Source organism: Macrosteles quadrilineatus, unplaced genomic scaffold (genome assembly GCF_028750875.1).
Source record: "Macrosteles quadrilineatus isolate MER2022 unplaced genomic scaffold, UCM_ALF_1.0 Scaffold_241__1_contigs__length_143872, whole genome shotgun sequence".
Taxonomy (NCBI): Eukaryota; Metazoa; Arthropoda; class Insecta; order Hemiptera; family Cicadellidae; genus Macrosteles; species Macrosteles quadrilineatus.
In genome coordinates this window covers 1-143,873 of record NW_026542834.1, presented here as the reverse complement: position 1 = coordinate 143,873, position 143,873 = coordinate 1, and the positions used below count along the sequence as shown (strand labels likewise).

At 35.3% G+C, this 143,873-nt stretch overlaps 3 protein-coding genes across 5 annotated transcripts; 2 read left to right on the top strand and 1 right to left on the bottom strand.

The window, feature by feature from the left end:
- The first annotated feature begins 74,764 nt into the window (after positions 1-74,764).
- LOC128982392 (rho GTPase-activating protein 19-like) lies at positions 74,765-113,320 on the top strand. Of its 3 annotated transcripts, XM_054401351.1 has the most exons (11): positions 74,765-74,869; positions 81,058-81,234; positions 82,826-82,992; positions 86,691-86,900; positions 95,530-95,732; positions 96,190-96,345; positions 96,963-97,193; positions 97,365-97,457; positions 108,319-108,729; positions 111,476-111,589; positions 112,603-113,320. In XM_054401351.1, exons 2-11 carry the CDS (start codon positions 81,101-81,103, stop codon positions 112,987-112,989), a joined length of 2,106 nt encoding a protein of 701 aa, XP_054257326.1. In that variant the 5' UTR covers positions 74,765-74,869; positions 81,058-81,100; the 3' UTR covers positions 112,990-113,320. The 3 variants fall into 3 exon arrangements, with proteins under 3 accessions (XP_054257326.1, XP_054257327.1, XP_054257328.1); XM_054401352.1 differs by lacking the exon at positions 74,765-74,869 and having other exon boundaries at positions 80,634-81,234; positions 108,319-108,576; XM_054401353.1 differs by lacking the exons at positions 74,765-74,869; positions 108,319-108,729 and having other exon boundaries at positions 80,634-81,234.
- A 3,468-nt stretch (positions 113,321-116,788) lies between these two features.
- Positions 116,789-117,982, top strand: LOC128982391 (ATP-dependent DNA helicase PIF1-like). Its single transcript, XM_054401350.1, has one exon. It carries the CDS (start codon positions 116,789-116,791, stop codon positions 117,980-117,982), a length of 1,194 nt encoding a protein of 397 aa, XP_054257325.1.
- A 2,118-nt stretch (positions 117,983-120,100) lies between these two features.
- Positions 120,101-132,985, bottom strand: LOC128982393 (U6 snRNA-associated Sm-like protein LSm1). Its single transcript, XM_054401354.1, has 4 exons — positions 132,591-132,985; positions 129,322-129,379; positions 121,908-122,092; positions 120,101-121,308 (listed from the first exon to the last, which is right to left on the bottom strand). Exons 1-4 carry the CDS (start codon positions 132,615-132,617, stop codon positions 121,135-121,137), a joined length of 444 nt encoding a protein of 147 aa, XP_054257329.1. The 5' UTR covers positions 132,618-132,985; the 3' UTR covers positions 120,101-121,134.
- Positions 132,986-143,873: the final 10,888 nt, after the last annotated feature.

Sequence of the window (143,873 nt, the reverse complement as noted above, 5' to 3'; positions counted from 1 at the left end):
AAGATTTTACCACATAAATTTGTTGAAGGTGACAAAGTCCGTATAAGTAAATATAAGGGGATATTTAGTAAGAAATACCTACCTAACTGGACGAACGAAGTTTTCACTGTTTATAGAGTGCAACCAACGTACCCAGAAACATATATTTTGAAGGACAATAAAGGCCAAATTTTACATGGAGGTTTTTATGGTCATGAGATGTTAAAATCTTCTACAGGAAATATTTACCTTGTTGAAAAAGTTTTAAAACGTAAAAAAGATAAGGTTTTGGTTCGTTGGCTTGGTTTTGATAAAAGTGAAGACTCTTGGGTGTCTAAAGAAAATATTATATAAAAAACGTCATTTATGAAACAACCTTCACAGAGTGATGTCATGGACATTATACACAATGGATATTCTTTTGAAATTGAAAATATAGACAATTTAACTGTGGATAATGTAAAACTCAAAGAAGGTAAACATGGTAAATTATTACCAGACAGTGTAAGGTCTATAGTAAGTGGACCGTCCAATTGTGGGAAAACTAATGTTGTATTTAACTTGTTAACAAACCCACATGGTTTGCGGTTTAATAATGTGTATATATTTTCCAAATCATTGGCTCAACCTAAATACCAGCTACTAGATAAAATAATATCGGACGTTAAAGAGGTATCTTTATTTAAATTCGATGCAAGCAGTGAAATACTACAACCTGGTGAAGCTAAACCTCATTCAGTATTCATATTCGATGATGTGTCATGTGAAAACCATGACACGATAAGAAACTATTTTTCCATGGGGAGACACAACAGTATAGACTGTATATATATTGGTCAAACATATAGCAAAATTCCAAAACAATTAATAAGGGATAATGCAAATGTAATTATAATTTTTAAACAAGATGAGATGAATTTAAAACATATATATAATGACCATGTTGGTGTTGATATGTCATTTGAAATGTTTAAAAAAATATGTTGTAAGGCTTGGGATGAAAAATATGGATTTGTTGTAATTGATAAGGATGAAAGTATTAAAAACGGGCGATACCGAATAGGGTTTGATAGGTTCGTTATAATGCACCAGCAGTAACACATTTTATCTATTAGTAGATTGAATTTCATGATGAGAACATGGGTAGCCAAGAAAAGCTTGTAAAGGAAATAAAAACATTAAGTGATTCCATTAGAAGAAAAAACAGGGCTCTAAGAATGGGTATAAGTGAAAGAGATAGGTATTTAGAAACAACATTTAAACCTATTATTGAACCCATAAAAGACCTGTCACACACGTTTTCTAAATCAATTCAACCTACAGATAGTGAAATGTTACTACCTGTATCGAAATCAGAAGTACAAGATGGTTTAGAACCATTAACGACCTATAATGACTACGAAGATTCAGAAGAATTTGAGGACGCTGAGGAGACTGATGAATCAGATCAAGATTCCAGAGAAGGGGACAAAACTTTGGAAATTCCTCAAGAATATGAAAGTATTAAGAATGCGGATATTAATCCATCTGAAATAAGTAAATTGGGAGAAGATATAACTTCAAAATCTGTGCTTGGAAGGAAGTACTTATTAAAAATGTTACATTCTACAAATGCTAACAGAAAATACCATGTTTATGGTGCTAGACTTGAAGACAACGGGCTAATGATTGGAAATAGTAAGCTAGACATTGATGAAAATGATGTTATACACGTAGGAAACAAAAAATATAAGGGGACACCTGGTTTATTCGAACTTATATTTAAAAACAAGCCTGGTAAATATAATAAAAAAGATTTAGTTTTATTTAAAAACATTTGTGCTAAAACAAACCTTCATAGAAAAGGTTACAACTCAAATTTACCAATACATAGAAACCAATCTGTTAAATACACAACTATCATATCAGAACTATTCCCGTCACAAGTCAGAAGAGTTAAAAGAAGGGCAATCTCATCAATCGACATTGATACAATTCATAAGAGAAAAAGGAAAGATGATATATCAACTTATTCTGGAGAAGGACTATTTAAAGACTGCTCCAACACTAACGTAATATATTACAACAATGCAAACAAATTAATCGATAGAATGAAATTGATACGTGAAGCTATTGAAGCTGGTCATTCAGGTTTAGAAAACGAATGGGTAGCTTTGGTTGATGAACTGCGCAATCGAGGGATAATTGATTAATACTAATAAATGCTATATATTTATTAAAATTACAAAGAAGTATTTGTTGTGTTACTACACTGTATTTTTTGCGTAAGGAGCTTTCATATACAATTACCAGTGTTTATTAAACAAATCGTATAAATTAAAAGGAAAAACTATTTATTAGTCATTCGTTGAAACATATTTATAGAGTGCACTCTTCATTTGTGATTTTACTATAAAAACAAATGTTATACAACAACCGTGCCATTCGCAATCGAGAGACCTTCAAGAGAGGAAGGGGAATAACATCGACGGCACTTTCTATATTGACTAAACCAGTTGGAGCATTAGTCAACAAAGCGATTGATTTACTGCCTGTGGAATTGCATTTAATTGGTGGTTATCAGTACTGTGGTCCTGGAACAAAATTAAAAAAACGCCTTGCTAGAGGAGATCCGGGAATAAATAAGCTCGATCAAGCTTGTAAAGAACACGATATAGCGTATTCAAAATTTGGTAATTTAAAAGACCGATCAGTAGCAGACAAAATACTTGCTGAGAAAGCTTGGCAACGTGTAAAAGCAAGTGATAGTAGTATTGGAGAGAAAGCAGCAGCGTTAGCAGTAGCGGCAGCAATGAAAGGAAAAACAGCTTTTGGTGGAGGAAAAAGGAGAAAAGGAAGACGTAGTAATGTTAAGAAACGTGGAGGAAATATAAGAAGGAAAAAAAACAGAACTTCTCATAGAAAAAAAAAGAACAAACCTACAATTTGGTCTATGATAAAGAACGGAGGAGGGTTATACCTAAAGCCATACCGTGTTTATTAAACAAGAGGAATAAGTTGATAATTCCAGATAAAGCCTTAAGCAATATTGAACTTTTACGATACGCTAGCTGTTTACGCATACCTTTCTTCAGAGGTGTTTTTATGAAGGATGAACTACCATCCGTAGTAAATAATAACGAGACTGGTATAGTGAATCTTGATAATGCTAACGGTCCTGGCACTCATTGGGTTTGTTACAAAAAACTCGGTGAAATAGTTTACTACTTTGACAGTTTTGGAAACTTACCGCCTCCGAAGGAACTTCTTGAATACTTCAAATCTTCAAAAATTGTATACTTTAACTATGATGGACAACAACCAGAAGATACATCAATATGCGGCCATTTGTGTTTAGAATTTTTAAAGAAAAGCATTAGTTGTCTATAAATAAGTGGTAATTAACCTATGAGCATTCAGTTATGTCTCAGACCCTAACACTATCAGGTAGGAGCTCTGTGCTCTCTATCGATTATTTCCCGCCTATTGAGTTGAGTTCTCTTGATGAGTATGAAATCGGTCTTCTCAGTTTTGAATCGTACAACTCAATACCAAACGTTGATGAAACAAACAACCTGTTTCATTTCGATAAAGATAAAGTAATAACTATTCCGAAAGGTGCGTATGAGGTGCAGGACATAAGAGACTATATACAAGAAAAATTCCAAAAAATAACAACAAAGGAAAAGAAATACTATATCCAACTAGGAACCAACAACAATACTTTAAAATCTATGTTAAAGTGTACTGTGGAAGTAGATTTTTCTAAGCCTAATTCCATCGGAAAACTATTAGGATTCGGTAGTATTAAAGCCGAACCTGGAATCAGTTATTACTCAGAAAACGTTGTAGACATCTTTAAAGTAAACACAGTAAGAATAGACTGTAATATAGCCACCGGATCATTCATTAACAACAAACAAGGTCATATGATTTTCCAATTCTTTCCCGCTGTACCACCTGGTTATAAACTGGTAGAGATACCTAATCCTGTAATTTACTTGCCAATCACTACCCGGACAATCAGCAACATTACACTAAAAATCATGGACCAAGACAATAGACTGGTAGATTTCAGAAATGAAAGAATTACAGTTTGTTTACACTTAAAGAAAAATAAGTAGTGTGAAAAAAAACCTTTTTCAATTGTGTTTTAATATATAAGTAAATTTCTTTTGGAAAATCATTATTATGTTTGTACACGTTGAAAGTTGAACACCTGAAATGATAAGGCACCACATAATTGATAAATTCGGCCACTCTTTGTATACACAAAAACGTGAGAGACAAGTAGAGCTAGAAGATGATAACGATGAAGAAGATACTAAAAGATTTAGGGTTGCATCTGATTATGAAACAGCACGTCAACCGGTAACAAAAGGTTATTTAAACCGTTACTATGTTAATAAACTAGATTTAAAAAGTGTGGAAGAAAAACTTGTTCACATAGATGAAAAGTTGGACAAATTGAAAGAATTAAGCGATCGATTTTCCACATTAACACAAAACTTGAAATCTTCTAATGATGGTCTTGAGGAAGCGGTAAAAGAAGTAAAAAAGACAATTTCTCCTCCTGAAGGATGTTGCTTTGATGCTAAAAATAGGAGAATCACTAATGTTGCTCAAGGAATCAACAAAGATGATGTAAGCACTGTTAGCCAAACATTGACATACGATCAGGAAAAAGACATCTTTAAATGCGGTGATAAGGAATTCGACTTGGTTGTAAATAATCCATTAACTCCTGTAATAATAGCTAAAGATAGTAGTATAAGTGGATTTGCATCTTATCGTGGTGGAGATTACAAATTTCGCACACATGTATATCGGGTAAAAGATCGGCTTATAACATACATGGGATCAAAGTTTGTTTGGAATGAAGAAGAACGCATGATCAAACCTGAATATGATGGTCAACAAACTAAAAATATATCGAAATATCATTCTGAACCCTCGATATCAAATTAGGGAAACTCTTGACATATCCTGATAATAAGTAGAAAAAATCAGATACTTTACAGAATGAATAGTAGTTATATTATATCAAACATCTTCATTTATATTTTAGATGAAACCAGGACCCCTTTGACTCTAGAGGGTAAGAAAAACTTCTGTTCATTTTCTTATGTTAACCCAGTTTATGAATAATGGGATTATCCTTTAAAAAGAAGAGCACTGGTGATTTAAGAGTTAGTAGGCCACCTGCATCAGAAGAGTTAACAGTTGAAAACATTAAATTTCTACAGGATATTGGTCTGCATGTAAATAATAATGGATATACTGGATATAACGCACGGTCCAACTTTCGACGAGACTCTATGGGAAAAAGAGTATCACACCCACAACCCCTACGCTTCATCGAAATTAAACAATAACGATGAAATTAGAATTCCAATCCAACAGCAAGATGTCTACACCCTTCCTTCTGAGAGTTGTTTGTACATCGAAGGAACAGTAACAAAAAAGGATGGCACTATTGGAACAACCATTCCTTTCGTTAGTAACCCGATGGCGTTTCTTTTTGATGAAATAAGGTATGAAATTTCAGGAGTTACCATAGACTCTACAAAAAGGGTAGGGATATCTAGTACACTGAAAGGACTATGCTCATTATCACCAAACGCAAGAAATCTACTAGCGGTTGCTGGGTGGGTTAATCCCAGTTCAGATTCCATAAAACCCAATGCAAATGGTAATTTTGATTTTTCTGTGCCGTTAAGGTTGTTACTAGGTTTTGCGGAGGATTACAATAAGATATTGATAAACGTAAAACAAGAATTGGTTCTGTTGCGATCTTCAAATGACAAAGACCTTATTATAGCACCCCAATCAACGACTGAAGAAGCTCTGGAATGGAAATTATACTTGAATAAGATAGTTTGGAGAGTCCCACACTTGAAACTGGCAGATGAACACAGGATTACACTTTTAAGGCAGTTGAAAGCTGATCGTGATATCGTTCTACCATTCAGAAGCTGGGAATTGCATGAATACCCTATTCTACCGGAGACAGAAAGACATACATGGACTGTAAAGACTTCTAATCATTTGGAAAAACCTAGATATGTGATAGTTGGACTGCAAACGGACAGAAGAAGTAACATAACTGCTGATGCAACATTATTCGATCATTGTAAACTTAAAAACTGTAAACTGTACCTTAACTCTCAATTCTTTCCATACGACAATTTAAATGTTTCTTTTGAAAAGAAGCGGTATAGTATTTTATACGACATGTATGCAAGATTTCAATCTTCATATTATGGCAAGGCAAACACACCATTACTATCACCAACTGAATTTAGTTCAAAAGCACCTATCGTGGTTATTGATTGTTCAAAACAAAATGAATCCGTTAAATCTTCTAGCGTGGATATTAAATTAGAAATGGAGTTTGAATCCAACATACCTTCTAATACAAGTGCGTACTGTTTGATTCTTCATGACAAAATTGTAACGTACACACCTTTAACCGGTATAGTAAAGATGGTTTTATAAGCCTCAGCAAGACAAGGTATAAATAGCAGTCACTTAAGCAAGGATTCAGTTTATATTTGTCAGTGGTTGAAGCAACATATGATACTGTAGACATGAATTCTTTAACGGACAAAGATAAAAGCAGTACCAAAGTGGAAGAAGAGGTGGTTGTTAGAGAAGAAGAATATGACGCAAAAGTTAAGCTTTGTGAAGATGAATTATCAGAGTTTCTAAAATTCCATACTCAAGATAACAATGATATGGACAGTTGTGAAAACAGTGTTTTTGTAACTAACTCAGCGCTAAAGAGGAAGAAAACCCCCGAAGACGACCTTCCTCTTAATATGTTAACGGATATTTTCCTCCGTATATTTTACCCCATTTCAAGATGTATGTCTAAAGGCATTGCAATCGGATTAGTGAAGGACCTATCATACGCACCTAACGCAATTTTAAATCATGGAGCAAAAATGTTGTTTTTTTCGGAGCATGCTTGGGACTCATTCATAAAACATTTGCACTTAATCGAATGTTATTTGGCTAAAAACATGTTTGGTAAAAAAACGGCTGTTCGGTTATTGGATTGTGACATAGAAATAGATATTTATAAGTATCGTGGAGGACAGCAAATACGTTTCAGAGACCTATCAAAACACGATATTAAGATTCAACTAACAAGAGAAGAATTTTATGTTTTGGGTTGTGCCGCTTCACCTGTAACTAGATACATGAAACAACTAACATTTTCAAGCTCTGTAATAAAAGAATATTTAGTGGATGCTATGGATCAATACCCTGACTCCCAGATTCTACACGGACCGATCGATACATCAATTTTTAATCGAATCCCCTATGAGGTTGAAATGTGGCGGAGTATAAAAGACTACGAGATCAATAAGACTACAACGGATGACGTAAAAGAAAATATTGAAGAAACACAGCCAATCTAAGTGTGTTTTAGTTTGAAATAAAAAAAACTAATTTAAACTCGTGGGGTAGGCCTACTTGGGGATGATGCCCACGTTAAATATACATCAACGCGCCTTAACTGTACGGCCTGGTATAAATATAAAACCTACCGTGGTGTGGAAATCAGTTACTTGACATTCTTACCATGGAGCAGAGGGTATGGTTCTCAGACAAAGTTAAAACAATAGAAGAGAAACCCTGTGTGATTGAGTTCCAAGCTTTTCGTGGAAATACAAATGAATATGTTGTTAAGGAGTTAGTAATTTTAGATTTATTAACGTACGTTGTCTATCCCTTTATGTTTAAACCACCACATTCTTTTAAAAAACTAAATTCTAAAGCCAAGTTAACTAATAAGTGGGTTACTAGGAATTTTCATCACATTGCATGGAATGAAGGATTTTTAGATTACAACACTGTAGATGATGTAATGTATCACTTTTGTGCGAAATTCAACCGTATTTACACTAAAGGTTTGGAAAAACGAAGCTGGATTCAAAAATATACCATTGGTAACGTGATTGATGTAACGATTGACTCAAATTTTAAAGTGTGTTATGACGGTATTTGTCTTGCAGGCAAAAACAAATGTCATCGTCAAGGTCAATGTGCTTTAAAAAATGCATACCGTATAGCATCATTCCTAAACCAAAAGGAGAGCTGCGGTAGTGGGGGAATCGATGGGTATAAATATGAGGAAAGTGTGCAGACAACACATCAGTATTGTTCCAACCTAGGACAGGAAAACACCTACAGCTTGACCAATAAAGATGGCATCTCAACTCCAGAACCTTGTTGATCAGTTCAACACTCATTCAAAGTCAAGTGTTTTAATTACTAAAAAGTGTTCAGAACTTAAGGAACTAAAACATTATATTGTGCATAGAATGAAGAAAATGGAAACATCTATTGGGGACGCTATTCTAGTCTCCTTAAGCGATGCACCTTTTACTCCAGGAGATGAACCAAAGTTCCAAATGTTTCTTCCAAAACGGTTTGTCAGCATGTTACAAAATGAGGATCTACGCAGCATCGAACCGGGCTCTCTCTATTTGGTATCTCATGGAGTTAGTGGGAACAACTCTACAGAACTCTCTTTGCACTGTTGTTAGAATAAGAATATTGTACAAATGATTGTATATAAATAAAATATTATAAATTATCATGTTAGTATTTTGTCTAAAATACTAACATGATATTTTTTAAAAACTGATATGGATGACCTTGACCTAAATCAGAAACAACATTTTTACAATCGATTACAAACTAGCTAACCCCCACCCCTCTTCTTTGCGTATAAAACGTTGCTAACAGTTGGGTTTTAATCATTTGGATTGCAGCGAGCCATCTACTCTCTTAATATGTCCGCAACCATTTTGAAGATTAAAATTGCCTTTCCGAACTATACTCACTTTCAAACTAGGCTAAATTCTTTTGAAAAAAGTTTACATAACTCTGTCGTAAACAATTCCAAATGGGAATTATCCGAAGCAGGGTTTTTTTACACTGGGAAGAATGATGAAACTATATGTTACTACTGTGGAGGAGGATTAAAGGATTGGCAAGAAGAAGATGATCCGTGGCAAGAACATGCACGATGGTTTCCAAGATGCCCCTTTGTGGTTGTTAACAAGGGGCAAGACTTTGTGAACAAATATTCCAAGCGAATAAATAAAAATGTGATAGTTAAAAAGAGAAGCTCAACCAAAGGCGTAGGAACAAACGAACCTGTGCAAAAACAAGGATCGGAGTGCATAGTATGTTTGTCCGCAGAGAGGGAAATTGTGTTTTTACCTTGCAAACATTTTTGCAGCTGCATCATGTGCGGCCTAAGTGTTGACAATTGCGTTTATTGTAGAACCCCTATTATTTCTGTGATGAAAATATTTATGGTGTAATACGAGGCCCTTTAAAAAGATTAGTGGTGGGGGTAGCTAGGAGGGGGGGGGGGGATGGACTTTACCTATAAATACAAGAAGATAGTCCTATGCCTTCAATCGTTCTGCAGACTTCCTAGAGGCAACTACAGCTCAATACAACAATTATGTCTCTCAAGGTGAAGTTTGTCCAGTACGACGATGTTCAACTTTCAACCTACCATGATATAGATGTTTTTGCTGAAGAGTTGAGAGTTCTACTTGCAAGTGGGTATGCAGTTACAGTAACAACAACAGCCAACAGCACTCTGCTTCCAGACTACGGAGCTTACAAACCACCATGCCCCAATCGAAGAAAATTTGAAACCGACCATTCAGCATTCAACATATATGGAAGCAGCAGCTCTACGACGAAGAACGATTCCAACACTTCTTAGATTTAACTTAGATTTAACTACTTTACATTATTATTACTATTGTTGATTGTAAAAAAAATAAATGAATAAATAAAAAATATTCTGCACTATTTATCCATTAGTGCAGAATATTTTTTAAAAACAGATTCAGATGACCTTGACCTAATAACAATACCAACCAATCCACAACATACATCGCCAGAGTCGCTGCGTAATTCACGCTGCTCCACAATCACAAAATACTTACCAATTACCTAATTATGACGTCACGGGATCACCCCCGTGTTTTATACTACTGGTTCAGGATTTCAATATGAAATTCCGAGCAAATCTTGTGAGAATATATGTATATATGTATATGTATATGTGTATATGTATATCTGTATATTGTAAGAATATTTGTAAGACTCACCAGGCTTAAAATGCACCTACCTTCGTTTTCGTGGTTGGTTGATTCCGTAACATATTGGTGAACTATGACTTAAATATTACCAAAAGCTACTCTATGCCATATAGTATTGTAGACTACAATACATTTAACGATGACACTTTGTGTGAACTTGGAGGTCATAGATAGGAATATCGTTTTAAAGATCCGGGCAAATTTGGAGAAGATTTAAATATTGTTCTCTACTTTGCTTGAATCAAGAAAGAAATCAGTTATAGTTTTTATTTTACTTTAAATAAATTAAAATATTAAATGGAAATTGAAACACATTACTAGTCTATTTGTAACATTTTAGATTTTTTATGTGAACAGTTCAATAAATCATAGGTAGGTACTGAATATTAGTACCAAATTAGTTACAACAATTTGCAGTTTGAATGTTGTATCATTATTAGGTAATGCATGCTATTGTAATACCACCTGCAGAGTTATTGTTCCCAACTACTACAGCTACTACAGTTAATTGTGTGTATTGCATTCGTACATGTATTGTACTATAGTGATAGTAACTAATTTATTGTTATAGAGATCTATGTGACACGTTGCTATGTTTAGTTACCAATTTCTCGTTCTGCAATAAACTGCCCAAGTAGGATTATAAAGTATTATACAGTAACAAAAGTATAAAGGTAATAAGGATAGAGCTGCAAAACCATTTCGGTCCGTGGTACGAACGCTATTTTTCACCACACTATACCCTATTACCACTATTCACCACTATAATAATGCACATTGCAATGCTATGGATTTTGATTGTGTATTTAAAATGCATTCATGTTTTAAGTAAGTAAGCGGACAGCTGATTTCGCGGCCCCGGCCTGTAAAAACCTGCTCGGTCCCCAAATTACGATGACAGCTGGCATGGCCAGCAAAACGTAACTTTCAGCCACCAATTAACGTATGTAATACAGCCAAAAACATCATAGTGTGGTGAAAAGTAATTTATCTAGTTAAAACTAAAAACCCGTTGTACTAATTGATGATTTCGAAAACATTAAAATTTTCTTTTATATTTCTTAGCTTACACGTGCTATATTGTCCCAATCGAACTTAAAAAAAGATACGCTTTTTATACTGTACTAGCTGGCCCGACAGACGTCGTCCTGTCCTAATGTGGTTTTATGTCAAATTCTCGTTCATTTTCAAGATGAGCTCGTTCACATGGCTCAATCATGTCCTGGTTGAAGTTCGTTCGCTACGCTCACTCACCTTTAGGTTGGAGCTCGTTCGCTGCGCTCACTTGCCTTCAGGTTAACTCGTTCGCTACGCTAACTCGCCTCCAGGTTGAAGTTTTTTCGCTACGCTCACTCGCCTTTTAGCTGTTGTCATAAATTTAAAAAAATAGTGCTGCACCCTGTTGGTACACCCATTAACTTTTTAATGCTATTGAACATCACAGAATCAAATTTTCTAGTTGAACCAGCTGTTAAGATTCTTTAATTCCATTAAAATATGAGTACTCATAAGGTTAACATGGGAAACTCCAGAGCCACTGGGGCGGAGCCCTTTTGGCGGATCTGCACCAACCTTCACACAAATCATCCTTGAATAATGCTTAATAATGCCTGAAAGTTTCATTACAATCTGTCTAGCGGTTTCGGAGTCCATAAAGGACAAACAAACAAACATAAATACATTGGATTTTATATAACGAAAGCATTGTGAACTTATAACTTGTGTAAACGCTTGTTTTGTTACATAAGCAATGTGTGGGTGTGGAATCGACTGGTTTAACGTGAATTAACAAGTTGTTGAGAGTAAAATTAATTCGCTAACTTAAAAAAAGGTTTCACAGTCAGTCTGCACGAGTTTAATTTACAGGCGGAACTATATTTTTAAACTAAGTCGAGATACGAGATGAATGTGAAGGGAGATGGTCTAAATACGGTTGTGAGATGCTCTTTCAGCCGCTGGCCTGGGCTCAATCGATAACGGCACAGTTTTGCTGTGTGTCGCTTCGCTAACAAGTTTAGTTCAAAAACCACACTTTTAGGCCGTCTCGTCTCTATGTGGGGCTTCACCCGTCACACATACACACATACAGCACTTCATTCATCTGTCAATGTGTAGTACTACTACACTACTATGGTCACGTGACTACTAGTGCTTGACTGCAGTTATATAAGTGCACCGCCGTACGCCACGTCCCGGTTTTCCTAAAGCACATTGAACTTTCAATCAAAATCAATCAATTAATCAACAATAATGGTCTGGTTCCAGGTTTGATTAGTAGATAGCGCGACAGCTACCTACAACGAACCCAACAATGTCTGGGAGTCGTGGATTTGCGTCTCGGCGCCGTCTTAAAAAGTCTGCTCTACTCCTTAAAGTATACTCTTACTCCCTGGTGGAAATTAGGTACTCCCACTGACTGGATAAAGCGAAGACCGGATTAATAAGGATTTGTTGGAAGATCAAAGTTTTTGTCGTTTCCTTACAACAAACGTTATTTGACTTTTACTAGCGTTAGTAATTAAAGATATACAATGGTTTAATCGTACATTTCCCAGTGAGGGAATGCTTTCATTGGCTAACAGCTGACCACCATTTATGATTCTTGGTGAAAATAGGTGGAAATGCCGTTTACACACCAAACTACAATCAAGATGAAATAAAAAGATACAAAAGGTCGAATCGGAGGATTTTGCTATTCACCAGAACCTGTACAAAGAGTATGCTTAGCTGTTACATGTTTCGGGATAATTAGTTTCTGGCAACCCTAACAATTGGCAGCACTGAGTATCGCGGATTGGCCAAGTTTGCCGGCTTTGGTTTAACTTGACAACTTTTGATCTCTAATTGTGCCGCAGTATTATTATCATTACACCGAGAGTTGAGACTAATCGACTGGTGTGTTTACAATGGTACATTGAATGCATTGATTCAACATTGTAACGTTGTGAAATACAGTACTGGGTGATCTTCGAAGACGTTACTACTTAGTGGCAACTATTGTTATACAATTTTGTCAAAGTTATATTTTAATCCGCAAAAGGAAGTAAACTTGAGTCGAGGACATTTAAAAACTGGTTTTGATTAACTTAAATCATATCGTTGTTTATATTTGTTGGGTTCATTATTATGTACTAGGAGTATTATTGTGTCTTATGACCATTAGTGTTTTAAAGTCAAGTCAAGTTTGTAGCTTGACCGAAGTCAGAATTGTCGTATTAGCCAAGGTTGGACATTGGATAGGACTGTAAATACACCTCTCTAAGAAATCAGATAAGATACAAAAAGATATACTCCAATCATCGGACCAGTCCAGTAACACTATTTTCTACATTGGATTAAAAAAACTCAACTGTCTCTTCTGTATCTTCATCCATTTGCGAAGAAGGCGTGAGGAAAGTCAGTTTATTTAGTATGTTAGCAAATGTTGGCCCTATCGTGAAGGTTGGTACGGCAGAGTTACCTAAGTAGTATGTTGTGTTAACACTCCGAGGAGGTGCGCATAATATACAATGTTTACACCGGCGCGGCGCGGCGAGCAGTGCGTGTTGGTAAACACACGCTGGTAAATCTTGGATAGCCACAATAAACACACACACCTGTATCGTCTTTGTGGGTAAACACAGACATTAGCAGCCGTGGGCTTAAGATAACTCTCGGTTTTTGCAATAAAGCTTTGATGGCACTTATTTGCCAAAATTAAGTAATATTTAAGCATTTAAAATATTTATACCTTACCTTACCTCCTTGGCCGCTCAAACCTAAGAAGGTTTTTGGCCTCGCCAACAAGTTGCCTCCAATGCTGCCGGTCTGCCGCCAAGTCAAGATATGCCCCCACTCTGCGTAGTTCCTTCTGGACTTGGTCTCTCCATCTCAACTTCGGTCTTCCTAGCGGGCGAGGCATACTTTCTTCTTCCCTTCTTTCTACATGGCCTGCCCATCTCAGTCGTCTACTCTTCACTATGGCTACAATGTCCGGTTCTTTGTACAGTTCTTGGAGCTCTCGGTTTTTTCTTATTCGCCACATACCTTCTTCATTTATAGGTCGGAAAATCTTCCTCAAAATTTTGTTCTCAAAAATAATAAGTTTGTTTTAATGATTTTTAGTTAATGTCCAGGTTTCCGAACCATATAAAAGGACTGGTAATAAGTTTTATAGATTCTTAATTTTGTGTTTTTGGATGGTATTTTTGAACTTAATATTTTTGATATGCCCCAGAAACATTTGGTTGCTGCAATCAGTCTCTTTTCTATTTCTGTTCTTCTTTTGTTATTCCAGTTAACTGAGACTCCGAGGTATTTAAATTCGTTTACTCTTTCAAAATAGTTATTGACCCTAAAAGGTTCAGCTCATTCAATTTATAAAACAATTAAATCCAAAATACCAGTCACACCTACCCATCATCAGACCTCATCGGTGATTGTAAATTACACCCATAAAGGAATTGATCGCAATTGTAACATCATATAATATTTATGACGTAATTGTTCTTAGTATCAGAATATGGACATTGGAAAATGGTTAAGAGACGTATTTTATTAAATCCTTACAAAAACTATTTAATCATGCATTTCGCCGGATTTAGTCCGAAGATGGCGTAGGCCTACTTCAGTTCAAGAGTGTGGTGCCAACATATACAGTGCTGTTTACAAATCTAGTGGATGTCCGGCATTGAAAATACATTGTAAATAAAGCAATCTTTTTTAAATGAATAATTTAATTGCACCTATCCGCTAGAAGGGTATATAACGGTTTTTTTATATCCTAGAGTTGTAGATATAGTATTTCACATTAATATTGTTCATAAATAAGAAGTTGTACATTTGTTTTATTAGTTCATACAGTAACGCCCTTATGTGTATGCATAGGAGTTAAGTTATTTTGGGACGTACATACAATTAATTGATTGTACAGAACAGAGTGATGTCAATGAAAGAATCCGTATTCGTAGGTTAATTATTTAATTCGAACTTATAAACATAGGCATAGCATGTAAGCGGGTAAAAATTTGAAGATGCAAATGTATTATTATTATTTATAAAACTTAAAAATGCCAAACCGAAATTCCATCACACTTCAGTCTATACAGCTTATCAAGGGAAGAATAGTGCAAACTATTTTTACGACTGCGGCAAGATCGTAATTCTTTTAATGGGCGCGCTTTTATGATTTAATTGGACTGTAAACAATTCAACAACACGAGTCATAAATTATCACTCATCAGCGCCGCTACTTGCTGGTCTGTTTAGATTGAGCCTGCACACTGGGCTCACAAAGGGATTAACATGTTATGGGTATTCATACATCCGTGACTTGTTTTAGATTAATATTCAATCATCAAATCTGCATTCAAGTCGTTAAACCATTAAAGTCCTGCCATATAATATGTAATGATGATCATCATATGGACTCCACAGTATGAGACTGACACGCCCACAAAATTGATCAACTGAAAATTCCCAGTTAAACTTTCAATAAGTAATAGTAGTAGTCATAAGGTGTTCTATACTATACAAAAAAATTCGGGAACCGGAGTTTTGCCAACGGGTGTCAGGCAGATGGGGGGATGCCTTCGGCCACCTCTTGGTGCGGAGATTTGCCAACGGTGGTGGTGGGAGAAAGAGTGTGACGGAGGGAGGGAGAGCGATTGTCAGGGTTGTCTACGCTTGGCAGTTATGCGCTTGTCCCAGTGGGTTAGGTTAGGTTTAGTTTAGGTTAGGTTACGTTAGGTTAGGTTAGGTTAGGTTAGGTTAAAAATTCAATACATTTCCTTTCACAGTCAGAGGTGCATAACTCCATTACTTTGAACACAGTCAGCATCCTGCCTGGTTTGTCCACCCCTAGCGGAAGCAACCCTCACGGTCACGTGTAATCTCTCTCTCTCCCCTCCCCCTCTCGCGCAACCCACAACCGTTGGCAAAACTCCACAGTATGTGGAATTCATGGATGGGGACCCTTTCTACCTGATACCCGTTGGCAAAACTCCTACACTCAAAAAATTCAGAAAGGACTAGAATTTACGTTAACTGAAAAAAACGATCTGATTGAAAACAAGTGTCAATGCAAACTTGTTACTGACGAAAATGAGCTGATTACACTAAGTTTAAAAAGTCTATAGTGTGCAACTGAGTTTTAACAAAATAAAATAATTTTGAAATATTTCATAAAAATTTTAAAGAATGGCCAACTAAAGAGAATGTCAATTTAATATAACGCGAATATCATTTGAGGCCAATAAAATGGAAACGGTTAAACAGACAATGTGACAATTTGGTTATTTGGTTATTTCGTGATCAAATAACTTGGAAATCTTGAGAGACAACTTTCACAAAATGTTAAATTAACCTAAAACAAAGGTATGGAAAATAATCATCCCAATTTTTTACCATCAGCCCACAAAAAACAAAAGCACATACATTAGTTTTCCTTGAATATGTCGAATTGTGAGTGAAAGAAAGAAGAAATATTTCACTATAGTGGTTGGTCGTCGAGTGGGCAGGTTGGCTATTGATTGTCTGCTCTCGGGTGTTCAAATGGCTTATTGTTGTTTTCGTTCCAGCTATGTGTTAAAAAAAATAAATCATTTAATTTATACGAACACACTAAATATAGTATAGTGCACATGCTTAGTTTATTGTTTTTGATAGATACAATAAATACGTTTACAATAAATTCAATAAAGATTGCTAGGTTGTGTTTAAACCCCTACTTCCATTCCTCCCAATTCTCAAGTTCTGAATGCTTTTCTCAAGTATATATGACTCACCTAATAAATTTAAATAAAATAATATTTACTGTTGCAATTGTTTAACATTATTACAATAATGAATTTATAACAATTTGAGCTTCTACCTGTGTGTGATTAAGATTCTCTCTGGCAGTTTGGCAAATAAAAGTTATGGATATTAATTAAATAATGATTTACTCATCTAATTTTAAATGAATTGGGGTTCGTACATCAAATGTTAAATGTAAATTAAACTGAATCTTATACACTGAAAATCTTATTAAACTGAATCAAATATTACACATTTAGTTTAATAGATCCAGTTACACATGGTCGTCTTATTTATATAAAACCGAATGCAATTACACTGTGATGCAATTTTCTTCAAAATGCAACAATTCCAAGAACCTAATCTATATATATAAAAGGCAAAGCCCTCACTTACTCACTCACTCACTCACTCACTCACTCACTCACTCACTCATCACTAATTCTCCCACTTCCCATTTACCTAGGAGGCTGAAATTCGGTACACCGATTCTTTGGGCATTAAATAGGAAAACTAAGTAGATTTTCTTCTGATCGGGCTTTCGGGCTCCACCCCAGTGGCTCTGGAGTTTCCCATGTTGACCTTATGAGTACTGTACTCATATTTAAAAGGAATTAAAGAATCTTAACAGCTGTTTAAATTAAACAAGTTGATTCTGTTCTATTATTTTCAAAAGCATTAAAGTTACTAGGATTACCAACAGGGTGCAGCACTATTATTGTTTTAAATTTATGACAACAGCTAATTCGCAACCAAAAGGTGAATGAGCGTAGCGAACGAACTTCAACCTGGAGGCGAGTTAGCGTAGCAAACGAGCTAACCTGAAGGCAAGTGAGCGAAGCGAACGAGCTCCAACCTAAAGGTGAGTGAGCGTAGCGAACAAACTTCAACCACGACGTGATTGAGCCATGCGAACGAGCTCATCTTGAAAATTAAGAAGTTAAACGGGGCAAAGCCCGCGGGTACTGCTAGTGAATATATGATTGTAGACCCTTTAATGTAAAGAGTTAAATAGTTATCATTGTGAGCAATTTCTTTTTGATATCAATTCTGTCCACAAGTGTATAGTAGGAGTATATAGGACACAGTGTGTACTCTGGGGCTCTGGGGGGGGGGGGGGGGTTGGTTCAGTGTTTTCTATACTAATCTCCAACAACCAAGTAGTCAAGGCCCACCAAATTGTCATTCGTATGCTTATTTGTTAAGAAATATAATCGCTCGTGAATCGATCGAAATTCACAATTGAACCATGCTGAGAAGTTCGCATTTTATGAATAATTCGTTTATTCACCTTGTGTGAAACGGACTTAATGTTATATGAACTGCCTTGAATGACGGAGGTCAGAATCTATACAGTGAAAAAAAACAGAACAATATCGTAGAAATTAATAAATGATTCATAAATTACCAAAATACATAGTGGGACAATTTCACTATTATTAGATTGGGACGAAGAAATTTCCAAGGAATAATCACAATCGAGAGAATTACCGTATGTATCCTACAACGGGCAAAATAAACAAGTAAATAGTATGTGTAGTAAATATGTTACACAGTATGGCTCGTTTTAATCCAAGCATGAATGGAAACATGTAACAATATGAGTCACCCATTCAAGAGTTTTAAATCCCAAACAATATAAGTTGTGAGTTTATTAGAACAACTGTGTTTATACGACTTTCTGGACGATCTTGGCTCAACTACAAATCTCATTCTACTAATGAGAAGTGAATGCGAGCAAATGTGCATTCTACTTTACTGGTGCTTGAGTAAAGACCGGTGTATCTGCCATTGGGGACTGAATGAGTTTAACAACTTTTGTCCATTCAAACATTGTGGATTAAGGGATCGCGTAGAATTTCGCGTAGAAAATACCCATGAAACGTTACAGTCAAGTATTATAAGTCGATGGGATTTTTGAAAAGTGTATTTGGTGACCACTTGGTCACCTGATGATGTTCAGTTCTCGCCCAAGTTCGACCATCGAACCGAAGGATTTCTCTATTTAGTATCCGTGGTAAGCTAACAGTGAATGATCACCAGTGTAGTATGTTTATAAGCAAACAGCAATGTGTAGAGGTCACAACCCGCGATAGTACTGCCATCTGCCCTGATCATGGCATCGTGAACCTCATATCAGCGAACTTTGCCTCGACAGACTTTAATGCCACTATGGCGAAACTGCAGTCCCAGTGAAGCATACTGTAACACTGGCTGGAACAACCTTTAGAGTGGTCAAGGCTAAGTCTAAATACCACTTTTTGGATTTAACTAAATGCAACAGCCTCTGGATCGTTTGTATGAACTAATAAACAAGGTTTGAATGATCTGGTTGCTGTCAAAATGGACCCATGTAGTTTGAATGACTACATATGTTCGGTGCTGCGAATTGAACACATTAACAACAAAACAAACCATTTAAAATACTGATCAAGCTTAAGTCCAAAGGGTATTGAATTTATAAGGGAATAGGCCTATAGTTTGATCTCTGCTATATTTTTCGCTTACAGTCAGTTTACAGTCACTAAGCATTACCACTGATTAAAAAAAATTACAAATTGAAAAAAGTTACTACACATTTGTTGGTTGGTCTAGTAGAACACTGAATGAGAGTAGCTGGTTAAATAATGCAGACCAGGGGTGTAAGGGTGTGGTAGTGACCACTGAGTACCAGAGACTGTGTAAACAATGGTGTTTTGTTGATTGTCACACTCTGCAAAAGATTTGCATACATTTGACTTTGTCGGTTTGCAAACAATTAAGTCGGATGTGAATATCTCTTTTACCTACGACCGTTTTATTAAAGTAGCCGTTTCAGTTCAGTTCTTTTTTAAAAAGTTTCACTTAACAGCATTGTTTACTTTCATAACAGCATAGTGTTACTCATAACAACACGGGTAACGGAAAAAATAGGTTCAAGGATTGAGAGAGAAGAAGTAAAATTGTAACGATTCGAACTTCAACTAGTCAGCTGTTCAGGCCAATTTAATTGTTGAGGGGTGCAATTAGGGTTTGGTACAATGTTTCGTTGCATCACTGTCAGTGGCAATAAGAGGTTATAAACGAAAACACTACCTCTCTTAGAAGTTGGTAGTGATTTTTTGTAATTAAAACACTGTCGTAGGTAAAGTAGTGTACGCAACTCGCGTAAATAGTGTAAAAAATGAAGTTTGAGCCTTGCGTAAACTACTATTTAATTTGTTTGCTAAACCTGTCATGGCGTATTGTTAGCAATTTTGTCGCAAAATAGAAGGAGCTTAAAACAGAGGCAGTTTTATTGCGACAAAGTCCTAAGTCAAAATAATTTCAAAACCTCAATATGCTTACACCATCCTTGTGTAAGTTTACACTGACCTACGTCAAAACTGTGTCAATGTCTTATTTTAATGTAAGCAAAACGTTTTTATATAGTGTGTGCCAGACAACTGTAATGTTTGTAAATAGTTTCCATAGTATACAGCTGTAAAGATGTAACTGTGGCAGTTCATCAATGATAATGTTGTTTACGTTTACAGATTATCATGAGCTGAAGCCAATCCAGAATTTGACCAACTACCATTACTCATATGGCACTAGCCTGTCCGACGACCTGAATATTGCATTAGGCCGTTGTTGGCTTGAATACATTGTGCGAGTCTGAAATTTCATTTGATCGTAATGTCTAAATTATGAACTAAATAGGAATGCTCTTAAATGATGATTTTTTACAATGTAATTGCTTCAATATAATTTGTTTGAAACATAATTTATGACGTGGAAAAAACATTTAATAAACAGCAGCTAAATTTTAAACCGGCCTTAAATGATGAGCATTAGTTCTTGTTGTTAAGTGTTTTACCACGTTTGGATGGAAATTAGGTTATATTTCATCACTAGGGCCTAAAGTAAGCTCAACTTGAAGATGGAAAAAAGGGTTGAAATTGTAACAGACGAAATTTGTTGTTAAACTTCACAATTCTTTTAACTAAAATTTACATAAGAAAAATGTTTTATATGGTTTATCTTGATAAGTTAACCTCCAAATTTGCTTACATCCTATTTAGATTCTAGAAATAAACAGATGTTACAGATTTATCAAGTCATTTGGCCTGGTTTCGGTCGTTTGAAGACCTGGAGAGTTGCATGATATTACTCTGGCAACTCAATAGAAAAACAAGATCAAATTACTATAATATTTTTTTCAACTTTCATTAAAATCTTATATGGACAAAACACCAAATTAATATCAATAAGTGCATTTTTTGTAGTAAAATATATAATTTAACACAATGATTCACACAAGTTTGAATAATGTTTTAATACTTTTTCAAATCGGCAATATTCAGTTAAATCAATTTATTACCCAAAGCGAACAAAATGTGAAACTTAATGTCCCCAACTTCAGTTTACATTTTTATGTCTTAGGGGACAAAATAACTTCTTAAATCCATCAATATTTGTTAAAAGCAAATGTGTACTAAATTAAATGCAGAACGTTTAATATGTTCGACATGAACTAAAAATACGTAAATTGATTTCATTGTAGTGGCGTTCAACAAGCATGAGTCCTGTGAAATTCATTTACTGTACTTTACCTCTTAAGCACTATGATGAATAATTAATTATGGTACATTATACTTTTTGATGAAATGGCGACCATACAAATTAGGTATTTTAAGCCAAGTATGAATGTATATGAGTGGCGCGATCTTAATTGACCATTAGTAACCATACAACATTTTAAAGCTTAAATTATGTACCACAAGTTTTTTTCTAAAATATTTTATCGTACGACCTTAAAAAATCTACGAGGGAACTTTCAGTAAAACCAAACTATAAACATAAATTTTTATGGTTATTATTTATATTACTTTTTGAAGAAACTATGAATATTGAGGCCGACACGACACGGTCATTATTTTAGAAAATTCTTCTTTAGGTAATATATTTGAGCTTCACTAATAAAATGTCTTCGGATCGTAAGAATAGACAGTCTGTAAATGCAATCCAAGCAATTACCTCGTGATAAGTACTAATACCAGTCCAATAAGGATAAATCGAGCTGATCCTTGGATAGGTTTGTAATTTGTTTAACTGCAACCCTTTTGTAATAAAATTGAACGGCATCACTCGCTTGGGTATGTTTTCTCTACAGTGTACATTTATAGATTGACGTCGAGTTAGTTATGTTTTTCTGAAAGGTTAAACTACAGTATTAATATACGCATACGGATGGCTTAGTGATTTGATACGGATATTAAACCGTATAACATATTGCCTTTTGTTTGGGAATTTGCAATAAGTTAATTGCAATAGTTTGCATAATTAACGCTAACCATCACATAAATTTGTCAATTATCGTAGTGTAGCGTGTATATACTTTAATACTTTACACTTTAATACTTTTTAGTGAAATGGCGACCATACAAAGTTGGTATTTTAAGCCAAGTATATGTTTATAATGCAGTAATATATTTATATGCAGAGTTTCCTGCAGTCAGGCTATCAATGGCCGCTTGGTTGACAATTTATGGGGCGAATCATCGCAGAACGGACAAGTAGTTCGAAACTATCTCGACTCGTGTGGGCGGTTTTACGTCTGGACCTGTTGTCTAGAATAGCCACACAATCGTAGTTTAATTTCGGATGTTGATTGAGGAAAGTCGTAAGCTTTATTCGCTTCCAGCTCACGTGGCGAGGGTGTGGATTTCGTTTTCGTAACGTTATAAATTAACAAGTATATTTAGGACAGTACAAGTATAACCGTTCCAGAGATAATGGAGCCGTTGCCCAAGCGATGCGCGATGATAAGCGGTTCAAGGCGATGCCATTTGTCTACCAGGGGATGATAAGGCTTATCAGGGAGTTTCGTAACGGTGGAACGAGTGGATAACCTCCTGGGAGACTGCAAGACTGGTAGTGGTTCGCAGAGGTGTAGTGTAATTGTAGGGAAGGCATATCAGGGAAATGTGTAAAATGGCCAAGTATTGTGCGAAAATCTCACCAATCAGAATCCAAACGGCGCTTCTTTTGAATATTTGACTAAGTTTGGGCCATTATCAGTGAATTGGACTTAGGATGGGGTGGATATTAAACCATTTTTTCGTTATGTAGCGAACGAAACTACCATTTACACCAAATTACCAACTATACCGATTACCACATAGTAGATTAAAAACTACATCACTGTCAGTATCTTTATAATTACTTTAAAGACACCTACAAACATCTAGGTACAAAATTTAAGCTGAGTATAAACGCAAGGTGGGTGTAAAATAAAGTGCGATTTAGATTTGATGATCATCAGCTCCATCGAGGATATTTTTTCATATCCCAATTACAGTATTACAGAATGCTAGGACCAGTTTTGAACAAGTAAAACAAGCATTGGCTTTTCTCAAGATCGAAGCGACGTCCTTTTGGCTGTCAGGCGAGCACTAAGCTATCATCTATAACTTGTGTACTCAGCAAGTGAGTTTTTCGGGTGCATAGAGTCTACTCCAGAATCTACACTCTTCAACACGGTTGACAGGTGTTGATGTGGTGATGAACGAGAGAGCTTTGCAAAGAGATTAATGAAGTCTGAAAACAAGAAATGTCACACTGTTGAGAACGTTTATTCCCGAGGTCGCGCGATTTTATCGCAAAATGTAGGTATACAGGGTGTCCCGGAACTCTCTACCAATATTTTAGGGCATTGTTCCTGGGTAAGAAACATATCTAAATATCATATTTAAATTGTTCGGAAGTCCTTAGTTACTCAGATAGCCGCCATTTTGTTTTTTTCACTTATTAATTTTTTTCTGAAAATTGGTTAAACATACGAAGTTGAAACTTTGCACAAACATTTATGATAACTAGACAAAGCTACAAAAAAATTATGACGATTTTTCAAATTCATAAAACAAAATGGCGGCTGTTTAAAATTTTGTTTCTTAAATTACCCGAAAACCGTTGATGTTACAAAAATTTTACAAGAATAACTTTTTTAAGACAATTTTATTGAAAATCGATCGACACCTTAATATTTAAGATCGGACTAGTATTAACTGAGATATGGCAGTTTTAGTGATACGTGACCGCTTTCAGCATGCGCTGCAACTAATATCCGGCGGTCACGTATCACTACAACTGCCATATCTCAGTTAATACTAGTCCGATCTTAAATATTAAGGTGTCGATCGATTTTCAATAAAATTGTCTTAAAAAAGTTATTCTTGTAAAATTTTTGTAACATCAACGGTTTTCGGGTAATTTAAGAAACAAAATTTTAAACAGCCGCCATTTTGTTTTATGAATTTGAAAAATCGTCATAATTTTTTTGTAGCTTTGTCTAGTTGTCATAAATGTTTGTGCAAAGTTTCAACTTCGTATGTTTAACCAATTTTCAGAAAAAAATTAATAAGTGAAAAAAAACAAAATGGCGGCTATCTGAGTAACTAAGGACTTCCGAACAATTTAAATATGATATTTAGATATGTTTCTTACCCAGGAACAATGCCCTAAAATATTGGTAGAGAGTTCCGGGACACCCTGTATAACCGTGTACAATCGCTCTTATTGATAAACAATATGCGAATATAAAAAAAATAAATAATATTATTTGGAAAAAACTACTAACAGATTTATAGATTTTATTGTTGCAATTCAATCCATCTGATAGTGTTAGTTATAGGGATTTACCGATTAAATTTTAGCAAAAATGCATTTTTTGCACTAGATTCCCGCACACGTTTAATTTTGTTACAGGGCTAGTTTTTTAAACGTCGTTTTTTAAAGTAAGTATTTTGACAAGAACTACAGTATTGCTCTTTATTTTTTTCACTTTTACACGGCTTTCGTTTTAGAAACGTCTTTGAGCGTATTCGCCAATAAAAATCCCCAGACCTAGTTCCAAAACCATTGTACGATTTTGGGGCATACAGAAACTAAAAGATATCTTACACCTCCGATTTTGATATAATTTTTATATAACGTGTACATTTTGAGAAAAATCATTATTAAGATTTTAAAAATTCAACAACAAACTCCATACGTGAATTAATAATTGTACATCTAAATACAAAAAGCTGTGTTAATATCATGTGTGGTTTTATGCACATTTTTTTAACCTGTTTGGATGGAAAGTTTGACAATCAACAATTAGCCTACGAGTATGCGAACACATATCACCCCTGCTTGTTAGCCACCCTCGTATCAGTGTCAGATAACAGACTTGAGAGCCTCCATCCACTTCACACCCTTCGTATGCGGCTCCTCTTGCAGCAATTATTCTAAAAGAGCTCTTCTTTGCTTTGGGAACAGCGCGATTCCCGTTAAATTGGAACATGAATGTTGGATTTAAAATCCATTGCCCCTTTGAAGACCCCTATTGTATTTGATGGTAGTATTGTTATTTCATTATTGACTTTTAAATATAAATTGTTCATTACCTGGTGGAATCACTAATTTGATTCATAACCCTATGGACGACCTCGCGTTGCCCTCATTGGGAAGAACACTTCTTGCAGACGACTGTGAAACGAGAACATTAAAAATACTCAAAAATTAATAGGGAACATTTGACAATGAACTGTAAATAATATGTTCAGACAAAGCAATAGGCCTAAAAAAAGATAAGACTAAATATTACTGTGAAACACGTAAAAACAAAGCATCGGACTATTAAGAAAAAACTGCAGAAGAACGACAATTATTTTTCTTCAGTGTCTTTTCGGCCTTTGCTAATTTCTTAAACTCGCTAAGTTCCTGTTGAAAAAAGTCACTTAAAGTCCCATTGATGAAATGTGCTGCTTTATTATTTTTTTAACCACCCTACAGTTGTCCTTGACAGTAGATATTGGTGATATGGATTATACAATCGCGCTTGTCTTTCTAACTTAGAGTGGCATTTTGTAATAAATCCTAATTAGTTACAGTAATCTGCCACAAGAATGAGTAATCGAACAAACATTTTGTTTTTTAATTAGTCTGGACTAAACTTATCTTCACGTTGTTGCTAAAGAACCAATGAAGAAAATGGCTGAAGATTATGAAACATGCCGTGTATAAAACCAAATTTGAATTTCAAATCGGATGCAGTCAATTTGGTAACAGTCACTTATCGTCTTGAAAGTTATAAGTAACTTCTTTCGTGTTTGAAGACCATTTAACATGTTTTGTAGGCGTTTTATAGTGTTGCTAAGGTGATTTATTTTATTGTATACAGTAATGTTTAAAATAAAAGTGTTTTATTAACTAAACACCCAATCAGGTGTCGGTAAGTCAATAACTCATTTAGAATGAATTCGAATTTTGTCGGGATTTCAAATGCTTTATATCGTGAACCTTCCAAGAAACAACTGTCAGCCTTAGTTGTTTTTATTTAAAGGCAGTTTTTGAATTGTTGGCAGTGGGGACCCGCACTTTCTTTCTTTTTCCACAATAATAATTCCCTTTATAGTAGGGTAACGTTAACGTTTGTTATCATCTTTCTACAAATATTTCTTTCAGGGAATTTAGCTCACTGTTTGTTTGATATTTAAAGTTGTCTACAGTTTGCAAATACTTTTTTACGTTTACTATACTTTGGAATAGTTTGTAAGGAAGTACTTAAACATGAATATCTGATGAGAAAAAGTAGCTGAGGTAAAATTATTTTTATCTTTTGCTGTGTAAAATAGTTTATTCAATTTATTTTAAATATAACTTGACATATATTTTTCGCATTTTCTTATGAATTATTCACAACTTTCTAATGTTACACACAACAAAACATTACATACAGTGTAGAGAAACTAAATAGTTTTATTAAAATTTGAACTTCCTTTTCCATTGGATGTGGTATGGATATTATTAAATGGTACGTAAAAAATGGTAAGAAGAAGAGTAATTTTTAGTCACCGGGGTTTGATGAAGTTGCTGTTTGCTCGACACTTTGTAACTTTGTCTCTAGTGTGGAGGCACTTTAGCTCAAGTTGAAGTGATAAGAATGGTAAATAAGCAACTTTGTTTTCAGATAATACGTAGCACTATGACAGTCATTTTCAGCCCCTGGACTATTTTCTATGAAAAAGAATGGGTTTGAATTTAATCTGCGAAAGGCTGTTAGATAGGTTAGTCACAGGCGCAACACTATCAAAATTTGCAGTTCATAAAAATACGTTGATTCTTCACCATTTAAGGTAACGGTAGTGAACAGCTTACATCAGTTTTGTGAAGTTCAAGTTTCGAAATTTTCTTCATCTTAACAAAGGGAAGGCACAAAGATTATCCAAAGACATTGTAACGGTTGTTCCTAAAACGTATTCATTTTCAAGGCGAATTGCTTGAATTCCTTCGAACGATTTTCAACTTGTCTATTCTAACAGTGAACCCAATTTATCTAATGAAATTGCTGAAGCTATTCAGTTTGTAATTTCTAGTATGTCTATAAATAGGTATAGACAAAGGCTGTAATAGTATGCATGTCTCCAACTAGTAGATGAAAATGGAAGTTGGATAACTTAACAATCTTGCACATGATTATTTGTTATGTTAACTGTATCATTCAACGACGTCAGATAGGCCTAACAACAGATAGTGGTGGTTATTTTGGGGTTAAATCTGTAAGTTTGGGGTAAAACCATTGAAGCAAATGACATAGACCGTGATAACTATTTGCTCTTCCATCGAGGGTAGCCCTCAGAGTATTTGTTGCTTGGCTTATTTTGTAACGAAGTATTTGAACTGGCATCTTCAAGCCGTTCTTGGAGCTTTGACAAGACTTCAATCAGCCCCACAGTTTGAGAAGGTTGTTGGCCACAATGTTGCTGCTGGAATCTGAAACCTTACGACTTGACAATTACATCAGCCGATCAGCGCGCTCACTTCTAAACACATTGCTCTTGGACAAGATAGTCAATTTTGTCTTTGATTAATTCTTCGGCTATAGCCACACTACTGCAATGTAAGTAAAACTGACTCGGTGTCCTGATGTTTATGGGGCAACTTGTTGAAAATACATTAACTGAACATCTCCATAACTCTCCTAACTGACGACATCTCCATTAACTGTGAGAGCCTCTTCAAGTAGGCTATGGTACCTATGGGTTAAAAACTGGCGATTTGATACATCACATCAAACATTTAACTTCTTACTTTACTACGTAATATTTTTATGTAAATGATTAAAGGAACTACATTGGTAGTTTGCTGACATGCCAGTGTCTTTTCCTACGCTACGGTCTATTCTGTACTTTCTTTTTTCGTAATTTTCTTTCGACAAGAAAGTAATACACTATAAAAGTTATAATTATTTATCTCCGTGGTTATTTTTTAGATAACCGTTTAGAATAATTTATCCTTAATTTATGTTGCATTTTACCACTTTATTTAATCAATTGTGTTTTACAGGTGAGTTGAACTCCATGTCCATGTCACCAACTGGTAAGATATAGCATATAATTTTATTACCTTTTGTTATAGTCACTAATCAACTTCATTTTGAATTGAATGTTTTACCATTACAGTTGAAAATTGAATGGTTATTGAAAGATCTGTGTACACCTAACATACATTGCATTATAATAAGCTTTACTGCGGGCCATGATGAAAAATTTAGGTTTTTGTCATACAAAAGTAAGGTTTTCATCCGGATTATGTGGCCCCATTCGTATAAAGACAAAACAAATAAATAAAATGAATGAAAAGTTATGAGTGATGTTATTCACTGTAGGGGCAGCGGCGCGGTCGTGGCAAGTGGAGAAATGGTTTATAGTATCCCAAGATCCCAGTTCATTACCACAACCCTCTCTGTTTCACTCTCGCCAATTTGAGCCCGGATTCATTTTACTTTCTGTTGTTTTGTTTTGTCCAAACGCACTGTGTAGGTCAACGCCCTTTCAGTGGGGAATGATTCGCAGATAAATAGCCAAACAATCATCTGATCGTCGTAGATTTTCGTATGTTACGGGCTTCAAAGTGTTGATTCTTTAAAAGAATTGTAGCTTATAAAGAAATCTATACATTCACATCAACAAACCAATACAATACGTTGGTTATGACGACTTTAATTTTAGTAATAATGTTATTTGATACAAATTTCCTTACTAAGATATATTTGGGTAATTGAGTGGTTAAATCACTCGCTTGACAACGAGAAGATTGTCGGTTTGACCAAGAGTCACTGTTTGATACAACTATTCTATTTGAATATATTGTTCGAATTAATTTCTTTATGAACCACTCGAATTGTGAAATACTGTCAAAAGTATAATTTCACTCTGTTGGCTATTGATGCTATGTATTTGTATGTGATTTAAATGAAGCTATAGTTTATAATGATAATAACAGTTCCATTTCTTTTCGTTAAAATTTTTGATTATGTAATAGTAATCGACAGCAGCACTATCTTTCCAAGCAACTATCCAATGTTTAATTTCATTCTATAATTTGAGTCAACTTGTACATGTGAATGGAATGTCTAGTTGACGATGTAACTCACTGGTTACATTGTTTTAACTTCTGTACTAATGAGGTGTGTTGTACTGTTATAATATGTCTCTATGTTTCATATCAGTCAAGTGATATGGTAGACAAGCTAGTGTGTCAATGTAGGTGAGCCATTACGCATACTTGGCGATAATTAAGACTTCGACTCGCTTAATAGTTGATCACGATACGGTGATAGCACTCTACACTCATTAAGTGGAGATCAATGACTTTAAAATTATGTACACAGTTTATTGGTTCTACTAGTTTTGGTTTGTTGATCAAATGTAATAAAACTCACGAGGATAAAATAATCCCAAATGTCGATAGTAAAGTGATGAATTCTTGAGCCTTTTTTCAGCCATTACCATATCATTTGAATTATATTTGATGAATATGGAAACACAATGGTCTTAATTTAAAATCGCAGCTATTTTAAGGTTTAATTTTGCCTGCAGCTCGTCATGAAATGTCGTCTGATAACGGACAAATAATCATATACAGTAGACAGTAAGCATATATTACTACAACAAGGGGCATTTACAAAAATTAATATTAACTTATTGTACCGTACATGTACAATCTCCAAGATGTAAGATTTTAAAATTCACCTTCAGATCAATATTATCATCAAAGTGATGGATAGCTATTTAAAATTTTGTTTACAGATTATTATTAAAAGTAACATTTGAATTGATTCTGAATTCAATTGCGATTGGCAAATCTAACAGTAACAATCTATATGCACTTGTTCGAAAATACATTTATGCGTTGAAGAATGAACAGTGTTCTCTATGGTTTGGAATCAAGTAAATAGACCGCACAATAACGAGGTATGGAATAATTTATTCTGTGTCATGATAAATGTTTGGAGACGGTTGGAATAATGGACAGGAATGATAAATCGTAGACCCCTAACTTCAAGGAAGGTTGCGTTTGTACTCCTATTTCAGCACTGGATACGAAATATGTTTTGTATCCAGTTAAACATATCTGAGACCGATAGGAGTTAAATAGAGAACCTCCTGTATTGTTCCCAACATTCCAATTGGCATTACAACGTATGTGTTGGTTTTTTTGTTTTTATTTTAGAAAAGGCGGTGCGAAGCACCTTACAGTTCACCTTACACCTTCACAGTTTAGTTTGAGAAGCCCTGTCTAAAAGTGTCACCCCAATACCCGTCCATAACGATATAAATGTATTAAAGGTTTGCTAGATAAAAGACAAACAAAATGGAGGGACCAACAATTCAGTTATTGTTTGTAATGGGGCTGGTAAGAACTGTCTCGGATGGTTTTCGATGCAATTTTTAAACTCTCCTTTACTTCGAGACATTGGCATTACAATAAACCTGTTGCTTTCAGAAATGGGTCAAACATATAAGCATACCTCACAATAAGTTTATTTTAACTCAAATTTAACTGTTTTTTTATATCTAAGTTTTTTTTAGAAAACTTGTTTTATACTGTAAATTCAAACACCAGTTCAATACGGTGAGTTTTAAATAAATCGATAACGGGTGGATGAAAATTAAATTGATTATAATGTAGGGACTAGTTAATGTCGATTGGAACATACGGGCTTGGTAAAACAGTCTTGGGTTAGTTACGATGTTATTTTCCTCGCTCGTTGGATAACAAACGGCATTGTTCAGAACTTTTGTAATCCTTTATTGGCATTACAATTTCCCTCTTGTTTTACAAATTTGGTCAAACATTATTTGCAAACTTATTTACATCTCACTTTGTATACATAGTGAATTACGGGAACCTCATTGTTTGCGTGATCTTGGTTATTTAAACAACTGTTTTGAAGTGTCAATCCAATACCATTACGAACAAATCTTTAGATCGATAAGGTTAGATGAAAGCACGTTGATCGGACGCTGTTTAAAGTTGGGTCTCGAGATAACCATTCTGCCTCTTTCTTCCTCTCCCCCAGAACTCCCACCTTTTGTACAGGCGCCTGGTAATTATTCCCTCTCTCTAGGTCGTCTTTCCCCCAGTTTCTCACCTCCCCCGACATTGATTACAACATCAGTCAAGTAACTTTTCCATTAATTAAAGACAACTTTGTCGCGCGCTTTAGCTGACGTTCGAGTCTTGTATTACAAGGTGGCATTGATCCAGTTGTCACTTAATTGATTCGCCGGTGTTTGTTGTTGAAGAGTTCGTTAACTTTCTTTCATGTTGGATTGATCATATTTTAATGCAACCATTATCAAATAGTGTATGTGAACAGACTACACATGATCATTGCTCGGTGTTTAAAATTAAGATTAAATGTGATCGGCAACAGAAATTGTGGGTCGAATAAAATTAATAATACCAATAATAGGCGTGCTTGGTCTAGTGTTTTTAGACCGTTTTTATTGACTTTTTTATTGTCCTAGCCTAGGGTTTAAACCCCTATGTGGTAATGCAAGAAGTCGGTGGTTCGGATTCTACATTGGGTTGTATATATCACCAAAGGAAAGAATGATTACTCTTTCAGGCAATGAATCTTTATACCACCATGCTATCTTTATCACTGGAGAGGTACCTCTTTAAAACCATGAAATTATTTATAGTTATTAATCAGGGACGCACACATGTATTTCACCATGAAGACGAATGCTAGGTGCATTCGTAAAACGAGTGAAACTGACATCACTCACTCCCTTGAGACATCATATACCCATTTAAGTTTCAATTCCCATATCCTCGCTATAAAACAAATTTTTTCATTGGAATTAACATTCAAACAAATATAATAGCAATGTACAGCTACAAACAAATTATACTATACTTGATTGCAAATTAGGTCGTCGGTAAAATAACGTTCCTCGAATGAAGAATTTCACCCTTAACCGTAAACAATTTTTGAATTGACTGTTGTACTTAACATGTACTCGAGTAATACTCGATTGTAAATTAGGTCCGTTGGTTAAAGCAACACTCTTCTAACGACAAACTTCACCTCTAACCGGATGGTAATGGGACGGAAAAACGGGGCGAACAGGCCAAACTCCGGATAACCCCTGACCTGGGGGGGGGGGGAGGGGGTGTTGTTGAAACGGTCCCCGATACCCTCCGTTTTAATTAGGCCAGCCCCACTCTAGTGGGACACAAAATGTGAGTTATCTCGCTGTGGGCTGATTTACAACTTACAAACGTTAGTTTTCAGCTTTGGAATGCACTAAGCGTCGTCGCGTCGGTGGAAAATCGATAATGACACTTTGGCAGACCTATCAAGTATGTTATGAAGTATCAACATATTTGTAGTTAAAGTATGGGGTTTCTCAATGAAAAGTTAAATTAATACAGATATGTAGAATTATTTTTGTAGTCCATTGTAATAAAATTGGACAGTTAGCGCTTTTGGATATATTTATAGTTAACTCATTATGACCCTCCGTTTACATCATACAATGTAATAAATAAAGGTAAAAGACATAAATACAAGTGTCACTAGAAATTTTACAAAGAAAAATATTTTATTCCTTATCCGTTTCATAGCTTTAATTTATTTTCATACTAGAGACAAATCAATTAATTACTTATTGTTCAGTTATTTTAGCTAATGTGTTCTTCTAGCCTGTATAAAATGAAATTAACAAAAGCAGATTGTTTTGCATTTATTACACTCAAACACTCTACACACGCTGGCGTGTAAACTCACCCCTATTTTTTAACGATTTAACCAGTAATACACACTGGCAGTTTTGGGCTGATAGACATTGCTGGCTTGAGACCGACCACCTACATTTGCAGTGGCTAACTTTACCCATTGATATTCAATGCTTTACCTGCACTAGCTCACCACTACTGTACTTGCATGTGACTAGTAATCGAATGTGACGGCCAGTTTAAGTTCATGAATGAAAAAGAAAATAATCACGCTTGTACATACATACAATCATGACGAAACTTCATCCAATATTAGATATAAAATGAAATATACTTAGGACGTTGAAAATTTAGTCCAAAGTAGTTACTACTGTCACAGACAGATATAGTTTGAATTGCTAAATCAAATTGTGCTCGACAGAATGTTTTACATTCAGACAGATAGATATTATTAGCTGCCCAGCATGCGGGCACGACAGGTGCACCTGACAGCTAGACAGCTAGCCTCCCGCCCTCCACAGCGGCACTTACCCCCTGGACCGGAGAAAAAAACTATTATTGCACATGCACTTGTCCCATGTGGTGTCTACGGGTTGTACGTTAGTGGAGATGTTTTACTGCCATTCAACTATTAAAGATTGGTCAAAATTTTAAGTTTGAAAAAAAATCCATTAATATATCAAGATTTTTAACATGCCAATGAACCAGTGTCTTGACGACATAGCAAGAAGGTGGAATCATAGCTTAATAGCTATTTACCTTACAAGTGTAGTAAGAGCGTTTTTACATCACGCAGGTGAATGTTAATGTAATTTACCTAAGTGATGTAAACACGCTCTTGCGTAACGTGTAACGTACAAGATTTTACCTGACCCGACAATATACAGGAGGTTACGAACAATATTTTTCATTATCCATTTCACTCATCTTCTAACAGTAACGTTCATTTACAAACGAAAGCTAGGTTAGGAAAATTCTTCAAAACATACAATAAAATTCAAGCGCACAGCTGATTTCTAGCGTTGAACGTCGTTGGCTCCATAGAGGTATATTTTTTAAGTTAAACACTCAATGTTATTTAAATGGGTTTTATTACCCCACCGAGTGAGTTTTTTTCAACTTTACATCACTCGAGAAGTAAAGAAGTTGTATACATCACGCTTGGAATGGGAAGTTTAACATGGCGGGGTAGGTACATACTTCTTTAAACACATATCAGCCTTATGTAACAGCTGGAAAGCATTAAAAATCTGTAAAACAATTGAAGCTTACCTTGATAAATTAAGAACAGAGTCCAACTTTCTAGGTAAAAGGATAGGTCTTTGTGACGGATAATATATGGCTCAGTATATGGCAAAACCCCATACGATATTTATTTTATCAGTACTGTATTTATGTTTCGATTTTCACGAAATAGATATGCTTATATGTTAAGGTAGTAAATCCAAAACTACTGAGAACCCTGAAATTTGTTTTTCTTATATTTGGCATTAAATATTTCAGGGTGCTCATTTGTTTTAGATTTACTACCTTATTCGATCAGATTTGTTATCAAGGAACGAATGCGTTTTGTTTTACGGTACTCAATACGATTTTTTTATGCGGTAACTAAACATATTTTAAATAAATAATTTGCCTTCGAAATCCAAGCAAATAACTAACAACTCGTGTGTAATTAAGTAACACTTCATCCTCTTGAAATCTCTGAAAGAAAACAAGCCTCGATATATTTAATCCTTTGTAACTTTTTGCTTTGCACTTTCATCAAAGGAAAAATATTTCGATGCGGGTAACTCTGACTGAATGCCAAGCAAGACCGAAATGTTTATCATTCCAACTTTTCCCTCGTTATTTTTCGAGGATTTCTCTAAAATATATTATTGTATATTAAATCAACAGTATTTTTATGTTTTCTTTGGTAAAGGCTGTAGCAATACAACGTTTATTTACATTGTTTACTTCATGAATCAATACAGAATAAATAATAAATAGGTTATGCTATACATTTTACCTTATAGTTATAGACAACGATTAAAGATTTCACCACTTATTTGTTCATACTAAATGTTGGTACATGATGGTGTAAAGTATGTAAATAAGATGGACTGGACAACAAGTTGATCAAAAGTTTACAAATGTAATTTTCTTAACTGGTTCTGTGTTACTTGAAACTAAAGGTTAAAAATAAATAAGTTTCCTTGATCGCATAACTAAATTGGGGCTCTTATCGATTATGTTTGGTTTTAAACTCCGCTCCTTTCACACTATACGTTTTCGCTCGTACGAGTGTTAATCGTGCGGGCAGACGGTCGTGGGTCTGTTGCTCTAACACTATACGATTTGTAATCGTACGAGTAATAAATCAAAACCCCCCACTCCACCAGTACAGAGTTCATTGATACTTTAGTGGAAAGTTTTGCGGAGTATGGATCGGGAGCAAATTTTTGCTGCGCTAATTATTTACAGACGCAGGAAATAGTATATTTCATTACTAGGACCGAAAGTGGCATTTTCCGGAGCGCGCTCAAGTTTTTGTGTGAGGCGAAGCCGAACACAGGAAAATCCAATTTCACATGCGAGGCGAAGCCGAGTATGTGAGAGCTATTTTCACGTACGAGGCGAAGCCGAGGACGGGAATAATGGAGCAAGAGCCGGAAAATAACTTTCGGTACGAGTTATGAACGATACTTTTCATCACGACGCAAAAATACACAAACACAGAATAACAGACCTCAGTAATATTACAACTAGTTTATTTCTAAATTATTTATTTTAAACATCAAAATAAAATCTTCTAAAAGGAAACCTTTGTATATTTCTCGATTAATCTTTTTTTAAACATAAAAAAATCTAAAGGGAACCTACTTAACAATCAAAAAATTAGAAGTTTATGGTTATGTTTATTGTACAGTTTTCATTGTTGGAGACATTCACTCCTTCGTTTAAAAGTTTTTTCATCACTCCGTAACGAAAGTAACTATTTTCGATAACAGCTGACATCAATGAAAGTAGCCGTTTCCCAAGCTCTAATTTAGGGCGAGGAAAAATCGATCAGCTGATTTTCCCTCGCTCTAAATTTACTTTCGTCGCTCTCAATTAGTTCTCCATTTATTCACTACGCGCGCTAGTGTTTTGTTACAGTTTAATTTAATGATTTGAATCAGCTGTTTTTATTGTTTGACAATCTAAATGTAAACATAAACAGGCATAAGCTTGTTTTGCTGTGTTTTTAGCTTAGTGCGTATTTAAAAGCGGCCAAAATATGTCTATTATTTCGGACGATTTATCGAAGAAAGCTTTAGAGATAACCAAAAACCTCCTTCCAGAGAAATCGAGAGAGAGGTATAATGAGGAGTTCAGGAAGTTTATGGACTGGTGCCAAGGACACAATGTTTTACCAAAGAATGTAAGTGACGAAGTTTTATTAGTATATTTATCTGAGAAATCTAAAAGCATGAAACCAACAACGTTGTGGAGTAAATTTTCTATGATAAAGAGTGGTTTGAAATTAAAAGAAAATGTGGATGTATCAAAATTTAACAAATCTCTAGCATTTCTTAAACGTCAATCAGTGGGTTATCAACCTACAAAAGCTAAGGTTTTTACTGAAGACGAAATTCAAAGATTCATGGTTAACGCTCCTGACAATGAATGGCTATTGAGCAAAGTCATCCTAACGCTCGGTATTTATGGAGCTTGTCGAAACCACGATCTTATAAATTTAAAAGTAGAAGATATTACAGACAATGGCAGTTTTTTTGTCGTGTTTCTCAACGATGGCAAAACACACATTAAACGCAGTTTTACCATAACCAATGACAACTGTCCATATAGACCATGTGATTTGATTCGCAAATATTTGTTATTGCGCCCCAGACAAATGAAAAGTAACCGATTTTTAATTGGTTACAGGAAGGGTAAATGCGTGGGACAAAATGTAGGGGGTCACACAATCAGTTCAATCCCAAAAAAGGTAGCAGAATACCTTAAATTAGACGAACCGGAGCGCTATACTGGACACGCCCTCAGGCGTACCTCAGCCACCATGCTAGTTGAGGGAGGAGGGGATTTACTTGCCCTTAAATCACACGGAGGTTGGAAATCCTCTAATGTCGCAGAGAGTTACATAGAAAATTCCATTGGAAGAAAATTACAACTGTCAAGAAAACTGTTTAAAAATCCGCATGCAATGAGTTCAACAGCTGCTGAGAATACAAACAGAAATGTTGTAGAAAAAACACATTCAGGAAGCCAAATAGATTTATTGACATTGATCATGTGTTTAACAACTCAGAAGATGAAGAATGTCCTCAGAGAAAAGTAAGAAAAGTTGATGAAACAAACACGACCACTACAAACGTTTCAACGATTCAAGAACTTCAGAAAAAACTTTTAAACGAAGGAGTGAATGTCTCCAACAATGAAAACTGTACAATAAACATAACCATAAACTTCTAATTTTTTGATTGTTAAGTAGGTTCCCTTTAGATTTTTTTTATGTTTAAAAAAAAATTAATCGAGAAATATACAAAGGTTTCCTTTTAGAAGATTTTATTTTGATGTTTAAAATAAATAATTTAGAAATAAACTAGTTGTAATATTACTGAGGTCTGTTATTCTGTGTTTGTGTATTTTTGCGTCGTGATGAAAAGTATCGTTCATAACTCGTACCGAAAGTTATTTTCCGGCTCTTGCTCCATTATTCCCGTCCTCGGCTTCGCCTCGTACGTGAAAATAGCTCTCACATACTCGGCTTCGCCTCGCATGTGAAATTGGATTTTCCTGTGTTCGGCTTCGCCTCACACAAAAACTTGAGCGCGCTCCGGAAAATGCCACTTTCGGTCCTAGTAATGAAATATACTATTTCTGAAGTTCTTGAATCGTTGAAACGTTTGTAGTGGTCGTGTTTGTTTCATCAACTTTTCTTACTTTTCTCTGAGGACATTCTTCATCTTCTGAGTTGTTAAACACATGATCAATGTCAAAAAAATCTATTTGGCTTCCTGAATGTGTTTTTTCTACAACATTTCTGTTTGTATTCTCAGCAGCTGTTGAACTCATTGCATGCGGATTTTTAAACAGTTTTCTTGACAGTTGTAATTTTCTTCCAATGGAATTTTCTATGTAACTCTCTGCGACATTAGAGGATTTCCAACCTCCGTGTGATTTAAGGGCAAGTAAATCCCCTCCTCCCTCAACTAGCATGGTGGCTGAGGTACGCCTGAGGGCGTGTCCAGTATAGCGCTCCGGTTCGTCTAATTTAAGGTATTCTGCTACCTTTTTTGGGATTGAACTGATTGTGTGACCCCCTACATTTTGTCCCACGCATTTACCCTTCCTGTAACCAATTAAAAATCGGTTACTTTTCATTTGTCTGGGGCGCAATAACAAATATTTGCGAATCAAATCACATGGTCTATATGGACAGTTGTCATTGGTTATGGTAAAACTGCGTTTAATGTGTGTTTTGCCATCGTTGAGAAACACGACAAAAAAACTGCCATTGTCTGTAATATCTTCTACTTTTAAATTTATAAGATCGTGGTTTCGACAAGCTCCATAAATACCGAGCGTTAGGATGACTTTGCTCAATAGCCATTCATTGTCAGGAGCGTTAACCATGAATCTTTGAATTTCGTCTTCAGTAAAAACCTTAGCTTTTGTAGGTTGATAACCCACTGATTGACGTTTAAGAAATGCTAGAGATTTGTTAAATTTTGATACATCCACATTTTCTTTTAATTTCAAACCACTCTTTATCATAGAAAATTTACTCCACAACGTTGTTGGTTTCATGCTTTTAGATTTCTCAGATAAATATACTAATAAAACTTCGTCACTTACATTCTTTGGTAAAACATTGTGTCCTTGGCACCAGTCCATAAACTTCCTGAACTCCTCATTATACCTCTCTCTCGATTTCTCTGGAAGGAGGTTTTTGGTTATCTCTAAAGCTTTCTTCGATAAATCGTCCGAAATAATAGACATATTTTGGCCGCTTTTAAATACGCACTAAGCTAAAAACACAGCAAAACAAGCTTATGCCTGTTATTTATGTTTACATTTAGATTGTCACACAATAAAAACAGCTGATTCAAATCATTAAATTAAACTGTAACAAAACACTAGCGCGCGTAGTGAATAAATGGAGAACTAATTGAGAGCGACGAAAGTAAATTTAGAGCGAGGGAAAATCAGCTGATCGATTTTTCCTCGCCCTAAATTAGAGCTTGGGAAACGGCTACTTTCATTGATGTCAGCTGTTATCGAAAATAGTTACTTTCGTTACGGAGTGATGAAAAGAAATAAACGCGGCCGTCTGCAATGGGTACATCCCATAAATGTAAAACGTGAGGAAGTGGGTGTGTTTAATACATTATTCGAAGATTTGAGAAACGATGAAGCCATTTTTTTTTTAACTATTTTCGCATGTCGAAAGAATCGTTCGACGAATTGCAAAATCTGGATTCAATGCGAAGCACACTTCTTCCCAGGCTTTTCTTGTAGCAATTCTATCTTTGTAAACGTCTAATGTTTTTTGTCCCATAAAACAACTTTTGATTCAACAAGTGAAATTAAAAGTAAAACTTCAGGGTCTATTGCATCCATTTGAACTATATTAAGACAACTGAAACTAATTACAACAACTGAATAATACTATACAGTGCGCACAGGTAATTAAACTCAATAACCAATCAATTAAACTGAAAAAAGAAATAAAAACTATACAGTATAGCAAAAACGCTGCGAATTGCACTCGGGGAGGGCTCCCGCACGACTATAACAACCGTGTAGTGTGAAAAGGGCCATATGGTCACATGGTCCACTAGCAGTAGACACGACTATTACTCGTGCGGGAGTCGGATACCAACCGTGTGCACCTACGGTCGCTACGCGGGTGAAAATCGTACACGGTTTGTAATCGTATAATGTGAAAGGGGCCATAAGTTCCAATGCGATACAACAAATACGACTAATAACCGCACGAGCGAAAACGTATAGTGTGAAAGGAGCGTTGGTTTTCCTTTCAGTTAATATATAGTTTAATCTAGAATTAAAAGGTAGGCTATTTTAGTTTCTTACGTAATAGATTCATAATATGTACCTTATCCCCTTTGAGGTCGGAAGGTTGGTTTATCGGACAAAATAGCAAGATGACCAAACCCCAACTTGGAACAACTATTTGTGTGAATATAAGGGTAACGGGTGAAATGTTGATTTGGCAGCTTATAATAACTGCAAAACTTGGTACAGTATAGTTGGGTGAATGTTATTCAGCTAATATTTCCGTTTTAAATATACAAAGTAAGTTACATTTTCTAAAGAGATGTCCTACAGCCAACAGCTTGATCTGAGTGGTGATTTATCAAAACTTTTGCCACCTCAAAAACTCTTAATTGAACCGAGAAAAGTTGAGTTTGTTTGAAAGAGTTTCGCCATCTTAATTAAGTATTATGTAATTATTTCACTTGTTGAAAGTAGGTGTATTGTAATATTAGTTTCATCATGCAATAATACCATTTTAGGATTTTCATATGTTAATTTAACGATACGGAGTTGTTTTGAAGTTGGTTAGTTGTTTTTTGTGAATTAGTTTGGGGTGAGAGCTATTTCAAATAACTTTGTTTGTAACAGTATGTTCTGGAACATAATGATCCCTTTTAGTAAGTATGTTTGACATTTTCGGAAACCCACCATTTTAAAGCTGTAAAATATACAATAGTGACGGTTAACAAACACATCCCTCATCATGCTTATTACCTACACATCGGTTTGCGGTCCAAATTTATCTTGAGCTACTTTAGTTTAACTAAAAATCTTATAAATACAGATAACTACGCACTTTGACCCTCGTTTGTGTTGAAAAATGTTATTGCAATTAACAAATTCACAATATACGTAGGAAATTCCGGAAATGCTTTCTGCCATAGTGAACATTTTTGATGACGTTTTATTTGCGAAACACGTTTTTTTTCAAAGACAGGGGTTCGTGTATTAGGCATACGATTAAATTTTTATGTGCAAACAATCAAAGGTATAATTGTATCGAATCCCAACACACTGTATTGCTATCGCAAGAGCCAAGACAAGTTGGTTGCCGCGTCACGATCGCAGACGCACACTTTAACTGCCTCAGCTTCATCTGGGATTCATGAGAGACTTGTAGCGTCATATGGGATTACTGACACTATACAACAGTAACACGTCGTCTCCGAGGCGTATATTCGTTACACATTTATTTTGGTGGGAATCTTTTTTAGAACATGAACTTTGGGTTATTTTAAAACCTTGTGTTCTTAGTAAAAGCTCTAATACTCTTAATTCTGACAGAGGTTATATTTTTGTAGTAATTTTTGGGAATTGCCAAGTTAGTTGACATAATTTTAATCGCTTCTTTGTGTGTAACACAGAATGAAAATGAACAAAATTGGGCCAATTTAGTTTTTAAGTTAACTGAAATTCTTACAGTCGTTTAGAGGACATATTAGGGAAACCATTGATTACTGCAGGGTAACAGTTCAGACTGAGGATCGCTTGTATTAGGATTATGACAGAAGACTTTGTATAGTCTTCATTGCTTAATTAGTCGAATTAATTTTAATAGGAATAACACCTGGGACACAAGATTTTATCTACTAAATTGAACTTATAATTTTTTTTTTTCATTTTGATAATATGTTCATTCTATATCGAGATGAAAAGTAACAAACAAACATTACACAATATATTATGCGTGTTGAAAAAAAAAACAGGGTTTGAAATACAAGAAAAGTGCAAAATATTATTAAAATCCAAACAGACATAACAGACATAACTGATATTTGTATACTCGATCTTCGCCCAACAAGTGGTTACTATTAGTGTAAAGTCTCTCCTGTAACAAGTTGGTACAACTGTTACATCTCGGCGTCGTCTGCTCTCAGTCGCAACCAGCTGATAACAACGCTTACCTAGAGATAAGAAGAGGAAGAAGCGCTTATCTGTTATCTCGGTGGCTTACTGTAGCGATAAAATGTAGTTGTAATTATCTGCACTAACTCCTTCTGTGTGATTTACAACTACAACAGCTGAGATAAAATGGTGACGTTGCATTGCCGCCTCTGCCACGGCTTCTATATTTGACTGCGGATTAGTAGGTAGACATTCAACCGACAGAGTGCACTTGGCACTTATGTAAATGCCTGATTTCTGGGAAATAATCCAAATTAGTAACCAAGCCAAACTGAATCTACAGCAATCTTTGTCATAGCAATTAAAGTAACATGGGAAAATATGTTTTTATATTGTAAACTTGGCAACAAAGTTTTCCTGAAGATAGGATGTCAACTTCGGTATACACAGATCTGTAGTAGTAGACATGCCAATCCAATGGTCAGTTTTAGATACATGTGCTATACTATATGGGCGTAGTTGAAAATAGTCGGAGTCTAATAGAAGTAGGAGTCACTTTATATTTTTCTTGTAGTTGCCATACTGTATGTAGTAGAGTTGAGTAAATCCAAACGAGGTGTTTTCCTTTTATATTCTGCAATAACAATAATACGTATAATTATTATTATTTACCATAGGAAAAGGTCTCGAACTTTTGAAATCATTGTAAGCGAATTCTATAGGATTTTGTACACCAAACCAAAGAATATTTTAAAAGGAAAATACAAAATCAATGATGTTGGAGACGACTCAATTTGATCAGATTTCGCACTGCGAGTACTGAAAATATCTAAACACTGATGGAACATCGTACAGTATATACAAACTACTTCGCAGAATCCATACCAAGGTTTGCACACAATTAATTTCCTTATCCAAACAACCATGTTCGCATGACTGCTTGACACCAGTGTTCTCCCTGTATTTATCGCCGTTATATCGGGAAACACAACTGCGTCTTACACAAATACACCGCCAGAACACACAGTCGTGGTCCGACAGGGAATCAGAGGTTCCAAATAAAGCACTCGGTTCTTGCATAAACAACCGGCGTTATATAACCACGGAGTTATTTCGAACTCGCGCCCTTTGGTGAAAATATGAAAACTGTCCGCTTCAACCCCCTGCTCTGCTTGGAGCTTAACGACTGTCGAGTTTTACATATCGACTTCCTCTCCCCGTCTGTTTTTCACAAATTACTACCATTTGTGTCACACCCTTGGTATATCCAATAACTAGCTTTTATGTGGAGTCATCGATGTTAAATAGTGCAAGTAGACTTCTAATCGTATTGTAAAATTCTAAACATGTTTTTAAAATGTGTTTTAGGTTACGTCTAAAGTGCGCTGTCAAATGAATGTTCCTAATTTATTTTATGTTGAATTTTACGAGTTGCAACTCTTCGGTGGTTATGTTCACCAAGAAAGATATGCACAAAATCTCCTCACTTCAACTAAACAAACTGACACAACAGACACTATTGTCTGTTCCAATACTAACTTGGAAAAGCTGATTGATATAAATATTTATACAGGGTGTTTTTTTAAAAACTTGCATCTTTATTTATGTAAAAACCGCAATAGATATAAATATGCAATTTGCGGGAATCATCTATTGACGTAGGGGGACCAATTGTTTTGAATTCAACGTTACATTCACATTCCCCCCCTTTCCCCCCCTGCCCCCAACTTAATTTTTTTAAATAGCAAGGTACCCCTTGTGATATACCAAATAAAAGAGCATGAAAAAAGAAAATTTTTGATGAAAAAAAATTGAAAATCGGTTGATAAGTTTGTGAGATATTTCCCCCCTCACCCCCCCGGAACTTAATTTTTTTTAAATAGCAAAGTACCCCTTGTGACATATCAAATGAAAGAGCATGAAAAAAGAAAAATTTTGGCGAAATTTATTTTTCATTTGATATGTCACAAGGGCGGGTACCTTGCTATTAAAAAACAAGTTATGGGTAGGGGAAAAGGGGGGTGATTATCTCACAAATTCATGAGCCGATTTTAAATTTTTTTTCACCAAAAATTTTCTTTTTTCATGCTCTTTCATTTGATATGTCACAAGGGGTACTTTGCTATTAAAAAAAAATTAAGTTCCGGGGGGGTGAGGGGGGGAATATCTCACAAATTTATGAACCGATTTTCAATTTTTTGTCATCAAACATTTTCTTTTTTTATGCTCTTTTATTTGATATGTCACAAGGGGTACCTTGCTATTTAAAAAAAATAAGTTGGTGGCAGGGGGGGAAAGGGGGGGAATGTGAATGTAACGTTGAATTCAAATAAATTGGTCCCCCTACGTCAATAGATGATTCCCGCAAACTGCATATTTCTATCTATTGCGGTTTTTACATAAATAAAGATGCAAGTTTTTAAAAAAACACCCTGTACATACACAGATCATTATAATGCGGGACTTATACTAAACCACTAATTTGTGGCTTTTGCATGGCGGCGTTATTTTCATTCAGACGCAGTTCCCTGGGGTTTCGGAATACGTCTCATTCGTTGGTTTCACCAAAACAAATAAATTCAAACTTTCATCACTGAGTTGGCGGTAGCTACTCTTCCTACTCTTTTCTTCGACTGAAAGGACGAACTGGATGAAATATTGGTTTATAAAGAATGGTTTTCACGAGATCTTCATCTTGTACATAACATTAGGGTAATATACAAATAAAATAAAAATTTTTTGTCGTTGATCTTAAAACAAATCCTCGAAGGAAATATAAATCTACGATTTAGTTGATAATATGAATTCTTTTCTAACAATCTTGTATTTAAAAACATTGTAGAGGATATAATTTGTAGTAAGTTGTAAATTTTTATAAATGATCAATAATAATAATATTTCTGTGAAACATAAACATTCACGGGTAAGAAGTATAATTTATTTAAATAGTTAATCAACATCATAGAGTTCATAACCGTTATACTGTATACTGTAACACGTTTTTAGATTGACGGGACCACGTAAGTTTGCAGTTGGTAGCAGCCAATCACAAGACAAGTCTAGTGCGACGTTGCCACATCGCCCATTGACAACACTTATTAAATATACAAAGTAATATTTTCAAATCAGCTGGTATTATTAGATTTGGCAACACCGCACGGTTCTTATTGGTTCATTCAAAACCATATGGTAAATAGGCTCCTCCCTCAACTGCAAACTTATGTGGTCCCGACAATAGGTTAAATCCAAGCGTTGAACGAAATGGGAAACGCTGGACCAGCTAATCGTATTCGTAGTATCGTGTTGCCAACCTATTTCCAAGCGTACATGGATTACGTGCCTAATAAAAGCACGCTGTTTTGTGTTGTTTGGTTGCAAAACTGGTGTGTGGCAAAAAAGAGTGTGGCAAAAATTAAAAAATAAAATAAAATAAACGGTAAAAGTAAGTAAATACAGCAATTAGCAACTTTCTGTACTATAATCAGTGCAAGGAAGCCCATTTTCTTAGGTGACTGTAGGAAAAGTTAATTTACACATTGACCTGACGTTAAGCCTGGCACGTCTACATGGTTTCTCGTCGTTACTAAGGGCGGGGTTTTGATGTTCGTAATGTATCGAGATACATAGCTGTGATACTTTGAGCAATGCATTGCCTCATATTCGCAGGCCGGTCACGAGAGTCGTATCATGTTCACGCTTCATCTCTTTCCCATCGCGATTCTGCTGATCCTACTGTTTTTCACAGCAATGCTGTAGTGTCATTCCCCCGGCTGGACGCTGGACGTCGTACCGACGCGACGCCGGTAGAGGAGTTCCTCGGTATCATCGGGTCTTTGCCCTTCATTCTTGGTAGTACGGCATGATTTGACGAGGTCGTCGGATGATTGTGGCCATTATGATGTATCTGTGGATACATGATTCGTGTATGGTTGTTTTTTGTGTTATAGAACATTCTGATGTATTAGTGTAGTTTGGGGCTTGATGTTTGATTTGATTGGCCGGTTTGAGTGTCGCATCCATAGTAAATGGTTAATTGTTTAAATCCATCGTTAATGGTTGAATCATTAGTTGACTTAATTTTAGATTAATATTTTAGATTAATTTTATGATTAATCCGGTAGGTGCTTCATGATTAGGTAGCTGGTTCTATCCTGAGAAAAGTAAGTTGCTTTTTAATAATTGCAACTTTTCTTGATCATTAGGCTGTTGCTCAATAGTTCTAGCTAATAAACAGTTGTTATTCATTGGTGAAAATTAAAGTTTGTAGGTAATATTACTACGTTATATACTCCCTTTAATAAATATTCAGTTTGAACAACGCACCAATGTGTGCTTGATTGTCTTAAATAGATTAGGCGGAAAATAACCAAGGCAAAATCTGTTATTATTTACCGTGTGTGTGACATTGAATAGTAAAACATTTCTGTTAGCTATGGACAACTATGAGCGATGGGAAATATCCCAGACAAGGGACTACTTTATCATTCGTATTGCACAGCGCAGTATTGATTTTGAGGACGTTACTGAAATATCAACTTTCAAACAAGTAACCATTAAGTCTGTGAGAATCTTTGAAAATACATCCTTACATTTAGCTAGTCTTTTATCCTTTAATATAAGGTTATTTTATGCTAATTAAATAATTTCTTTGGAAATATATAATTGCAATGAATTGATGTACTGTTTACACAGGTTGTACAAATTTTATATTTTCACATTATCATACTCTTAACGAAATATAAACATTAATTAAATGAGCACATGTTCAGAAATATATGTCTTTGGAGTAATGGTCAATTAATTTTCTTCAATATTTAAATTTGATCCAGAAATAGTAAGAATCGCGTCAGTTGTCATTAGATTTAAACGAAAACCTGGACACGATTGCAATAATGCCGCTAAAGAAATGTTATTCTGAACTTAGTATGGATCTCTAAATTACTTACGTATTAACTAAATTTCAAATCCGAATTAAAGTTAAGTCCGTTCAAAACCATTTCCGAAGAGGAATACAAGAATAGGATGCAACAGGTAAAATTTTCCTGCTCTAAAGACATTTATTTTATCTGATATAACTTTGCAAATATGTTTTCGATAAACTGGGGCCCCATTAAGCCCTATTCTTGTCTGGCTACAAACATTTTATGCAGATTTCATCGGAAAATCGAAGAAGTTGAGGGCACTAGCCGGGGCGGGGCCGTAGCCGAGATATCGACTTGTATTAGATATTCAGATTAGACCATTTCAGGCTCTTTTATGTGTAATTTAACGTGACGGCGGATTTACACTTAATTGAAAACCACCCTTACCCGTATCTTTACATATAGTTTCAGTGTTTTGTAGCCATTTTGAGAGGATGATCCTCTTAAACGGTTTGCTCGTCTTTTATTCATAACTCAATTTTATTTATATTTATATACTTTACTTAAATCTTTATAACGTTGCAATTGTTCATTCATTTAGTCGTTTTTTAGTGTTCTACTGTATCTATGATAATTTTTCATTCAGAAAGCTTTGTTGACATTTTCAAAGTGTCTACCAACTGTCAAGTTCTGTACATGTTATATTGTTTTGCGTCCTCAGAGAAATGGTATCAATGTTTGCATACTTTATATTTCCAAATCACGAGGATGGTAGATTAAGTAATAGGCGAAACTATTGCTAAAGCACTACTACAACAAACAATAAGTTAAACACTGCGGATTATAGTAAAATTAGATTGGAATAATATGTCGTTGAATCACCCTTCTCCCCCCAAGATTAAAAATGGTTCTTTTGCCAAGACAATTGATACCTACTGACTAATGCCATCTGATGTTCGAACTTTCACTAAGCTACTGACTTTTATCAGGATAGAATTGAGCATCTTAAGATTGCCAGACGAGTTATAACAATCACTCAGCATTGTGGGTTGTATCGCTGTATCCATGTCCACACATGGAGGCTTGATATAAAACACCTCTATCATGCCTCGTGTTTGTCATTTGTTTGGGAATGTCTACAAACACACAGAATAAATTGTAGGTAGAATATATGGTAACATAGCAAGATACAAGTGAACACAGCAAGAGTTGGGTGACAATGTACAGTACACACAGACAACACTGCAAGTGTAGACGAGGCTTAAGTATAAAGGACCATGCGAGTTGTTGATCTACTACGACAGTACACTACCAGGAAATAGTGTTGTAAGACGTTCATTCAGTTCGTTAACTGGTGATGTTTACCACATTAACACATAGCTCGGTACTCGGCTGCGCGTGGTACAGTGGTCTGTAATAAACAACAACTACAGCATACAACAACCGGCGCCGGTGGCGTATCATCAGAGTTGAGGTGCAAGTATGTCAGGTGCATGCGGCGGTATGGCTGTATGTCACGACATAGCGCTGACACGACATACAGGGAACATGGTCAAGTCGCGTGCATTCTACATTCTAGTAGAGGAGACTGTTGGATGACGCCAAACTATAGAGTGGTAAAATGTTGTATCATCGTGTACATGCACAATTGATAATAACAAAGAGTATCGTAATGAGCTTAAGAAACTGAATGGCCAAAAAGTATGTTCATGTTCCCTCTGTGGTTGGGCTTCCGGCTTGGTGTGATGAGTAGATTACTTGTAAGATCATTTTGAGACTTTCTGTTTATCACAACCATAGGTCTACCCTGTAAACCGTTGAAATAATTTGCGTTCAAAACGTGATACAACGATGTGTAGTAAAATCCTTATATAATCCGTAGCTTTTAATTGCAAAATATTTAAAGTTGATAAAATATACAGACCCATAATTGGAAAATTGGTATTAAAAGTTTTGATAAAACACCATAGACATCGCTTTCGAATAAATTAAGCGAAATACATGTTATAGCTTTTTATTTTTATTTTACTGTATATCGTCACAGTGCATAGTTTTTAAATATATTTGGCATGTCGATGTTTGTACGGACAATTAAAATGGGTCTACCATAGGTATGCTCTTAGTGATTTTCATTTAATAATCACAAAAATCTTCTTGTGGTCACTACTCAATAATTCATACATTCATATTCATAATCTTAATGGTATGATAACCCCATACACATAAATAAAAAATAAAGTAGGGTTGTAGAACAAATATGCAGAAACACTAACGTTGTTTGACGACCGCTCCAGGCAATCATGTTCCCTAGAATTATCCTCATGACAAGTGGACCGGATCTTGTAGTTTTGTTAAGTGTAAAGTAGCTGTGTAAAGTGTCATCCATGTGACCACTGGTTAGATCTGAGCTTACAAACAGTAGGAACACGGTTTTGTCAATTAGAGTGGTCTGGTCCAGTCTGGCCGGCAACATTGTGTGGTAATAGTGACCTCCGGACACTAAACACACAACTCTCAATAGCTAGTGTACTTGTAAATCATATTGACATTATCACAAACCAATATTTTACATGCAGATGTGGATTTGACATTTGGTTTTAGTTTTCAACGTGTTGAAATTGAAGATTTTAACTTCTGGAAACATTTCACTTAAGGATGATTGTTGTAGTTTCATAGTTGTATAAGGTACCAATTTTTGAAAGTCGGATTGCTGTACTATAGGTTTACACAGACCAATATAGTTGAGCAGTATCCATACATTGGCACACAAACTGGAAGCGCAACAAGTGCAGTTGTCCTCAGTACAGGTAGTTACAGAAGCAGGGACCATAAACTGGAGTAAATTACTTCCTCTGGGAAAGTAAGAGTTTACTTTGGGATCTATTTGGATTTAAAGTCACCGAAGAAGTTAAGTATAACCTCGGTTACACGACACTCGGTAGCAGAAATTTAGTTTATAAGTACATTTTACAAATCTCATTGAGATGCCATAGCACCAAGGGGTAAATTAATATCTATGACACGAAATAACCTTGTTACTAGAATAACCTCATACCATAGATTGTTTCAAATTAACAACGTAACTAAAAACCTGTATAAGAAGTCGTAAAGTTTACAGTTCATACTTGACGAGTTTTTAAATATTCAGTTCCTTACTTCTATAATATTTCTACAATAAACCGCATTACAAACCTTTTGACGGATGTAGTGACGAAAAATGTATATAACGATTTATAACACTGTGTTAGGAGGTGGTTTCGTAAGAGGGAGAAATCTTATCGTACACCCAACTATCACACATACGTAGTTGAATACTTAAAGATGGTAAACCTCAAGTTCTCCTCACCTGAAAAACTCAATAGATGTATAGAGCATTAATTCCCAGACGGTACTAAGCAGACTTAAGTGCAGTTTCGGGTAGTATAAGTGGCGTATAGCAGGAAAGTTATCACTGCCCGAGTGGGCCATTCGTTAGGATTAGACTTGCTAGATATATTATCACTGCCAGATGTGGTGTGTTATGTGCTCAGGAGATATCCTGGGATCCTTACTTGCAGATACTACTGGCTACTCTATTTATGATTTCAGTAGTCGGAGGTTTCATTAGTAGTTCCTACAGTTTCATTTTGGTCACCGATGTATTGTTAATATTATTTTTACCCAGATGGATCAGGTTAAAATGGTTTTATCAGTTTTAGTTTCAAAATTAACTTAAGTTGAATTTAGCCTCTGACAGAATGTCCTGAGATACTATTTCTTATTAATTTCTTACACGAAAACTGTAGAACTTTATGCATTGTTTCAAACTATCCTAGTGCCAAAAACTAGGAGAGTAAGTACTGTAAGCTCAGTAACCAAAAACCTACCTACTAGATAAAACACTAGACTAACTTTTAGATAAATCGTTTCCTTTGTTAATTTAGTAGCCTTAAATGGGTAATCTGAAAAAAACATTCTAGGTATCATATTTTTGTCCGGTAAATTGGATATATGTTGATACTGTAGTTCAATATGTATTTCTTATTACTACACCACCACTTATATTTTGTTAACATGAAACAATTAGTTCATAATCACACTCGTATATTTAAAGGAGCGAAGGAGTAAATAGTGTCCTGTTGTTTATAATGAAATATGAGAAATTGTGTAATTATAAAATCATCGAACTGAAATGTAATTAAACCTGACATAAATCACTTTAAAAAATTATTCACATTTTACAATATGATGATGACCTAATAGTGAAAATGCCGTACTGTCTTTTTAAATAATTCAAAATAGTAGATTGTTCCGCTGTTTTGAAAATCAGCTAATATTAGTACAGTAGAGATTTTCAAGTGTAGTCGTTGTATTGCAGGTTTAACATCAATTGTATCGTCATAAGTTAAATTTCTTGAACGATTGAATTTATACTGACTGTAATCTGGTAAAGTACTATAGCCTACTTATAATAGACAAGATATCCATGTTCATACAAGCTCGTTCTTGTTATCAGTAAACGCTCAGCTGATAAGGGAAATTATACGGAGACTTGATTGGGAGTGGACTACTCTACTGTCGAAATGTGACTTGGTCTATGGAATTGGAATTGAATTGAATTTGGGTTAGTGCGTATCCTGGTGGTTGATGCGATTGCCAAGACTTCAATGAATGACGGTGGATATTATGCTTAATGTTCAGAAAATATGTGTAATACATTCCTTACGAAAATCCTTGAATACCTTTGATTATGGGAGAAGTAGTCATCGCATTTCCCATATTAAGAATGTAGCCAGTTTTAAAATACAAATGAATGTAAACCAGTAAACCTCGTAGAGTTAAGCTCTCGAATCAATGTGCTGCTGTCATATAGGAGTTAATTTTTACGGCTGACTATTGGAAGATAATTTCCAATTTTAGCTCACAATCTTACCATTGTTTTCGAAATTAGATTTTTTTTTAAGTGCCAACGTAAGCTTTAGTTCACTATAATACAAACAGATAACATTTAAACTAGCTAAATGTCAGTGACTATTGTAATGCGGCAGAATATCCTTTATGAATTTGTAGCTTGCTACCACTGGCTTTTAAATACCAAGGCCAAGGTAGACATTCATCATTATGAACCAGGTGTAGCATTTTATTCAAATAAAACACATTCATCAAGTCACTTGTAGTCACAAAGCGAGCAACTATCCAAATTATATTTTACTCTGAGTTTCGATAATATGAGGTTTAGTTTGTGTATACAACAGAACTCGTTGTCAAGCAATACAATTTAGTTAATTAACGGGAAATATTAACCAAAACAACGAAACTCCTTCTAATTGTACACTTACTTTGCTGGTTTAAATTCCTTGAAACTATCTTCATCACCCCAAAGATGATCTATAAGGAAGGGATTTTTAGTGTCTACACCATTGTAATTTTTGCATGACAGCATTTAAACACGCTTTTAAGGGAATAGTGGTCAAAAATATGAACTATTTTTATGGGCATGCTAGGAATGAACCTTTTCCTCTCACATTGAAGTACGAGACTCGAATTTCTAACAACACACCCATACAGCTATGTTGCAAAGTTGGAAGTTAAATAATGTAAGATAAATAGTAAGCAACAAAACGCTCTGCACATAACACACAGAACAAACCCTACAATTCTCTTCACTCGTTTCATTAAAATGAAAAATCAATAGGGGATATGCCTAATCTGCTAGTTGGCAATGGCATGTATACAATAAGTCTGTGCACTGTACACTATACGCCGCCCCGCAAATGACGTCATATGGTAGCCGCGAGGTGGTGTGCGGTGTGTGTGGAGGACCGTCGTCGTCACAGTCGCGCCTGCGTCGCTCTACTCGTCGGATCTATCCTTACCGTGACGTCACTTCGACCGCCGCGCAGTCATGTGGCGTTCGGTGTAACCACGCCCGCACCCCATGTTAACACTATTATTTACATATTTTGATTTACGCAAACATTCTAGTGTTCCTGTGTTCATATAGTGTTAATATCAGTGCCGCCGTATACCAAACAGTCGTAGTGCCGGTTATTCGCACACTATTTTTAGCCGCGTGTTCAAATCCGTCCCGCCGCCGCTGCAAGTGTGTGAGTGATAGTGAGTGTGTGTTAGTGACAGCAGACTTTGCGCATGCGCGAGGTTGACAATTTGAGCGCGCGACTAGTTAGATAACAAGAGTTTCTAGAATGTCTCAGAGACTTGCGAAATCAGCGTGCGCTTTTGTTACGTCATGTGTTTTGTAATTGGCGAGTTTGCGAATTCGTTTTACAAATGTTTATCTATATCAATGAATTATACGATTAGGCTATAAACATTAGTCAAGAAATAATGTTCATGAGCTCTTGACTAATGAAGAACAAAATAAAGTTAGAGTTTTTAATTTATGTTGCAAACAAGGAACTACATTATACTGTTTCGACGATTGGTCTAAAAAAACTGTCAATTAACGATAAGTTGTCACTTAGAACAGACGCTTTGTCAAATTCACGCAGGCCTAGGTTTTAGTGATGCATTATCCTCAGATTGCAAAAACTTCGCAGTTTTATGACGACACAACCTGAATATATACAAATCTAGTAGCATTATATCCACATTTTTCTAAATATCGTAATTGGAATGTGTAGGGAATCAATTTTGATACTAACACAACTTTAAGAATTATATCTAAGAACACAGACGATGAGTAATCTAGAATTTGATTCCTAATGTGTTTATCTCTGAAAATATAAAGGTATCGTAGATTCTGTTGGTGTTCTTAATAATTTGCGATTAGTTAAATGTTACTGATATTTTAGCCGGTTGTGGCGGAAGGACCACGACCTTGACATTTAAAGGCCGAGCTTTGTAGCCCCGAGTCGATAACTGTGCATCCTCACCCCTCACTCCCTCGCCTAGCAGAGTTATATTTCACCCTCATCCCCCGCCTCATTTGGCCCTCCACTTATGTTCCTACTTTACCTTTCCTCTCTACAAAGAATGCTTTTGATCTTTAATACATCCTTGGAATGTACATTGTCCAGTACACCGTTTACTTTGCTAATATTGATGTTTAATATTGATAGTTGAGACAAAAAAATCGTTGAATAGGCTAGAATATACTTTCAGATTTGTTTTTTACGATTTATTAGGTCGAATTACATTTTGTAATAAAATTATTGCGCGCACTATTTACTTGTTAAAATGTTACATAGCCTACATAATTGTTACCTTGTTACAAAGGACATTAAAAAATAATTTGCTAGACAATGGTTTTGTCTATTTTACTCTTTGCGTTTGATGAGAAGGTATTCTTAATTAATGTAGTATAGTTTTAAAACTAAACTAAAACGTTTATATATTTTACCGCATAAACTTGATTAAAGACCTAAAATTGTTATATAAATATGTTGCTGAGCTTTAAGTATGATATAAACTATGTGTAAATTCGTTCTTTTAAATCTTGTCGTGTAAAAATCTCTGTAATTTAAAAATACCAGGAGTAGTGTGATTGGTAAATGGCCGTAGATGATGCATCATCCCAGTCTATCGACTCGACCTGGGAGCGAAACTTGGTTGTTCAGTGCTGGTTCAAATTGTTTTGTTGCTTTTATGCTTCAGTGATTTACGTACTTATTCGTACTTAATATTGCCTAAGATGTAATAAATGTAATGGTTTGAAATTATTACATTTTCCACGTATTAAAATAAACTCAATTCAAACTAAAAAATGTTATTTTGTATATGCTAACTATTCAAAATTCGAACTCATCCCCTCTTCTCATATGATGCTACAGGTTTCACTAATGCTGCCGTATATGATTACAGTCTAATTGTTGACTAACGATAGTCGGTTATGCCAGACGTTTTCCATTGCAACTTAAATTGACCATGTTTGGAGAACGCTTATACATTCGTATGAAAACTGAAAAGGGGTTCCAAGTCCCAAGTTGTACTGGACTTTGTGTGTACTGTAAATCGATAACTACTTCATACAAATATAGAAAAACGTTGTAGAATACGTTCTCTTTTGTGTTGTGAATTTCTTCAGTATCTTTTCTGTTACATGTTGTAAGATGTCGTGTTGAAAGTGTTCCAATGTCGATTATACTTGGCTGAAGGTGTAATAATTTATTTCTGAAAGAAATCGCGTCTGTTTTATTTTCGCACGGCTAGCATGACCGACCCCAACTATAAATATCAACACCCGCAGCTCAGTCTTGGGCCGTGTGTTTGTTACGTACTTATTGAATTAAATAATTATAACACATAATTAATTGTAAGAACTAAAAATAATGTCTTGTTTTTATTCATTTCTCAAACTTAGAATTGAAAATATTACATCAGCTGTAAATAGAAATAAAATTAATTAATGAGTCCAGACTAACAGATATAATAATATATAAAAGTTCTCCCCCACTTGACTTCAACGTTAGTTCATCATTCACTTGCAACAACTACATTTCTTAAAATTCCTTATTCTCGAAGATCGTCTTAACTGCTATGGTGGTTGGTTATGAACAGGTGGTTCTACAATATTTTCAATATATGCTGAAGGTTCTTCAATGTTTTGTTGGTTAGCACCCACAGGTGGCTCTGACACTGTGTAATCCATGTTTGATCCAGATGTGGTTATCTCTGAGGAATCCATTGGAGGCTGAGGTAAGATTTGAGGAGAAAAGGGACTTGATGGTGCAGGATCCCCTAAAGGCGTGTTCCATGGCAAGACATTTGGAGAGCTACAAACATTTGTTTGACTTGGTATGATTTGGGTTGCTTCTTGGTATCTATGAAAATATCTTGGTGTTTTTGATAACCCACTAGCTTCAACCTGTGTTTTTCTGAGCTGGTTAATATGTCTCTTTATTTTGTTTTGATTGTCTAATAAGATGATATAATGAAGTTTTCCCAAACGTTGTAAAACTGTACCAAATTTCCACTGTGTAGATCCTACATAGTTTATGGCTTGAACTCTATCTCCTGGATTTAGTAATCTTATTTTGGCAGAATGATCATCAGGTATTTTTCTTGTTATATTTCCCATAGGACGTATGAGATGTAACCTAGTACGTATAGTCCTGTTCATAAATAGTTCTGCAGGCGTTTTACCATTGTTAAGAGGGCTTGAGCGGTACTTAAATAAGAAAAGATTCAGCTTTTCCATCAGACTTCCTGTATCTTCAGTCATTGCTTTGAGTTTTTGTTTCAAGTTTTGTACTGATCGCTCAGCCAGACCGTTTGTTGCAGGATGGTTTGGTGCACAGAAACGTTGTATTATCCCGTTATCCTGACAGAATTTAGTGAACTCATCAGACTTGAATATAGAAGCATTGTCAGAAACAATGGTGTAAGGAAGTCCATATCGAGAAAATAGGTCATCCAGTGCATGTATTGTTGTTATTGAGGTAGGGGCTTTTGAGGACATTTTTACTTCCAGCCACTTTGATTTGGCATCTACAACCACAAAGAAATAGTGATTTTTGAAAGGGCCGGATCCCACTATCCATAATCCATGTATCCATTCATAATCCATGTGAATCCTTTGCCAGTTTTCTTGAGGTTCTTCCCAAATGTGAGGAGGGGCTTTGACTGGATTGTTTTTTACTTCAGCACAGCTTTTACATGATTTTACCATGCTTTCGATTGCAGCATCTATGCCAGGCCAATAACATAATGATCTAGCAATGCTCTTCATTTTCACTATTCCAATGTGAGATGAATGTAATTCTTTTAGTACTGTTGGTTGAAGTATTTTAGGGATGTAAACCCTTGACCCTCGCATAATAATACCAGAATGAAGGGTGAATTCTGGATTTTTTATTTCTCCTTCAAGAAGCTTTCTTTTAAGGCTTTGTAATTCATGGTCTCTATTTGTCTCTAATCTGATTGTGTCTGCGGTAATAGCTGAGGTGTCTGTAATCATGTCAAGAGTTGTCTGATTTACCTTGTATGAGTCTTCAAGGAAGTTCACCAACTTTACATCCAGAGGAATTGGATTTCGAGAAAAGTAGTCTGCATTTGTATGTTCTTTTGATGGTCTCTGTTTGATTTCGTAATCGAATGCACTTAAGAATTGGGCGTACCTTAATAATCGATGTGCTGAGATGACTGGCATGGCTTTCCTTGGATTGAATATTTGTTGAAGTGGCTTGTTATCTACAATCAATATAAATTTTCTGCCGTAAAGATACTGGTAAAATCTCTTAATACCCCAATACACAGCAGTGGCTTCTTTGTCAAGTTGACTATAAGCCGTTTCACTTTTAGTTAAGGATCTGGAAGCAAATGCGATGGGTTTTTCTTGACCATTTATGACATGGGACAGTACTGCTGAAAGACCAGTAGGTCCTGCATCCGTAGCTAACGTAACAGGATAGTCCGGATTGAATGGAGTCAACACTCTTTCACTTGTGATTTCTTCTTTGATTTGATTGAAAGCGTTTTCACATTTGTTATTCCATTTGAACTTAACATCTTTCTTTAGAAGCTGAGTTAATGGATGAATTATTGAAGATGCATTTGGAATGAACTTCGCATAGTACAGTGCCAACCCGAGAAATGATCTAACTTCCTCTACATTAGTTGGACGAGGTGCTTTTGTAACAGCTTCTATTTTATTTTGACATTTAGTGACACCTTGACTTGTTATACGATGTCCGAGGTAATTTATTTCAGATTGAAACAATTTGCACTTATTCATGTTTACATGTAAACCATATTTCCTCAACGTCTGGAGACACTTTTCTAGTCTTTGATAGCACTCTTCAAAAGAATGCCCTTGAATAAGAAAGTCGTCAAAATATGCAATAGTTCCATCTAAGTTAGATACTACCTGGTCAATGATTTTGTGAAACTCTTTTGGTGCATTTGTGATACCCATAAAGAGTCGTTTTGCTTTGTAAGTTCCCCATGGAGTGGAAACTGCAGCATAGTTTTGACTTTCTTCTTCTAACTGTACATGTAAATAAGCTTTATGGAGATCTAAAACACAGAAGTATTTTCCTCCATTTAATTTATTTAAAAGATCTTCGATTCTGGGAATAGGATATTGAGTATCTTCTAGTTGAGGGTTTAGTGTAATTTTATAATCTGCACAGATCCTTACAGATTGATCTGGCTTAGGAACAATAACTATTGGAGTACCCCACGCCGAGTGATCAACTTTTTCTAGGACCCCTTGATCAACTAAGGATTGTATTTCTCTTTTAGTTTTGTCTAGCAAGGCATAAGGAATAGGTCTAGGCTTCATAAATATGGTTTTTGCATTTTCTTTCAGTTTTAAAGAACATTTGAAATTTGGAATGACACCTATATTTGATTGAAATACATCTTTGTACTTGTTTAAGAGTTCAGTTTTGATTGATTCGATATTATTCTTGTCTGGGTCCAAACGGTTACCAGTATTTATTAAATTAACCGCTGATACTTGTACGTTTAGTTTTCTAATCCAGTCTCTACCTAATATAGGAGTGTAGTTCCCTTTTACAACATACAAATTACCATGAGTTTTAATCTGTTTGAATGAAATTGGTACCCTTGATACGCCTATTGGTGAAAAAGATTGATTTGAATATGAGCGAAACCTTACATTTGATGGTTTCAACTCACAATTCAGTTTCAAACTTTGAAAATCAGTTAATGATACTATAGTAACTTGACTGCCAGAATCAATTTCAAATTGTTTTGAGCTTCCACCAACCTTGACTGTGACTACAAAAGGATCGTCTCGAGGTTCACCTAAATTGTAATGAATAGGTACAGTTTTTACCTGATTGCAGTCATATTCAGAATCTACGTCGCTTCTTTCAGATTCTGATTCTTGTACTTGCTTTATTGGCTGCCTTATAAGAGATGAAATGCAGACTTTCTCTATGTGGCCTTGCTTATCACAAGATTTGCAATAAAGGTTCTTGGATCTACAATCTGATGCTTTGTGATTATTCTTCCCACAGCGTAAACACGTATTTTCTAATCCAAGTTCTGTAAGCAGACTTCTTCTCTTGAAGTTTCTAGATGATTGTTGACTTTTTCTAGCTTTATTTCTCATAGAATCGAAACGAGACACAATTTTCAAAGATCTGGATTTAGAAATTTGTTTAACATCTGTATCGGTACTGTATAAATTGTTTTGTATTTTAGCAGCTTCAATTGCTAGTGAAATTTCAACTGCTTTTTCAAAACTGATTTCGTTTCCTTGCTGGAGAATCTGTTCCCGAATTTCACTGTCACGAAGTCCACGAATAAATTGGGCTTGCAAAATGCTATTTACTGGTTTCCCACAATCTTTTTCTTGGCAATTCCATTTTGAAGATATAGATAGTTGTTTTAAAACTGTAATGTATTGAGAAATTGATTCATCAGTACCTTGTTCTCTTGATAAAAATTTGTGTCGTTCTGTGAGAACATTTGTCTGTGGACAGAGCTTTTTCTCCAGTAAATCAGTCAAGGTTTCATAGTCTTTTGAAGATGGAAGGTCAGGTGCTGTTAAACTTGATAGAAGGGAATAATATTTAGCACCGAGTGCATTTATCAATATTCTTGCTTTTGTTTCCTTGATTTCATTTGAATCTCCGTGTAACTTTTTCAGTTCAAAGAAGTTTTCTAATCTCTCTTTATAAGATTTGAATGTTTCCACTTTTTCATCAAAAGATTCAAAGGTTACAGAAGAATTTAAGATAGGTGTTGTGACTTTACTGTCTTCCCCATTGTTTTCTAGTCTATGACTTGCAAGTTGTCTTACTAAATGGGCAAGAGCAGCAGTTTGGGCTTGTAATGTTTCCAATATTGCTTTGTTATGTTCAGTCACTTCTTGATTATCCATTTAGAATGTCCTGTTCTCTTCAAGCTTGTAAGTAATGCCTAATCTTTTTATTTTCACCTCTGAGTCGCCATTGTTACGTACTTATTGAATTAAATAATTATAACACATAATTGTAAGAACTAAAAATAATGTCTTGTTTTTATTCATTCCTCAAACTTAGAATTGAAAATATTACATCAGCTGTAAATAGAAATAAAATTAATTAATGAGTCCAGACTAACAGATATAATAATATATAACAGTGTTCACAACGTTAACTCTCAAAATAAATATGTAAATAATTTAATTACTTCCACACAGTTAAGTTCACTAGTTTCAACTCGAGTTCACGTTCACTTGAGTCAATAAATTAACATAACTTAGCCTCGGACGTATTAAAACGTTAACACTACCAACCATGGTTTTTTCTTTTATCTTTTTTGTGTGTCTTGACTTTGTGATGTAATGCTATAATTTACCATTTTTACTGTTAAAATGTAATAGTTAATCAATTTTATTTTATATTATAGTCTAAAGAAATTTAGATTCAGTAAAATATTGGAATGAACCATTTTTTACAAATGCTTACGAAACTACAAAATTATCTACTCGTTTACTTATTGTACAATGCGTGATTATATGTATGTGAAAATTTTATATTATCCACTTTAGTAAAAAAAAACCTTATGGTATAAAAGATGTCGGAACCTGAGGTTGGATGCTATAAAAATGTACCTTTTGTTTGTTTGTTTGTAGTTCATTGCAATCTGACAAACGTTGGTTGAGCTATGTTTTGGTTTTACAAACCTAATGCTACTGATCGTAGATCAAAATTGTGTTAGAAACATGTCCAGCATAAGGATTAAACATGTCTGACTCTATAAAGGTTTAATTAATTATATAAACAGCAAATGCGAGTATACTTTATGCACTGCACTATAGTACTCTGTACGTGATGGTGAAACAATATACACTTAAATCACAAGTAGGCACTTCGCCTTAGCGCCTATTCTCGTTCACAACTTTCATCTCTGCAGGTGATTAGATGCAGTCTAATTTTGGAAGAAAATCTTACTTAGCAGCTTAAACAGAATGTCCAGTGTGGGCGTCTAAGCTGACTGTGAAATGTCGAAACATCAGCTGTAGGATATTTTGATTGTGCGACGATGACGTTGTGTGACAATGACGTTGTGTGACAATGACGTTGTGTGACGTTGACGTTGCGTTACGGTGAGGTTGAGTGTCTTGGCGTCAGGTAACGTGTAGTCATGCAGTGGCGTCAGAAACGCCGCGTTTTGTGCGTGATCGGGTCAGCGAATCACCCTCTTCTACTCAGACACTTGGACTACCATAAACATGGTTTGTGAGCTAACAAGTATTTATTCATTGAGTTCCTACTTCTAATTATTGTTTCCCTTCTAATTATCACCCTAGTGTGAGAAATAAATTGTCTAAGCTATAATTTAAACTTGTTGGCTGTTTGTGAATAAATGACAGTGTTGACTAGTTTTGGTGACGTAGGTAAAAGTGGAATTTCTACTTTTACGATGAAAGCGTGGACTATTTTTGACAATGACTATGAGTTACAAAATTATCCAATAACAATCTTAATGCTAGGTTATAATGTTTTAATCATGTGCAATTTGTAATAAGTTAAAGAAAAAAAATTGATCACCGCTAATAAAAAGTAAATTAATTAGAAACTTTATCCTCGTAACCGTCAACAATAACGGTTTAATTAATGTAATCGATTTCCCCGAACATGTGAAAGAAATATAATTTGTTGATTAGAACGAATTAATTGGCTTTATCCAACTATTCCACGCCACGCTGTTAACAAAAACTACTTTTGCAGTGTAGATGTTAGAAATAATGGTATATTACAGGTCAATGACTTCATTAGAGGATAAAATTAAGACTTTATTTTTATCGTTTGCCCATATTGAGTACTCTTTTGTATCATTTCGTTGAGCTTACCATGCAATACCATATTTTTCTTTGATTTGAGATACTTTATACGGACTCTTAAAAAACAAGGTTCTATGAATTATAATGTAGCCCCACGAAACGTAACCTCATTCAATAGAGAAGCAATCCTGAAACATACCCTAAATGAAATATATTTGACTAAGTCCTTGAAATACAAATTCTATATTCACAAGTTTAAACGCCATTGTCACCCCCTCTCGACCATTTCATCAATTCTTGTTGATTTCTTGTTTAACTTAAACCATCCCCATAGAGTTGTTGTTAGGTGTTGTCCCTTGCGCAGTACATATTTTAACCCTTATGTCTGTCTGTCTGCAGGCACAGACGAGGAGAGTGGGCTGACACTGGATGCGCCCACACCATCCTCCGACCAGCACCGTCACCGCGTCACATTCAACGAGGGTGAGTATAGTAGCAGTAGCTGAGTAGAAGGTTGCCGGGTCGATCCTGGATCTAGCTGTATTGATTGCTGGAATCTTAATAAAACAATCAGTTATCTTAGTCAGCTACTAAGCAACACAAGGCACTCTATTTTACAATCGTCCCTCTCATATTCAGGATAAAATTGCGGCACTTTGTTCCTGTATATGCAATGATTGTGACTGTTATATACATGCACAGGAGTGTATACACATAAAACATGCTGTCCGTCACCAAAGTTTCAAGTCGGAGACTTATAAACCCGGATTTTCTTTTTGTTTGTTCTTCGTGACTTCTTTATTTTTTCCTGGACACTCTTTTATGTAATCGCCAACATACCTCCCCCCTCACCTTGCATTTAGGAACTAGAATAATTGGAATTTGTTCTTCCTTTTTTGAATTCTTTAGTAGTTACCGTAGTTCTTTTATTTAAAGAATATCCTAATTCCATTGGTTTGGTCGCAGGGGGGAATGGCTAGGATGGATCGAAGGATGCAGAACGGTTTTTTAGAATTGTAATTGAAAGAAAATAACAATTTTGAAAAGTAAAAATAGCAAATAGCATTTATACTACTTTTTTATAAAACATATCAAATGTCATTGGGATCAAATTCGTTCCCCTTAGCTTTGTCGTTTTACGTCAATTGTTTTGAAGTCTGTAACAAACTTACATTTTGGCATAAAACTTTGCACAACAATAAGTAATGACAGCAAATTAAATGAAAATTTAAATACATTTAAAAGCCGTAGAAAACAACTGAATAATCGTAAACAAATGCTTGTAATACCAAAACACACGCAGAATTGCATTGGACGCCGCTGCAGAGTGTATAGTGTAGAGAAAGCACGGCGCTCGGGTAGGCAATCGAGGTACACAACAAGTAACAGATTCAAGGCTGTATAGAAACGGTTGCACGCGCAGAACCAGTTACTCTCCTGAGCCGAATAACAGGTCAACTGTTACCTGTCACCTCCCATTGTGTAGTAATTAACGTCTTAATGGACATTCCTTCTCTGAACCCCCGCAGGTCGTTACAAAGTCGAAGGTTCATTTGCCTTGCAAAATGATCTTGTAAATAATTTAGTGAGTTAAAAATCCTTTGTGTTGGGTCCTCTTTTGACACTAATGAGCTGTAGATTGGAACGCTCAAACTTATTTTAGTAAATAATGCTAATATCACTATTTATTTTTTTTTATTACGATTTCAACAATATACATCCATGAAAATACTAAAAGCATACTGATCTATACCATAAACTTTGAAATGAAACTTACAAATTATTAAAAAAAATATTATTCTGTGAATAAATATCAGTGACGTTTGTAAATCACATTGGGTACGATTTGGGTATGTTAAATAATATAATAATACAAAAGATTAACTGAGTGTACTTCGATTTGAAGTGGAATATAGACAGACATTTCTTTAAACAATTTTATTTTATTTTATAATTTAACCACCTAATAAAGTAGTAATGGACTTTGTGTGTGTATTGTAAGCTAACTGCAAAGTAAGTGAAGAAGGGACTGAAATATCATTTGTACTTTTGTCACTGCCTAAAATAAGCAGGCCCAATGGGCAAGGATAGCTAGGTGCAGTTTTAGATTTATAGCCTACAAGACATTGTTCAGCAGATGCCGTTTTCCCTAAATAGAGCCCACAATTCCGCGGGTCTGGTGCATTTAGAAAATGCCAACAAGACGGGCCAAAGTGGTTGTATATATTTTATTTGGCAGTGATTAAACACGGTTTAAACCGTTTAGCTGGCAGTCTTTAATTAGCCAGGTCGTAGGGTTGATGTTGACATTCTTGGTGTAGTGCCATCGCTGTAGATGGATGTGGATTCTCCTACTATGTAACATCAAAGTTTATGCCTACTAACTGTGAACTTGTCCAATCCCACTATTCAACACAGTTACTGATGAATCGATACACTATACTTCAATAACAAATGTTGACATCAGGGGTGGCGCTGGATTCGTGAAATTAGTGAATATCAAAAAGTAATCTTTGAACCGTAGGCCTATGATGTTTTCTCACTAGTTGGACAAACTATATACTCATAGCGAACACATTCTGAAATGCACAGAAGCGTATAGTGACACTTAAAAACTTGTTCATCTTCTAACATTAATTTCAAACATGGTTTCCGTCAAAATCTGGACTCAAACTATCCACCGTTTTACAATGTTATAAATCGATTTTACTTGACAATATCTTCTGCTTGGTTAAAATATTATTGCTCGAGAAATTTCTTTTAAATCAAGCAAGGAAGTAAAACAGTTATGTTCATGCGGACGTAAAAATGTTTTCACCACTTGTCAAGTAGTAAAAGTTGGTTTGGAATGCATTCGACTATATTCTGTTTTCTAGTTTGAAATAGTCCAAAATTTATTGAATCTTTCAAAGATGTCGTAAGTAGTTTTCAAAAATTTTCTTTCTAAAAAAAGTTTGTGATTTATTTTTGATGTTTATTAATTATTTTTGTTCTAAAAGAGGGGTTTTGGATAATAATTATCACAATATTTAAGTGGGCCTTGGAAATACTATATTTTACTATTTGGTGTTCTTTGAAATATTTCATTTGTTTTGTAACAATGCTATGTGGATTTAGCAACCACTACAATTAATTATGAATTTAAACTGTGGAGAATACTCAGCTTAACCATTCTCATAGGTCTTTTCGATAAAAAAATAATACTTAATTTGAACGCTTCGATCTGGGGTGGATCCAAATAGCTAATTTAAAAGGATTAGATGCAGTCTGCACAAGTAAAGTGGGGAACGGGAAGATTGGCACACATTTTTGGATCTTCTGCCCATGGCAGTATTGGCACAATCATTTGAGCGGAATAAGTAGGGTCAACTCGCCTGCTTGGAAAAGGCACGATTGGCACAACCGCTCGACCAGGTAGACGCCATCGAACGAGGGAAAACGGGAAGTTTAAAATTCCCCGTCAACTCCGCTACTACAGTCGTTTGCTGGTAATATAGCGTATTTTCAAAGGTTAAGTTAGGTTAGGTTAGGTTAGGTTAGGTTTGTGTAGTTTTATTTGGATCCAGCTAGCGCAGTGACCGTAGCTGCAGATTTGTCGTGCAAACTTACACCTTCCTTACTCCAATAAGCACCACAGCAGGAAATTTGTGGGGGCAAAACAATATCCGTTTCCCGCATTCTGGCTACCTGGCTGCACTTCCTTACAGGTCTGTTGTGCCAATCGTGCCTTTCCGAACCTTACAGGTTGACCCTTCTTAATCCCCTCTAATGATTGTGCCAGTCGTGCTATTCCAAATCGGCTAAAAATGCGTGCCAATCGTTCTACGGCCGTAAAGTGAGTATCATAATTCGATTTCAGTTAAATTTACTGTCTCATTTTAGAAGTTGAAAATAATTTAAACGTCATTGTGGCAAGCCTAAATTTTTTTAAGCCGACAAATCTCCATTTCTTTGCATTTTCAAGGATTGTGTAAAAGTCCACGAAGCGTATGGTGTAAATAAATTCATCTCGGGCTGGAAGGTTTTATCAGTACCATCGTCGTTTGTTCATATGTTAGCCGCTAGCACCTCACGACTCTGAAGAGTTATGGAGTTAAAAGTTTTAACTTTACTTGGAACTTCTTTCAGACACTAAGGTTAAGTTTTGCCTTTCAAACTCCTTGAACAGCGATGCCTTGTGGTTATAAAGCATTTAAGACCAACTAGTGTCCCTGTTGCTCGAATTCGAGCAATTGCTAAGTATTAAAGGTGATATTTTAAAACCAATAACAGTCATAATTTCTGATGACTTTAAAAGATTCGACTCAAAGATTATGGAAATACTCAAGATGTACATGACAGATCGATATAATCAACATTTCATCTAAATATCTTATCATTTTTCAAAGGCTGATAACTATCTAGTTTTTAGTGTTTTCTATAAGACATTGTTTTCTACAAATAGCCGAACTAGGTTGTCCATAATAACAATAATAAGTAAAAAAAACTTAATATAAACTAAAAATTATTTCTATTTCTTCTCCTTAGTGGTGTTCTTTGACTTTCCTATGGTTCCAAGAAATCGGCTCTTTCGATGATTACTAAGAAATGCAGCTCAGTGTTAATTCAGTTTTCTTTTTAGTATATCAATTTATCCAGGCTCTCTCGCTTTTTCCATTGTAATATTTACAAATTGGAATACAGTAGTAAATATTTCATTTCAACCAAGTCAGTAAATGTTTGTAGCAAACTGATAAATTAGTAAACTTATTGACTGTTTACAATCAACATATGTTCATCTTCTCATTTTTAATTTCTGACAACAGCTGGAGTTTCATAATAATGTTTGTTTCCCATGTTAATCTTATGGAGAAATACGAAACTTTAAAGGGTCCCAGGGCCTCACCCTCTTATTATTTCCCTAAAAAGAAAGTTTCTTGCACAACCTCACGTTACGCTCAAATTTCCAATGACACCAAAAACATGCCAATCGATTCAGTAGTTTCGAAAGTAATTGTCACAAAAAACCTGCTTGCGTATTAAATAAGTATAGATAATGCAGCTTTGTAAATTTAAGTATGTAAATGTATATTTACTGAGCGGAGTTTTAGAATAAATCTATGCTATTGTTTGTTGTGAACATTCATATTGTCCTCGAAAAGAGAATTTTTGATTTTCAGCTCCTTTAAGCTTACAACGGAGCTTACAGCTCTGGGTTTCGGACGAATCCCAGATCCTTGTGTATTGGATGTGCAATAAACACTCATTATACGGTTTCCATTACACGGGATTAGCTTAATATAGACAGCTATTTGACAGCAGTATGAACCAATAAATGTGGCAAAGTAAACTACGTAGGCTAATTGTGATACACAGTTAACATTGCTTCTAGGTAGCTCACAGTTCATAGTAGATAGCACAATCAACACTCAGTACCTTCGGTTTGATCCTTAAAATATTAGTATGTAGCTTATGTGTTCTGACTAAATTAACAACTAACCATGAATCACTAGACACCCCTTTGTCAATCATGAGAAGCTGACATTCTCGTATAATCTGATTAATCTGTAGTTAGAATTGGAATCAAAATTAACATTGTTGAACTGAGCCATCGACACAGTGTTCTTATTCTAATTACCTACTGATTTATGTCAAATGCGCCAACTGTTTACCAGCCCAAACTGGAAGAAATTACCTATTGGTAACCATCACAACAACAACCGTAGTATCAACAACTAAGAAGGAAAATAGAGTTTTGACTGGAACTCACCCTGTGCGTGGCTCACTAAATTGTTCTTGAATAAAAGATATCTTAGAGCTGGTCCACATAGCAGGGATGTTTGTTTAACCTGGTATATTTCAGACAATGGCACGTTTCCGTCTGTGCGTTACACTGTAAAGTTATTTGACATACAAGAGGTAACCATAAGGTCCTGTTCATTTAATGCCCACATGATCTCAGTTTAATAAATACTACTACAGTGTTAAGTGGGTTTTAGAAGATCCCAGTCTACGGCTGTCTGTAGGTTGTCTGTTCTATAGTTCTGTAGTTGGTCTTTGGCTCTACTCCAGCTGTTCATAACGAGCACTTGCCAACATTTGTCTCTCTGTCTGTTTGTCACCCTCCCCTCTTCATCTCCTCTCGCTGGTATTTCTCTAATATCTTCCGTCTCACATTTCTACTTCTCTCACCTCCCGCCTCTCGGCGTCTGTCATATGTTATATTGTTGTTCTTTTCGTTTGACAATCGGTTGCGACGATGAGTGTTTTATTTGTTTTGTATTATACGCACAATTTGACTTTGTTCTTTTCCTGTCATTGGCTAATTAGTGCTGGACTATTGTTGTCGCTTGTGAAGAGTTTTTAATTTTGTTTTTTACGAGATGAATTTCGAAATTTTACTTCCATTTTTGTTTTAATGAGCCAGTAGTTTAGTCAGTAAGTTATCTTACAAACTTGATTGACTTAATCACCCAATATTATAAGGATTAAAATCGACTTTCTACTTTCAACACTGGGTGAAACGAAGAGTTAATACTTGCTGATAAAAAAATACAGACTTGTATTCATTGCGAAACTTTTAGCATTTTTATTGAATAATCTGAAATTGTATTATAGTACATTACAGCATTATAACCATAACAGAATATTAAACTTGTTTGTAATAATATATATAAAAACTATTCCGCTAATACAGATTTTTGAGTGTAGACCTAAACAAAGTCGTGTGTTACCTGTACCTGCTCATACAGAGATATAACACTGCACGGGTGGTGAGCAGATGAGCAGATGGACAAGACGTGTAATATATATAAAAACTATTCCGCTAATACAGATTTTTGAGTGTAGACCTAAACAAAGTCGTGTGTTACCTGTACCTACTCATACAGAGATATAACACTGCACGGGTGGTGAGCAGATGAGCAGATGGACAAGACGTGTAATATATATAAAAACTATTCCGCTAATACAGATTTTTGAGTGTAGACCTAAACAAAGTCGTGTGTTACCTGTACCTGCTCATACAGAGATATAACACTGCACGGGTGGTGAGCAGATGAGCAGATGGACAAGACGTGTAATATATATAAAAACTATTCCGCTAATACAGATTTTTGAGTGTAGACCTAAACAAAGTCGTGTGTTACCTGTACCTACTCATACAGAGATATAACACTGCACGGGTGGTGAGCAGATGAGCAGATGGACAAGACGTGTAATATATATAAAAACTATTCCGCTAATACAGATTTTTGAGTGTAGACCTAAACAAAGTCGTGTGTTACCTGTACCTACTCATACAGAGATATAACACTGCACGGGTGGTGAGCAGATGAGCAGATGGACAGGACGTGTACAAGGACCCCATGTGTTGTGTTGTGTGTGTGTGTGGGGGGGGGGGCGTCAGTCAAAGTCAGTCACACTCGTCATAATTTGACATCCGACCAGCTTCAGTTTCAACCCCACCGAGAGTTGTTTTTCAGTTGGGCGACATAAGTTGTCGAGATTTGTCAAAATTGACAAAAAGTCCTAGTGACTGACTGATCATCCATTTGTCTTACTACTGCGATTCGTTATGGTTAAGGTTAGAGTGTCAAAAATATTTCTTTGCTCCGTCGTTTTTTGTATTATTTCTGTAGCTCAGAGTGTTTCATTAGGTCCGACATGTAAGAAGGAATCTCATAGTTGGTCAAAAATTACATATTTGCTGTTACAATGTGTCCATAGTGTCGTTAAGTCTAAAGGGAAGTATGTGCTGAAGTAGAATTAGTATTGGAGTTTGGTCTAATGACAATTAGGACATCGTGAGAAACAGAGACTCCTATTCCAAAACCATCGTGAGAGGCCTATTCCAAAACACGTTGTTTTAGAAAACATGTATCCAGACTACATATAACCTTTGACTAGTCAATGATATAACATAGTTATTACCTATCGAGGCTGAGGATTTTGTTTTATAATAACTTTGCGAATATCACAAGATCCGGAATAATTTTCAGACACTATGGTAGTACTGTTTTAAATCTATATCTTTTAGACTTAAAACGACGGACATAGCCTAGTTTATTGCAAACTAACTAAGCATTTCAAAAATGAATCTTGTCCGTGCGAGTTTTGTATCACAATGTATTTAAAACTAGCCTGTGCCTATGATATAGGCCTAATATTACAAATAAATTTAACCCCACTGTAAATGAGAAGCTTGATTTTCAAACGCAGCTGTCCTTATTACCAACAGTACGTATTTTTCCAATTAATAATATCAATCGGAAGTTGGTGTCGATGTTCAATTAATCCTATCGTGATCAATGATCCAAAGCGATTAACTTAGCCCGTATTGCAATACATCTCTGCCGTGATGGATCAATACGAATATACTGGGTCTCTGGTGGATTTTAGTATTCATGAGGGGTTTCAATTTTGCCACGGATTTAATATTCAAATATACATGTTGTCCAACTATATGCTAATGTTTTGTATAATCTCTAAACAATTGGGTTATGATGATTGTGCCTTGCTCGCCTATTAATTCTGTTTGAATAGTTATTAAGTATAAATAGTTTCAACTCCCTCGCCACCGTTTCATAGATTGTCCTTTACTTTTTTCGCGTCAACTTATTGTAAAGATAGGTTTCATCATTATCTGTGTGTATACTGCAGTAGAACTATACTGTCGTGTGAGACAGATTTTTCATGCTAGACGACCTTTGGATTAGAAACTAAAGATTAATTTTCAACCTGAACCTGAACACCAAGTTATTAGTTTTATAAGAATTTCTCTTCATATCTGAAGTTATGTAGATTCGCTTTAAACACAAACACAAAGACACGTAAACATTAAAAAATCTGGAATTTTGATAATTGATTAGTGTTTGGCTTGAAAATGAACGTAAGTCCCGAAACCCATGGTTGCCAACTTTGAATAAAACGGGATAATATGACAGCAGAGTACTACAAATGTCGTTTGAACCTTTCCTTTATGTTAAAACTTAACATGATGGGCTAAGGGGTGGAAAACAGCTGTTTTTCATTTGGCTACTTACCCAATATTACACCGGGAGGCAGGTAGGGTTTGTCTGTGAGTCGTGGCAATATGCCAAGATCGATATGGTGAATGGTACAGCGCTGCCCCGCCTTTCGAATTTCGATTACATTATTTATACTAACGCCCCACGCTTCCTTACTTGCACTTCTACAACTACTAGTATTGCTGCAGTCTGGTTTAGACGAAATTTTAGTAGGGGTATTTCAAAGTTTCTACTCTCAATTTGACCACGCTACTACTTATGAACTAATTATGAACTATGAACTAACTACTTATGAAACGATCATCTTTTGGCATTATGTAAAACAAAAATTAATTAAATTTGCAAACAAATGTGTATGCAGGAATCTAAAGATAAAATGAGATCGCGGTTGCACAATATTTAATAGTACAAATACATTTAAAGGAATAAATTACGTGTGTAATGAAGAGATGATTTCTTGTATATTTTTTTATACACAAAGGGTTTAGTAAAATATATTTTTTTAAATTTAAACATATAAAGTTCTTTAACTCGTTAATTAACAGATAGATAAATATTGAGCTGAAATCGTGTAAAATACCCGTATTTCAAAGGGTTGTAATTAAATGAAAAGGCCTTGAGACCAACAATATTCAATTTTACAGTGTGATAGGTCCTGGTCGCTGAATGAATGTACTTGATTCTAGTTTACTTTAGATGTGCTTTTCGTTGGTAACTTGATTATATTAACAGACTAAAAAAAAATTACATTGTTTTAGTGCATTTCCCATGTAGGGAAGAAATACGGTAATACCTAGACCAGGGAACGATTTAATTTCAATTTTGTCCACAGAGGCCATATTATCGGTTTTTTGCCTAATTTAGAATTAGGTTAGGAGACTTCTTACTAGCTTTTTCAAGTGACAGCGAGGTTGAGCATGGGTTTATAGTGTTATCCCGTGTCTGTTGAACTGAATGTAGATTTGTCTAATACTATGCCAAATTGCGTCATTGTTTGGATAGTGTGAAATGCTTTAGAAGTGAAATATTGTTATCATCTAGCTGAGTGTACAGTGTAGATTGTAGTGCTCTGTGTTGGCTACGTTCGTAACGGCATTCCACTAACATTATGTTCAAACGCATTTACATTGTGTACAGGTGTCAGCTATTGTAAATTACTGGATGACCAAATTACTAACTGCTTTGGAGCTACAATACTGCATCACAGATTAAATTTAAATTCTCAAAGCTCCTGTTGGCAATCACAATAGGTTCTGTTATACGTAGCTTAATATCACACAAACAGTTTATAGTGTTGATATTTTAAAGTGGTGCATAGATTTTATTTTTAATCTGGTGTATCTATATATTTTAGCTGAGTGATGGTATTGTTAGCACAAAAGTCATAAGCTTGATGGTTCGACCCAAAGAAGAAAAAAATGATTGTGATGTTAGCATCAGGATCGCCAATAGGATCCGAAACTAGTTGCATTGAATTGATTGCCTAATGGCAGGGATCAAAAAAATAAATTTGTTTATGGTTTTGGAAGTGGACCCTGCTCTCCCAAATCACTCCACTCTACAAAACCGTGCATTTATATTCCGCTTGAAATAAATACACGAGTGTGCGTTACAGTCTTAGTAAAGCCATTAAAGAGATAAGTGATAGCATAGATAAAACATACTCCCTTAGTAGATGTCTCATCCTAATGGAACAGCTGAAGACAATTTTATTGTTAGTTCTGTACGGTTTATGTAGAGGTCGTGTTTTGTTTACAATTTGTTTCCCGTTAAGGCCCGGTTTCCCCAACTCATTTAAACTTAGTTTTAAGTTAAACAGCGATTTAAACTAGTTTAACTTTGATTTGTGTTTCCCCAAAATTAAACTAGGTATTATTCTAAGTTCAAACTAAACCACCTCTCGACTTGGTTTAACTACTGGGGATAAAATGAACTGAGTTCAAATTAGTAAATTACAACAGTAACATAACTTTAAATCTAAACAGTAGGTGTTAAAACAATAATAATTGAAGCAACTACAAATTCATTTGGACGAAAATAGGCTTGGTTTAGGGCTAGCTTATAAGTTTAGTTTTTTTTATATTTTAATTTATTGTTTTTATTAAGTTCTTTTTTGTACATTTTATTTTATTTAAATTTAGGCTACTATTAATTGCAGTATTTGCCCCTTAACTCAACGGAAGAGATAATAGACATTTTGAAAGGAGTAGAAGATGAAGATTATGACACTTTAGTGCCTAGAACAAGAGGGCCTACTAAAATAAGGGACAGAATTAAACATTTCAATAAATGGAATGAATCTGAATTTGAACACAACTTATAATAACTTGATAACATACCCTTAAACAGTGATGTTATTCTAGCTGCATTCGCACTTTGCTGTCTGCTCTACTGGGTTGTAGCATAGCGTTGAGGTGGTTGTAGCAAACACTAGCCCAAAGCCCACCAAAAATTCCTTACAAATACACATTCAGAATTGCCAACCGCTCGAATTGCCGTTTATCTTAAACGAAGCCAGTAAAATGTGGGAGAAACGGAACACACATTTTAAACAGAGTTTAAAAATAAACTAGTTTATTATAAACGTAGTTTACACCATTTTGGGGAAACCGGGCCTAATACAGTCATTTAAAACCTCGTTTAACCAAATAATACGATCTAATCATAAACAATAAATTGTCCCCTAGCTATTTAACCAAACAGTAAAGCAAAAATCAAGAAATTAACCCTAAAATGATAGAAACAAAATTTCGTCGACACTAGCGCCTAGTGTGGCGTTCATGAACTAGACATGAAAAAAGAGCTTCAAAATTTACAATGGGATGAGAAGTCTACTTGTGTTGGTTAGTCTATGGTGATAGTTACACATTTTTCTTGCCAAGAGTTAGAAGCATACTTATCTGGCAACGCACAAAGAAAAATATATTGATATTAATACAATCCATTTTTTAGCGTCCAACCATTAGGAAAACACCATGTACAGTAGTACAATGTTTTTTAATGAAATCTAGAGTATACCGTCTAAATTTGGTATTGCTATCTTAAATTTTATTTTGTTTAAAGAGCACAACGGGTTTAAGCATGATAAATGAAAATATGTATTCAGTGACCTCCTTCTCATCTAATCATCTCATTAACTGGGTCTCTGGTGGATTTTAGTGTTCATTAGGGTTTTTAATTTTGTCACTGATTCATTATTCAAATATACATGTTTTCCGATTGTATGCTATTGTTTTGTATAATCTCGAAACAATTAGGTTATGATGATTGTGTCTTGCTCGCCTATTAATTCTGTTTGACGACTGATGGCTTGGCCCGAAACTGATTTAGCCGTAAACACCAATGTGCCCTAGACACATGGCACAGTTCACCGTCACTAAATGTATGCACCTAACTGAACAGGAACACAACGCATATCTATGATGGGAACGAGTGCGTGGGAGTTATACAGTTTAATTCAGAGTAACATCGTCAGCTTTCATTTCCGGTTAATACGATGTCTTATGAAGAGCGACCGATTAGAAGGATGTCGATGTGTTTACAACACCGACTAGTTAAAGTGATGTCCGGTTTAAAGGTAGTCAGATAACACTTCTATTCCCGTCTTTGCTCTAAAAAGTCAAACTAGCCCTTAACAATGCACATTAGAAGGGTGATGTTTTCAGAAAAGCGCCGATAATGGACGAGAATGGTTCTGTAAATTGAGTTTCGAGTCGTAGCAAGGTTTTAATGTTTAATTTCACGGAGTGTGATCCCATTTGTCGCCAAACCGTGTTGTTCCGCAAAACTCTGCTCCCTATCCCTTTTAACAAAATGCATTTCACCGTTCTTGCCGTTAAAAAGGCATATTTTCACTTAGTCGTTGGCCACTGACAAAGACATTTTTCGAGTTGTACTAAAGCTTTTACAATTTACAATTGTTGCCGACAGAAATCACCGACCAATTGCCAAAATGCGTTGTAGTTGTCCAATTTCTGCTATACGATGTATTTCAAGTCGGTTGTTGTTGCTTGACGTAGGTAAGTTTATAGTCTATCTTTGGTGTTTTTGTCCCATTTGGCCAGCCGGTCGCTGACCTAGTACACGGAGTTTTCAGCAGACATGCAACGTGCAATTCTCTGTACGATGCCAAATTATCTGGGTCTGACTGAAGGGAGGTACAAATGAGGCAAATTTAGTTCAAATTTCCTCCGTGAACAGCGCTGTATTAGAGAGCACAGCAGGCCATGACGTCATTGATTCGGTCGAGTACTCGAGTCGTCAGTCACCAACTATCGATATAATCGATAGATCCTACTACAATCGATATTTGCCCATCGTAGTCGTACGTTTACGTCATCGTAATCGGACTGGTTGGTTTGTGGTTATGTTACGACAGACACTTGAAAAAAATTGACAAGTGTGTACGTATATGGAATATACCGCGAAATCCCAAATCCCTCACTATGGGAACATACTCATACTGTATTAACATAAATAAAAATTAATCAGTTTGAGTGTTCTTTATCCAAGGTATTAACGTATACCATGCTTATACTCTATTTACAAAAACATTGCCAAACTTAGACTCAGGGGCTTCCATGAAATAAGATCAATAATTTATCAATTATGTTAAATATACGGGTTGAAATAGAAATCTTTAGCTTGAAATGATTGGTTAACTTGGCAAAAAATGGTTTATTTAGGTCCCTTTTTCGTTTAGCTTTTAAAGACTGGTTCAAGTTCAAAGGCATTCATTTTCATTACGGTTCCAAAGCCAATTTATATTAACTTAGGCCAGTTTCTGTCTTGGAGTTAATTTTTAAGAATGCCATTAATAAATCAGCACTATTGATAATTTAAAGTGGACAAGTCTTGCTTTTTTTATTAAGTTGTATCCTCCCAATAAAGAATTTTGAATAATGTATAGGTAGGCTACACCTAACGTACCTTATCGAATATAGGCAAGCTATAACGGGTAGGCTAAGTTACTATAATATTCCTGTACAAATAATTTCATTTGGTCAAAGATGGTGTCAAGATTTACCCAGGGATGTAAATCTCACCAACCTTTCCACCAGAATAATGATATAGGCCTAGTGCAAGATACAACAATCCTAAATTGAAAACAATAATAGACCTCAACTAATTTGTATGAGTCACAATAGATCCAAAAAACTTACCTTAACTTTGAAAATAAATTTGGCATAAAAAAGTTTCAAACTGTAGTTTTTGGAATAAAAAGGATCAACGAAATTGCAGGAAAAGATACGGCACTTACACAACATATCATCCTCTCTTCGCTTCTCACGTCAGATTTGACATTACCGGTACATTACTTTGTTAGATAAAATATATTATTAAGTCTAAGAAAACTGCTATTAACAATATAAGAGGTTCTACCCGCAAATTCACGGGTGTACAGAAGCCACCATTAAATTAATTTAATCAACTTTGACTTTATATTTCATTTAAAGGGCCCAAGTTCGAGAAATTGTCATCTGAAAGGATGGTAAAAAAGCATTGGAGCCTTCAAACCTTACGTCCTAAGGTGGGTAGGGTTGTACCTGAACTCGCCGCTCTCTTTCACGTCTTTAATACTTTACTTACTTGTCAATGAAATGGCGACCTGTTAAAAATCGGTTACAACCTCTTGGAACGAACGATATACATGTTTTGTTAACCTCATATTCATCGTGTTTCGAACACCTTTAACCACTCACTTGTATCAAACGGCTAGAGATAGCTTCACTGTCTATTCACCGCACCTCTTTTAAGAACATAAACCAACAAACTATATTGTAAATTGCATTGGCCAGCTGTTGTTCACTAAATTACTCAAATAACGTTAACTTCCAAAACATGCAAGGCGTAGCCCTTTGGAAATCAGTCTGTGGGGCAGACCTCTTAGGGAGTTTGTCCATATCAAAACTTTTCAGAAAATCTACACACTCTAAGCTTCATTTTGATATTCCATATGTCTATATTTTTATTTGGTAAATGGCCTTAACCGTTTACATAACATTTGTTTGCATCACTTTAATATGTTCCTACCCATATAACACATGTACATCAATTGAACATTAAATTGATGTTCAAGAATGTTCAACTGAACATCGTATGCACATTCATGTTTGTACAAATTACGACTTTAACGTTCAATTATTGTACAAACGTCACAAACATCGATATACATATGATGTGCGTATCTCGATCAATTGATGATCAATTTTACATCAAATTGTTATTCAATTTAGGTTAAATTAAGATTCAATTGGACATCTAGTGAACATCATATGCACATTCATGTTTGTACAAATTGAGACTATTTAATGTTCAATGAATGTACAAACGTCACAAACATTGATGTGTATATTTAGTCCAATTGATGATCAATTTGATATAAAACTGTAATTCGATTTATGTACAATTGGACATTACGATTATTTGACTAAAACAGTGAAAAGCCGCAATCTTTGGTGACACACAAAGTGTCTGGTTCAGTTATCTATTTCAACTATAAATTTTACATTAAAAAATAAATCTATTTTTCAACTTTTGGTGGATAAAAACTCAAAGTTTAGACAAAACTATTTATTATATTCTATGCAAGTTAAAACCAAATTATGTAAAGAAATTACAAAAACTTATAAAATCAAATAAAATGGAAATAAATGTTTCTTCGTCCACTCCAATCCTAATCATTGATGGTTGCGACAGCAGCACTTTTTGCCCTGAAACAAATATAATAGATTAACTTAATTATCGGTATGATTGTAGTCAATATTAATCATGGTGGGGTCTTGAATGATCAGGACTGCTTGTCAAAGAGTAGAGTTTAACATTATTCATTTTATTTAAATATTTGCATAGGCCTAAGGCATTATTTCAAAATATTCTAATAAGAACGTGTAATAAATTGACGTGACAACAAATCAGCTAAGTTATTAAAAACACACATTATCTTCGAATGTAAATGTTCCGGGCTCCTGCATGTGCTGACAGTTTAATCGGTTAGTATGAAAAACACAAAATGTGAACACATCGACAGTTTGATTGCCGATACACATTGAAGTAGCCTACACAAAATTTAGTCTATAAGTAAGTTAGGCCTACTTTGTTCTTACTAATCAATCTTAGTCGTTCTTATTTATAATTTGTCGATTGGATTTGATTCTACGACTAATAACATAATATAACACATAATATACGAATAATAACACTTTTGAATAATTTAAAACAATGATATTATTGCATTGTGGTTGGGTTGGGTTAGATAAGGACTCAGGGTCTCGGCGCGTCAACCATAGCGTATTATGCATTACATTCTTACTTTTGTTTTACATTAAATAGGCCTAGGTCTACTCAATGAATGTACCATTATTGCTATATGATTACCGTAACTAATTGAAGGTAAAATAACTTAGGTACCGGTAATCAATAGATTGACTTGTTTGTAAACACCAATAGTAATATGAGGCGATGAATTTGAATATCAAAGTTTTAACTCAATTAGCCTACACTATGTATTGGCTAAATCTTAGAGGGTTATAGATGGTATTAACTTAGGCCTATTATTATTTGAAATTGGTTAAGTTCACTTTGGTTTTTTTTTTCAATTTGTTTGGTTATAACTTTTATAAGTAAATAAGGCCTATTGCTTTATAAAAAAAAAAAAAAACGCAGATTAGAGGATACGCGTCTGGTTACTGAATGTGGATTACTTAGGCACCCGGCATTGACGTCACCGGGTTGTGGGGGACCGGAACACCATTTCCACAATGATACGATATTTAGCCATTGGTGTTCGTGGTGTGTAGATAAAGTACATGGCTGATGTACATGAGGTATCTAGATCGAATCACATCGGTGATAGGCCCTAGAAGTTAAACTGAACTTCAAGTAAGTAAGTAAGTATCAAGTTACTAACTTTTTGTCAAAGATTTTGCTTAGAATACCATTTCTTCTTAACTGTACATCTTTGGTTAGAATTTTTGGCATTTATTTTTATTTTATGAACAGAATTTAACCTTCATTTGATTTGTTCATTATCAGCAAGTTTGGTTGGTTAGGTTAGGTTATGACTGTAGGCATAACTGCCGGACGCATAATCCACGTCCACGGTCCCGGTTGCGTATCCTCTGCGAAAAGGATAACTTAACCTAATGTTATTCTTAAGCAAGTGAGCAAGTTAACTTATTCTTAGAACAAAACAGAAAACATTTTTTTAGTTTATTATGAATTTCTGTAATTTATAAGTTAACTGTAGGCCTAAGTTTATTCCCAGCATACAAATTAACGATAACAAAATTAAATTTAAGATGCTCATGATACTTAAAATCAATAACTTAGTTTCACATACCGGTAGGCTATTACCACCTATGTTTTATTAGTAATAAAGGGTACGGTACAGTTTCTTAACTGGGCTATGCTGATATCGATTGAAACTATCGATTCGATTAGTAAACCTTCATGCGATTTTTTCACCGTCAGCAAGTTTGGTTGGTTAGGTTAGGTTATGATAGTTTAATTTTACATTATAATAAGATACATTTTAAAATATCGATTACTAACCAATATTTCCAATTCGATAGTTTCAATCGATATTAGCATAGCCCAGTTAAGAAACTGTACCTGTAATAAATCTTGTAATAAGATCTGGGTACAGTTTCTTAACTGGGCTAGCTTATATCAATTGAAACTATCGAATTGTAAATATTGATTAATAATCGATATTTTTAAAATATATATCTTTTTTAATATATTTTAAATATTTTTAAATATATCTATTATAAAATTAAACTATCATAACCTAACCTAACCAACCAAACTTGCTGATGGTGAAAAAATCGCATGAAAGTTTGCTAATCGAATCGATAGTTTCAATCGATATTAGCATAGCCCAGTTAAGAAACTGTACCCTAAGATCTAAAACCCTTAAAAATTTTGTTGGATTATTTTATTCTCAGTTGGCCTATATGGTGATTCACAAAAGTAAGTTATTTACCTTGCCTAGCCCCTAGCTGCATGCCATTAATGTATTTTTAAAACAACTAAGTTATGACAATCGTGTGATGTGTAAATAAGTTTTAATGAAAAATTAGATTAGGTAAGTTTACTGGTCTAAAAGCTTAAAAACAGGTTGATAAAAGGGCCTAAACGTACTTGATTTCTATCTCAACAACACAGTAGAGTCCCGCAAACTCGGCACTCGATAACCCGGCAGTCTGGATAACTCGGCCATCACCTGGCTCAGAAAATTAGTGATTTTTTGAGTCCGAGTTAAACATGGGCTCAAGTCAAAGCATTTGCAACTCGTGACAAGGATTTGTTGTACTATATCTGATGACTTAATACCTACTTGTAAAATAAATGTAAATAAATAAGGCAGCTAAAAGGAATAAAAATTGTATTGTTCTTATTTTTAACCCTAGTTCCCGATAACCCGGCATTTCACAAACTCGGCACCCTTCCAGTCCACATTGCGCCGAGTTTGTGGGACTCTACTGCATTAGCAAACAAGAGACCCTCTGTGTAATTTAATTAGACACTCAGGTGTGTGTTGTAAGTTACGGGGGAGGCCGAGATTTTGAATGTCCTGTTTTTATTCTGAAACAACCTGGTCATCCTACTCTGGGCCTGACTTTTACAAACACAAATCAATGACTAGCCTATGCCTAGCCTATATTAACTAAGCAAATCAGGTTAAGATTAGGTTTTTCTGGGTTTGGACTATCATGTGGTCCATAATACAAATTAAAAATAGCCATAACTTAAGCCTAATTATTAATACCTCAAAAGTTAATTAGGAATAATTACTTACCTTTAACTTTAAACTGTATGTAGGCCTATAAATAAATAGTAAACTTAAACTTAGTAACTTAGTTGAAGTGAAGGAGGAGAGTGATGAGGAAAGCACATAAACATAAACAAACGGCAGCCGACAGCCATACAATAACGAAAGTCGAAACGATACGATAGTGATAAACTTAGTACGAGTACGATATTCCACCTTCAACAGATCGCTCAATCGATTACGTCAACAACTTTTTTTCTGACAGCTGACGTCATCGAATCCTCTTCTGTACCTCCCTTGAGTAAATCCCTAACTCTGGGCGGTGGCGGTAGATTGTAGATGTAGCTGATTCGCTGATTGGTTCTTGCTCATGCTTTTTCTTCTTGATATTTCGTTTTTGAAATGTTTTTGTGTTTGTGGGTGGTCCGGTTTCGGTCCGGTGGTTGGTTCTGGTTGGTCGGTTGGTGTGGTGGTTTAGTGTAGTTTCTAACTTTTTTTTAGTTGATTCAAATCAAAATGTGCATAACGTTTCTGCTTCTTAAATTAATTATTGGTTAATAATTGTAGTGCGTTCTTTTTAAAACTCTCTGTTGTGATTAATATGTCATCCAGTGTCATGTGTGTTTAATCTAATCTTGAAGTGAATAGCTCAGAACAACCCTTTATTTACTTCGGAGCCATGGTCATTATGGTTACGGTTGAGGTTAATTCAACTGGATATTACAATTTCCAAGTTACTTGCCCTATTTTACATGCTTGACTAATGACTACATTATTGAATAACTATTTTCAAAATATTTAGAGACAATTCTTTCTTCATCCATACCAAAAAGTCTAAGCTAGGCCTATATGCCATATTTTATTATGGGTAGTAAAATTAACATTGATTCAATTTGTTTAATAATTTGTATGGCACATTTTCTAGTAATTAGCTGATGAGCTTATGCTGAACTTCTAAACAAAGAAAAATGGATAGTGATTCATCTCAAGAATTAAGTGATGATTGGACTTTAGCAAAGAGATTGAAGTATGATGATCCTGTTCAATTTCACACTTTAGTTAGAATGCACCTGTCATTTGTTTTGGATTTAAATACTGACGAGTAAGTGGTAGCAATTATAGCCCTATTTGTTAATTTTGAGTTAATTAGGCTCAAGTAATTAGGCTAGGCCAGCCCTACTTGAAAAAACTAGGCCTAAGTTAAAGGGTGAGTGGGTACAGTTTCTTAACTGGGCTAGCCTAACTTGAAACGCTAATTTTGATTGAAAATATTGATTCTATTTGTATAAACCTTCATTCGATTTTTTCATTATCAGCAAGTTTGGTTGGTTAGGTTAAGTTATAACAGTTCAATTTTATAATTGATAGCCTAAGTTAGCCCTACAGTTAGAAAAAAATCGAATGAAGGTTTACTAACCGAATTGGTATTTTCAATTGATATTAGCGTAGGCCAGTTAAGAAACTGTACCCGGTTGAGTTAAATAGGTCTAAGCCAAGTGGTTAGTGTCTCGGCACTTCAGTGTGGGAGGAATGGTGTTTGGTTTCCAGCACATCCAAAACCCATGGACTGATCCCTAAAAGTGATAGAAAGAACCTTTAGGTTACTGTAGTAAAGCCGTGTAAACACAAAGCCAGTTGGCAGGCAGGTTACCTGCCTCAGGTAACTTATCTTGAAATTAACTAGTGGCAGCTAACCTGCCTGTCTCATGTGAACATGGCTAAACTGTTAAAATTGCCATCATTGTAGCCTACAAGTGATCTAAATCTAGGCCTACCAATTTAATGACAAATATACCTAGGCTAATGTTAAAATTAACCTATAGGCCTAAGGAAAGCTTTAAAAATAATACCTGCAAAAAAATACCTTAAATTTCTCCTATGTTACTATGCAATAGGCTAGGCCTAATGTAGCTTTAAGGTATTGGTAAATGTTTATTATAACTTTTTTTATTAAGTTAATAAGATCCTATAGGCCACAGTAACTTCATTCATTTCTGATTTTACTGGCATTGGAAATCGTAAACTGTAGAATTAGCTTAAATTTAGGCTTGGCTAGTTTTTTTTGGTCAACCAATTCTCGTCATCATTTAACTTACGGTATGTCATTGGAATTGTTATCTTAACCCATGTCAACAACATATATGCATAGGTTATTAGTTAGGTACCGATTACCGGTACTAGCTTTTGATAGGCTATTGTTGGAATGTAGGCCCTACAGCTTGTTTAAGGATTGAAAAACCAAACAAAAAAATGCCCAGTAAGTTAGCAAAGGATGCTTATCCCGCATGCACGGGCTGATGGGTGAACAGCTGGCAGGTTAAAAAAATGTGTTTAAGTGAACACATTTTCCTAGCGCCAGGAAGGATAATATGGGTTTGTCATATCAAAATCTATTTTTGACTATTTAATGGACGTATAAGTTAAGAGTTTTCTTTAATTTCTTTATTACTGGAGTCATCTGTGCAATAAACAGTGGTTGAGTGGTTGGAACAACCACAAACGGTATCCATATGGTCCCGGTTCGGCAATTGGAAAAAGTCCTCATCACCCAGGTGACTCAATGTCTGTAAACGTATGTAAACATAAAATGCAAGCTGGTTTTTTACTCACAATAGGAACTGTACAATATTTAAAAAGTAGGTTTAGCCTATATCTTTATATTTAGATTTCATAACCAACTTGTTTTATTTCAGTTGTGATAGCCAGCCTGAAAAGTCCAAGCTTAGGTCACTGAAATGGAGTTTTGTACCATTCACAAAGAAAATAAAAACAACAGGGAAGAGTCAAGAAGGAATGCAATTGACAAAAGATGGAATGTCACAAGTATATCAACTTATAGAATACCTCAGCCAAGATGAAAGTAAGTTTGCTAACTAACTTAGCCATATTAGTTTATAGCCTAACTTCACGTTTTTAATGAGCTCAATAGTTTTCCACCTGTTATAAGTTGGCGTTTGACCTAGTTTCTGATAGGCCTACTTAAGGCGTGTTTACACCGGAGTTAGTAACATTAAGTTAATTGACTTTAGTTATTAACCGGCAGTCATTAACAAAAAATAATAACAGAAAGTTATTAAGAAATTATTTTGTAGGCTACTTCAGTTTTTGTTAAAAACATTTAGGCTATGTTTAACACATTAAGTAACTCCGCCATCTTGAATCATCGCTCATGCACAGCCAGCAGTTGTAGATGAGACAATGGTGCGAGAGGATGACTTGGTTCTTGCTGCAGCTGCGTGCGTTGTTTTGGCCACTGCTGGCCAAAGGAGACCTAGGAGATACTGGGTGAAACTGTCAGTCACTCAGAACAAGGACTATGTACAGTGGGAGTGATATGCAAGAAGATGATCGTGACCCTCTTTCAGGCGAGTTAAGGAAGCATCAATAATTTCCTCAGCATGACCAGCTGTGATGTTGAGTGGTACTGAGGGGCGACTAGCGCACTCTCTGTAAAACGATACCGGTACTGGGAGCGGGGGTTGCGGGGAAGAGAGGGACCTGTTATTAACAAAAAATAACACGTTAAAAGAGACCATTAACTTTTGTTACTAACATTTGTTAAAAATATAACACATTTCCTGTGATCTTTACCGACTCCTATTTAGATAATTACTTTTGTTTAGACAAATTTTTGGGCGATTCTGTTAAGTTAATAACTTTTTGTTAAAAACACATGTTATTAACTCCGGTGTAAACGCAGCTTAATATGGTATTTCAGAGAAAAGATGCACAGTGATGTAAGAATGTACCTACAATCTATTGTGCCCCTGCTTCTTAGTTCTAGAGTTTCCAATGGAGCACCCTCTCCAGCCTCAATGCCTTTGGAAAATTAAGTAGTAAGATCTTTGAAGCTAAACCTTGGTGGTTTGGACCGTCTTTGCAAGTTTGATAGCGTGTCCACTGTTAGCATCACCCACCCTCATTTTTGCACCTCATAAGCCTAACTTTTTTGGGTACAATCCCTCAGGAAATCTGAGAATTATACATAAATCTCTACTGCTTACCGTCTAGCTTAAAATCCCCACTTTGAGTTATCAATCACATTTGGCTTGCACCAGAAGCTACTGAAAAAGAAGTTGGCCAGGGCAGATCTCCGTGTGTCTGGACAAGGCATACTTGATATAATATGGCACCTGGTAATTTCAATACACCAAATAAACAAGTCTGGTGCAATCCGCCCCATGGGATAGTTCATTGCTTCATTGGTATTGTAGTCATGGGATGGGTTTGATTGCATTATAAAATCACCTAGGATTATCAAGCTCTTTCAAAGGGCGTGTCTTAGCCACCGCCACTTCTTATTTCGAATCTCTAAGTCTATCTTTTGTTGTCCTATGCATTCCCATAGCTGCTCATTTGAGATAGTGTCAAGTCCATTTTTCACCCTGTCAGCGCCCTAGGCCAAAATAATAGTAGTGCCCATTTGCATAGCAGGATCCAGGAACTATACGTAAGTTTTTTTTACCGGGAATTATGTGTGAATTTGGTATTTCTACCTGGAATTTTCAATTTAAGTTACCACGATCACGCATGACAACAGTGACGTAACCATGACCGCGGGAGGTATGTTTACTCACGGTATGTTATATATGTTTACTCACGACTGCGAGGAATGATCAGAATTTCGATGCGATCACAAAAGACGATAATGTCTACACAATCGCAGGAAATGATCATGATTTTGTCGCGATCCCGCAAGATTATGATGTTATCTACTTACTACAGAGCCCAGAGGGATGATCAGAATATTTCCGCGATCACAGAAGACGATGATAATGTCCACACGACCATGGGAAACAGAGAGACATAATTGTGCTGTGATTGCGGAAGACAATGATGATTTTCCAACGACTGCGGTATATGATTAACATTTTTCCGCAATCGCGGGAGACAATTACAATGTCTTCACGACCGCGGGAGACGATTACAATGTATCGTCGTACCGCGGCAGATACAATAATGATGTCTACATGGCCGAGGGGGATGATTTTGCCTCATTCGTGGAAGACGATGATGATCTCCACAAGACTGCAGGATATGTCCATATATGTTATGCCATGATCATGGAAGACGATAATTCTATATGACAGCGGGAAAATTCGGCAAAATTTCTGACAAAAACGACTGCAGGAATGAATTAATATGTTGTCGCAATTGCGGGAGACGAAACGATGTCTACTCGCCCACGGGAGACAATAATGATGTCTACTTGTCCGCGAGGGATTATCAGAAGTTTACCGAGATCGCATGCAAATACAAACCACAAATTTTTAAAATTTTCCAATTTTGTTGGCACCCCCCGAATAAATCAACTGCCTCACGCCCTAGGTACCTATTCAGTAAATCGGCCCTGGATAGTGTTTGGCCTGATTTTTTTTTAGCAGATGTTTGTTTACATTTTATGATTTATTTATTACTAGGGTACCGGTAATTATGTAATAAAACCCCCATTAGAAGTCTCAAACCCATTAACATTTTATCACGACAATCAAGTGTCAAGTCAAGTACATCCAAGAACTCGTTGAGTCAGTAGTTAAGCTCATAAAAGTTGTATCACTTTTATTCCTTTGCAACTTCTTTTATTATTTATTACTAGGGTAATTATTATGAGATCCCAAACCTATTTTATCATGGAAATAATAGTTTGGCTGGCCATTGCCTTTTGCCATCAAAATTGTAACTTAATTTTAAAATAGTTGTTTAGCCTCCTGATTACTGTATTATAAATAAAATGGTTTACAATACCTACATATAGTCATCATTTGTTGCTGCTTTTAGCAACTAGTTTCGGTTCTTCTGAACCATCATCAGGCCTCAAGGTAATCACTTCTTTCAAAAGGTCGTTAACAAACAGAGTTCAATAAATAAAACATATACGAAACATGATAACACGGAACGGACACACGTTTACAAAAAACATGAAAAACACAAAGGGACATTGACATAATCGATCATAACTGGGCTGAGGTAAAGTCTAGCCTCTATTCTAGGCAACTCGGCAGAGTTGATGTTTATATAACGATAATGTTATTAGTTTATTGTACCGTAACTAATATTTTGAGAACCAGTTAAAAAATCACTATGGCACAAAATATTGTATGCCTGACTACTCATGTTCAAGTCATTGAAAAATATTAATTGTCTTATATTGTCTTTTTCTTATAAAAGTTTTTGTATTTTAATGTCGTCGTCTCCCTAAAGTCACTAAATTCAGTTTGATCAACTGGCAGACACGCTGTATTTTTTCATGTCTTCTAAAAGTATTTTCCAAAAAATTGTTTTTAGGAAACATACACAGCCTTAACTTAACAGAAGTTCTATTTCAAGTTTTAGCTACAATTGTAAGTTAAGTTTTCTTCAATATGTACATAAATTTATCCATATATCCAATAGCAAATAAAACTATAAAGTAGCCTAATAAATTCAATCTATTTGTTTCCCTGTTCAAACTACTGTAAATGATTAGCACCAGAGCCTATGTATTTGAATGTATTTGGCCTTGGTATTTGGTGTAATCAATCATAAAAATATAATGGAGCTTCTTTCTATGATTTCTAGATGTGGTTCAAGAAGGAATATTCAGAAGAACAGGAAAATTAACTCGTCAACAAGAATTGAAATCACTACTCAACAGTGGTGCATTGGTTGATTTTGGTGAAAGTTTATATTCAGTTCATGACTGTGCTTCGGTTCTCAAAACAATACTAGCTGAACTGCAGGAACCTTTACTGACAGAAACTTACTTTCCAGCCTATTGTCAAATAGCAGGTAAGTTGATACTACTACACCATTCCATACGTTAGGTATCAAATATTATATCATAATAATAGGACTAGAGATAAGGACGCTTTCAAGATTCAAAATGTTTATTGTCGCCTACTCGTTAGGCATTCAATGATGCATATGACGTTACCAGATATTAAATATAAACATTTCTAAAAACTAAATATTATAAGAGACAGAGTGCAAAATTATCCTAGTTGGAAGAATAAAAGGAAAGTTAACATTTGTACATTCATTGTATCATTACTCTAAACACTTTAAGTAATAACAATCTACTTATAAAATTAAACATTAAATAATAAAAACATGGATAAACTTTAAACAGAGAGAAAAATAAACAATAAAAATAATCAACAATTACTACCACATTTTCATAATAGTTTAATTTTGAACCTTAGCATAAAATTAAATTAAATTATGTCATAGGGGAGAAAGTAAAAATTAGTCAGTGGTAACAATAAAAATCTAAGCTATTGCTTAAGGCACATATCTAAAAGACACAATTGACATACGGTATTATGATTCTGTGGTTCACACTAAGGACAGTGACACCAGTGTATTTATTATGTATGTTGACTTTAAGACATGAGGAAGCTATAGTTACAGCAGTAATGAAAATATAGGCTAAATATTTACTGACTGTGTTGTTTTAAATTTGGTTCTCTTTAACACGTTCGCTACTGCAATAGTACGAAATTGTTCATTCAAATGGACTAGCGACGCACATATGCGACGGCCAGTTTCCACCCATAGACTGCCGTCGCATATATGCGTCGGCTAGTCACATTAAAATAGACTGCCGTTGCATATTTGCGTCGGGGTTCTAATGTTATTAAAACGCTCATATCTTTGTAACGGTCTATTTGAAGGCCTCCCTGCAGTGGTCTACAGAGATGTCTGACGCATAACTGCGTCGCTTGGTCTGTGGATATGATATTTGGTGATGTCATATGATAGTTGAAAAAAACTGGTCTTTACTTTTCTGCATCCCTGTGCAGTATGTATGCTGCATTATCCTATGTAGCTTTTATATTTGTTCAGTTATAACTGTTCTTGTATTTTTTACTTACTTTCACCTCAAAACACAAACAAAAATGAACTGTCGCATATACAGGGTGATTGATATAAATGTGCCAGCCGTTTTATTCTAAAACTATAAGAGATATCAAAAAAAGTTAAATGGTAAGTGCCTTGGATTTTTTATTTTAAAAATTTTAGTCAAGTCAAGAAAATTATTTTAGCCGCCATTTTTTCAATATGGCCGCCAACTTTGATTTTTCTTACGGAACACCCTGTATTTTACGATGTATTCCGGTAGGAAATGTAATTTTAAGACGATTTTATTTTTGTGATTTTTTTCATAAACCTAACCGTTTCAAAGATAATTAAAGTTTTAAAAATTAGGCATAAGAAAGAGTTTCGATAAAGGCCTAAGCAAGCATGCCAGCTGTTTTATTCAAAAACTATTCAAAATTTCACAACTTCAACCATTATTATCTTTGAAACGGTTAGGTTTATGAAAAAAATCACAAGAATAGAATCGTCTTAAAATTACATTTTCTACCGTAATACATCATGAAATACAGGAAAAATCCATAAGAAAAATCAAAGTTGGCGGCCTTATTGGAAAAATGGCGGCTAAAAATTTTTTTTGACTTGACTACAATTTTTAAAATAAAAAGTCCAAGGCACTTACCATTTAACTTTTTTTGATATCTCTTATGGCTTTCGAATAAAACGGCTGGCACACTTATATCAATCACCCTGTATGCGCAGTTTGGTCTAATTCAAGAAAACTATGATAATTTTCACTATTGTCTTCGCTATAGACCGGGCGTCGCAAATATGCAACATTACAAAAGGTTATATAAAATACAAAAAAACAAGAATAAATTATTTACAAAATACGATTGTTGCGTTTTACAATGTAAATGATCACTGTTTTACAGGTTTTCGCCCGTGGTCTGAGTGTACTGTTAACCAAGTGTGGGCCGGTCTATGTTTAAGATTCAAATGTATACCTTGGTCTGTGACAATGACCGTGGCGTCGCATATATGCAACGCTCAGTAGCGGACGTGTTAAACAACCTTGTCTAATTGAACTGGAGTCAAGATAAAACAAGGTTGCCTATTGGCCTAGTCTTAAAGATGGTTGTTATACATTTTTCAATTATTGTTGCAAATTGTAAACTATTGTTTATGTATTTGAATTATTGTTGTAAATCTTGAATTAGTTACTGTTGTACGTTTGTTTTTTATTGTTGTTATAATTTTAAATATTGTTGTAGGCCTATATAAAGTATTGTTTTCGTCAAAATTTTCGAGTTTGAGTTTTGAGTGAATACATCTGTTTTGGGTCCCCCTGGACCCAAAAAAATGGTTTTCAAAGTGATGTCTGTGTGTGTGTCTGGATGTGTACAGAGCTAGGGACTACACCTGTGGTCCGATTTCGATGAAATTTAGTGTGTAGGTTCTAATGCATGGTATCTCCAGGCGTTTTTTTAAAATTTGTTTTAAATTTTGATTTTTAATGTTGATTTTCCCATAAAAACCCATAAAATAATGGAAATCAGATTTTCTCAAAAATGCCCCTAACGATTTTGATAAAGATTTAGTATGTTGTAGCCTTTTAAATTCTGAAAACAATGGTACGACTTTCATTTTTGTAAAAATTACGGTTAAAAAGTTATTGTAGGTAAATTATGTTATTTTCCCATAAAAACCCCATAAAATAACAAAAAATAGGAATTTAGAAAAAACCGGTTTTTATATAACTTGGTAGGCCTATGTCATGGTCCTTAAAATTTTGAAAGTTTTTTTTATTTTTTTGAAATTTAGATCTTTAATGGGGATTTTCCCATAAAACCCCATAAAATAACAGAAAAATCGGATTTTTTTAGAAAAGCTGGTTTTGATCAAAATTAATATGTTATGGTCCTTATAATTCTAAAAAGAATAGTACAACAACCCCATTGCTGTAACAATTACGGTTCAAAAGTTATTGCAACTTTTGTGATTTTTTAAACTAAACAGTAATCTTTTTAAATATCATACCACTTACCCATGATAAAGGTTGTTGACAAGCTTATGGGAGACAGTATGTGTCAGAATGCTGATACGGACGCGTTGCAGAAAGTCAACAGTCCCGGAAGGTCAAATAATTTATACCTGTGCCGCTAGGTCAAAAACTAGGCCTACAATGTTTGCAGTGTCTGTAGATCAAAAATCCCAGTAAGTCAAATAGTACAGTCCGGGCTAAAAACGTAGTCTATGTTAAAGCAATTGACTTATTGGGAATTTGACCTAATGCAACAGCAGTTTTAATACAACGAAATAAGATAAAATATAAGTTCAGTTTCGCTGAGTCAACAGTGCCGGAAGGTCAAAAGTATAATCTTTTAAAAACAGCGATAGTCCTCTCGACGCATGACTTCAACAATTTCTTGTTTTGGTGTACTTAAAGTTGTGCTAAAATTTTGAAAGTTGGCACAGAGCTTCTTGGTTAGTCCTACTCGATGACAGTTTTGTTGGAACTTTAATTATTTACCGAAATTGATATGTATGGTGAAATATTTTTAAATCGTGATTTCTAACATGAAAAAGTTAGCATGCGAGATTTTTGTTTGTTTTTGGGTTAGAGAGATGTTTTGTCTGTGGCAAAGTTGTAGCTAAAAGTGCGATGCGTAAAATATTTTTTTTTAAATTTTTTACAATAACTGGTTCAATAGATAACTTGGGTTGAAGAGGACGGCAAATTTAGCGTTTCGCAACACATGGAAAGAACTACATCGTACGATGCGACTGCTGATTGGACTTTTAATTTACAGTTCTAAGGACAAGAAAAAGATGAATATACAAATAATCAGTACATTCATATTATTTATAAAACATCTTTCTGTATTACCAGCTTACATTTTTCACTTATAAGAATACATCATAAACAGGGTGTTAAAATAAGCGGGGAGATACTTTACCTAGTAATTCCTTGGGTCAAAATAAACAGAAAATCAAGGATAACATTTTTTTCCAAAATCGTTTCGTTAACCAGATATCCACCATTTTGTATTTTTTACATACAAATATTTATCTTTGCACTTTTCCAACCGATGTTTATGAAACTTGGTATGTATGTTAAGGTAGGAGAGACCCATGTTATAAAAAAAGATTCATCTCGATTCACCCTAAAATTTCAAAATTTAACACTTAACTACAATATAATATACTTTACTACACCACAATATTTACGTATCACCATAAATCTTTAACAAAATAAAACGTTAACATGTTTAAAATCCAAAGTAAATCAATATATTTCTTAAAAAAAAAATATATTTAAAAAAAGGCGATGGTAAAATAACGACAGGCGAGTTTCGATCTGGGTGTTTCAGGTTTGAATCTAGGAGGATTTAACATTAATTAACATTAATGTTTAATCCTCCTAGGTTTGAACTGATTGAGAGGAATACATGAAACCGAAGGGGGGAGGTAGCAACAAGTGCACTAGTATTTACTAGTGTCCAATTACAATTTGATGGATTTAACCAAAACCTTTTCTATTTCACTTATTTTCAGCTGTTAAATTTCAAACGATACGTTTTAGCGACATTATTAACGTTATTATCATCATCATCGTTTGAGTTTGGGTTTGCGGCAAATGTATTTTTATGAATAAAAACTTTAATTTGATACCAAACTTGACCTCTGCTGCTATTAATTGACTGTATGCACTATCAATTAACATCTGTGTCCAAGGATTATGTCGGCCTTAGTCACAAACAGGACAACAAGATCGCTCCACTCATCCCACACTCATCTCCATTCATACTTGGCTTAAAATGCATACATTTGTATGGTCGCTATTTCAAAGCAACATGGCTACATTATCAATGACAATCGTGGAAAACCTTATACGAGTGTGAGTAAGTCCGAAAACAGAGTAAGTCCGAAAACAACTCTAAAAAACAATAAGCAATAAATTGCAAGAACCGTTGCTTATATCATTGGGTATACACGTATGTACTGACGTGTATACTCAATGCTTATATCGAACGTGTGGTTTCGAAACAGTGCCCTTGCAAACCCCCTCACCTATACCCAACCAGATCTGGTCGCGACAGGAACTTTGGCTACTGCCACTGGTATTGCTACTGCCACTGGTATTGCAGTTGTATGTGGAATATTTCTGCACAACAATTTACCCGTGTAAATTAACGGTAGTATACAAAATACGAAACGTGACAGTGGATTGGATACAATAGGGGATACAGTATACAGTATTTTGAATACAATAGGAGTACTCGTCAAACAGTTAAATATTATTATTTCTATGAATTTTATGGGTAACTTTAAAGATTAGGTGGAATTTCTAACAATATTTCACCGTAATCAGCAGCAAACATGCATAAGGAATTCAAGTTATTACAACAGACGCTCTGACAGCCCATCAACATAAGACCTGCAGACGGGTCAACGAATATGCTGAAAAAAAAAATAACGAGATAAGTGAGTGTAAGGCCAGGCGCACACAGGCGATTTTGAGTCGCGCAACAGTTGCCCGACTAAAATGTTCAACATTGTTTTAAATTGGAGTGCGCACACGAAGGAAACAGTCTGGGGACAGTCGCGCAACTGTTGCAACCGATGTTCCCGGACCCAATTTGCCAGCGACTGCTCTGCGACTCAATTGTTGCGGGACTATCGCTCCAGGTTTGGTATCCATTGAATCAAGTGTAGATGCGCACACATGCAACTAAATTGTCGCTCAGTCTCACCCCAGGAGTTCAACTACTCGTGGCCAGAACTGTCACTAGTGTTTGCTCTCTTGTTGTGTGAAGATTTTAGAAAATTACAAGTATGAGTGTGCGTGATGAGGATGTCGAACAATTAATTGATGAAGTTGAGAAGAGGCCGACTATATTTAAAGTCATTGAAACTGTCCTTTCACATATATATGGGATGAACCCAGTATCTTCTCTTTTTCTTTCGCGAGCGTAACTTCAGCAACAAAGCACATACTACGGCTGTATCATTGAAATCCATTCGGAACGCTGTAACGAATGTATTTCCAACACGTCTCTAGACTAGATCCGCGACTAAAAAGTTGCCTGTGTGCGCACTCCAGCTCAACTGTCGCTAGACTTCAGAGTCTCCGAGAGAGTTGTGCAACAGTCCCCCGATTAGTCGGGCAACTGTTGCGCAACTCAAAATCGCCTGTGTGCGCCTGGCCTAAAGTGACTATTTATATCCGGTCGTCATACGCCACGAGACATTCCGTCAGTGAATGGGAGGCCCACTCAAGGGTGAAGATCGATAACGCGCTGCATTTGGAATGGAATAAATTGCACAGGTCCTCGAAAAGTACTAACCCGAAAAAGTAAAGTGCCCAGAATGTCTTATACACATACGGAAATTCAAGTCCTCAAAATATTGCAATAGTGTATTTTCGTATAAATTCTTGAGACCCGAAAAAGTCAAGTCCCCAAAATGTCTCATACACTTACATATATATGAATTTGAAAGGATGGTGTTTTTGGCCTCTAGGGACTCAAAACGAAAAATTACATCGGTCCCAGGTCCAGGTGTTGCCATGAGTACTACGGTAATAGCTTATTCCATATATGCGAAATTCGCTAAAAACCTAATAATTCTGTAGAATAACTAGCTGTACCCGCTGGCTTTGCCCCGTTAACTAATTAATTTTCAAGATGAGCTCGTTCGCATGGCTCAATCACGTCCTGGTTGAAGTTCGTTCGCTACGCTCACTCACCTTTAGGTTGGAGCTCGTTCGCTGAGCTCACTTGCCTTGGGGTTAACTCGCCTCCAGGTTGAAGTTCGTTCGAAACGCTCTTTCAGCTTTTGGTTGCAAACTAGCTGTTGTCATAAATTGTTTAATTGACACAGCTGTTAAGATTCATTAATTCCTTTTAAATATGAAAAATCATAAGGTTAACATGGGAAACTCCAGAGCCACTGGGGCGAAGCTCGAATGCCCTATCATAATAAAAATTACTTAGTTTTCCTATTTAATGCCCAAAGAATCGGTGTATCGAATTTCAGCCTCCTAGGTAAATGGGAAGTGGGAGAATTAGTGATGATGAGTGAGTGAGAGTGAGTGTGTCAGTGAGGGCTTTGCCTTTTATAAGTATACATAGCACATTCAACCAGCTGTTAGTTAAAACAAATTATATTGGACTAAAACAAATCGATGATTACAAAGAATACTTTAAAAAATAATTTGAACATCCTACTACTGTATTTTACTATGCATATTTAATTAATCTACCATCCTCGTACCGAAGAATTAAATGTATCAATGGTCAGCATTACACATAGTATAAATAAACCAACCATAAGTATGTATTTGAATTTTCTTCCAAATGCTGAATTTGTGTCACAAATGCTGAATGTTACAGCTGTTGTGTTAAGCAAATTATATTGTACTAAAAGCTAGCTAGAAGCATTGACTTATTGGAGAAGGTTAGGCATCGGCTGCTAGACTTTTTAAAAACTAAAACTTAATTTATAAAAAAAACTGGGACACTAATTATAAATTATGGCTTTGAAATCCCCTAGTTCTCAAAATTGCCTTTCTTTCAACACATCCATCGTCTGGTTGATTCAGAATCGTGAAAAAACCCCCATTTACGTTTTAATAATATATATGATAGTTTGGACAGGTTTCAACCCTTCCGAGGCGTAATACATTTACACAGTTTATATGTAGACTACATTATAACTCATAACATAGTTCTACAATTAAATGGATCTCCTTTTACAAACGTATATAATAACCAGAAATTTTCAGATCGTCCTTGCGTGTATTTTATGCCACAAATTTTGACGAAAGGCTTTTCATTACATAAACTATACCTATTTACAGTGTTGACCAAACAGTTGGCAAGAAGCATTAATAGATAAGCTATGTACCAAATATGATAATTTTAGCTCTATTCTAATTATGACAAAACACGAAGTAACTAAAAGCAAGTTTTGTTGGTGTAGTAAGCGTTGCAGGAGGTCTACTTTACACTGAATCGACGTTCACTTTTATTGCTTTTGATCTTCCGGCACTGTTGACTCAGCGAAACTGAACTTGTATTTTACCGTATTTCGTTATATTAAAACTGCTGTTGCATTAGGTCAAATTCCCAATAAGTCAATTGCTTTAACATAGACCACGTTTTTAGCTCGGACTGTACTATTTGACTTACTGGGACTTTTGATCTACAGACACTGCAAACATTGTAGTTTTTGACCTAGCGGCACAGGTATAAATTATTTGATCTTCCGGGACTGTTGACTTTCAGCAACATTCCCTGCTGATACCATTTATTTTTTAATTTTTTTATCTTCACCCCTTCCTGAGTGCACCAACAAATGGAAACCAACGATTGAAAGAAGCTCACCTAACTTTAGGACAAGATTTTATGGGTATAACTAAACTTTCTTCCTTCCCAAATGACAAACTACTTTGAGGATGTAAATCTTATGGTGCTGTCCTCCTACTGATAGGTGCTGTGCAGAACAAACCATAAACATAAGACAGATTGTTCTATAAGTTTAACATTTTTCATTTTAATTGTAAACATGAATCGTCTTTATTTATTTTTTCTAGACCTCTGTACGCAAAAGCCAAATGATGACCGTTTACTACAAGCTTTGCAACTTCTTTTCTTATTGCTGCCCTCTGAAAACTGGAAAGTTTTAAGGGATATTATGGAACTTTTGCACTTGGTCGCGAGTCATGAGAATGAAAATAAGATGTCTGCTGACAATCTGGCAACGTTGTTCACACCACACCTGCTCTGTCCCAGGAAGGTTAGTGAAAATTTGTTATTATACATCAAATAGCTTTTAATTTTAGAAAGATATTCTATTGTCTAAAATCATTTGTTATGATATGTTGAATGTAGTTACAGATCAGGATTATTAAAGGTGGCTTTAGGGCCTACTGGTTTTAGAAACCCAAGTTTTAAGTTCTTCATTCTGTGTGTGTAGGTATGCCTTTTTGAAGTAGGTGGTTGGTATTTCTATGTTAGTAAAAATGCAAATAGGCCCACATAATGATCTGAAAAATTATTTTCAAAAAATATAAATAATTATATATCTTTTTTAACTAAAATTAAATTTGTAACAGTGTTAGTTTTCATGCTCAACTGACCAAACACTAAAAAAGCGCTTAATAATTGATTGAGTCAATTATGTTTAATTTAAGTAGTTGATTAGTTAATCATCCCAATACATATTTCATCATAAGCATTTTTTTGTCGTTTAGCTTCAGCCGGAAGCGTTCCATGCTACTTCACAAATGCTAAGCAAAGTAGTGGCATTTATGATATCAGCAGGACCTGAGCTCTTCAACATTCCTTCTTCTCTGGCTACAGATATTAAGATGTACTGGGAAAGAAGAAAACGGTCTCCTGAGAACTTTGTAAGTACAGTAGAACCTCTTTAATCCGAACTAAATGGGACCGAGGGTAGTTCGGATTATTGAATAGTTTGGATTACAGAACATATTGTTGTTTATACATAACAAAGCTAGGGAAAAGTGAAAAATGCTTTATAAACTAAAATACAGTGTTTATTTAATACAGTAGTAAATATAGGGAATAAACAGTACTATACATTACAATTTACAAGTAACTATAGTGCGTATATCAATAAATACAGTATACAATGAAGAACTACTGTACTGTGTATTGAGTACAGCAATGAGGCGCTCGGATTAGTGGACGTTCGAATTACAGGGGTTCGGACTAAAGAGGTTCTACTGTATAGTACTTAATTTTGATGGTTTTGAACGTGAACGATTGAAATGTTGGCCATAGTTTCACCACTTTTTAACAAAAATTGAAAGTTTCTCAGAAATAATTTTCATTCAGACATCAATATTGCATTATTATGCTACCTGGTAATATACAGAAAAAATTGTCTGTTATAAGTGCCAGATGTTAAAAATATTATTTTATGAAAGCTGTTGATTTGTGTTTTAATCACATAACAGATGAAAGCTTTTCAAATTAATTAAACTAAAATTTAACATTACAGCTGAATGAAAGCAGTGCTGCAACAACAGTGTTCAGCTTTGTGGACCGAGAGAGAACTGCGCAGGAGAATACAACCAATCCTACAGAGGCAGCTCTCGCACAGCTGTATGCTCACATTCAGTCTCTCCCAGAGAGCAGCAAGAAGCGGCGACTGGTCAAACAGTTCAATCGGGAAAATGGCAATGGCACACCCAACAACAACAGGGCACGTAGTATTGGAGATTCTATCAAGGTAAGACAGTTAGCTGCACAAAGCTGGGTAGGTTAACTCTAAACTACTATCATGTGACTTATTATCGACAGATGAAACAAACTCTTTATTATGAAACCAAATCACCTTCCTTTTTAAGAATTCAGTCATCTGATCAGACAAACTGTGAGTTTGTATTATTCCTTGTTTCAGAAACACATTTTCAACAAAACCGTGAAGCCTGCAAGAGGCTTTTGTGAGCTTGGACAGTTGAAAAAGAGATCTTGTAGTGAAGAGATTCTGAATGTAAGTAATATTTTGAGTTATGGATTGACAGTTGTTATTAGACTACTTTGTTACCGTAGCCTACTGTCAAAGATGTTAACTTGAACACACTTGGTTTTGGGCACGTTTTTGGTGAGCTATGAGTCATTAACTTGAAGAATCACTCTGGAGAGATTGTCTCTTAACAAACTATTCTTAACTTATAAATTCAGTAAAAAACAAACGGTATCAGCAATCTGATACATACTTTCTTCCATTAGCTTGTCAACAACCCTTATTACAGGTAACAGTGGGAGTACTATGATATTTTATAGGGGAAATCACAAAAGTTGCAATAATTTTGTTTACCGTAATTCTTAAAGCAATAAGGGTTGTACCTTTTTTCCATAGAAAAGAACTAGCAACCTAAAAAATTAATTTTGATCAAAATTGGCCGAGCAGTTTTTTATAATAAAATTTTCCTATTTTATCCTATCCTATACTACAATTTGAGCTATATCTGTTTGTCTGTCTGTCTGTAATATTTATCCTGAAATCGAGAGTGAAAGGATTTTGACTACATTTTGGAATTAGGGAGCCCTAAAAAAACGTAGTTGGGGACAGCCATTACCTCAGGAAGATTCGTATTCCGATTTTGCTACAAAGCTCATTTTAAAATATAACATTGTGGCCTTCTTATGGGTTGCTCAAGTAACTAAGTTGGTTCAACAAAATAACAAGGAAAAAGTAAACAAAGACAAAAGATTAATGATGTCATAGACAATCAACTATAGGTAACAATTAAATGTCATAATCGGCAAATATATCCGACCACCGTCTGCTGTATCAGAAAGGGTTAAAACCAATTAACCACAACCGAGCAAGGCTCAGTCGCCGGTACTGAGAAAATAAAATAATTAGCAATAACTATTGAAATGTAATTTTTAAAGCAAAGGCCGTTTTGTTTAAAGGGCTATTACCATTGACTATATAACACTACTAGATTGAAGACTATGCGGGAGGACGCGTGAACAGGAAATTTCTACAATGTACTCTGTTGTGCACGGTGGATGCACGTAGTACTGACCCCTCTACTTAGATCGCAGCACCGTCACCACGAAGTTCATGGAACCGTCGCCTGGCGCGCTGCAGTTGCTGCCAACTGGACTGGACTGAGCTTAGCGGCGGACTAGACTAGACTAAACTGTTGGACTAGACTCGGCGATGCGGAGCGGAGTGAACGATTGCCCGTGCTCGCGATGTACTCGGCGGCGGCGGCGCAGCTGTGTGAATGAGATGTAGGTCATTGCTCCTGATGTAGTAGGCTACTGCTGCGCGCGCAGGGTGTCTACCAACCGGGAAATCCGGGAAAACCGGGAATTGTACTTAATTTTTTACTGGCCATGAAATGTACGGGAATTGTCCTTAAATGCCAGACTATGTCCTTAAATTTTTAATGGGCCATAATTTTATCGATCGCTAGTTGGTTAGGAGCACATAAAAGGTTTATCAGATGTTTGTTTACATTTTCATAATTTATTACTAGAGTAATAAAAACCCCAATAAAAACCAAATATGCAATAAAAACCCCATTAGAATTCTCAAACCCATTAATATTTTATCACAACAATCAAGTGTCAAATCAAGTACTTCCAAGAACTGTTGACTCAGTAGTAGTTTAGCTCATAAAAGCTGTATGACTTTTATCCCTTACAACATTTATTTATTACTAGGGTAATCATTATTAGATCCCAAACATATTTTATCATGGAAATAATAGTTTTATAATGGCTGTTAAATTTCGCTTCTTACTTGTACTTCAATTTGCCGCTGGCCATTGCCTAGTGCCATAAAACTGTTTATGGTTTCATATAAAACATGTAACTAATCTTAAACATAACTAAGTTAAACCCTTTTTCTATGGATATTTTATCTTTCAATTGCAAAACCAAAAGCATCGGTTGTTTGCATTAAATTTTTATCACTACGTAGGCCTACTTGGTTTCAAATGATGTCATAGCATTTTCTGTATCTTTGTACATTGTTGGCAGTCAGGTTTCAATTTTTTTTATTTCCCATATTTATTTATTGAGTTGTATGCTTTAAGCAATCTAAATCTTATGAACTAGAATGATGATATTGTTTGTAGTGACTTTGCTGATATTATAACCTCATTGTTTGTTACTCAGTTAATATAGGCCCTCCTAAATAGTTAGGTCTAGGCCTGGGTATTTTGATTCTTTGAAAGTGCTGTAAAATTACTAAGAAAATGTAATTGAGCCTAAGATAAAGTAATGATTGCTATGTGTCGATATTAACTTTGCAGATGAAAAGACAATAATCTTACTCTGTGCTTACTGGTAGCCGCTTACCATACCGATTTTGTACCTAGAACCGAGTTACAATATATTCATTATGCATTAAAGATTTTTTTTTCAAAAGTAGTCGAGAACCTAACGTTGTGCCAGGGTGAATAATGCCAAATTAATCCGCCTGGATCGGATAAGCTATGTTATGATGTTTCCGTGACCGATGGAGATATTTAGGATTTTGTCGCTATTGCAGGAGACAATGATTGCATTTTCTGTTACACTATAAAAGCTGTACCTAAAGTATATGTTTGTTTACTTTCAATAAGTTTCTATTTTGAAATTTAATTCTTGTCTATTATTATTTACTTTTCTCTCTGGAACAACTACGAAGAACAAGATTAATACAGTTTGACAAATCAGGAATATTATTCTGCAATCACGCCGACAAAGGTCCTTAAATGTACGGGAATTGTCCATGAATTTTTTATCCAGAATGTAGTAGACACCCTGGCGCGCGATACCGCGTTTTGTTCACTCATTTGCACGTACCGTCCGTATGCTTGGTACGGTACGAGTTTATTCAGGAGGGTATAGCAAATCTTTGACAACTTATTTTTAATTTCTCCCCATATTAGTTAGTACATAGATAAAGTATTGTTTACCCCAAAATTTTCGAGTATGAGTTTTGAGTGGATATATCCACTAAATTGATGTCTGAAATCACTGAACGATTTTGAAAAAAATAGTACTGTAGTATGTTGTAACTTAGAACAAAATAGTACAACTCCAATTTCTGTAAAAATTACGGTTAAAATTCCATTGTAAATTATGGTATTTCAACAAAATATCCCTTAATACAAGAAAAAATTTTAATTTCTAAAGAAAACCCCTGTTTTGATTGAATTAAGTACTCGTATGTGATAATCCTTTTTATTCTTAACAACATCTAGTGCAGCCCCATATTCCGGTAAAAACTACGGTTCAAAAGTTCTTGAAACTTATGTTATTTTCCCATAAAACTATGACAAAACCGAGAAATGGATTTTTGAAAAAAAAATCAATTCTGATTGAAATTCTTCTGTGATGGATGGTCCTTATAATTCTAAAGCAAATAGTGCAAAATGTATTCATTCTAAAAATGATCATCGTAAAAATCTTTAACAATAACAACGCTTAGTGAAGGTTAGTAATTTCTTTACTCCAAACACATAATCGAAAGATAAATTGAATTAACAGAAAAATGATTTATTATTTGCTTATGTACAGTACAAAGAAAACTTGTTGAGTCCAAACTGTTGTTTGGATCTCCCAGACTGTAAAACACCCCCGCTGCATAGTCAATGCCCACAGGGACGTGACCGCGAGGATATCTCGGCTTTTGTAAGCTGTGGTACGGTGAAAGTGTACGATCCCTCGTTTATGACCCTATGATTTAGCAAATGAAGACCCCACATCGGCAGCTACAGACAACCCAATGTATAAAAATATAAAACACCCTGGTCAAAAATTTTGTTCTGCTGCATACAAATAAATGTTTTTTTAATGCGTTAAAAGAAAATATACTCCTGCATACGCTGGGGTTCTCGTTATCTGGTTTGAAAAATAATGTGACAAATCTGCATTGCAAAATAATTCAGGCATTTTGCATTACACTTTTTACAAAGTGATGTGATACTTAAATTGAAATAGTGGTAAATGAAATTTAAAAAAATTGTGTAAAAATAGTATTTATTACGTATAACCATGAATATAATGAGTGTAAATAGTAATGAAAATGTATAAATAATAACATGCACAAAGAACAAAGCACATATCTACAGTTAATAAAAGCAAAAAAATAGTGAATCAACGATTGAATAATTTAAATCGCGAATATAGTTTATATTGTAGACGATTTTTTATATTTTAGGCACTGAGGAGGTTAGTTGAATTGGCTTATAATTTTTAAATAATTATATTAAAAATACTATGCATTTGTGTTTATTTAATTAAATTAAATAAATGTGTTACCTAAAATGAAATATGTGAATCACTTTTTAAATAAAGCCCATAAAGTTTAATACTTATACTGTACCTCTGAAAGATAACTGAGACTTACAAATACCCCCGCCGCAGCAAACCTGCCGACTAAGCGAATTTCCATTTGTCTTAATTGATTTTCAATTAAATCTATTTTAATAACATTAGGTTTAACGAGTACCTAGGTTTGCTGCTACAAGGAAACTAATAAAGTGTGTTTTTTTGTAAAATATTGATAGCTTAGTACAAAATAAATAAATAAATCAAAATACAAAATATATCCATAAACAAGCAAACTACAACTTTTGACAATATTCTCCATAAAAATAACATGGGAATTTTAAATTTACAATTTTTTTTAATTTTCTCCGTTACTATTAATCGAACAAAAATACATTTATATACTAAATTAATTGTTTTTTAAGCTCTTTAAAACGGTCTAAAGAGAAATTGGAAAATTTTGTGTTTTGAGGGTCAAAAGTGAGAAAAACCAATTTTTACCCCATAAAACCCCCCGTAAAGCCCCGTTCCCATGGTCCGATCATGCTGGTTCGCGAACTCATTCAAGTAAATTCGCTAAAAACAAAAAAAAAACAAATACAGGTCTTGCCGCGGTAAGAAAACGTAAAGTACAAATTATTAGATGTGTTTAGATGTGTGTTACTAAAACTTTAAAAGTAAACAAATTTTACTTAATAGCGTAGTTTTTCAAAGTGCATTCATTGAGATATAGTACGATATAAGTTGTATTTCAATATAATATTACAAGAAGTAACATTATCAACACAATTATTGTTAATTGGCCACAATCACATAACATACATTCATATCACATAACATAATTCTATCTCTGAAATCACCAAACAAAGGATATTGTTTAGGTAATGAACTTCAATTATGTATGAAACACACTTGTGATATAATAAATCACCATGTTGGGGGTGAAGGTCGTTTCGGATTTTTAATTGTTTGTAATATATTCCCGCTGGTAAAAAATTCAAATACCCATTTTGGTTATTTTTTCCCATTGATTTGTGAACATTTATAAACATATAGTATTATAAAAGGCTGTGTATTTTGAAGGCTATTTCAATTATACGTTAAGCAGTGTAAATTTGATATCACAATATCAAAATCGTCCAAAACACAGAAACTTTGTACAGGTCCCTACTGGTTTCGTAAACAAATATTCACAAGACTATTGTTACACCATTATTATTATTTGAACTTCATCAATGTTTCTTGTGTTTTGGGATACTCAACGTTTCTGGAGTTGGATCAACTCCTACCGTTTAAAGTAATAATAATTAACATTTAGCTTGCAGTATTATTTTTTTTTAAAGTCCGTATAATAATAGTAACATGTTTTAGAACCAAATTAATTATGATATTTTCCCCACTACACAGTTTTAATAGACTTTCCACGTACGACATTTGTCCAAGTAAGGGTAGTTAATAAACCTAAAACGTTCATAGGTCTTCATATTGACTACATCGGTTTAACATTTTTAGCGGTTGAAAAAAATGGATGTGATATAGTGGAGACTGACTCTCACCACCACGTTTTATAATACTGTAGTATAGATACATATTTTTTAATGAGAAAGGATGGAGTTCTGGTCTCTGGGGACATCGAAACGAAAAAGTAAATCGATCACAGGCTGAGACCCTATGGCGATAGTTAATTATAAATATAAAATTGGCTGATAACGGAACTAAAGGACGTGTAACAGTTATATCACACTTCTAAATTAAAACTGAGGCTTACCATAGGCCTATCAAATATTTAACCCCGTTTTACAGCAGCAATGTCTCATATTACTGACACATCAACTGGTGCCTTTTTCCCTATAGCAGACAGATGTTGTAAATCATAGTGTAGCCTAGGGGTTGTCGGGTATTGTGTGAAGGCAATGCCCTTACCCGAACCGAACGAACGCTCTGCCACCCCCCATGTTCTGTCATTTCACTTTCTTTTTTTCTCTGAGCACATTTTGCAGTTTTTATTTGCTTTGGGCGTTTTGTGTGGTCGTTATTTTAAGCTCGTTCACTAGTTTCAAAGTGTTAGGTGGATGTATTCTACTATACTTACTAGATTAAAATTTAATTGTGATATGTGGATAAATCAATTTATTTATTTATTGATAAAATATCACAATTTCTCAATTCCAATTAAATATTTATTATAAATTCTTACAACAAAACATTTACAACATGACGCGTTTGATTACGCAAATTTGTATTTAAGTTATTCTCATCGGCGTTTTAAATGTGATTAGATAGGAAATTCATACATATCTACAGGACATCTTTTTTATCAATCAAATTCACTAACCACTAAAATATCACGATAAATATTAGGATACGAGTCCCTGTCTAATATCTCAGATTCTTAGCGAAGCAGTTAAATTAATGATCAGTCGCGCTTCAATTCTAACAACACAAATTCGAGGCGAGCGGGGCGTGGATGTGCAGTTCCGGCAAGTCACGTGGGCGCGGGTAGCATGGCTCAGCTGTCGGCTGTCTGTTCATTGCGTCGTAACAGCAGACAGCACTATGTTTTCATTGCCCGCCACATCGTGGCAGCACCTACTGGTCAGTGACGTCAGTGCTATAATCGCCCCTTCCCGCCAGAGTGTGCTGATTGCTTGTTCACAACCAAATGCATGGGGTTTTCAATCTAGTAGTGTTATATAGTCAATGCTATTACGCATTAAATTTTAGTAAAAATCTATCAAGCTGTTTCTGTAAAAATCAATTTTTTCTACTATTTTCTTAGATAACCACCATAAAAATCAAAATTTCAAAGAATGAAGAAAAAACAATGGAGATATTATGATTTAGTACACACATACCAAATTCCATCAAAATCGGACCACAGGTGTAGTCTGAAGCTCTGTATACATCCACACAAACATATACAGACACACACAGACATCACTTCAAAAACCAAAACCACTTTTTTGGGTTCAGGGGGATCCAAAATTGATATATCCTCCCAAAACTCAAACCAAACAATTTTGGCAAAAATAATACTTTCTCAATATTACTATGTTTATGGGAAACAAGTAAAAATGGAATAGGCATTTATTCTTTATCAGTTATTTATCTGTACCTATATTTGCAGATTTAACAGCGTATACCAAGGTTAAATAAAGGGTGATCCAGTTAGAGGTTACAATTTTAAGTTGGTAGCACTGGTTCCGTATGCAAGACAAACAGCTGATGTTTTGTTATTGGGCATTGTTGTGTTTTGACATTTGTTGTTATGGAGCGTTATTCGAATGAAGAACGTGTTTTTATTGTAAAACACGGCGATTAGAAAACTGATTGATAAATTTAATGTGACGGGTTCAGTGTTAGATGTTAAAAGACCAGTACGCCCTCAGAGTGGCCGATCAGTGGAAAATATCGCTGCAACAAGTGCCAGTGTTCGAGAAAATCCGTCAACCTCAATTCGTCATCGTTCCCAGCAATTAGGCTTTTCCTACGGTACAACTCAGCGCATTTTGATGAATTGAAACCGGGAGATCACCAACAGAGGCTTGAATTTGTTAAGTGGGTGTTGGAGAATAATCAACGTGATGACAATTTTGTGAACAAAATCATCTTTTCTGATGAAGCTCATTTTTATATCAATGGCTATGTAAACAAACAAAACTGCCGCATTTGGGGAACTGAAAATCTTCATGCTATTCACCGGAAAGAAATGCATCCAAAAAAGGTAACTGTTTGGTGTGGATTGTGTGTTGGCGGCGTGATTGGCCCTTACTTTTTTGAAAATGACCATGGCGATGCAGTTACAGTCAATGGAGAACGTTATCGGGAGATGATAAGCGATTATTTTTGGCAGCAAAGAATATATATTATATTTGGCAGTTAGAAGAATTGGTTGTCAATAACGAGTTGTACGACTTGTGGTTTCAACAAGATGGAGCCACTTGTCATACAGCACAAGAAACAGTGCAGTTGTTGCACACAAAGTTTCCCGGCCGTCTAATCTCTCGTTTCGGTGATCAGCATTGGCCAGCAAGATCATGTGACCTCACACCAATGGACTATTTCCTTCGGGGATATTTGAAGCAGAAGGTTTTCGCAAACACGCCCAACTCGATTCTGGAGCTGAAGGTCGAGATTCGCAGAGTAATCCATCAAATTCCACAACAAATGATCGAGAAAGTGATGGAAAATTTCATCAAAAGGGCTGACGTCTGCAGGGATTCACATGGCGGTCATTTGACGGTATATTATTTTTCATGTGTAATGTCAATCTTTAATAAATGTGTATAAATAAAAAAATACCTTGTAAGTAAACTACAATACATATTATTTATTTTTTAATTGTAACCTCTAACTGGATCACCCTTTATAATAGTCTATTGTGTATAAAAATAAACAAATATGGTTAGATGTGTCTGTCTTTAAGTCATAGGTCTATCTTGTATTAGTTTTTTTTCTTTTTAGGTTATTTCTTTACTATGTTGAGTGTCAGTTTTGATTTATATAAGAAGGAGAAACGGCTAACTTCGCTTAACTGTTTAACAGCTCCATTTGTCTCACCATGTAGAGTTCACTACCTGCAATGCCGCCATGATTTCACCTACGTACCCGGCCTAAACCCCCTGACTCACCTTCACCATTATCACAAAATATGCAAATATGACCATGAAAAACAGTGGTGGATAAACGGCGAATTTCAGTTTCAATTTTTTATGGAGACCCTTAATATTTTGTCTACATTTACTTTTAAGTGTGTCTAAAAATGAGAATTTAGTAATAACTAGTGGCTTGTAGGGGCAATAGCCCCTATATTCTAGTAATTATTTGGTACAAATTATTAGTCCCATGGGTTACCCTACCTTGAATTAGGCCTATCATTTAACTTTTTTATTATGATATGTATAATAGTTATTACATACCTGCATAATGCGTTTTGATGTCTGCTCTGTTTAAAATACAAATTCCAAAGGACATGCGGTGTGTTTATAATATAAACTTTCAAATCATAATAAAACTAAGGAACATTTTCCAATAACAATCTTCATGACTATTAATTAAATCTATATAGATTTCTTTAAATATAGACAAATTCACTTAGAAAAACACATAGAGATAATGTCATCATCCAAATTTTAAAATGCTAATTCTATAACAAAATCTCTCTGAAACAACATTTGTTGTATGGTATCCATTTTGGTTGATTCCTTGTTCTTTAAATTCGGTTATAGTATTATTTTAACATCGTCTGGCCTCTTTACACATCTAAAAGCAACATAAAGTTGACCATGGATAAACACTGGGATTTTCAAATAAATGCCAACTTTTGTGAAGGTTCGCTACAATTTCACCAAATCAAATTGCGCAATTCACCACAATAACTTCATGTTCATCCGATGCTCATTTATTCTTCTTCCATTAATATCGTGCCAAATCTGGTGCCTGTAGTTCTCATTTCGAGGAACAATATACCCCTGAGTGGTAGTCTTCCGACATTATACATCATTACTGCGCAAGCCATTGTAAAGTATGTAAGTGAGTTTAAAAGTATCAAATTGTTTGTTCAAAAGATTTTATCTAATTTTCACTTTGTGTTTGTTTACTACTTCACTAACAATTTTACAATAACAAAATAATGCACATTCAGGTGTGGTCATATTTTTTTCAATTTATATTATCACAGCTGTGATTGCACTAAATAAAAAGACATCAAATTAGATTTCCATGATATTTAAATGTGAATTGTTTTATTTCCTAACAACCTTTTGGTGCATAATTAAGAAAAATGAATAATTTTCCCCAAAATTTCATGCCTAGACCTTTAAAATGAGACCTCTCCCAGCTTTCTACGGCCTCCCGTTTGCTCACAATTTCATTGTAAAATTTTGTGCTTACGGAATTAGATATATAGATGAATTGTTTAACAGCTTATATTTACCCATATACCATACTGAGTATCCATTTAATATTTTCTCCTCTTACAATATGAAGAGTGCCGTCCTTGAGTAGAGCAGCCGCTCCAGACCTCGCGAGCTGAGGAAGATTTCACACTTATAGGCCTTACTCTCGCTTTAAATAAGTAAAGATTTTGGTTGAAATGAATGAAAATAACATAATATAATGTAGCAACCAAAAGTGCAGATACAAAATTTTTTTCGATAGTGGTGCTGGGGTGACGCAACCTGAGGTGATCGAGTCAGCCTTGCCCTTAAGAATAAACTTCAGAGTGGTTTTCTTAGGCTATTTTACAAATCTTATCAGTTTTTGTTTTTAAACCAATAAGAAAATAACAACTCAAAATTATACCAACCCGAAATGGGAGTTTTTTACTTGAACCCCGTTTTAAATGAAAGAGATGAAACTTTTTATTTGTCAAAGTGCTTAAAAAGACGACTTTGCAAGTATAATTTTGTAAAAATTTCCAGGGCCTATTAATATAATTTGATCTTGATAGTTACCCTAAGAAAAAACTAAGTTCTCTCTTCTCTTGAATGAACGGGCTCATACTAGAAGTTTAGTGTAGTTTTAACAGCTTATGCATGAGTTTACCTGACACCTTAAATATTTCTTTGTAGAGTCCAGAATCAAAAACACCAAAATGCTTCCAAAGGTTAAAATCTGGCAAGAGTTGTGACAATATTGAAGCCGAACAGTCATCCTCGCCTCTAAATGAAAGGATTGTAGAAGACATTGATGTATCGAAGCCTAAAGTTGAACTAGAAGACAAGCCAGATGTTTCCATCCTCAATTCTCCTGTTCCTATTCCTGAAAAGGAAAACAGTCCGTTTTTCACCCCTTGTAACCCTAGTTTGATGAAGCACCGAAAGTTGTCTGTGAGTAAAGCACCCCTCACCCCTCCAATGACTAACCGTTACTCTGCTCTACTAACTAGCACGCCTGCCTGTAACAATTGTCTTCTCTCTCCCTCCCCTAATGACATGAGTCCTATCACTCTCTCAACTCAGCGGATGTCAAAAGCCATGCAGGTAAATCTCACAAGACCTAGTAGAGCTGCTACCCACAACTTTTATAGAATCAGAAATTACCCTCTTGTTAATCTGGACTCTAGTAGGGTAAGGAGGAAACTTCTACATTTGTCTTTTAGTTGCGACGCTTCAGTAGCATTATGTTTAGAAGAGTTTGTATTAGCCTTTAGTCATTAGGCCTACCTTTCAATTACAAACAGAAATTAAATGACCTGTAGATTTTAAAAAACTTCCAAATTTACATTTTATTGTCAATTTTTTGTTAGATTTTTGAGTTATTAGTGTACTGTATTGTTAGATTTTATTCAGTAGTTATAATTGAAACTTGAAAGTATTCCTAAAAGTAGCTGAACTCTATAAAACACATAAATTGTATAATGACAAACTATTTTGATTTTGAAAAATTACATTTTATTACAAGTTTTAATAGCATGAAAATGTTTGGTTGTGTTTTATAGTTAAAGAAACTATTAGTATATTTTGCGGTTCTGTTTATTTTGTCTAGGAGACAAATGCTTCAACAGCATATAAATTTGTAAAAAACTATTGATAACAACATTGTGCCTATCACTTATTGACAAAATCACATTTGTTGGTGACCAGAAGTTACAGAAATAAGAAAATACCAACCAATCTTTACTACCTGTAATATAACGCAGGTGCACATGGAACCAAAACCAACTTTTTAAAACAATATCCCTCATTTTAATCCGCTGAACCCAAACTGTAATTTAAAATATTTAGTCACGATTTTAGAACCATAATGGATTTCCCCTCCCCTTTCCACATTTGTATATTAACCACAGTTCTACCTATCCTCTACTTAATCTCTTATTGTATTGCATTTTAAATTCCATTCTTATTGTATTCATTTTAAATTGTTTATGCATGTGTTTATAAGCTTTGCATCCTATGGCATGAATTTTAAAGTTTTATGTACCTACTTAAACAGGGTGTCCACCGACTGGGAAAACCAGGAATTAGGCGTGATTTTTTTTCAACCGTGATTGCGCATGATGACGATGACGATTCCCTGATCACAGGAGATGACGAAGACGTTTCCGTGACCGCAGGAGACCATGATGATGTCCAAACGGCCGTGGGATATGTTAGTGATTTTGCCGAGATCGCGCATGCGGACGATAATGTTTCCGTGACTGCTGAAAACGATGATGATATCCAAAAATTATTGCTTGATGAAGATGACCGAGGGAAATTATTAGACTTAAGCTACAATCGAGGAAGATGATGATAAATTTTCTGTGAGTGTGGGAGACAATGATAATGTTTCCATAACCGCTGAACAATATCAGGATTTTGTCACGACCACGGAAGACAGTGGTGATGTTTCCGTTACTGAGGGAGATATTCGGGATTTTGCATTTATTGCGGAAAATTATGATGGTGTCTCTACAACAGTGGTAGATTCGAGTTTGGCTTGACCAAAAAATATCAAAAAGGTACACTTCTAGAAAGTTTTATATTTATATTTTTTGTAATATCTTAATTTACCTTTAACGTGGTATTTATTTAATGTGTTTAGAAGGGTTTAAAACTTAATTTGGCTATGTAAAATTTTTGTTATTTCTGCATTAATTAAATTATGTCTGTAGGCCACTTGAAAAAAAAAACACATAACTCAAAAAAATTACATAGTATATGAAAGTACATAAAGATAGGTGTTGGTGTAGTACATCCTTACAGAAAATTTGGAAAAAATTAAAATTACAGTATCAGTATTAAGAATCAATTTTTCAGGTGTCTGCACAGAGATTTGATAAATTTTACTATCGACATATCACTATTTTTAAGAATTTGTTGATAAATTGCAGGTTTAAGAATTAATTTTTACTTTTCAGATTATTTAATCAGTAATATATACAAATTTCATACTTGTTTCAGTCAATATTACAGTAATCATAAATTTTGTTTCTTTAACTGAGAATGCTTTTTCCGATAAATAACATAGTTAACTATGTTAGCACCAAAACAGCATTGCGGGAGTTTGCGCAAAAACGTGTTGGAAAGTTAAATATGAAAAGTACGACCTGAACTTCCTGGAATTACTCATGCATTTTTTGTGGTTGGCCTGGTGGACGGACACCCTGTTAAACATTAGTTTATATATAGATTTAAGTAGTTGGCAGACCACAGATGTATGGTCCCATTCCAATTTAAATTTAATAGAAATTAAATTTCCACTGAATTTTATTCAAAATTTTAAAATTTAAAATAAAATGTACAAGTTATAATTTATTGAGAAATGCATACTGGTATTCGGTTTATTACATTTTAGCCTCCTGATCACTATTTTAAAACTATAAATTTGTTTTTAAATTAATTTACTGATTTTAAAGCAAAATGGTAAAATGATTTTATAATTTACGTATAATTTATAAAACTGGTTATGATAACATGATAAGGGAGCATACGAGTAATAGTTTATAATACTGTTTTCACAGTATAGATAACTTTTTTGGCTTGACCAAAACCTCAGTGGTCATAAGATAAACTACTGTAATAATCAGTACAAGTTTAAGCCTCACTGGATGCATCAACAAGAAAGAATACATTGTGATTGTGTTTAACATATGATCAATAATCTTAAAAAGTAAGGGTAATTGAAATTTTTAAACCAATCTGTAAAACATTTAAACTTGTTAACCTTAAGATAATAGGCCCAATGAAAGGGAATTGTCAGTAGTCACTGTACAGTTATTGTACTAAGGATAATTTCATTTTGCAGGAGACAATGATGACTCCTCGTAGTCGCAAGCCTGTGGTTGCTGTCTCCGCCTCAAACATCTGTCACTTGGCCAACCTCACCTGGGGACTCAAGGATGACCCTTCCTGGGACCAGGTACACCATAGTACAAGAGTATCTTTGTAGACATCAAATCTAATACTCTACGTTTGTCTAATTTAATGGCTAGTGTCAAATGAATCCCATACTTTAAATTGGCTTTTGCAAGAAAAAAGTTAGCCTTATTTTAACAGTCAGGGTGTCCACATTCTGGAAAGTCAGGGATAGCCATGGACAAAAATTTTGGTCATTGAAAGTCATGGAAATAGGCAAGAAGTCATGGAAAATCATGGAAAATCCGAATGATGGATGGATTTCAGGGGACCATTCAATGCTCTAGTTAGCCGTAACCCCGGGACGGCCCTGGGAATAGTACTTTTGAACTAGGAGATTGTGGGACTGCAATTAAGCCAACCGCCATTGATTTGGTTGATTCTTCTAGTGGTACATAACAACATTTTACAGCGTCTCGATTTTCTAGTAGAGTTGCCGTGCCTGTGCTACTTCTATTTGGAAGTTTTTAGTCTAAGACTTTAGTTTTGTAAAGAGAAAGAGCGGTTCCCTGATTCTGTTTATCATACTTGAAAACAATAAATAAGTGAGAGCGCATGATCATTTTGGGCCGGCATGAACTACGCCGGTTGCCTGATTCAGAATTTAAACGAACGTTCAACAAAACATTGACCATGGCAACATCCTTAAAAAAGAGTTTTTATGTGGAATCTGTATCAATAATTGTGAGTAATATTTCAGAACTGGTATCAAATCAAGAAATTCTGTTATCGGCCTCAGCCTATCCCCATGTACCTACAATGAGTACAATGGATTAATATTCGACTAGGATGTAATTCAAGTGATGGCCTTGAGTTTTGAGACAGAGTGGAGCTATGCGTGGATCGACACTGCTGCTACACGTTATTATAGAGCTGGCGGCAAGTCTGATTCTGACAGCGGACCCGAGATTCGATTCTCGAAACTTGTTAATCGAATCTCAAATCCGAATCTTTTCTTAGAATTCGGTGGAATCGAGATTCAGATTCGACACATCCCTAATCTATTGTATGTTGTAGGATGACAGTGATACGGGAGAGTCACTGGCTGGAGCCTTCAAGGAGTATCTGTCCAGTCGCAGTGTGTTGACAGCCAGTCCTGTGGACCTAAGCTTCTCTAGCAGAACTGGAGATTACGACCCTTCCTCTGAGGGGAGACTTGAAGACTTATCACATGATGAAATCCCTCACTCCCCGCTCAGCGAATCTCTGCTCTACGTTCTCGATGGAAACCTTCCTAATGAGTCATCGGATTCCTCCGGTTATATTGATGGACGACACAGGAAACGTGGAGCGGAGGTGAGCGGATTCATACCAAACAAACGCTTCGGTCCTGAAATGTCTGGAGAAAGCAGTGGACTAGGGACAGAGAACTCCAAAGAGACTCCACATGAAACTAGTTTATAGCAGTTACATATATAAAGTCTTGTATTTGTGGAAACTTATAGAATACACAGAGTAATCCCAAAGGTAATTTTAAGCAATTAACTACTGTCTCTGACTTTTGTAAATAGTTATGTGCCATAAAGTATTATGGGTTATTTAATAATGTATATTATAGGAAATTTCAATTATTGAATAAAACATGTATAACAGATGTGTCATTATATCTTATAGTTTGAGGTATAGTATTACTAAACTATGTAAATATGTTACATAATATCTCAAGGAGTATTATAACTGTTGCTTTAAAACATTTTACAATGACATTACAGTTTGACAATAAATTTTAACTGTGGTTAATGTGTTTGATGTTACCCTTAGTGAATTAATATTACATTAGCTATGTCCACACTCGTGCGCTTTTGTGTGCGCCAAGCGCATGCCTCTTAACGCATGCCTTGATGCAGATGGACGCAAGTGACGCTTGCCTCAAAGCATGCACGAAATGAGTCGGAAGGGTCTCCATTCCATAGCGCACAGCGTAGCGCAAGACAATCCACCAGCCTTGGATTTCTGTGCGTTTCAACTTGCAACTGCTTTGCTTTACATTTTTGACAAGTCGTCCGTGTTGCAGTTGTGAAACATATTGAATAACTAAGAAACCTCAGAATTCATAGAAGATTGTTGCTCTTATTTATGTTAGCGGGACATATGGAGTAATAAAAAAATTAAAATAAATTGAATAAATTAAGATTACATTAAGAGAATTAATAAACTAAAATAAAATTGAGTGTGGACAGCTAAAAGGCATGCCTCAAGGCGCATGCGATATTGTTTGCGTTGATGCATGTTGAATTGAATATTGAATTTAAAGCTGAAAGGCACATTGAAATTGAAAGCGCAGGAGTGTGGACATAGCTATTCCCTATGTTTCAATTTATTTCAAAAAGTGTTATAAACATTGTTACTTACTATCTATCAGCTTATTCCTCTCTCAGCTAAACAGTTTGTCTAGTCTTGTGCTATCTGTATTTATGTATCACCAGTGATTAAATATTGAATCTATACTTAAAACATTAGGGGGTTTCTCTGTAAAATCAATTTTTTTTGTCGTCCTACAAAGCAAATTTTTACAATAATTGAGGCATGATTAAAGCTTAGTTATGATCCAGCAGAGGGACGAATGGTATCAAAAAAGGTTATTATAAGGTTTTGTCCCCTGCGTTTTATTTATTTCTAGAGTTTGCTTTGAAAGATCCAGTGCTGCTGACCAAATTTCTTTATAACGCTTAAATGTGAACTGTCATTTAACAGCTGACCCTTCAGGATAATGTTTAATCACAGTAAGATTGAAAACAAGAAACAGTTGAAAATTGAATTTGATAAGGCTACTTTTTATTAGTTGTTCGATGTAAATAATAAATGTTATCTGATTGAGGTCTAGGTATATCCTTCTTTCTAATGTAGATCTAAAGTATTAAAGTAAGCAAATTGTATTCATTCATTATAAATTAGTCCATATCCAAAAGGGATTTTAGCATCCCTTCAGATGGTTTCTTTTGCTTTGCGAGACGAATTGAAAATATGTTCAATGAAAATATGAGGTTCATGGTGTTTGGAAAGAACGTGGTATGAATAAACAAAGTGTTTGTTAACGTTTTTAAAACAAAAGAGTTGTACCCAAATATCTCTGATGAAGCGGTGTTACTACTGAAACAAGTTAGGATAGAACCTATGGGTGTTGAAAATGTCTGGAACCAACATTATATCTGGTAGGTGGTTAAAGAAAAACAACTGATATTTTGTGTACGGATATACTATGGTTTTACCTATCTTTTGGTGCCTTGTGAAATTTTTTACCACTTATAGGGAACGTCCTGTGGAGGATGCAGTAAAAAGTTTTAATGGAAGCCTATGGTAAATGATACATCATTTTAAAGGCCATTTTTTCTGAGTAAGGAGCCACAAGTTTCATCTCAAAAGGACCACCCTAGCAAAAATGGCGACTCCTTGAAATTTAAAAACCCACTTACAGGGAACGTCCTATGGAGGATGCATTAAAAAGTTTTAATGGAAGCCTATGGTAAATAATACATCATTTTAAAGGCCATTTTTTTCTGAGTAAGGAGCCACAAGTTTCATCTCAAAAGGACCACCCTAGCGAAAATGGTGACTGTTTGAAGTTTTTGAAAATAATTGAAAAGCTTAATTGGTATTTCTGTTAAAAATAAGTTAAAACAACACAAACAATTTAGTTAAATGTTTTTTTTTTCAGTAAGTGTTTATTAAATGTACAGCAAGACAATTATGTTTTATAACTGTATTATTTGTTTGTAAATGGATTACATTAGGTTGTAGAATGAGAATAACAGGTCAAAGTTCTAATAGCAGCCGCTTTCTCTTAACAAAAATGTTTGCTTGTTTTGGGAAGTTGGGCTTTCCAAGGTCGTTAGATAAACTTTTCAGTCTATCAATGATGAGATTCGCCTATTGGGTCTGATGATGATTGGAGTGTCCAATCGAAATCGATCACCACTTACCATCTTTTTTGTATATTTACCGTCTTGTGAGTAACAGTATAAGCGTAAATATATCTTTTAAGTGTTATAAGACGTTTCTCTTATTTACTTTCCGTAATAATGTATTCAATACTTTAATCAGTAACTTATACAGGGTGGTAAAAAGTCCCAGGACAGTTAAATATTTCAAAAAATAATGTAGATAGAGCTACAATACTTGGTACAAAGTTACAGGGCATAAAATTATATTTTAACACATATTTAGTGATCCAATAACTCTTCAGGGGGACGGCCCACAAGGAGTCAGAAGAAAATCTTAAATGAAAGCATAGGTCAATATGCACATCAAATTAAAGGTCTTTTTTAGTAGAATACAATGCCTCAAACCGCACTTCAAAAGGTTGATCTTGCGCAAAATGGCAGATGTTCAAAGATTTCTTGAATCCGCCATTTTGAATCTTTGAACGACTGCCATTTTTTACTCAGGCATTCTTTTGAGCTTGAATTTACGGCATCGTAATCTACTAGTGAAGACCTTTAATTTGATGTGTGTATATCGACCTATACTTACGTTAACAATTTTCTTCCGATTCCTAGGGCTGTGCCCCCTGAGGAGTAAGCGTATAATAGCAATGAACACTGTTTTACTGGTAAATCGACACGTACTAAATTCATAGATATGGGTAAAAAGACTTGTAATTAACTAGTCTTATTGAGCGTTTTCATATACTTCCTGAGTTAGTACTAGAAAACGGATAGACTGATTTTTATTACATTAGTCAGTTTACTTCACAGTATATCTTTCATGTAACCGTTGTTAAAAAACACAATTCTATAACAAGTGAAATATTTGTATGAATGAGAACTAGTTTAAAATTGGTTGAAAATAGACTAGTCGCTACGAAATAGAGGCAGAAACCTAGCCCAGCTGTCCCTAGTCATTGATCTATGTTAGTTGATCGGTTCTGACCAAAGAATAAACCAACCTTACAGGTAGTTAATAACAAAGATACTTAAGATCACTCTATCATTAGATATGAATACTGATATGGTTAACATGGGAATTTTCAGAACCACTGGGGCGGAGCCCGAGAAGATCTTTGAGATAAGAATATGTCTAGTTAATCGAGAGCGTAAGCTATCATCATACCAAATTTCATTTCATTCTTTGACGACGTGACATACCAGGGGTTTTATGAAACATTCGTAGTTTACGCAAAGCGTCCAAAAACTGCAGATGTGTACGAGCATCCCGACGGCGTTCATTTCATCACTGCCCGTCATGACTGTTCCTTGCCGTGGTTATGCCGACCTCCTGTCCCGTGGCGGACCAAACTGTCGCACTTTTCAAGAGGTCGCGCGGCATCTCGGCTTGGTGCAAGATGAACAGGAATACCACTACGCGCTGTTGCGAGGCCGCCACTTTCATGACTGGCCCGAGACTCCGTTCTTTCTTTGTGATACTCTGCAACATGGGAGCTCCCGCAGCCCTTCTGTGGGATGCCTTCCGTGATTCCATCTGCGAGGACCACATTGAACGTAACCCTCTCGATGTTGAACTGGCCTACAAGCTAGGTCTCATCGAGATTGATCGTAGTCTCCGTCGGCAGGGCTCTTGCGTCGCAGATCACGGCCTCCCCAATGTACATGATGACATGACGGAGTTGGGCAGAGAACTGCTCTTACACAGCGAAAATCAACAGAGAGCGTTTGTGGAGGAGTGGGTGCCAAAGCTCTCTGAAGACCAAAACCGTGTATTTGAGTACGTTACCTCCGTTCTCAATGCACCAGCCAGCGGAACGTCGTCGAAAATCATTTTTCTCGACGGTCCGGGTGGCTACAGAAAGACCAGCTCTGGGATCGCCGCGAGTAACATGCCTGGTGGGACTACAGCGCACAGCATGTTCAGGTTGCCACTCGACTTCAGTGACAGCACCGGCTTTTGGAACATCACCAACGGCTCCCAGCGAGCAGAGCTCATCAGGGCCGCAAAGCTCATTGTCTTTGATGAGGCCCCTATGGCACATAGGTTCGTTTTTGAGGTTCTCGACAGATCCCTGCGAGACCTCATGCGTTCCAGTGAGCTATTCGGTGGTAAAATATTCCTCTGTTGTGGTGACTTTCGCCAGATCGCGCCTGTCGTTGTGAACGCTCGTACTCCAACTGACATTGTTTGTGTCTCACTTCGGGCTTCCCATCTGTGGCAGCATTTCAAAATGTTTGCCCTGACAACAGCTCATCGGACTAGTAGTTCCACATCCTATTCCGAATTCCTTCTTAGGGTAGGCAACGGAACTGTCAGTTCGACCACTTTCTTGGAGGGACGGAACGAACAAAGTCTAATTCCGCTGCTCGGGATTAGACAAGTGACGTCTTTGACTGATTTGGTCGATTCCGTCTTTCCCGCGAACGTCCTACTCGACTCTGATCTGTGTTCGCGACGCGCAATCCTCTCGACTCTGATAGTGAACGTCAAGGAGATCAACGACCACATCTAGAACTCCCTTGACGGTCATCTGTACGAGCTGAGGAGCGCCGACAGGGAAACAAATATTACCTAATATATTTTAATTAATATATATGAATGTTTACTATAATTGTTCGATACTAAAAATTGTAATATACAAAATTATAACTTTCTCCTATCTACAGATGGTCCCTACAATTCCCGTGGCTGAACTGAATTTATCATACAATTTATGGCTATCTGAAATGAAAACCAATATTACTTAATACATTTTAATTAATATATATGAATGTTCACTATAATTGTTCTATACTAAAAATGTTAATATACAAAATTATTAGTTTCTACTTTATCTTAGTAATTCGTCTTCTTTTTACTGATTTCCTTGCACAAAAGACTCAATCTGGTAACGTTACTTACTAACTACTGCTAATTAGCCACTACCCCACAATGGGGAAAAAATATCACAATTTGTTATTTCATATCCATTTTCACTATAACAAACCCTACTCCCCATATATTATTACTTCTCTCTTACCGCAAACATTTTTTTATACTCTCTTACCGCAAACATTTTTTTATAAGGTGTTCTTTAAGGTGGAGCTTGAAATTAACTTGCCAACCTCCTCAAATATATTTGCGAAATTAATATAACGTAATATTGACTGTTTCACTGACTGCATTGTAAAGACTAAACTCTAATCTACTAATGACGACTAACAGTATGGACATTAGATATTGGTATGGACATTAGAACCGTTTACTTCAAATTTGACAGACTTGAGAAATGCTATGAGTGTGCTAACTAGACCACTTCTAGGTGTGCTACGGACTTGAAATTTCCCCGGCTTCTTGGTGATGGCCTCTCACCCCTTCCTAAATGACGACTAACAGATAGGGGGCCTGGAGGCAGAGCCCCTGTGTTTAATAGCCTATACAGCTAATGGCAACTAAGGGACCTATTGTTTACAGTTTCCTTGGTATATACGAATTGGTCTAATTGTTAGGACAGTACTGCGGATAGTCGTTGTACTCACTCGTGCGGACGTTAATCCACACCAGGGAGTATTGCATCCACAGTGCATGCCTATAAATATCCCAATTCGTGACCTCCTAGTAGCTGGATTACAGGACGACGCGACCGTCCCAGTCATATATGAAAATTAGAACAAATGGTGTTTTTGGCCTCTGGGGGCATCAAATTTAAAGAGTAAATTGGTCCCAAACCTAGGTCTTACCGTGCCACCTACGGTAATAGCTATAGGGAAATTTGTTAAAATAAATTGGCCAAATAAAAAAATAAAAAATTACAACTAGTTTAAATTTTTCTGAAAAGAATAACATGGTGATTTTAAATGTACATTTTTTTCTAATTTTCTCCCTACCCTTTTTATCCTACAAGGCTACAATATGCAAAATTATTTGCTTTTTAAAACTCTGGTTTTTATTTTCTTAATGTAAAAATTGTAAAAAAAAGTAAAAAAAAATCAAAGCCTCATAAAACCCCATTGATTCCTATGATCCAATGTTGCTGGTTCCTGAACTCATTCAAGTGTATACAGCTCTACATGTTCATGCAAAATTTCATCAAAATCAGACTAAAATTCCTTGACTTACCAAAAGACACACACACACACATACTACTATATACCGTATATAAATTTTATTTTGACAAATAGTGTTTTGGCCTATGGGGACATCAAGATGAAAAAATAACTCGGCCATGGGTCTTACCATGCCTGCTCCAATAATAGCTACTTCCCTGTCTAGGGAAATACGATAATGTTATTTTTCTACACAAACCACCTAAGGTCAAGCACTCTTACATTGTCCCCATCACAGGCTTTAAAAAAAAATTTGATACCTGATTATCGGTTAGCAGATTAATTTCATTATACCTACTTATTAAATTTCTTCTAGGAATTAACACTTTAATAAAATATTTGTCTACCAGCCAATCAAACCAATCTTGTATGAATAATTATTGTGCGTGTTTTTTTTCAAACTTAAACCTAACAAATTTACCTAAATTGAAGATAGCCTACTTCTGGCTTGAACATCCATAATAAATTTCATAATAACCTGTAAATATAGGAGATTTGAAGGCACAAATAACAGGTAAAATTGATTAGTTATGAAATTTAGATTCAAATAGTATCTTTAATATCAGATTAATGCATATTACAAAATACAGTCTTATTTTGATGACTTGATACATGCAATCAAAGATTATCCGTACACTTATTTATAAATAAATATACAAAACAAACAGTTTCTCTCAAAAAAGCAATTGAATAAAACTGAAAGGTTCTTGAACAAACTTTAAAAAGCAAACTTCCTTGAATCAATAGTCTTCATGATTGGTACTTTTTTTGCAAAAAGACTCTGACACACTAAATAAGCATCCTACTTTAATATAATTCTGAAATGAAAATATTAAACAAATAATTGTTTAATTACAATTAAAATTGAGCAACACTACCCTCTGACACTATTGGCAATGGGATTTCCTTTCTATGATGTTAAATTCAAATTAGTAGAACGAAAACAAATCTTGATATTGTTAAAAATTGGGTCTCTGGCAACAAACTCTTGCAGCAAAAACAATAGATCTCAAACAACAAATCTTAAGATAAAAATAACATAAATTTATTAGAACTTGCTTGTTAGTTTAAACGTGTTTCAAGTACTTGAAAAAACTCAATTTTAGGAAGAAAAATAAGTATGCTAACTTTTGTTCATCTGTTACCACGTATGGATGCTCAGTTAATTACCAGATATAAACGCTTGGCCATAGACTATTAGCGATTACTCCAAATTTCCCAATCCCAAACAAAATTTAGACTACATACAATCCCAGTATCCTCGTCAACTGGCCACTGATTAACCAACTCTACTTTGTCTTATTTGTGAGTAATTTATAAGTGAATGTTGCAAAAGAACCCATACAAGACAGGATGATAATGATAAATGACTACGTGTCATTGGTTCAGTTACAAGTGTCTAGGTATCAGTGAAACCAGAGATGTGGCTGCTTAATATGACTATATAATTACCAACCATACAATCAACCATACAATAAAAATAAAAATAAAATTACCATTGTGGGATGCACTAGAATGAAATTACAGTAGTTTAAAAGAAGAGTACACATTGCTTACGAAATGTTATAAACAAAATATACTAAAACATGTCATCATGGCTTAGATCAGGTATTAATCTAAGTCCTCGTTCTTTCAGAGACTTAGCCAATAACTTGTCGTGCTCTTGTTTGGCTTCTTGCTCTCGCCGCTGGGCATCTAGAATGTCATCAACAGAAACTTCTACGAGAGGCAAATTGGCCTCCTTCTCACTGTCCTAAAAGGCAACAAAATCTTAAGTTTGATACAATTAAAACATAAAATAGATAAAGATCCCAAAGATCTAATTGATGTGAGACAAAAGAAGTAAAATACTGTAATGGTATTGAACTTTCCATTTAGTTTGACAGGACACTGACAGAGCACTTCCAAAACCTCATTTAATATTTTTCTTCATGTAGGCCTACTACAATTAATTACAATATAATAATTTACTTCACTCACTCCTGTGGTAACTCAAATCCAACTTGTTTTTTGGCCTCACCAACAATAAAAATATTCAGGTCACCATAATAACTCAAACTATAGTATTATTTAGGTAAAAAATACACTAAATTATAAAATCTATGTATACTCATAACATGAACCTAGGAAAAAATATAATTTTTTGTCCTAGGACGCTAGGCACGAGTCAGAATTGTTTTTCACATTACTTCAGGCTAAGACCTAGGGGTTACGGCATTATCACTTAGATAAACTCCATTGGTGATTTGGCGGGATTTGAACCAGGAACCGGAGTCCCGCGCTCTAACCACTAGACCAGCTCGTTCCCCAGGAAAAAATATACTTAACACAACTACAACACCAACTACTTACAATTTCACCAAGAAGAACAACATTTTCCCCTCTAATTATAAAAACTCCTCTTGGTATATCTCCATATTCTTTACCGACATGGATCCTTTCAATGGTTCTGTGAAGTACCAAGTTCGCAAATTGATCAACACTGCGTAGATAACCAATTAATGTCCTTCCATCTCTTAGGAGCACCATAAGCTTTTCTGAAAAGAAAAAGGATCTTTATGTATGTCCCAATTTATTTTACAGTTTTGGAAATTTAATAAAGCGTCTAATAATACTTTTTCAAGTGAGATACAGTTAATATTTATACTAAAATGTAGATAAACATGCATGTTTACAATTGGTCATCTGTATTAGCGAATTTCCCCTAGGGAATAAGCTATAACCGTAGTACTCATGGTAAGACCTGGACCCGGGACCGATTTACTTTTTTGTTTTGAGGTCCTTAGAGACCAAAAACACCATCCGTTCAATTTCATATATATATTTATATATGTGTCCGTTAGCGCGATAACTCAAGCAAAAATCATCCGATTTTGATGAAATTTGGTACAAGCGTGTAAACCTACGTTTATTCGAACGAGTTTGCGAACCAGCATGATCGGAATATGGGAACAGGGGTTTATGGGGCAAAAATTGGGTTTTCCCATTTTTGACCCTAAAAACCTAAAATTTAGCATTTTCTTTCCAAACTATTTTGTAAATCTTAAAAAAACAAATAATTTAGTATAGGCTATTGAAGCGTTATTATGCGCCTAATGGTTACGGAGAAAACATAAAAAAACTGTAAATTTAAAATTCCCACATTATTCTTATGGAGAATAAGTAAACTGTTGTAGTTTGCTTGTTTATGATCATATTTTGATCAAATTTGGAAAATGCATTCATTTCATACTAAACTATTAACATTTTACAAAAAAGCACCTTTTTACCCTCCCTGTTGCAGCAAGCCTAAGAATTTGTTAATCTAATGTTATTTATATAGGGAATAAAATGTGATATTTTTAAGGAGACATTTTAGTGTAAATCCAATCAGGCAAATGGAAATTCGCTTAGTCTGCAGGTTTGCTGCAGCGGGGGTATTTTTCTTGTATTTTAACACAGTTTCAGAAATATAATTGTCTAATAACAATTTTAAGGGTGTATTTGTAGTAAGGCATACTTTTGCAGTACCGGTACTAGGTAACATGAAAAACAAGTTAGTTAACATTATAGTAAGATAGACATGTCTGTTACAATCATTTTTATATTTAATTTCTAGCATGCATAACATAAGACAAAAAATGTATCTCAAAAGTGGTATCCAGGGCAACAGCTATACATTTTTTTTTTTAGGTGGGAGGGGGCAAGTGCTAAATTTGCCGCCCTTTCACCAAACAACTGTAGATTCTTTTTCTCTCATGTCAATGGCATTTTACATACACGAGACAAACAAACCTTTTTAAGAAAATGAGCCAAGGGTTTAATGATATTTTGATATTACGTTATTAACACATTAGCTACCAACTATAGGCTACTCATCCCTCAGTTACAGAGCAGTGTGACGGTCGGTAGGGAACCTGTTAACACATTAGCTACCAACTATACTCATCCCTCAGTTACAGAAGAGTGTGACAGTCGGTAGGGAACCTGTTAACACATTAGCTACCAACTATACTCATCCCTCAGTTACAGAGGAGTGTGACAGTCGGTAGGGAACCTGTTAACACATTAGCTACCAACTATACTCATCCCTCAGTTACAGAGGAGTGTGACGGTCGGTAGGAAACGTGTTAACACATTAGTTACCAACTGTACTCATCCCTCAGTTACAGAAGAGTGTGACAGTCGGTAGGGAACCTGTTAACACATTAGCTACCAACTATACTCATCCCTCAGTTACAGAGCAGTGTGACGGTCGGTAGGGAACCTGTTAACACATTAGCTACCAACTATACTCATCCCTCAGTTACAGAGGAGTGTGACGGTCGGTAGGGAACCTGTTAACACATTAGCTACCAACTATACTCATCCCTCAGTTACAGAGCAGTGTGACGGTCGGTAGGGAACCTGTTAACACATTAGCTACCAACTATACTCATCCCTCAGTTACAGAGGAGTGTGACGGTCGGTAGGGAACCTGTTAACACATTAGCTACCAACTATACTCATCCCTCAGTTACAGAGGAGTGTGACGGTCGGTAGGGAACCTGTTAACACATTAGCTACCAACTATACTCATCCCTCAGTTACAGAAGAGTGTGACAGTCGGTAGGGAACCTGTTAACACATTAGCTACCAACTATACTCATCCCTCAGTTACAGAGCAGTGTGACGGTCGGTAGGGAACCTGTTAACACATTAGGTACCAACTATACTCATCCCTCAGTTACAGAGGAGTGTGACGGTCGGTAGGGAACCTGTTAACACATTAGCTACCAACTATACTCATCCCTCAGTTACAGAAGAGTGTGACAGTCGGTAGGAAATGTGTTAAAAATATAATAATTTTTTTAAATTGGTATGAATAAATAAATACTTTATTGTCTTGACAATATAATTGTATTGACAGTACAACTAATTAATTTTTAGCTTAGGTTTAGTATTAAATTACACTCTAGCATTTCATTTAAAAATTTTAATGCATTTTTCATTATATTGTGAAAATTTTATACCTGTAAAGTACAATTTAAAAGTGAACAAATCAAACAAAATTTTGAATATATTGTGTTTATTAAATTGCAGTGAACATACAGCTCTCAATATACAAAGTCCTCCATTTAAAAGCTAGTTAAATTTGATTTTTCTTAATTTTTTTGGCAGCACACATCTTTATTATGTAAAAAACACACATTTTGATGCTTTTTCATGTTTATTGACACTTATTTATTGAGACAATACTTGCTAATAATTAATAATTGCTGAGGCTTTGATCGTCTTGACTGGTGATCAGTGGCAGTTACAGCCAGGGGGCTTTGTCAATAGAATTGCCTGCAATTACAACAAAATTGTGAACATCTCCCGCTATCACGAGGACGTGATTAATGTCACCCGCGATTACAACAAAATCTTCAACGTATCACGCCATCACGGGGACATCATTATCGTTACCTGCGAGTGTGACTAATCATTATTTTTAGAAAACAATTTGTTGTTTTAAAAAAAGTTGTTTTTCCACTAAATGCTGCGCCCCCCTTTCAATGAGGCCCTAGGCTGCGGCCTAATGAAACTGGTCTTAATCTTGTGATCGTGACAAAATCCTGAACATTCCCACGAACACCAAGACATTATAAGCTCCCCAGGTAGCGGCAAAATCTTGAACATTGCTACGAACACTACAACTCGTTGTCGTCCCCTGCGACCACAACAAAATCATTTCATGAGGGTGGTAAAAAAAAAGAAAAAACAGTAAACGAAAACCCAACTTTAAAAATATGGCTTATTTGAACCCTTTTAAAGTTCACTACAGTTTTTTAGAAACGTCTACCGGTACAATTTCAGATAGAAGTTAGAACAATTTAAGAAAAATATAAGAAAAAGAGCGGACAGGGAATCAGGAATAGGATGGCGCGGGCGGCTCTTCATTCTACACACCCCACACGTCTGTAAAAACAAGATATTACATTGACCTTAAGCAGTCATGTCTGCCGCTTCCATCCCTGCACCTCACCACCGCGATCATATGAATATATTCTTAAGAGCCCTTTTCAAAGGTATTGGCTAGACCACTTAAGTATGCAGAGCTTAAAAAACCAAATAATTTAGTATATCAAAGTGTTCTGTACGGTTATTGGTTACGGAGAAAATTCAAAAATTGTAAATTTAAAATTCCCATGTTATTCTTATATGGAGAATAAGGTAGTTTGCTTGTTTATGGATATAATATTTTGATCAAACTAGGCAAATTTATTTATTAGTGAATTTCCCTATAGGGAAGAAGGTATTACCGTAGGTCTCATGGTAAGACTTGGGCCCGGGACCGATTTACTATTTCATTTACATGTCCCCAGAGGCCCAAAACACTATTTGTTCAAAATTGTATATATGTATCTTTATTTATAAAAGAGGAAGTTTGTATATTATATTTGAACGTTATGGACTACGAAACCGCTCGACAAATTGTAATGAAACTTTCAGGCATTATTAAGCATTATTCAAAGGTGGTTTGAGTGAAGTATGGTGCAGATCCGTCAAAAGGCCTCCTACCCAGTGGCTCTGGAGTTTTCCATGTTAAACTTATGAGTACTTAAATTTAAATGGAATTAAAGAATCCTAACAGCTGGTTCAACTAAACAGTTTGATTCTGTGATGTTCAATAGCATTAAAAAGATAATAGGTTTATCAACAGGGTGCAGCACTATTATTTTCTTTTTAATTTATGACAACAGATAATTTTAAACCAAAAGGTGAGTGAGCGTAGCGAACAAACTTCAACCTGGAGGCGAGTTAGTGTAGCGAACGAGCTAAACCTGAAGGCAAGTGAGCGCAGCGAACGAGCCCCAGCCTATAGCAAACGAACATCAACCAGGACGTTATTGAGCGATGCGTCGAGCTCATCTTGAAAATGAACGAGCATTTGACATAAAACCACATAAGGACAGGACAACACGTCTGCCGGGCCAGCTAGTAAACCTATATAAAATATATATTTTTTTTTTTTTTTTTAGGGAGAGGAGGGAAAATGCTTTTACGCACACAGGTAGCCAGCCTGTAGTGTGAGACTCCTGAAAATTGTCAGACTACTCACTAAAAAACCCCCTCTACTCTGTTGGACACAGACCTGGAATTGTTTGTCACATTACTTCAAGTCAGGCCAACATGTGACCTAAGCCCTCAGGGCTCGCACCGTTTCTGGCATTTCGATTCTTAATGACCTACAACCGCATCCCGGTCAAGGTCGATCTTCTTGGCGCGGAGAATACCCTGGATATAATGTGACACACAGGTCCAATTGTCCTCACCCTCCGTCATAATCGGTATGACCGTGTCCACCGACAGCAGTCCTATTAATTGTTAAGCCTCCAGGCGGGGCCTTTCCCAGCGCTGGCAGTGGAAAAATGTATGTTCCACGTCATCGAGAATGCCTGGGCAGTATATGCAGTCGGGTGACACGGCTTTGCCCATCCTGAACAGGTACGACCGGAAAAAGCCGTGTCCCGTCAGAAATTGGGTGAGGTAGAAGTCCACCTCTCCGTACCGCCGATCAACCCAAGGTTGGACTTGCTGTATCAGTCGCCTGGTCCAGAGTCCCCGTCTCTCCTGTTCCCAGCCCTCCTGCCACAGCTGGTAGGTGCGGGTGCGTTCCTCTGTTCGTGCCTCGTCCTCCCCACGGCGCTGGTAAATTGCCTTTCTCTCCGCCGCCAAAAGTTTGACGGGGATGACTCCAGCAATCACCAGGACGGCGGGCTCGGACACTGTTCGGTAGGCAGATGCTACCCTCAGTGCTGCCTGACGCTGCACTCGGGCGAGCCGCATCCTGTATGCCTCCTTATTTAGTGCGTCTGCCCACACCTCCGCACCGTACAAGAGTACGGACTGGACCGAAGACATTAACAGCCTTCTACGACTGGACCGAGGCCCTCCGACATTGGCCATCAACCGGCTAAGAGAAGAAACCGCCCTAGCGGCCTTGTCCGCTGTACGAAAGATCTGATCCCGCCAGCTAAGCTTGCTGTCTACCATGACCCCAAGATACTTGGCAGAACGAACAGTTTGAACCTCGACGGCTCCCACCCTCAACGGCACAACGGATGGTATCAATCCGTTTTTTTGTCAAAATCACGATCTCGGTTTTGCTCAGAGCAAGCGAGAGACCGTGGTCTGCCATCCATGCGTTTATGGTACGCATAACTCGGTTTAGCTTTAGCTGAGCCAGCTCAACGCTACGTGCAGCTATCAAAGCTGCAACGTCGTCTGCGTACCCAACCAAGACCGTTTCCTCAGGCATTTCAGACCTCAGAAGGCTGTCATAAGCGACGTTCCAGAGGTCTGGGCCGAGTATGGAACCTTGGGCAGCACCAGAAGTGACACTCATCGTCCGCAGTGTCATACGTTAGGAGGCGAAACCGGAGATAATCCTCTATGATGCGCATGAGGTATGCCGGCACGTGGAAGGTGTTCTCCAGAGCATCCAGCATATCGCACCACCTCGCCGAATTAAATGCATTTCGCACATCAAGCGTTACGAGCTACACAACCCTGCGAGAGTAGTGGGTAAAATCCTCAGCTCTCATCACGGCTTGCTTCACCTCCTCAATCGCATCAATCGTTGATCGCCCCATCCTGAATCCATACTGACGAGGGGAGAGGTCCCCCGCAGCGACAACGGCTGAATTTAGCCAGGAACGGATCAATTTCTCGAGGACTTTGCCAGCCGTATCCAACATACACAGAGGTCTGTAAGAGGATGGCAGATCTGGGTCTCCCTTGCCCTTCCCAACAAGCACAAGCCTAGCTGTCTTCCAGCACAAGGGGAAAACCCCTTCAACCAGGCAGGCGTTGTACATGCTCAAAAGGATCAAGGGGTTGGTAGTCAAAACCTTCTTGAGGACTTCACCGGGCACCCCATCGGGACCAGGAGCCTTGTTGTTCTTCAGGGATATGACGGCCGCCACCAGCTCTTCAGGGCTGAAAAGTGGGACGTCGTCCACCCTCCCATAATCCCGCAGTGGGCGCAACGCGTGAGCCGGGAAAAGGGACTCGACTATCCTCTCCATAGTGACCCTGTCCATGACGGAAGGTGGAGAGCGGGTTCCAAGTTTCTTGGTTACAAGTTTGTAACCCAGGCCCCACGGGTTGGAATCAACATCGTCCCTTAATTTATCCCAGCAACTGCGTTTACTCCGATTGATGGCTCGACGAAGATACCTCCTAGCCAACCTATAAGCATCCGACTTACGCCGTCTGTCTAGGGGTTCTCTATATATATATATATATATATTCATATACATATATATATTAGAAAACATTATAAAAACATTAGTACCCCTTCAACTCATTTTAATTATTAACGACTAGTTTCAACACTAAGGTCATAGTCATGTTCGTCATGTCATTGTCACTCGAATGAGCTTGTGAACCAGCATTAGGCTAAGTTGTATAACAGGTGACGAAACATGGGTTTACGAATATGACGTCGAATCTAAGGCTCAATCATCCCAGTGGGTTGTCGTTTTATAGCCGAAGATGACATTAAAACCCCATAGTTGATAGCACTTAAAGTCTATTAAAGATCGAGTCGAAGAATTTTTTCAGGGTTTGGAAGAAGCGCCGGCACAAGTGCATATATATAATGGGAACTATTTTGAAGGCAACGACAACAATGTAAATATTTTGTTCAAAAAATGAAAATCCTTGTTTTTTAACAGACCTCATATATCCGCCACCCAATCACTCCAAATGGTCGCAACCTATAGTTAATAAACTAAAAAAAGTTAAAATTTGAACTTACTGTCTAACTCATCAAGAAGTGTGGCAGTGCCTGGTGGAAACATTGGTCTCTCCATTGTCTGCAACAGAAAAAACTCATTGGCTAATAGTAAGTTACTAGTGATACACTTAGGCCAGTGACTTACAAGTGATACCCGTAGGCTCCACCCAATTAATAGACATATATACTTTGAATTGTTCATTGCAAAGTAATAACTGAAACATCCTTGGGCCTAATATTTTTTTTTAATTAGGCTAAGTTACATCAGAGAAGTAAAATTCAGAGGATACATTCAATTTTACATTTAAGTGGTGTCTAGAGCAAATTATATTTGTCGTCCCCTTCCGCTCTCCTTTCCTCGAGGTTCATCTTATACCTAGTTTGAATCCTTTATAGCCTATTATCGGATGAATAACGATAAATAATTTAAATATACTTTTTTTCTACAATTCTTTTTTACCCCAATGTAAAACATTGAATTCAGTTATGATTTATTTAGCCTACATTTTTATTGATACTGGTATTTAATCAATAAAACTAGTATCAATATTAACCAAAAACAAAATATCTTTTATGAAAAGTATCAAAACCAACAAGTTAATACAAAAACTAAAAAATCTACAAACCAGGGTATAATTGTAACTGCCTTACATAGGCTACTAGCTGTTGTACCCGTGCTTTGCAACGGGAAAAGGACACAAAAGAAACATTTTAATCTTTACATCTGTTGCATATAATAGTTACACATCTGCCAACCCTTTTAGAAACAAAATTCAACTTTTATAGCCTTAATAGAAACGTTTAAGTTATGACTTTTAAATCTGGTAAGTAGTGGATACCACCATTTTGGTTTTAATTAATTTTAAATCTTGTCTAGGTTGATGTGAGAAAAAACTTACCGCAAATCTTCAAATAAAACTTTTACATACATGATTTACCTTCATCCCCATTAATTACATATCTTTTAATTTATTATTGACATTTTAAATTTCAATTTTGAAGTTGCAAAAACACTAATTATTAAATTTAAATGAACATTTTTTAAATTTAACTCTTCTTTAAAGAAAAATCACAAATCCTTCCATCTTCAGTTTCTTCACTCACAATAAATCATTAGCAAAACTAAGTCAGCTGTTATAAACCTTAGAAATATTGCTGTTCCTTATCAATACAGTCTTTTGAAATATTAAAGAAACTATATCTATAGGTACCTACTATAAAAAATTGTAAACAAATTATTTAGCATTAAAGACAGGAGACAAATCTAATATGGTTATCAAAATATCAAGAACTAAAAAATGTAATAGCAAATACAGTATATGTTGCATTGCATCTCTTATTCTACTACAGTATACAAAAATATCAACAAACAACTTAATATACAAAACAGTTCTTTTAAGACCTTCTTCCATAGACCATATTGCCTTTACATTTTCACACTTACCATTAAGTAAACATACTAACAGATATTTCATTGATTTTAAAAACAAAAGAACACTGTGTACTGCCTTTGACTATTAATACAACAACTGTACAAACTTATGTATCCAATAGTCAATGGTACTGCTTAGTTTTATGATATTTTCCTTGGTTTAATTTAATCAGTGGTGTGGCAAAACACAAATAATAAATGTATCAAATAAAGTAAATGTTAACTGAAAGCTATGTTAAGGTAAAATAAGAGTACTGCATTTTGTACTACCATTTGATAATTAAATATAGTTACACATATACAACATATTTTAGAAAACAAAAATCAACGTACAATTTAGTTATTGATGATATTCTTTAGTTTAATTTAAGCATGGGTTTAGCAAAACACAATAACTTAATGTACCGTACCTAAATATTGTACATATAAAAAACAATGTGATGTGCAAGTTATGTTAAGTTAATCAAACACATGTTAAGCAGTTAGAATTTGTTTAAAGTAGCCTCCAAATTCACACAAAACATCTATACATTGTAATTTTCATACTGTTTCCACAAAAACATATCAATAACATTATTTTCATAACTTAGACGCTTTAAAAAATCCAAAGCAGAGCCAGAGTTGATACAGCAACGGTTATAGAATATTTTTTCCTATAATGATTGACATAGTTTTAGAATAAATAATCCATGATAAAAGGTTAGATTAAAATAAGCCTACCTCATTAGTTATGGAAAATATTATATTTTAATTTCTTTGAATCAGCTGTCTGAAATTGTGAAATATGCAGTTTAGCAGTTCTTTTTGTTTACATTTAAATGTCAAAGCAAATGTAAACAAACATTGTTAGAGTTATCATCGCAGCCATGGAGACCAATCAATATTTACTTTTAAAATGTTCACCTCAGAACTTTTAAAGCCAAAGGGGCAAAGCCTACGGTCATTATCGGAATGTGAATAGTCCTATAATGGTTCTTGGTATGATAGCTTTATTTTTGTAAAATTTAAGCCCAGTTGGTTCAGTAGTTTTTGCACCTATTAGTAATACACATACAGACAGACACCATTAGATTTTTATATAATAGTATAGATATAGATTGTAAAAATGAAATTAAACAAAGGGTCTTGTCCTAACAATTTCATCCACTATTAGATAGATACACACAAAGGTGATTTGCGGAGTTGTCAGAACACAACTTTTTAAGAATTTGAATGGTTTCTTCCATTTTTATTCTTAACCCTGCAGTGGTAACCCACGGTCTCTGAGACCGACGCAAAGTTCAGTCGTAGTTAACCAGTTCCCCGAAAAGTTGGGTTAACCTTACAACTAACCAAACTATATATCGAATAATCGATATATTTCGGCCAACAGAACTAAAAGCCTTGTTGAGAAAAAACTTGGGTACATTTTCACAGAGAACCTGTGATATATTATGGGATGAAAAACTATAAAGTTTAAGCCTATATAAGTAGGTAGCCTACATATATATCCGGTTCTATGATAATATTGTAGCCTATTGAATGGCTGCACTTTACTTGACGTCCTACACTCATTCGAACGAAAATATCGATCGATATATCGATTAATCGATTGCTTCATTCGATATATCGTTTGGTTAGTTAGGTAAGGTTAACCTAACCTAACTAACCAAACGATATATCGAATGAAACAATCGAATGAAAATATCGAATCGAAAAAAACAATCGAATGAGTGTAGGACGTCAAGTAAAGTGCAGCCTATTGAATAGTTATTGATCAAACAAGGTAACTAAAAAACCTTCATATAAAGTTAAAATTGCAAATAACTTAGTTGTTAGGCCTACTGCAAGGTTGGTGATGTAAGCCTAGTTTACTTACCAATCCGTTTTCGTTGAGATGTACCATTACACTTATATCAACAAATTATAGAATAGATCCTTTAAGGTCTATTCAAGATTCCTGAGGAAGAACTGAAAAGTAATGATTTAAGCTAATGTACTTCGTAACTAAGACATAAACATTCAGTTAAAATATAAAACTACTAAATAACATAGGTGTTTTTAAAACAAGGGTAGGCCCTAACCTGTCCTTTAAAACCAAAAGCCTTAGAAAAAACTCAATTAAGTAACTGTTCCAACTTAAAACTCGATCTTGCAGTCATGGTCACGAAATAAATACTGAGTAATTAGCTTATTTGATTTGATGTTGACAAGACAACGTCTACAACAAAGTGACAATCTGATCTGACAATAACCTAAACCTAATCAAGATTGTTTCTTTCTGTTTGTTTTTGTTTTGTATTTTGTTTTCAAAGAGATTCTTAACTAAGGTTAACATTTAATTTAAACCATGCAGTTTCGCAGTTCTATTCATCAAGATTACAAAATGTATGTATGTAAATAAACGTATGTTTTCTGTTAACGTTAACATTATGATAGAGATAGATGACAAAAGATCAAGTTACTCAAACCAGCTGATATTTACCTGTCCGAAACCACATAAAACATAAGGTTAGTAAAACCATATACCGTAGACAGGCACTTTAGATTAGTAGTATTTAGTATTAGAATCTTGCTTGGGTAACGTTCCCACACTGTTGCAGTATATCCTCATCCTTTTGGATCAGCTGAAGAAAATTTTATTGTTAGCTCCATCCGGTACCCATAGGATCGTGTTTTTATGTTTTTAATATTTGTTGTTACTTATTATATCCTTTATTTACCAACCTTTATTACGCCATTTCATAGAAAAGTATTAAAAAAAGTGTCACCCGGGTGCCACTGGTCAGTGGTCACTGTTCATGAACTAGACACGAAAACGAGCTTCAAAATTAAAAATGGGATGAGAAGTCTACTTCTTTTGGTTCTATGATTAATCAACCTAGGCTGTATAATAATACCCCCGCTGCAGCAAACCTGCCGACTAAGCGAATTCCATTTGCCTGGATTGATTTTCAATTAATCTATATTTAATTAACATTTATGTTTAACGAGTAACTAGGTTAGCTGCTACAGGGATACTAATAAAGTGTGTTTTTTTTTATTAAAATATCAATAGCTTAGTATGATGAATAAATCCACCAAGTTTTATCAAAATATCTCCTTAAACAAGCCAACTACAACATTTTACAATATTCTCCATAAAAATAATATGGAAATTTTAAATTAACAATTTTTGAATTTTCTCCGTAACCATTCACCGTACAAAAACACTTAGATATACTAAATTATTAGTATTTTATGCTCTTTAAAAAGGTCTGGCGAAAAATTGATACATTTTGTTTTTTAAGGGTAAAAAAATGAGAAAACCCCATTTTTACCTCATAAAACCCCCCATTAAGCCTCGTTCCCATCCCAAGTAGCATAACAATGTTGTTTCAATGTTGTTGTCAACATTTAATCAACATGAATTTAATATTGCCCCAATATTGATCAACGTGGTAACAATATTGTTACAACGTTTTCGTGAAACAAAATACATTGTCTTGACAATGTTGTCTTAATATTTTTCAACGTTGTTTCAATGTTGTTTTCAACATTTAAACAACATTCATTCAATATTGCCCAAATATTGATCAATGTGGTAACAATATTGTTACAACGTTTTTGTGAAACAAAATACATTGTCTCGACAATGTTGTCTTAATATTTTTCAACGTTGTTTCAATGTTATATGGAAATATTAAGCCAATATGGTCCGATCATGCTGGTTCACGAACTCATTCAAGTTTATACTGCCTTACACTTTCAAACAAAATTTGATAGCACACAAATCAAATCTATAGGGAAATTCGCTAAAATATAATTAATTGTATCAACCTAGGCTTTTCCCCCGAATTTTCAATGTGTTAAGGATATAGCTGTTATTGATATTTTTCACGGAAATAGTAGGAACACTGAAGTTTTTACATGTATTGCTGTTTTAATTTGCCTACAGAATTTAATATAAACAGTGTTAAATAATAATTAACTGTCTAAATGCATCTAAATGTCTTTCTCTAAAAACGTTCATTTACAAAATTAATTATTCTCGCCAATTTCTATATCTGGCCAGGGGGTAAAATTCCGGGGGTAAAAATCAGTGCCGCACATCTATTGTTGCCTAAAACCTAGCCTAGTTATATGGACAAGGGGAAAATCCCTCCACGTCGACTACCTTTTTGGTATAAGGCGAAACGTCCTTCCGGCTTTTATTGCTTATTATCTAATTTTTAACGGTAGGTGTATTTTAATTAGACTCCCAAATGAACGGGGATAAAAATCCGACCCCGAAAAAACTTGAGAGCACCCAGGTTACTACGTCAGTTCTGCTCAGGAGATAAAATTCCACGGGGATAGAAGATATAATTCCGGCAACCCTTTCTAGCTACTCAGTCAGTAGTTGAGTGTTTTATTGTTTTTTAAGACACTCTTCTGCGTTTGTGCCGTCGCTGTTTATACCCAGAGGCCAATGACTGACATGGCCCTCATTCTCTCCTCTCACTTCCCACTCTAGTCCTTAACTCAAAAACTCAGTCCCTCTCTCTGTTTTTCAGTCTCGGTGCTCGGTCTCAGTCTCAGTCTCTAATGGTCCATGCATGACCATCCATAGTTTGTGCCTCTGTGTCTGTCTGGTCTCAGACAGTGCCACTCAGCCTGCCTTCTGTTTGTTGCTAGTGAAAGAAGAAGGAAGCAAGGAAAAGGAAAGAAGGATGGCAAAACAAAACAACGCAACACGAAACGTCAAATTGTGTGATTGTCTTGTCAATGAGAGCATTGATTGATTAATGGTATGGTAGTGAAGTGATTTTTAGTGATGGACTGGACTGCAGTTAAAAACATGGTCGTTTGCAATCCTATTCATATTCAGTGATGACATACTAGACAAGTTTTGTTAAAATTTACCAGTGTTTATTATTCTTCCTATGCAGTTTGAGATATTCGATATAAGTTAGGCCCTTGTTAAGCACAGCACTGATGTTTCCATTTAAATATAGGCCTAAAGACCCTTTTGGGATTAAATAGACCACTAACTTATATAAAAAAAAAAAAAAAAAAAACCTAAATCCAAATAAATTTCTACACCAAGATACAAAAATATACAATGGCATCTGTAAAGGTTGCAGTGAGAGTGAGACCCTTCAATCAAAGGTAGGCTTGCTCTTTGATAGGTAACTTATATCTGATGATGAGTGTAATAAGTTAACAAGGCCTAATAATAATAGTCTAACTAGCCTAAATTAGGCAGAGGACATTTCTTGGAAAATAAGCCTGAGCCTAGGCCTATTTAATGTATGAGACAAAGCCTATTGTACATTTTGTATTGAATGGTAAATAAAGCTTTTGAATGTGAATTGACAGGAATTATTAGTAGGTAGCTCACAGATTGCTCCAGTAGCTCACTAAGGCCCTACTGTATACAGATTACTCTTATTCCAATGTTTGTAGCTGTTTTAACTCAAGGGCCTATTTTATCAATTGATAAACTGTGGGGAAGCTACTCATAGAAAACAAGGGTGAGGGTAGGCTAGGCCTATTCTTCAGATTACAACCGTATAAGATTGTAAACTGGAATGAAGAGGCACTACAAAAATAAGGGGTAGCCTACAGTTTCTTAACTGGGCTACGCTAATATTAATTGAAACTATCAAATTCCTATTGTAAGTTCTGTTTGTATCACACAAAAACCAATGTTCTTGCATACTAGGCCTAGCGACCTGTGCCGTTCGCGTCACCCTTAAACTTAGGGGTTAATATGCATTTTAGGGTTTGCACGCGATTTTTGAATTTTTTTTTTTTCATTCTACTCGAAATTTAACGCTGATTCCGAAAATGACGTTCTTTTTCCGCGGAAAACGACCATAACGCGGAAAAACGACCAAAACGACCAAAAACTCTTTTTTTACCAAAACACGTCATGTGGGTACTCAAATTAACCGGAATATTTAGCAGATCACGACTATGCAAGAATTTTTTGGATCCGAGGTCAAATAAGCGAGATATTCACGAAAACGTGATACTACCAGCAATAACTCCAACTCACTAGGGGACAGGTGGGAATTCGGGGTTTTGGGTGGGGGAGACATCTAACGTGGTTTATCGTTGTAATTTAATGTGTAAAAAATAATGGGTAATTAGTCGGGAGAATTATGGGAGATATGCTTGAAATTGGGAAATTTTTCAGTACCAACCTATTCATTGGTTGTAGTAGCACTGCCATGTTGCTCGTTAGGTTAGGTTAGGTTGGTTAGGTTAGGTTAGGTTAGGTTAGGTTGGTTAGGTTAGGTTAGGTTGGTTAGGTTGGTTAGGTTAGGTTTGGTTAGGTTGGTTAGGTTAGGTTAGGTTGGTTAGGTTAGGTTGGTTAGGTTAGGTTAGGTTGGTTAGGTTAGGTTGGTTAGGTTAGGTTGGTTAGGTTAGGTTGGTTAGGTTAGGTTAGGTTAGGTTGGTTAGGTTATTTTGGTTAGGTTAGGTTAGGTTAGGTTGGTTAGGTTAGCTTGGTTAGGTTAGGTTAGGTTAGATTGATTAGGTTAGGTTAGGTTAGATTGATTAGGTTAGGTTAGGTTAGGTTAGGTTGGTTAGGTTAGGTTAGGTTGATTAGGTTAGGTTAGGTTAAGTTAGGTTAGGTCAGTTTGGTTAGGTTAGGTTGGTTAGGTTAGGTTAGGTTGGTTAGGTTAGGTTAGGTTGGTTAGGTTAGGTTTGGTTAGGTTGGTTAGGTTAGAGTAGGTTAGGTTAAGTTAGGTTATGCATAGTATCATCCCTTTTACCTGTTAAATTAAAACATAAACACCAGATAACACAGACAAAAGTTAGAGCAAAAATCCAAAATAGCATCGCATATTTACGTGAAAATCTCGCTTATTTGACCTCGGATCCAAAAAATTCTTGCATAGTCGTGATCTGCTTAATATTACGGTTAATTTGAGTACCCACATGACGTGTTTTGGTAAAAAAAGAGTTTTTGGTCGTTTTGGTCGTTTTTCCGCGTTATGGTCGTTTTCCGCGGAAAAAGAACGTCATTTTCGGAATCAGCGTTAAATTTCGAGTAGAATGAAAAAAAAAATTTCAAAAATCGCGTGCAAACCCTAAAATGCATATTTACCAACTTAGGCCCTATATATACTCGGTGCGCAAGCAGAACGTACTGGCTGAAATCACTTTCAGCCTGGCTACAACCAGCAGCACTACCCCCACATAAGTTATACATTTTTGATAGGTATCTTACTTACTTTTATACCTTAGCTTTTCACCTCCTGAATAAGAGTAATTATGCCATTATTTTTTAATGGATTAATATTACTAGGTGATATCTTTGTTCAAATATACCTACAACTTTTAGAAGTCTGTCATCGGGATTAGGCAAGTTGAATATCTAAAATACGTAGTTAAAGAGAAGTTTTTTAGGTGTTATGTTGATACATTTTCGAATGGTCAACTTATCTTTATGTCTCTTGAAAAAAGAAGTTGCCCAATCAGGACCAGGGAGGTTGTTTTTGAATTTTGGTAGAGCTGCTCTACCCTGTCTCTGAAGATAACCTTTAGTTATAAACCTTAAATCGTCATAGGTCAAGGGAAACCCCCATTCAGAAGTTTTTATCAACACTTTACATAAAATTAGCTCTTCAGCGTCACTAAACACTTTTTGTCCACCTTTTTAACACATCCTGTTTTTTTTTACATTCAAACATTGTGTTCCTTTTGGAATACCATACTTTTTACTGGAGCTGTTTAAAGATATATGTTTTTCTTAAATTTTTTGAACTGCTTGCAGAAGTGTTTCACGTGAATAGTTCTATATCAACTTTGCACCAACCTTTGCACCTTTGCACGCTTGTAAGTTCTTGGCATTTTTAAATAAGTTCTTAGGTCATAACAGTACTGTACATACTTCAATTATTTTTCAAACAAAAATGACCTGAAACAGAAAAAAAAATTGAAAACCATCAACTAAGTGTTGTTGGCGCATAGTGTTCATGTTCACCCTCTGAATAAAGGCTGTTCATCTATACCCCCAAAAACAACAAAAAGTACAATGAAAAATAAAAAATAAAAAACTCAAAAAGTACTTGTTTGAAAACAATTTCAACCATCACATCTTCTTTACAAGGAGCCAAAGTAACTCTGATAAAATATTCAACTTATACATCCTAAAGGTTGTTCTTTAACAGTATATCAAAGTTTTAATCAAAATTTTTCCCTGTAAAAAAACTCTCAGATTAATTTTTTTTTCTATGTTTTATGGAGGCCAAATAACAACAAAAATCAATATCCCAAGTAGGGGTCTCAATCACTATTTATTCATTTACCGTATGTCTTGTATTATTTATGTCTTGTTACTCCTAGGTATAGTAGTTTTTTTTCTGTCTTAGATTTTGCATGTAGGCTATCCCTATTGTATTGTTCATCAGTTTCGCATTGTTACTTAGTTTTAGTCTTTAGTCATGATGAGTGTCTCACTATTATTGTAATTCTTATTGTAAATTGGTGAAATCCGTTGGCAATAAATAAAAAAAAAATAAAAAAAATCCCGGGATCCCGGTCAGTTTTTGATATACCTATAAATCCCGGGATTGGCGTCTATTTATCCCGGGATTAACAGGATTGCAAAACCTATGATTATATAAATTTTTGTGTGAATTTGACGAGTTTTACTTACGGAAAATGAATAAAAATACACCCAATTGCTATTTACTTATAGGACGATAAATTTATACAGTATATGAAATATGGTATTAGCTGTGATCTAAGTACTTTAATTGCACAATTTAATTATCATCAAACTCAATAGGTCAACATAGTGCAAACTGTTTCAAGTGTATTAGATGTATTTAGATTTACCTTCTAAAAACGTTATTAGGCCTACATTAGTTAAAAGTTAATTAATAACAGTACCGGTATAAATTATTTTGAGTTTTACTTTTGTCATTAAACGCAAACAACCCAATTGATGTGGCAAACATAAAATATGGCAATCGGTAATTGAAGTATTGTTTTCTTAACATAGTTAGGCAACATTAAAGGCCTGAGAATATAAACAGACCATTATTAATTCATTATTAAGATTAGGTCTTAAGTTTAGGGTCTATAACTTTATCTTCGTATTTGGTTTTAAGTGCGGTGATTAATTTTTTTATAATCCTAAATTAAGTTTTTCGAACACACGTTAGTACATATGCAGATGGTTTGTTGTTGTTTGTACCTTAAATTGTTTTATTGCTGTCAGTCAACATAACATTTTTACGCTGCAACTGATGATTCTTCCGATATTATCTTTATATCTTAATAGCCTATTTTGATTTATTTAGTTTCCATATTAGCATATTATTCTTAGTAGCCAAACTTCCTGGTGTGCTTCTTGGCAAGTTTAGTTTTGAGTGAATCGTGACGTGTAGGCTACATGCTAGTGCGCTTGCTGCTGTTTTTTGTATGTATTTATTAAATTCTAATTTTTACACTGTAAATAAGAAAGATTGATGATGAAAGTTCCGTGTGGTAATATTTCTTTACTTACTTAGAAAACGGCATAATTGCGCAGTGTAACATTGGTAAGGCCAGTTTAAAACATTAAGGACTCAACAAGGGACTTCACGCTCTTTTAAAATGGCAAAAAAGTTAAAATAATATAATCCTGGGATTGATCCCGGGATCGGCTAAGAGAAATCCCGAAATCCCGGGGATTGGATTGAAGGCCTGGGATTGAGACCCCTAATCCCAAGGCTTGGGCATGCAAGAAAAAATATTTGTTACCTATACAATAAGTTTATTAGTTTGAGATAGAAATAAAATTTAACAATTTCTTAGTTTTTGTTCATCTTCACCCCAGTGGTCATCTTCACCTCAGTTGACGGGTACACAATTACTTAACACTATCTTATGGTTTGTCAAAATAATTCTAGATCAGTAAGATGGCTGTCAGACTTACATATTTGAGTGTGTTATTAGAATGAGTATTTATTCAGAATGAGGACCCAAGATAGTTCAGAGTCATTACATTTTTGACTGAAAATAATTCTGGTATTATATCAAGTTATATTATTTTATTGTTTCTAGGGAGAAAGATATGAACACCAAACTTATTATCAATATGGAAGGAAAAAAGACCAGAATAATGAGCAAGGTAAGTTCAAGACCCCCATGTAGCTACTGAAAATATACATTTATGATTAGAGTGTCAGTTTAACTTTCTATCTTTTTATTTGTTATTAGAAATTAAAAAGAAACTTATATTTTAAAATATTTAATAGTAAAAATTAATCTGATAATGAGAAAACTAGCTGAAAAAGCTACAATTTGACAGCCAGCATTGTTTATGTTAGCCCACAACAATACTTGTAGCCTACATGGTTGAATGATTGTGTAAAGCTAAAGGAGTTATTTCAGCTAGAACAGTTTGAACAGTTGTAGGTATTCTTTAAGTGGTCGACTGAGCTTTGGCCACATAGCCTATGTGTTGGTTGAAGGCCGTTGAATATTGTTTTTGTTGACAGTTACTTGATACCTGTGATAGACTCAGTTTTTGTCAATGGAAGTATAATGTAGACTAAACATGTTTTGAACAGTTTTCTCAAGTATGTAGCCTATATATCAATGAATCAAATAAAAATAGGTTGTATATTTAAAACTAGGCTACTGAAAAAAACACACAGATTACATTTCTGTAACAATATTTTAGATGATAAAAATCGTTAACAATTATTTACAATGTTTGTACATGAAAATTGAAATTGAAATGTAGTACACTAAAAGTTTCAACTTTATTAATAATTGTGTGTAGCCGTAGCCTATTATGTGTAATCATTTTTGTAAAGTTTCTTAATTTGGAAAAAAGGTATGGTTAACTTTAGAGACAACCAGCAATAAAGAACCTATTCTTGAAAAAAAGTTCAAGTTACTATAAAGGGTCTATCTCAGAATTCCTTGCCCCCTTTTTGTTGATTTTTTTATCGAGACTAACTTATTTTATAAGCATTTAAAAATGGGTCAAAAGTTATTTTTATTAAACTTTCAATAACTTAAGCATCAATTGAGCTAAAAACTTGAACCCAGCCATAATTCCTGTGTAATATGTTAAAGACTGTATATAAATTAGTGTACCATTACTGTTCCAAAACTACAGCTCGAGTGGATGTTAGGTGTCAAGGATTTAATGAAATTCACAAAAGGTTAGAAAAATATATGAGAAATGATTTTCTGGATGCATGGAACAAATCCACAAAGGGGATCAGGAAGTCTGAGAGTGTTAAGACATTTCAGTAGGTAGCCAAATTGTTAACAACTTTTTATGATGTTTATAAGTTCATGTTAATTTACAGTTTTGGAATAGTGCCTCATAATTGAAAAAAATTTTTATTAATCACGTGCAACATATCCAATTTGCAAAGTAAAGTAAAATTGACAATGAAAATAAAACATCAAAAATGTTGGCTGCATTGAGGTTAGGTAACAGTACCGGTACCATGATCAGCCTGCGCCTAGTCTCTCTGGCTCATGTTGCACTATGGTGTCATGTTACGTGCCTTACCTTCATTCCTACCTCTACTTGCCTTCATTGACTCTCAAAGACAATACAGTAACATTGGATTGTTGAAATCATCATTGATTCTTGGACTTTAGAGGGTCGCGACATTATCACATAGATAAAATCCATTAGTGATCGGCGGTATTTGAACCCAGGGCCTCTGGCTTCGAAGCCCTGAGCTCTACCATGAGACCAGATCAGACTCCGGTGCAAGAGGGACAGGTTTATCACAATACACCCACAACAATTTGATTGATTTGGAGGGCTTTCCCTTCAAGCATTTTACATTCTTTGGAAATGCTACTGATGGTGCTAACAAAAAAAAAAAAATTTTGTATCATACTTCAATCCTAAGTTTTATTTAAATATTATTTATACGTTTAACTACCATTGGATAGGAATTTTCAAAAGTTCCTTGAAAATATTAAAGTGTTGGTGTTTTAAGACCAAACAAATATTATGGCTGCCAATACTTTGTTAAGAAGTAAACAGAAACTAATTTTATGCATGTTTAAAAACTAAAACATTAGTTTTATATAAAACTAGCAACAGTGCCCGTTGTGGTTAAATACAACGGTCTCTAGTAAAATAATGGTTATGAAATCCATACACCACTTTACTCACTGATATTAATGGTACAGATTAAGCACATAACATTAGAATCACACACTTAACATAAGGAACACACTTTAAACACAAATGCAAATTGTTAACAACAACATAAATCAAAGAAAAATCAATTAGATAACAATATAACAATGAGCTGTTGAATTATTAATACATGTTTCGTATGATTAGAATAAGCATACTGGCAAACCAATTATTGCCATCCAAAAAAAATATTGGTTTTTCTTTTCCGAGTCAGGTTAGCTCTTCTACCAGACCGATTTTCATAATTTTGACCTTAAACTAAAAGGTATGGACGTACCTCAGATTTGCCATCAAGCATCGGCATTCATTTTGACGTATATTTCGAGTTATACACAAACTGCCTCCCTGTACATTTCTTTAAATTTTTTTTTTTAGTTCGTTTGGCTCTTCTACCTGCCCGATTTTCATAATTTTGGTTTTAAAATAAAGCTATGCAAGCACATATTTGTCATCAAGCATCATCATTAATTTATCTAATGTATTTCTCGACGAAAGAATTTAATTTATTTTTATTTTTCACTTCAATTAAAGATGTATTCCAGCAGTTCTAATTACATTACCCTATATGTTTTGGTCTAAAAACCTTTAGTGAAATACCAGCTTTCATTTCAGCTATTGATTATTAAGATCGGACTTCCCAAAGCACACTGCTGAACCACGAATCAACAATATTTACAATCGTTTTAGTACTTATCTGCAATCAATGATACGTTACTCTATTTTTATTTAAGTTATTTTATATGTCTTGGCCTTAAAATACTTCAAAGGCTTTCACTTGAGATACCGATTTTCATAATTTTGACCTTAAACTAAAAGGTATGGACGTACCTCAGATTTGCCATCAAGCATCGGCATTCATTTTGACGTATATTTCGAGTTATACACAAACTGCCTCCCTGTACATTTCTTTAAATTTTTTTTTTTAGTTCGTTTGGCTCTTCTACCTGCCCGATTTTCATAATTTTGGTTTTAAAATAAAGCTATGCAAGCACATATTTGTCATCAAGCATCATCATT

Coding starts and splice junctions, on each gene's coding strand:
- LOC128982393 (XM_054401354.1), bottom strand. CDS start 132,617: ATGGTACATCTCAACGAAAACGGATTG. Junction 129,380..132,590: donor ATCTCAACGAAAACGGATTG/GTAAGTAAACTA, acceptor TTTCTGTTGCAG/ACAATGGAGAGACCAATGTT. Junction 122,093..129,321: donor ACTTCTTGATGAGTTAGACA/GTAAGTTCAAAT, acceptor TTTTCTTTTCAG/AAAAGCTTATGGTGCTCCTA.
- LOC128982392 (XM_054401351.1), top strand. CDS start 81,101: ATGGATAGTGATTCATCTCAAGAATTAAGTGATGATTGGACTTTAGCA. Junction 96,346..96,962: donor AACGGTCTCCTGAGAACTTT/GTAAGTACAGTA, acceptor TTAACATTACAG/CTGAATGAAAGCAGTGCTGC. Junction 108,730..111,475: donor GGATGTCAAAAGCCATGCAG/GTAAATCTCACA, acceptor TTCATTTTGCAG/GAGACAATGATGACTCCTCG.
- LOC128982391 (XM_054401350.1), top strand. CDS start 116,789: ATGCCGACCTCCTGTCCCGTGGCGGACCAAACTGTCGCACTTTTCAAG.